Source organism: Indicator indicator, chromosome 31 (assembly GCF_027791375.1).
Source record: "Indicator indicator isolate 239-I01 chromosome 31, UM_Iind_1.1, whole genome shotgun sequence".
Classification (NCBI taxonomy): Eukaryota; Metazoa; Chordata; class Aves; order Piciformes; family Indicatoridae; genus Indicator; species Indicator indicator.
Genome location: NC_072040.1, coordinates 7,874,532 through 7,993,976, shown reverse-complemented (window position 1 = coordinate 7,993,976; position 119,445 = coordinate 7,874,532). Strand labels below are relative to the sequence as shown.

The following is a 119,445-nucleotide window of genomic DNA, read 5'->3' as shown; positions in this document are numbered from 1 at the left end:
AACCATTTCAAGGCTTCTTTGCCAAGGAAATGGCCTCAAGTTGCACCAGGGGAGGGTTAGATTGGATATCAGGAATGATTTGTTTACTGCAAGAGTGGTCAGGCATTGGAACAGGCTGCCCAGGGAGGTGGTGAAATCACCATCCCTGGAGGAGTTGGAAAAAAGTGTAGACGTGGCACTTCAGGGCACGGTTTAATGGCCATGGTGTTGGGTCAGCAGCTGGACCTGATGATGTTAGAGGTCTTTTCCAACCTAAACAATTCTATGGTTCTGTGAAAAACGCCCATGGGTTGGGGTGCAGGAGCTTAGGTACATGGGTGCTTGCAGCTGGGTGCACAGGGCCCATTGCACAACAGGAGGGTTTAGAGCTCCAAAGAAGGAAACTTTGAGATCTTAGGAAATGCAAGGCTGAGCAGCAGTCTCTTAATCAGCACTTCCAGCTGCTGTCAACTGCCTTCCTGGCAGCCCCCTGCTGATGGTGGAAGTGTCTTAGGGAAAGCAGAGCACTTTGCCATGTTTCAGCTGTAAGCCTTCTGCATCCTGGTTTTAGAGCACTGGAAGAAAATTAAAGATCCTAATAAAAAGAAGAGAAATCCTGACCCTTCTTTACTACCAGTTTATTCAGCATATGTGTGGGTGCTTAATTTGTGCTGAATAACTTGTGCAGTGTCTGGGAGTGCCTGGCTTCACAGAACCACAGAATCATAGAATGGTTTGGGTTGGAAGTGACCTCCAAAGGTCATCTAGTCCAACCCCCTCTGCAGTCAGCAGGGACATCCTCCCCGAGATCATGTTGCCCAGAGCCCTGTTGAGCCTGACCTTGAATATCTCCAGGGATGGGGCCTCAACTAACTCCCTGGGATGCTGAAAGTATTTGAAGTTTAAGTACCTGCTGATGGACTCAGAATAGTCTTTGCACATCCCTCCCAAGAATCACCATGTAAGATGTAGCCATGCACTCCTAAGGGTTAGTATCACCTCAGCTGGAGCCACACAGAAGCAGGATTACCCCTGTCAAAGGTCTTTTCTCAGCTGCAGCAGGGCTTATCTGTCATCAAATCTCAATCTTGAGTTCTGTTAACAACAGGACAACCCCATGCAAATGCAGGGGTGTGCAGTACCAAACCTTGATGGAAGGGTCCCAGCAGAGCCCAAACTTCTCTCCATGGATGTGTGAGAGAAATGAAGGGAGAAGAAGCAGCTAGGTCACCTCCTTCAGATCCAAGGACTGCATGAGACCTCTCTGAGCCTGGCATCAAGGATAGTCATTAAATATTTGCTGGTGATGTCAGGGGCTAATTGTTCCAGTAAACTGGAATCTCGATGCTTTCAGGGTCTGCCAAAAATCAATTTGAGTGAGATAAATGCTCTTGTAGTTACAAAGTGGGTTTATAATTAATTGCCCAAATACTGGGAAATAGGAAATCAGTTTCCTCAATTTATTGGAGAGACAGTTAAATTTGGACTGTTGGGAGGCTTAAGTAAGAGCACAGAGTAAATCACTGTCAAATCAGGTTGAGAAAAGGCAACCCATCAGTACCTGTTTGTTGACCTGATGCTTTGCTGTCCTGATGTTGTTGGTTACTCCAGCAGTCATAAGCAGAGACACACTCCACCAACTCCCTGCCCACAGGGCAGCCTGTTCCAGTCCCTGACCACACTTGCAGTACAGAAAGCACTCCTGGTGTCCAACCTGTATTTCCCCTGGTGCAACTTGAGGCCACTTCCTCTTGTCCAATCACTTGTTACTGGGGAGAAGAGAATGAACACCCACCTCTCTCCATCCTCCTTTCAGGAAGCTTAGAGAGCAAGTGTGTGAGTTGCCCTCTTGAGAAAAGAAAGGACATGCTCAAAAGAATTGAAAACAGGGAAGAATTGAAAACAGGGAACAATTGAAAACAAGAAAGAATTGAAAACAAGAACGAATTGAAAACAAGAAAGAATTGAAAACAGGAAAGAATTGAAAACAGGAAAGAATTGATAACATGAAAGAATTGAAAACAGGAAAGAATTGAAAACAGAAAATAATTTAAAAGAGAAAGAAATGAAAACAGAAAGAACTGAAAAAGATTTTTGGCTTAGGTGAATCTGCTTTTAAAGCAAGTTATAGAATATTTGATTGAAGCTGTGTAGAGAGAAGTAAAGGGCTTGATTTCTGCAAGCAAGCTGACACCTCTGCCAGGAGCTGTTGTGCAGCAGGTAAAGCATTCTCAGGCTAATGTAACTTAATTATGGGTACTGAAAACAAAATGCTTAAGCAATGAAGTCACAACTGAGCAGCCACCATGCCTACAAGTGACAGAAGTAGAAGAGTTCCATCAAGTTGAGCGATAAACTGCAGCCCATTCCTGAAATCAGTGGGTGTCTCGCCCCAGCGAGCAGTGCAGGATTAGACTCGATTGCACATCGTGCTGGCACGAGCTAGAAACATAGAACAGATGTCAAGTAAATAGGGAAGTGTGGGACAAAACAGAAATAATTGTAAAAATGTGCCCAAGGATAAAATAAATTGATCCTGAGACACTAACAAACACTCTTGTATAAGGCAAAATGAGTCTTTGTACTGGGTTGGCTTTTATTTTCTTGCTAATATTGCATAACAGAACTGCACTGGCAGGATGAGGAGGGGGTGGGGGGGGATAATAAAATAACTTATCAATGCACTATTAACTCTACATGCTCTTACCTAATAATAAGATATTGATGTCTCCTTTAATGCGTGTCCCATTGTTGAGAACTTCCCCATTACCCTGCAGTAGCATACACAAAATGGCTTTTTTAATATACTCATGGCCATGAGTGTTTGGTGCTAAAGACTTGTTTAAATGGTCAAAGATATCCTATTTAAGAAACAGCAAACACTTACACTGCACATTACCAACATCAGAATGGAATCTCATTATCCATTAGTCAGTATTAGTGCAATTTGTAACTTACTTTAGGTTGAGCTTTGCAGAATTTCTTGATCTTTGCCACATCATCAGCTGAGAACGTGGGTGCTATTTCTTTGCTCATCAGTTTGGTATTATCAGCCAGCTTTGTTGTCCTGGGTATTTTCCTCTAGCTTCAGCCAAATGTCATGAGATTAACTATGGAACAGAAGAACTATTAAATACATCCTGGACTATTGCTTTCACAACAGAAAAAGAATCAAACCCAAAGAAATTATTAGATTGAGCCATCTTATTATGGCTTAGCAAGTGAAATCACAGTAAAAGAAGAGTCAGTGAAGCTCCAACATCAGAATTCAGAAGAACTGGAAGTACATCAGCTTTAGAGTGCTGGGATTTATTTCCTTCTAGCCCTACAAAACAAAGGGGTGAGAGCAGTATCTGTGTGGTGTGGAGCAGTATGGTGTGGTGTTACGGAACCATGGAATTATTTTGGTTGGAAGAGATCTCTAAGGTCAAGTCCAGCCACTAACCCAGCACTGCCAGATCACCACCAAACCACAGCCCTACATGGCTTTGAAACCCCTCCTACCAAAGAAGATGCTCTGGCATTAGGGTTACCTTTGAGGGAAAGAAGGAGGACAACCTCTTTAGTGCTTTGTTATGAAAAGACTCATCAAACAATCAGGCTTCTAGAAGAACACCAATCAAACACCTTGCAAACCCCAGAGGTGAGGTAAAACAACCATCTCAGAAACCTAAACTTTAAAGCAGAAAGCAGAGAAACATCATCTTCACTTCTGCTTTATGGACCTGCCTATCTTTGGTAACTTCCCAGGCTTTGTAGGGCAGAGCTGGTGAGACAAGCAGATACTTCAGAAGGGCCACGACAAAATACCTTGTGGAAGAAAAAGTGTCATTGATGCAAACCACCTAGACAAAGAAATGTTTGCAGCCCAAAATCTGCATGCAAGCAAGGGAAGCACTCCAGGACATGGTAGTGTCTCCCAGGTAGAAGGACCTGAATTGAAACTAAATAAAAAGTGTATTCAGTTCCAGCTGAGACTGCCTCTGGAGGCTCCTAACAAGCCTCTGTGTTTTGCTGAGCCTGTTCTGGTGGTTGGAGTCAGGCAGAGCTCTCCCAGCTGCCTAACTTACCTCTGCCCAGGCAAGCTGTGGATCCACCACAGCCACCCACAAAGAGGAGCAGGGAGACAGATCAGGGGCATTCAGCTGTCACTGGGGTGGGTCCAGGGCCAGATAGCAGGAAGAAATGTGGCAAAGAGGAGATGAAGACAGGTGGAAGCATTTATCCTCAGCTCCACAAGCAGTGTAGCAGATGGGGAGCATAGGGAACAGCAGACAGGTGAAGCAGTTCTACAAAAATGGGATCTTCTGAGTGGATCCTCAGGGAAAAGGTACCATGGATTTTTTGTCTTCAGTACCAAAAAAAATTTACAATGTTCCACTGTGAATTCCATTGTAATTCATGGCACTTGAAGCCACATTGACAAGAGTTTTTAACTGTCATTAAATGCCAATCCCTCCTATTTGAAACTAAGTTCATCCAAAGCCAGTCCTTAGAGGAGACTCCTTTGCTGCCTTGCCCAACTGCAAGACCATTTGGTGGTGACTGGGAAGTGAGGGTCAGTCAAAGGTATCTTGATGGAGGGAGAGCTTTAGGACCTGCACACTATCCAAAAGAAGTTATTTTTTCCTGTAGATAACTTTCATGTGATATTTGTAACACTTTAAGTAGAACTGTTTGCTCCTGAGTTGTGGAACATCTGGACATTTCCTCACACAGCAGTACGGTGAGGAAGGCAGGATGCCATGGCACCTGAGTTGCCTCTATTGCTGCTTCAGTGCTTGTGCTACCCTCAGCTAACCAAAGACTGGAACAGGCTGCCCAGGGAAGTGGTTGAATCACCACCTCTGAATGTATTTAAAAGCTGTCTAGATATGGTACTCCAGGATATGGTGCAGCATGGCCCTCGTAGAGTTATGCAACGGTTGGACTTGACGATCTTGAAGGTCTTTTTCAACCACAGTGATTCTGTGATTCTATGATTCTGATTAGCTGCAGCTAATCACAGAATCAAGCAGGCTGGAAGAGACCTCTCCAAGATCATCAAGTCCAACCAATCACCCAACCCTATCTAATCAACTAGACCATGGCACTAAGTGCCTCATCCAGGCTTTTCTTAAACACCTCCAGGGATGCTGACCCTACCACCTCCCTCGGCAGCCCATTCCAAAGGTTAATCTCTCTTTCTGCGAAGAGCTCCTTTCTAAGATCAAGCCTAAACTTCCTCCCTGCACAGTTCGAGACTGTGTCCTCTTGTTCTGTTGCTGGCTGCCGGGGAGGAGACATCAACCTTTTAGGTAAGCAAGGACACAAGGCTCTGAAGAGTCATCCACCTGGAGGTGGCTGCTGTGCCCCGAGGGGCACCGACTCCCCCCCGCGGCCATGTGCCCAGGCGCAGCGCAGGCAGCGTGCCCCAAGGCAGGCGAGTGGCAGCAGCGGGGCAGGGGGAATGCGCTGTGTTAACAGGAAGCTGTTTAGAAAAGCCAACAAGCAGAGCGTATTGCCTCCATACAGCTGAGAGAGAAAACACAGCCCGAGCTACAACAAAGCTTAAATCCAAAATAATTACATTTTTTGGTCACAATTCCTTCCACACAGCCCAAGCTACCAAGGCAGTGAGCTGCCAGCACCCGGGGAGAGACATGATTTGCTCCAGAGCTCCCTTCAATCCCAGTGCAAGCATTTCCCAGTGTTTGAAACAGGGAGAGACTAAATCTTTTAATGCTCTCTGAAAAGCAATCAGCTCACCCAACGCATCACTCAGCAGCCTCCAATATAGAATAATTAAACCATGAACCACTGCTGCAGTAATCTTACTTTAAAATCCTAAATTCCTTTACATTTGGAGGATCTGATGGCACTGGCTCCAGTCAGACACACAGAGGCAGGGCAGAGAGCGCTGGAGCTTCTCCCAGCTCAGCTGAACACTCCTCTTCCACTCCCTGAGCAGAGGCAGCTTAACTTTCTGAAGATTTGTTGTTGCAGCAAAACTATCCAGGAGGTACAGCTAAATCCAAATCAATTTCATTTCCAGCCAAATTGTCTTTTGATGCAGGTCACTAGAAGCTAATCTTTCATCTCTCTTTTTCATACATGAAAATTAAAAAGAAAAAAAAAAAAGAAAAAAAAAGGAAAGAGATTCAGATCAAGAAGCATTTATCATACTAAATGGAATTAAATCAAATGGAAAATTGCATAAAGAAACCCAGTTAAAACAATCACATTAAAAAGCCTTTTACCTGTGTGAATGTATTCTTTGATTTTCTCAGAGGAGAAGAACACTTTATTATTCAGCAGACTTAAAAGGGAGCCTGCATCACCCTTTTCCCATTTCCCTGCACTGGAGCTGTCAGTCTGTCTCCAGGGACAGATTTTGCTTCCTGTCTGTCAGGCAAGTTCACTTGCTTGTTCTCACTTGCTGGGAAAAAAAAATCCTGTTTTCAGTGCTGCAGGAGCACTTCAGCTGCACAGCAAGCAGCAGAGGAGTAGCAGAGGAGTTTTTATTCATGCAGGTTTTGTTAGTTCCATGCATATGTACACACACCTGCAGCCAGCAGCACCACACACCTTGAGCAGCTGGGCTGCTTTTGGGAGGATCACAGAGTGTTAGGGTTTGGAAGGGACCTCCAGAGATCATTGGGTCCAATCCTGCCAAAGCAGAATCACCTAGGGCAGGCTACACAGGAATGCACCCAGGCGGGTTCTGAAAGTCTCCAGAGAAGGAGACTCCACAGCCTCTCTGGGCAGCTTGTTCCAGTGCTCTACAAAGAAGTTTTCCCTCATGTTGAGGGATAACCTCCTGTATTCCATCTTGTATCTGTTGTTTCTTGTCCTAGCACTGGGCACCACCAAAAAGAGCCTGGTACCTTCAGCTTGATACCCACCTCTCAGATATTTATAGATATTGAACAGATCCCCTCTCAGCCTTCTCTTCTCCAGACTAAACAGCCCCAGGTCTCTTAATTTTTCTTCACAGGAAAGATGTTCAAGTGTTTTAATCATCCTTGTAGCTCTCCATTGGACTCTCTCCAGCAGATCCCTGTGTCTCTTGAACTGGGGAGCCCAAAACTGGGCACAGTATTGCAGGTTTGGTCTCACCAGGGCAGAGCAGAGGGGGAGAAGAATCTCCCTAGACCTGCTGGACACACTTTTTGATGTCTTGGCCACAAGGGCACATTGCTGTCCCATGGATAATTCACTGTGCACTAGGACTCCAAGGTCTTTCTTGATGGAGCTGCTTTCCAGGAGGATGTCTCCTCGTCTGGTGTTGTTCCTCCCCAGATGCAGGACTCTGCACTTGTCCTTATCAAACTTCATGAGGATCCCCTTTGCTCAGCTCTCCAGCCTCTCCAGTTATTATTGGATGGCAGCACATTCTTCCAGCACAGCAACAACCTTCTGTTGATGCTCTGACTTCTAAAGAGCTGCCACCTGAAATAGCTTATGGGGAGTATTTAAACACGAAGAAATAACAAAGCCTTCTAGAAGGACGCATTTAAAATGATTTCACAAATACTTCAGCATAACTGAAGGAATTCTAATATTTTTTTTTCCTCCCCAGAATTCCAAGTCCTCCATTAAATGAATTAAAAATGCATTTATGAGCTTGGCTTAGGGCAGAACTGAGAGCAATAAGCTGTGGCTGTTATGGAGAAGAGCTCTCTGGGAAGAATTTTTCTGATATATAAGACAGGCCTAACGGGCTTAATAATGCCTTAGGTCAATTTTTTGCTGATGAACATTATCTTAGTCTCTTGGTTGGAATCCCCTCTGACTTCTAAAAATCCTGTTTCATTTTAGGGTGAATTTTGTCTGAGAAATAAGTGCAGAAACGCATGCAGTACAGCTGACTTCACACAGAAATGCTGAGGTTTGAGGTCAAGACATTAATTTTGTTCCTTGGTATTGGGCATGTTTTCTCTGGATCCCCATGAATGAGTAGGTGCAAACTATATCCCCTTGAGAACTGGGAGGGTTCTTTTTTTCACCCAGGCAGAAACAAGCATCCCCCTAATGCCAGGTGCTCTGCAGGTTATTACATGGATCTCGAGCTCTGAGGGTACCAACAGAAAGTTATAACACCTCAGAAAAGTGTGCAAGTACAAAAATATACCAGAGGCAGAGCCACCAGAGCATGCTGATAGTTTTAGTGGTGCTACTGGGATCTTTAAATGCATCTATTCCCTAAAAATCTTGATTTTTCTTACTGCTTCTGGATAAAATCCAGCCTAAGGTGCAGGTGAAAATGTGCATTTTAGCATGAAGCTTGAAAACTCCTTAGTGACTTTTAAATACAAAATATTTCTCTCTCTGAAAGCCCTTGAGATATAAATGATTGGAGATGGTGAATGCAGTCCCAAGAAACATCCCTGTGTGCCCTGACCCCGTTCCCTTGGCATGCTCTTCACTCCAGGCTGCTGCCAGGGGGTGATGCCCAGCTGCAGCCCGGGCAGGGCTGATGCTGACTTCTGCTGTCTGTTGTCCTTTGTGTTAGGAGATGAAAGGCATCGTGTGACAGAGAGGTCTCTCCTCCCTCCTTCAGAAACTGCCTTCTCAGCTCTGCTTTTCCACAGTTCAAAAGTAAGACTTTGAAAAAGATTTCAAAGCTGCATCTTGGATATGGAAATGGATGGCTCCGGGCAGGGTCATGACGAGCCCTGAGATTCCAAGCTTAAGACTAAGAACCTGCAGCCTAAATATAACTCCTTTTACTTTGGCTTTCTCTGTGTTTTCTGTTTGAAGCCATCAATAGGAACAAGGCTCTGCCAGTTTTCATGGATCATCTATAGAGTTTTAATTTAGGTAGGTATTTCAACTGTTTTGTGAAAACAGTTGAACCACTGGGTTAAGGAAATATGAACAGAAGACATTTGGGTAAGCTGCAAAAAGCTAGCAGCTGGAATTTGGTATCACATGTAAGTGATGTTACACATGCTCAGGAAATAGCTCTGTACAGCTAGTCAGCAGCTGAAGGTGTCTCAGTAACCCCCCAGAGTGGGGAAGTAACCAAACCATTTTCATGGCATTAGGAGCAGAAATATCATGGCATTCACTGGGCTTAGGGATGGGTTCATTCCACTCATGAAGAACCAGGGAAGAAGAATGAAGGATCTCTATCAACTGGAAGCTTTGTGGTCATCAAAACAGTTCTCACTGCTCAACAGCAGTAGGGTATTTGACAAAGGTTAGCTGTGTGTTTATACATGTAGATAACACCTACCTGATTCCTTCAGTGTCTGTAGGCAGGGTGGGAGCCAAAACCAAGTTCACGTGCAATGCAAGGTCAAGTTCTCAGAGCAAGAGGGGTGCAGACAGCAGGAGAAGGATGAGCTGTCTTGCCTGGACATACCAGTCTGGTACTACTCACCCCCTGCAGCCACCACAGCACTGCACAGCAAAAGGCATCTGGCTGGTCTCTGGGAGCCAAAAGAAAGCAGGTAAGGGTGACAAAAGGAAAGGATGCAATGGGTTGGGTTTGTAGGTCAAGCTGGAAAACCTGGATTTGCACTGCTGGCATTTAGGACAGTTTCTAGCTGTCACACACTTCTCCCAGTTGCAGAGCTGCTGTTATATAAATAAGATCAGCCAGGATATCTGCAGTTCTTCAGGGCTCTGCCAGACCTTCTGCCAGTTCTTGCAGTGTTGAACCACCAGTTTCCTCCTGCTGTTTGCACTAATCCACTGGAAAGCCAGTCCTGGAGACCTGCCTCGCAGACCCCTATATTCATTAAGCATAATTGTTGATGCTGTCTAATGGAATAGCAACAGCACAAATAAAACAGCTCCTTCTCATGGCAGAGCTTCTAGGGGATTGGCAGGGTCCTGATGAGATCCCTGAGCCCATCCATCACCCTCTGCAAGCCCTACAGCTGGCTTCATCGTTCCCGGCTGTGTACCAGTCTGACACTGTGTGGCATTTGCAAGTACTACAGCAGCCACCACCACACAGAGAAGCAGGACACCTCCCTCCACTTTGTTGCCAGCTCCTTAGACTTGGCACCTTAAGTATGTTGTCTCCTTCCTCCCTATTTTCTTTCCTTTTATTCTTCTTCCTTACTCCAGACTCCCAGTGAGGAATGGTTTTCATTTAAACCAAGCATGTCTGGCACCAGATTTCTTTTGTCCCGCCCAGGATTCAAGGGCATTTTGAGGTCTCATTGAGCAATACAGAAAGATTTGGGTTGTAGTTCTGCACTCACATCGTGGTGGCCTGAATCCCCATCTTGAACTTTCCACCTTTGGAATGTGATGGCAAGAATGAGCCACTCTTTGGGTCAGCCTTTCATTTTGCCAAGTGAAAATGAAAAGCCAATGCTTTATCCTGGGAAAGGAGAAACACTGGGTCCAGGCAACTGAATAAGAATAGGAATGCTGTCAAATTCCAACAAAAAATGATCTTCACTGAGCATGAGGCAAGAGAAGAAAAAAATAAATATACAGAATACAAGCCATCATTAGCCCTTATGGCTGCTGTTGCAACCCACAGAGGCAGAGGCAGGGGTTAGCAAGGAGTGCCAAGGGAACCCCTAAAAATCAGCCATGAGAGCAAGGCTGCTAGGGAGATGGTCCAGCAGCACCAAGGGCCTGAGCAAAATCCCCTAGGGCAACTGCCCAGATTTTCTGTTCATTCTGCAGTGGCAAAACCCATCATCTCCTAAAGGCAGGGGACAAAGAACAGGAGAGCTTCACCCAGGTGTGCAGCCCTTGGTCACCCTGTGCCCAGGAACAAGTGGTTGCATGTGACATGAATATCTGGTGCCACAAAGAGTGTTTGTACCTGGGCAACAGAGCGTGGTGTAGAGTGCCCCAAGCCAGTGATGACCTGAGCTAGCAGAGCCTGCTGCAGCCAAGGACTTCAGCGATTAGTCACCAACGGTGTGAGACAGGACACCAGGCACTCAGAGTCCCAAACCCCACAGCAGCTCCACACAAGGACAGGAGCCCCAGCCAAAGGGAGAACAGGCTCATGCACCCCCACCAGATCCACAGGGGCCCAATCAGTGAATGCATCCCACCAAGATGAGCAGAACATCTAAAAGAATCCAGCTTCTACTTCCCAAAGAGATCTGCATCTTCAGGTCTCTCCCCTGCCTTACTCTTACTTGTAGGTAGCCATGGTGACTAGAGTCAGACAGGACACCTGTCAGGCTTGGTGAATGCTGCAATACACCTGAACAGAAAATGCCTGCTTTAGAGCAGCACTACCCTGACAGGGAGAGGGCCACATTCTCACTTGGGATATAGTCCTCCCCGTTCCCTAATACTTACCCACAGACCCTTTCACTTAGCCTGGAACCAACTGACCAGAGCATTAAAACATTAAATATTTTCCCCATTTCAGCACAAATGAGCCCTGCTGATGGCAAAGGGGATTTTTCTCGACTGGTGAAAGCAAACCTGCTTCTGTTTCACACCCCACCCCTGATGCACATCCTGACCCCAGACATGCTTCTCCCCTCTCCCAGATGTGAGGGTTGGAGGTAAGCAAACCCCATCTGCCTCAAATCTAATGGCAACCACTGGGGCAGATTCTGCCCTGCTTTATGGCTCATGAGTCCCTCCATAAACCCCTCCGCAACAACTGTCATGCTGGAGTAAACATTCCTGGTTATCAGCAAGCAAAGCTTCAGCCCAAGGGGAAATTGTCACAACAGCAACTTACCTGCATGGTTGCTTGTAGCCATGGCTGGTTGCAGAGCTGACCCTTCCCCTCCTTGCCATTACTGGAGGGCACATGAAGAGGTAACCTAGAGCACAGTGTTGCTTTGTCTCCAATTTTCTCCCCACTCAGTAAACGCTTCAGAGACATTTTGCAAAGCAGAAACACTTGTGCTTGAGAGCATATCCAAATGATAATTGAAGACATTTTTCTAAAACAAAGATAATAGGGAAAAAGAGGGCTGGGGAAAAGAACATTTTAGGTGAACGTCTGCTGGAGACAGGAGAACTGTCTGGCAACTAATTCTTTGGGGAACACACAGCTCCGTACTCCTGCTGAAGGGGATCAAGTGAAATTACAAGGCAGGGAGAAGTAATGTGTCTTGAGAGGTTAAATGCAAAAGCCTGATTGCTCCTCTCAATTATCCCAATCTCACTTTGTGAATTCAGTGTTTGAGAAGTGCTTATTTCTGAATTATACCGAGATGAACGAGGAGAGAAATCTGAAATTACCAAGTGAAACTCAACCACTTTATACAATACCTGCAATTTGCCCTGGGAGGAGAGGCTGAGAGCCCTCCTCCTTTTAGTCTGGAGAAGAGAAGGCTGAGAGGGGACGTAATAAACGTTTACAAATATCTGAGGGCTGGATGTCAAGGAGGGGACAGGCTCTGCTCAGCTGCACCCTGGGATAGGCCAAGGGGCAATGGATAGAAACTCCAGCACAGGAGGTTCCGCCTCAACATGAGGAGGAACTTCTTCACTGTGAGGGTCCCAGAGCACTGGAACAGGCTGCCCAGAGAGGTTGTGGAGTCTCCTTCTCTTGAGACTTTCAAGACCCATCTGGATGTGTGACCTGTGCTGGATTCTATGGTCCTGCTCTGGCAGGAGGGTTGGACTGGATGATCTTCAGAGGTCCCTTCCAACCCCTCCCATCCTGTGCTCCTGTGAACCCAACGGATACAGTGCAACAAAAACCTGCACACGTTTGAAATTATCATGAAAATAGTGTCTTTAATATACAGTTTAGATACTTACAATACACTGTTTAAATTTGTTCATGTACATTACAGGGATATTTATTTGCACCTGGTTTAAATAATCATCTGCCTTCAGCCTTTTACACAAAAGCCCAAAACAGCACAGAGTTCCACAAAAACCATGCTTCCTTTTGTAACGGAAATGGACTAAGCCATGGGGCTTTCTCTTTTTTTTTTTCACCCCCTCCTCTTTTTTTTTTTTTCTTTTATTCCCCTCCCCTATTCCCTCCCTCCCCCCAATGTTTTTTGACCTACCCAAAGTGAAACTAAAGAGCTAAGAACTAACAGATATTTTCGATACAATTCAGAAGATTGTCCAAAGTCAAGAGAATCACTCTGCAGGTTTTCACACTGAAAATTTGGTTATTATGCACAGAAATGGCAAAGTCTGAAGAACTCCTGGACTATTTGGAGCTTAGGATGTAACAAACAAAGAGTCATTTATTGCTAGGTCTTCACAAGGGGTCTGCATTTCCCTACTGCCCTGCCACCCCTAATATCATGAATAAAAAGGATGACCTCTCACTTCTAGTATTCCATTTGTACCCTCTGATTGGACATGGGAAAGCTGCAATGTCAGAGCATCAAAAAGAGGAGCCAGGAGAGCCAGGCTAAGCCTAGAGCTGGTGGTCATCTTTTCAGCAGTCTGGTGTTGCCCTTACCTGGCCCACAGGCAGGACTTGCTGACCTGTGTTGCAGGCAAGGCACCTTGCTGGGCAGCATGCTTCATGTAGTGGGGAGACACTGAAGAAGTTGATCCAAGAAAGCTCAGGAGAAAACACTTCAAGTATTCACAGACAGGTTTGAAACACAGTGGGGTTTGAGTCAGCATTGCTCTTTCTCTTGAAGCTGTTGTGGAATGAAGTCCATTAAAGTGACAAGCATAATGGTTGTATTGGAAAAAAAAAATCTCTTCAAACTCTAGATTCTAGTTGCAAAGAAGACTTCAAAATGCCTTTTCCTTCTAATTTTGGAAGGACCAAATGTCTTTTGTTTCTAAATTTCCAGCTGTAGGGGATTTTTACAACACAGCAAGGAGGCAAACATGCACTTGGAGTTGGTTTCAATACAGTGTTGGCCAGCCAGGCAGGCAGCAATACAAAGAACCTTAATCCTAGGCACGAGTGCTTAAGGGAAACCAGAGCTTCCCCTCAAGTTTCCTCCCCTGGCCAATTCCATGGCCACCTCCAGAAAATCCCTCGTGCCAGAATCCAGCTCTCACTGCTGAAGGCAGTGACATGAAACTTGCCCAGGCAACAGAAAACTTCACTGTAAATAAATTCTTTGAATGAATCAATCTGGTTGAGAGCCCAGGCAAAATCAGCCTCCCATTCCTGCCCCTGCTCTGTATTACCTCTTGATGCTCCCAACATGTGCCCTACAAGGGAGAGATTGTTCACACTTCAAAAGCTAAGAGATGCAGGTGATGATGTTACCTTGACTAGGACTGCTCAGCAGCAGGGGATGCTGAAGCTGCTCTGGCTCTGGTGGCTCTGACCATGGGAGGATCCTGGGGTAGCACCCTTGCTGATGGACACCACAGACTCTCCTTGAAGACCTCCACAAATCCTTGCATTCAGTACCACAAAGGCAGAGGGGCCTGGGGTTATTTAGATATGCTTTGAAAGTCCTGCCAAGCAGGAAATCCATGATGGACTTTCAAAGGTTAACCCTTCTAGCTTTCTGAACAGTTACATCTGAAAGGTCTCCAAGGGCAGCCTAATGCCTCCTCCTCATCTCTTTGCTCTCTTTTGATTGCTCCTTCCCTGTCACATCTACTGCAGTGAGTTTTTGCAGCTGGGCAACTGAACTAGAACATCTGGTGATGCTGCAGTCCCTTCCACTGTCACACATGCCCTCCTGCCTCACTGCAAAACAGACAGGTGAGCTTAAACACCACAAGCATTTCCTGTGGCATGGCCCAAACCCTCACTTGGCCCCTCCTCACCATTGTGCCATGTGCTGCTTCCCTTCCCACCTCACTAATGCTTTATTTCAAAGGCATCCTACAGGAGCTCTACCACCTTCCCACACAGATCCGACAACAGGAACAGGAAAGCACACCCAGCACATTTTCAGACGACTGTAACAGCAGCAGAAGAGACCTGAGGGGTTGTCTTTTGCCAGAGCAAGGCTACAGCAAGGGCTGTGCTAGCAGGATCTGCTGAGAGAAGAGCCTGTGCACTGAACTGCCTTTCCCATGACAAAGCTGCACAACCAGAAGTCACGTTCCTTGCTCCAGCTACCCGACTACAAAAGCAACTTTTGAAATCTACAGGTCATAAACTTTTAATTGGCTAGGGCAGAGTGGCTCAGTAGGAAAATCCCCCTTTCTCCCTCCCCTCTGGGCAATGAGCTAAGCAAGACTCTCGTTTCAAAGACATTTAACTCTTTTTGCTCAAAGTAACGTGGAAAACATCCCCACATTACAGGTAGTCAGGAAGATACTGTTAATAAAAATATGCTGCAAGGAGAGTGTGTTAGTGGCACTTCACAGCAATTCTGAACACTCTCAGATGTAGTGTCAAAATGACATTTTTTGTGTATCTGAACATGCTTTTGTTAGTAGAAAGAAGAAAGTCACAGCATGTTGCCAACTACTACTCGAACAGAAATAATCCCGTAAGAAATACATTTTGTTTGTTGGTTGTTGGTTTGGTTTGTTTTTTTTTTTTTGCAGTTAACACAAAACTGTAAACTGGATTGGTGTGTGTCTTTCAGCATCAAATTGTTCAGTAATAAATATGACTAAGTCTTAACAAGGAGTAAAAGTTCCCTTAGTGTCCAGTTTTTAGCAGCTGTTGAACGTTCAGGGATGCACAAGGCACACCTCTGCGGATTCTCTACCTTTTATTATTGACATACAAAAAAAAAAAAAATAATAATAATATCCATTCACCACTCAAAAATGTTTATCTGCATAGTAAGAATTTTTCTACTGCTATTTACAGGAAGGGCTTTTAGTGCAAAAACCAGGAAGTGATGGATTAGCTGAAGTGCACCGAGCACATGTCATACAGTTCCACCAATGAGCAGCTGGCATCACATCTTGGGCCGCCAGCCATTAATGAACTGCAGGATTTTCTTAACCTGCAGTTTGCTTAGCTTAAAGTCTTCTGACAGGATTTCTTCTGTAAGCTGAACCAGTAAATTGCCATCAATCTTCTCTGTAACAAAAAACGATATGACATCTTCTGACAGACCGATAAACCTCAGTGACTTAGACACTTCCTCTATTGAGAGTCCAGAAAGGTCCGTGGGTGGCTGCCAGGGAGAGCCATCCCCACAAGACCTTGGTGCTAACTGGAGGTGGAGGGGAGATGAGAAAGGGTAAGACACAGAGAACGTATCCTGCATGCCCTTTTTCATGAGACACTGATCTTCCAGGAGGTCTGGAGAACCAGTTTTTGACTCCTCCTCAGCACCATCTATTTTCAGTGGCAAGGGACTCGTGTCTGTAACTGTCTTCTCTTCAGCTGACTTTGGCGCCCGAGGAGGTAAGGCAGGACACGAATGGCTCTGCTTTGTGCTGCTGACTCCAAGAGTTTTTTCATCAGTGCAGTCTAGAGAATAACTTGCTGACTTTGGACAGCTGGAGATGGTGTTTGTGAACTCTGCTGGGGTCAGCGGGGAGTACCCTGCCGGCAGCTCACACCCATTGAAGTCAAAAGTCAAAGGTGCCGGACAGTTTCTCTTTGGCGTACCTGGAGTCTTCTGTCTGGGGTAGCTGTAGCTCCTGCTTGGATCCAGCAGGAAGTCGCTCCTGTTCAGGCCTTCAGCAGTTCCTGACAAGTGGTTTGGCCAAGATAACCTGGAAGGCAGAGCTTCACTTGAGGGGCTTCCCAAAGGCATGGTGCTCTCAGGCTCTTTGGATTCGGGTTTCATCATGTTGCAAGGGTAGCAGGACACAGGTGTGCTGTCAGCTGGGTCGGGGCTGTCACTCTCCGTGACACTGCTTAAGGAACAAAGCAGAAAGGATGGTGTTAGTACAAAAAAAACTCCCCAAAACTGGCATTTGAATAAATTAATAAATCATCTGACAGAGTCAGAGGGTGGCTGTCACAAGGAAAGACTCTTTTTCCCCCTCTGGCAGTATTTTTCGCATTTGAATTAACAACACATTTGACTATTACATTGACATTTTACTCCTCCTACAAGCTTGACAAGATGCTGCTATACCCCAAAGCCTCATGTCTTGTTTTTTCAAGCCTATAAAAAGTAGATGTCTCAATTCAGTTCTGTGTCATCTCCTGAATACTCAGTCTTTCCTCTGTCAAATTCCTGAGGGATACTGCCATGGAATGGGAACAGCTTCACACATTCTAGATGATGTTCTGGTGCTGTATTTTATATTTATATACCACAGATGTGTCGTGGTGTGCAAAAGCTTCTAACAGGGGCAGGCAACCACTGCACCAGACAGGAGCTTGGCTGAGGCAAGCTTGGCTGATCACAGAATCACAGAATCAACCAGGTTGGAAGAGACCTCCAAGATCATCAAGTCCAACCGATCACCAACCATGGCACTAAGTGCCTCATCCAGGCTTTTCTCAAACACTTCCAGACACTGCACCAGTGAACACTGAAATAACACAGAATGAATGAATGCTTACTGCCAAAGGAAGAGTTCCACTGGGAAGGACAAGCAGACCTAGGTGTCTACACAATCACAGAATTGTTTCAGTTGGAAAAGACCTCTAAAGATGATCAAGTCCAACCATCAACCCAACACCACCATGCCCACTAAACCATGTCCCAAAGTGCCATGTCTACACGTTTTTTGAACTCCTCCAGAGATGGTGACTCCACTACCTCCCTGGGCAGCCTGTTCCAATGCCTGACCACTCTTGCAGCAAAGAAATTTTTCCTAATGTCCAACCTAAACTTCCTTTGGTGCAACCTAGTTGATACTAGGTTGAAATATTTTTAAGCTTAGCCCACCATAATTTATGTGTCCATATCCTTACAAAGCAATGAGGAGAAACACTTGCTTTTCAAAGGCACCTAGAGAAAGTTACCCTGACCTATTTCCAGGTGGCAAGCTAAGCTCAGCCTCTCCAAGGGAACTGATAGTTTATATCCAGGTGTTCCCCAAGAGACACAGATGCCAAAAACGTGCAATCTGTTATCAAAACCAAATGTTTGCCACTTTTATGCCACTTTCTAAAAGAAAGTGTGAAAGACTGGGTTGATCTGTAGAGTTCTGGCCAATTAAGACAGAACACCAGAAAAACAATTATCAGACTTATAAAGCCCTTAACACACCAGACAGAAACTAACAACTGAAAAATTTGTTTTAACTACTCACCTCTCTCTCCTGAAACTATCTACTCAAGAAAGAACCTCAGCAGTTATTCTGTGAACTGCTCAAGGAGGGCAGCAGCTTTCAACAAAACCAGCACAGCTGGGAATGGTTTGACACAATATTAGCTCCCTGTGTGCTTGCATGGACTCAGAGAGGAAGACAATCTGGACTTGCCCAGCTCAAACACAAAGCGCAGATACATAAAACAGCTCTAATTTATACCACTGAAAAATCAGTTGAATGATTTAAATGATTAACAGAATTATTGAAAACTTGATAAAGCAGCATTTTAAAAATGCTTCCTTATTCATTCTCCACTAAAATTAACTCATGGGGACTTGGTGCCAAAGCATGCAAGAGACACCTCAAATAAAGCTGAAGTCAGGCATCAAGCATTTATTTCTATAGGCAGAGAAGGACAAACCATAGTGAGTTCATTTGTGCTCAAAATACTGGCTGCCACCCCTCATGATCCAGAAAATAAGATAATTGATAAAAATGGCAAGGGTTGAAGAGCAAGTTCACCAGGAATCTGGTTGCCTCAAACATTACCAACTTTCTAGCTGCTTCCTCTGCAGCTCTAGGGTCAATTCTACAAAAATGGAGCTACCTGGAGATGAATTTCATGCAAATCTTGTGAAGTTCAAGGCAAATAAAACCACCTGCAGCCTGAGAAACTTCACTTCTCATTGATTTCCTGGTTCCTTGGGAGCCAGAATGCATTCTTAGCTACAAAGAGAATGCAGCATTTGGTGGGCCCCAAATGCTGGGAGGTCTCATGCTCAGCCTCCCGTGGAGAAGACCTTGACAGAGTTACCCAACAGGCTTCATAAAAAGCAAACCAGCAGCCTTGATCTAGAGTGATTATTGCCAGATACACAATACTAAGCTGCAAATATGCAGCATGGCTTGGAAAGGCCTTTCCACAGAAGTTATTATAGCAGTTGCAGGCAGGCTGAAGTGATTTAAGTGGAGCTTCAGATCAGATGGCAATACCCTGGCAGGTTGCGTACCCCGGCACTGAAGAGATACCAAAATTAATGGCAAGAAGACATTGAAGGTGAAAAGGAGGTGAGAGTTCAGAAGGTGTGTACACTTTCTACAGCCCAGGGAAGAGCACTGCACTGCTAGGAAAAGGTATGCAGTCACGTCATTCAAGCTTTACTGTCAGCTTTTGACTGGCCTGAACGGATTTTCCAGCTTGTGGTTTGCATTTGTGAAGTATCACAGAATCATTGAACTGCTGAAGCTGGAAGAGATCTTTGAGATCACCAAGTCCAACCCTTCACCTAGAGCTCATAATCCCACCACTACTGCTAAGCCACCACCACAAACCCATTTCCCTAACACCATGTCCACACATCTTTTAAATACCTCCAGGGATGGTGACTCCCTGGGCAGCCTGTTCCAATGCCTGATAACCCTTTCTGTGGATAAGTTTTTCCCAATATCCAACCTGAACCTCCCTTGGCTCAACTTGAAGCTGTTTCCTCTTGTCCTGAAGTAGGTTTGATCTGGAATCTGCTTGTCCCCCTTCTGCTATACCTCACTTTGCACTCAGTGGTGTCTACTGGCACCTCTGTTCTCCATCACCCTCCCACCCTCTAGGCTGCCATACAGTTGGCACAACACATTTCTGGATTACCATGTCCCTTTTGTGCCCACACTTGTAGGAGCTGGCTGCACTGCATGCTTGTAGCACTGAAATCTTGTCTGAAAACATGCTTTGAGATGGTATGAAGATTCCAACCTTTCAGGAATTATACACAACTGTATGGAATTTGCCATTTGAGATGCTCTGGTTTGAAGATTCCAGCCTTTCAGGAATTATACACAACTGTATGGGATTTGCCATTTGAGATGCTCTGGTTTGAAGATTCCAGCCTTTCAGGAATTATACACAACTGTATGGGATTTGCCATTTGAGATGCTCTGGTTTGAAGATTCCAGCCTTTCAGGAATTATACACAACTGTATGGGATTTGCCATTCAGCCAGGGAGTGCCACCTTCTAGTGAGACTACCTGCAGCAATACGTGCACGTATTTAACAGAAATTGCTCTGTCTACTACAACTCAATTTCTGCTGGAGCTTTGCTTCCTCTTGAACCTTTAAAAATAACCTGACAGGTTAAGCCCATTTCACAGAGTCAGCCAACTCTGCCACAGTACCAGGTCCTCAGACACAAGTGCCTTCAAAGAGGATAGTGCTAAATTTAACTTTCTCAGAAGGTGCTAGAAGGGGCTCTCCCAGCTCCAACACATACATGTTGTGCAGTCCTGAAGAGTAGTAGGACAGAGTAGGGCTAGGAGAGCGGGTCTGCTGGCGGGCGGGTTTGACTGTGCGAGGAGGGATGGAAGGACTGCTGGAGGACGGCTTGGAACTCCGTGGTGGGACAGGAGGAGCATTCAGGAGCCTGCATTCCTCTTTTACCTGTATAAAAGAAGGATAGAGAAGTAAGCAGTGAGAAAATCTGGGCAGCAGCACTCTCAGCCAGATGAAACACATCTGGTTCTGCCTTATTCTATGAAAGGAAATAATTAAACAGGGAGGAGAAGAGAAAATGATGCTAAGTATATACATTTGCAACAGTATGTGGCTGTCATAAAGAAGTCCAAAAGAATGCCTTGCTACCAGTACAGCTACCAGCAATTTTTTTTTAGGTTGCTTTTGAGCAGTTTAATATCCACTCCTTTAAAAAGCAGCAGCAATGCCATGATGTAAAAGAACCTTCGGGTAATACACAGAACATGACAGGCTGGTCCAGATACTTTACATTTTGTAAGGGGAAATTCATTAGGGCTCGAACTTCTTCAGTGCTGTTTGTTTAGATGCAATAAACCAAGCTTATGGAATGAAAAGATCTCAGCAGACTTTGATGTCTCCTGACTTACTTCACCAGTGATACTCAGCCATCCAGCTCTAGGATAATTCCCAGCCTTCCTCCCCCAGGAGCAGCACATGGATCTCATATTTACCAGATGTGGGGATTCAAACCTGGAGCTTCAGTCCTTCTGGAGCCACCAAAGCATCCAGGATAAGGTTAACCAGAAAAGATACAAGCTGAAAGGTGTGGGTAGGAAGAGCCTATTCAAACAGCACACCCGGCCAAGAGCTCTGGTGTTTGCAACCAGCCAGCTTTGCAGCTTAAAACACATGACTGTAGCACTGCTTATCTCAAATTTAATTTGGTCTGCCCAGGTAGGAGCAAAACACCAGGATCTATCCCCATAGAAACAATGATGGAATTAAGACCTTAATCTCATCAGTACATATTTGAGATAGCAGCCTTATTAAGTAGGGCTGGAGGTGAGCAAGGCCACTGAGAACCAGGCTGCCAGGCAGGGTTGTAAAGGACTCACCACCTCCCCCTGGGCAAGAGGAGACCTCTCTATATTCTCCTTGCCTGAAACAGTCTTAGATATAGCAGAAAAGGGAAATTCTCTTTGTGTTTGGAAGTTATTTTTAAATCTAACAACACTGCAGAACCAAAAGTTATCTTAGCAGTGCTGCAACACATAATTAGCAATTAAAGTGATTTAATTTATTTAAAACCAAAACAAATGTGGAACCTTTTGCAATTCAGTGCTTTCAAAATGCAAGAAACCATTTTAGTACTTTTGTGAAATGGAAAAATGGGGACTAGGACATTGCAGTACGTTTTTTTTTCCCCTTAATTCAAAACAAGTCAAAATTACAGGAAATGCCCAACAGCATCAAACACTGAAATAAATCTTGCTCTAAGGGTTCTTATTTGCTCTTTCAAGAAAAAAATATAATCAATTTTATTCATGTTTGTTATTGAACTCAGGCATAAAAATCTTCAACCATTTTAGTGTTGTGCCACAAGGATGCCTAAGGATTTAATTTTCCACCCCCTCCTCTCCCCCCCAAGCCAGACTAGGCAATGTGAATCCCACATGCAATTGAACAGATACCCATGGGGTGAGAAAGGCGACTCAGGGCAGCTCTTGGAGCACAGCAGATGGTCAAGGGGTTAAAGGGATTCCTCCCTGGGCATTCAGAGGTGCTGGTGTAGCAAACTCCACCAAGCTCCCTTGCTGACCTAGACCGCAGATCAGAACGAGGCCACAATACCAGTTTGCAGTCCCAGTTGGTCCCTGTCACAAGACTGAGACTACAGCTGCCATGCACAGCCCTTGGGAAAGCCAGCAGAGGAATAAAAAAAAAAAAAGAGATTTTCTAGATTAAATTGACAAGAGCAAGGGGGAACTTCAGCAGAGCCACTCTCACTAGGTCCAAGTAAACAGCAATAAAATAAACGTGGGAGAGGATGGGAACAGCCAGCATGCAACACGATGACCACCTTGGTGGCTGCTGCTGTCAGCAGGCAATAGTCCTGTGCCCAGCAGCACTCATGCCAGACACACACCAAGGGCATCTGCACTGCACACCCCAAGACTTTGATTCATCACTGTCTGAGCCCTCTCACCTCCAATGCTCCTTCCTGTGACCCAGGGATGGTGACCCCTTCCTGATGGCATGAGGTGGAGTTTAAGACCTCTGCTCCTTCCTCTTGGTACCAGCCCAAGCTCTGCCAGCACCCTCCAGGCCCTGAGGTGGCACTTCTAAAACCTGGGCATCACAGGTGCCCTTCACAGTGATCACTTCTGAGGTCACCTGAATAAAACCCACCCCATCAGCAGCATGACCATGAGCATAACTCAAAGTGGTCCAATGCTTCTTGCCAGCAGGAGCCTGAACTTCCAGCACACTCCATCAGGGACATGCTTTAAATCAATCAGGAAAGCAGCCTCTCAATTTATGCAAATTAGTGTTTGGGGACTGAAGCAATTTCTGATTTACAGACCTTAACTCAGGTCACTTCTTCCCTCCCTCCTGCCTCCATACTACTCTGACTTTGTGAAAGGTGTTTTAGAAAAAACATAATACATCAGAATGCTTCATCCTGCCAGAGAGAAGAAAACCAGAAGAGCTTCTGAAATACCCAAGTGTCCTTTTTTGCTCCTGGAAATAGCTCCTGTACACACATCTTAAATTCAGTGCATGCAGAAACACAATTGCCAGCCAACCTTCATAGAAAAATGCTATGGAATATCATTCTAGAGGGAGTGATGACTAAACCACATGTTCAGCAGCAGCTCCTGAGATGTATTTATTCTATAAATACCCTGCACAGAAACCATGCAAACAACTCCTTGGCCCCAGCCCACTGATGAATTCAGTAGGTCACTGATACTCATACCAAAGCTGTTCCAGGAAGCCACAAAACCGAGTCTAAATTATCATCATCTATGGAGATGCAGGGGTTTTGGTTTATTTTTCTGTGGGGTTACACTCCCTGCCCACCTCTAAATGCAAGCTAATATCTTTAGCAGAAATGATTTCTCCTGTGTGGTTGGAAAGCAACACTGAAACTGCTGACAGCACTCACGCATTACCTCAGTGATGGCACGACAAGGTTGCATGCTTTCCAAAACGACCTTAGAAGACAACACAAGTACCTACCCCACACACCACCCTGCTCCCCCAGAAAGGAGTCATTATGCTACATGGTTTCCCCAGGTGTGAGGCTCCACACCAATGCTGTGCAGGTGCTCCACAGCTCTCCCGGCATTGCATCACCCACACCTCAGGCACGACCTGGAGGACTGGGCAGCCCCCAGCCAGGAGGTCTGCCTTAGTCTGCTGCATGGGCAGCCTTCCTTCCCCACTGTCCCCTCCCCACTGCTGGCTCTGGTGCTCACTTGACCCTGTGCTGAAGCAGTTCAGATTGCAGAAATCAGCAGGAAACTAATCAGTTTCCAGATCCAGGACCTGGCTGCCTGCCCAGGCGCAGGAGTGCCAGAGCCTGCACAAAAGAGGAGCCAGGACCATGTGGCTGGGAAAGGAGGAAGAGGAGGGTGGGATCAGCCCCACGCCAGTTTACATCAGTGTAAGCTGCCAGAGAACCTCATCCTGACTTGGTGCTGCTGGGCACCTGTCCAAGAGTCTGGACAGAGCGTCAGCCCACACCTGACCTCGGAAGCAGGGAAGTGCTCTCGGGCTCCTGCACTGAGACAGGACATGTAAACACTCTGTGCTGCAAGACACAATGCTCTGACTTCCCTGGCCTTGCTGAGCTGCTCTTGCTGGGTTGTGGGAAGTGTTGGTGGCTCAGCCAAAGGGTTGCAGTTGTGCCTTTCATGTCTGTGCTGGAGCTCTCCTCCCCGCATCTCCCCAGCAGCTGCACAGCCTGGCCAGGGAATCTCTACAGCAATCCACTGCAGGCTACCCCAGCACAAAGAAACACAACTCAGCTTTCCAGTGTGTCGTGACCTGGCTCATGATCATGAAGGAAAGGCTGCAGCCCACACTGCTGGATTGTTTGATGGCAATAGGAAAGGGATGGGATCACCAGGGTTTGCTGCAGTTCGGTCTTAGATTAGTCTCAGTTTACTGTGCAGCTATGCTCTTAAAATTATCATTAGTCTGCAAATGGAACAGTATTTTCTTTATTAAACTGCAGCAAAACCCTGCAAAACTACTTCATTAAATTATAGTATCTGTCAAGTTTCCTGTGACCCAAGTACAGATCATTTACATTTTGCTGAAGATTCCTAGGCACTCTTTCCTGGGGAAAGTCTTTTTTCTCTTTGTGCTTTTTTTAAAAAGAAAACATTTAGAACTACGTTAAGAGATCACGTAATGGTTGGATTTTCCATGCGGACCACATAAGCTCCTGTTGATAAAACATATTTGCATTTTTGCTTCTGAAATCTCCTTGACATTTCAGGTTTGGAGAAGTGAGTTCTCCCCTGAGTTTTCATTAAAAACCCTAAGACAGCAAACGTGCTCTGTTTAAAACTGAGTCCTTCTAAAGGGCTCATTTGTCAGCTCTGCAGAGCTCCTATTAAGCATGTTTGCTTTCAACAAGCAGCACAGAGCAATTAGTCCAGGTCTAGTCTGATAAAGTTTCCTGGAGGTCAATGACACTTCATGTTCTCCCAAACCTGCCACAGACTCATAACAGAGAAGACAATCTCTCATTAACCAGCACTTCAAGCCCATAAAAGTTCTAACTGTCCTCATCACCAGGGCCTGTTAATTGATGACACACACTCTAAGGTGATCCGAGGCAGTTCAAGCAAGGTCATGCCCCACTTGGGCCACAGAAAGTATGAGAAAACATGGAGGTGAAGTGGAGAGGTGATGTGGAAAGCCAGGGATGGAAGTGACCTACCAATTCTTAGACCCTGTTTGTGGGAGCAAAACATCCCAATAAATATCACCTGAAGGTACCAGAATGAAGCTCCTAGATCAGTTATATAAAGTATATGCTGCTGATTTTTAGGACATGACTTACACTTGGTAGGCTGAAGCTGCACATCTCACAGGGTCTCACCTTTTCCTTGCCGTCCATGCGTCCCCGCTCCCAAGCCTTCCCTGACAAAGTCCCCAAGCGAACTCTTCCCCAGCTAAAATCAGAAACGAATCCACATAAATAAGCCTGACTTACTGCTTCTGATTTGGGAGGCACTGGAGGTGGAGGTAGGGAAACATCTGAAGACTTTGTGGTCGCTCCAACAGTCGCAGGCACAGGAAGAGACGCGGGACCACACTTTGATCGGAAAGAGCCTCTGTAGTTGTCACATTTGCTCTTCTCACTCAGCGAGCGAGTGAGAAGCTGCTCTCCAGCCTTTCCAGACCCTTGGTCCAACCACAGCTCTTCGTAAGGAAGTTCTGGCTTCGTAGGCAGGAACATGGACTCTTCGCTAACCTCAGGGAAGAGGTAATCGCTGCTGCTGTCACCAGACTCCTGGTACTGCAGGGTGTCGTGAGAGAAGAGGGCCCACTCATTGCACAAGTCCCTGCAGCCGTGGAGGTTCACCTCGCTGTTCCCGTGCAGGTTGTTGCCGTAGACGCAGACGGAGAGGCGGTGGAAGGACTGGGTGAGCTCGTCCCGTGCGTAGCTGAGGGAGCTGGGCACATGGCTGTGCCCCGGGCACCGGCTCTTCTTCGGGCTCTTGCACTCCTCGTTCCAGTCAGCCTTCACGTCTCGCACCGCACGGGAGTACTCATCTATGTCGAACTGCTCCTGGCAAACGTTAAACCAGTGCTGGATGAGGGCTTCGTGCCACAGCTCCCCCTTCACCAGGCTGTCGGGAAGAGTGAATTTCGGGAGCATCAAGTGCAAGGGGAAATGCATGGGAATAATTTTGTTGCCACGAAGCACGCAGCAAACCACCACGGTCTTGGTTTGAATGTTGACAAACTTGTACCTGTGCCCCTCGCGGATGAAATGCAGGTCGTAAGGGTTCCGGGGCGTGGGGCTCGGCACGGTCACGTTCACGGGCAGCCGGGTTTTCTCCACGATGTTGCGAATCGTGTGCTCCCCTTCCTGCATCTGCACCTCCAGCGGGCTGCGGGTGCTGAACTTGCCCTTACACTGGAATGGGAGGCTGATGCTCTCGTTGGTCCTGTGGTTCATGCAGATGAGGCAGGGCATTTTGCCTCTGCCTAGCTTGCTGATGGAATTAAGCTTCCCGATTTTCTTGAAGATGGTGTTGAGGCGCGACTTTTCCTTCGAAGATTTTGCATACAGGATTTCTGCTTGCCCCATTAACGTGAGCTCATCCCCAGTGCTAAGGGTAATGTTGTAAACCTCAGTGTCCTCGTTGCATTCACCTGAAGCCACCTGCAAAGTAATAATAAAACATTTTAAAAAAAAATTCTGTTTTTTCCCCACTGAAGATAATACTTCAAATGATAACAAATCTATTGAGACTGAACTGTTGTTCAGCCTGGAGAAGAGAAGGCTCTTGGGGAGACCTAATAATGACCTTCCAGGTTGCCCAGGGAGGTGGTTGGGGCCCCATCCCTGGAGATATTCAAGGTGAAGCTCCACAGGGCTCTGGGCAACCTGATCTCGGGGAGGATGTCCCTGCTGACTGCAGAGAGGGTTGGACTAGATGATCTTTGGAGATCCCTTCCAACTCAGACCACTCTATGTTTCTGTGATTGTAAGAACTTACAAGACTATATACTGGGAAAAATAAACTAACTTTATTGGAACTGCTGAGCAATCAACCTGAAGCTTGGCCAAGTAACCTTTTTTAATTGTTCTGCACATCCCTGCATCTTACTTGAGGGTAAACAGCCACCTGAAACTGCCAAAGAAGGCATGAGAAAAAACACAGTGAATTTTTGAAGAAAGGACAAATCCACATATCCCAGCAATTGAAATAGCCACTTGTGTCACACAGCTGGGACACAGCAGGTCTGCATTCCCTTGGGGATCTTTTTCCCATCCCCTTCTTTTCACTGTTTGCTAGAATTTACTGGCCAGGCTCTTGAGGGAAGCCAACTTCTTTCACCATCTTCAGCTCCCCAGGGTGATGTCATCATTATGGTGAAGCACATCCCTTTGATATAATCTCTTCCAGGCTAGGAACAATGACAGATGATATTTATTCCCTGAAGGAGAAGTCAAGAATATTAGTCTGTCCTATATGTCTAACTCTCCCTCTGTTTTGCTCTCCTAGCCATAGACTTCCTTCCTCATTTTTTGATCATAATTGCAATTTAAGAGATTAAACAACATATGCACAGCCATGTGCGTGCTTTTCTACTATGGAAATTGTACTGGAAAGGGAAAAAAAAGCAAAACAGATGTCCAAGGCTCATTTGTTCTTGAAGTTATTTCCTTAAGACTGGAATAGCTCTTTGTAGACAAGACTGCTCTGCTTCATATTTGAGTGGTTTAACGTAACAAGTCCTCTTCAGAGACCTAACAGAACCCAACCAGCTCTTCCTCAGTACCAGCAGATACCCATTCATAAAGGAAGGTACAGCAGATAAACAGTAATTGGCCTGTTACAGATAATTTTATTTGGAAATACTGAACATACTAAAAAAAACCAAAAACAGCAACAACAACAACAACTACAAAAGAAAGCATCTGCTAAAATTGTATATCCCTTCCACACCTCTGCAACCCTTACAGAACTTCATGGAGCTGTGTGAAGTTCAAATTCCAAGCTTCAGACTGGAGCACCATCACAGAACAGCCACTGCATGAAATCAAGGCTGTAATTCCAACCAGTTAATAACTGGGAAGGCTGTGAATAATGCTTCCTCTCCTCCTGTACAGGGTGTTCTGCAATTCACCCACGTTTGTCAAGCTGTGATTACCTTCTGCAAGCCTTGCAGAGGCAGAGGCAGAGGCAGCCCCGCCGAGGTGTGCCGCCTTAGCACTTCAGCCTGCAGGCTTCCGGAGAGGAAGTCGTTCAAGCCCTCAATTATCTAAACAAACACTAATTGGTCTAATCCAGGAAACTAGCAGGATTTATGGTAGGCAATACTCATTCACAGTTCACACTGCTGGCCAGAAAACGTTTTGAAACACCTCGACATGAAAGCAAAATGCTTGTGTTTGCTGCTGATAACAACGGCGGGATGCTCGTTGCTGGTTTCTCCTCAAAACCACTGCTGAGTGCTGCTTTTGAGCTGTGGCCATGGAGCCCTGTCTTTGAGGGAGCTGATAAGAGGTGAGGACACGCAGGGCTCTGTGCATGTACTGCTCAAGCCCTCCCTTCTCTTTCTGGAAAAAAATTGGTTTCTAGCACCACCAAGTCCCTAGTTCCCTCCACTGTTCCTCGTAAGACTTGTTTTCCAGACCCTTCCCCTTCAGGGAACTGGAGTTGTTTAGTCTGGAGAAGAGGAGGCTGAGGGCAGACCTCACTGCTCTCTACAACTCACTGAAAGGAGGCTGTAGTGAGGTGGAACTTGTCTCTCCTCCCTAGTATCAAGAGATAGAGAGGAAATGCCCTTAAGTTGCACCATGAGAGATTTAGGTTGGATATTAGGAAAAATTTCTTTGCTGCAAGAGTGGTCAGGCAGTGGAACAGACTGCCCAGGGAGCTGGTGGAGTCACCATCCCTGGAGGTGTTCAAAAAACACAAGGACATGGCACCTGGGGACATAGTTGAGCATAGTTTAGCACCTGGGTTGGCAGCAGAACTTGATGACCCGAGAGGTCTTTTCCACCAGCCTTAACGATTCTGTGATTCTAAGTCCCACCAAATGGCTTCTGCACTGCCAGATATTTTAGCTGGAGATGGTGTGGTCACAGCTTTTTGTCACTTCCTGCAGGACACCAGCTGGACCAAGGGAGATGTCACAGGCTACGGCTGTGGGAGCTCTTGCCTGGCCAACTCGCAGCTCCCTGGTGATTCACAACAAACAAGTCACTGTAGAAGGAAATGGTGGGTCAGATGTGAAACCACAGAGGTAACTCACTGGCTGAGCTTCACAAGCAAGGTCTCATGAAGCAGCTGATAATTAATGGCATCCATTTCAACCAGTCAAATAGCAAAGGGGCTTTTTGATTCAACGGGCATGGTTAAAGGCAAAATTATACTCAATTAAAACATCTGGAAAACATTCTTCCTTTTTTGAAAAAAAAATATAGTCACAGGATGAAATAAGCCTGAATGTTACTGTGCTGCAACAAAAAAGAAATCGTGCCACAGTTCCAGTTTGGCACATTCTGCACTCTTCCTTCTGAGCAAAAATCCAAAGTAGCAGCTGCTGTCAGAAATTGTAATTGAAAACTGAAAAAGGGAAATGGAAAGTCTAATCCTGCACATCTTTATCCTTACTCACTAGACTCTGTTATGGTGATGTTAAAGCTGCTGGTACACTTCAGCAGGCTAAGGTTAAAATTTAAGTTGTGCAAGTCAAGAAAACTAACTCCTCTCTTCTTGTGTTAGGTTAACTCATTCATGACCACATGGTAATTAGCATTTTAAAGCATACATGGCAGGCAAAACTATGCCAGGACATTAGCAACCAATCTATACCATAGATCTCATTTATATATCCCAATATGTAGCATACACATAGCAATGCACAGTTTGGGGTTCACAGATTACAGAAGTAAATGAGCTTTACTTTGTCCCTGTAGCAGTGAGCTGTGAAAAACAAACTTGCTGTCTTGTTCCCTTAAACATTTCACTTTATCAATAGCCACAAAACTTACAAAAATGTCAACAAAGCACAGGACATCGGGGGGGGACCTGCAGAATCCCCCAGGCTGGGCAAGACTCTCAAAGCCATTTAGTTCATCCTTGTTCCTCAAAGCAGGTATAGCTAATACTGGCTGCCCAGGGCTGTCTCCAGGTCAATTTTCAGTTTCTCCAAAGATGGAGAATCCACATTTTCTCTGGGCAATCTCTTTCTGTGTTCTATCCCCATCATGCTGATTTTTTTTTGTTTTCTTATACTGGAGCAAAGTTCTCATGTTCCAGCCTGTGCCTGTTGTTTCTTGCCCTCCCACTGGGCACCACAGATGAGTCTGTCTTCTTCACACCCTCCCGTTGGGTAGAGACAGGTTCTCATAGCAGAGAGATCTCCTCTCAGCCCTCTTAAGGCTGAACAAACCCAGTTCTCCCTTCCTCTCCTAAGACATAATTTGCTACAGCTCCCTGACCATCTTAGTGTACTGGGCTCACTCCCACATGTTAACATCTTCCCTGTCTTAGTGTGCTATTGGAAAAAAGCCATTTCCAAAACTGGAAGCAATGCTCCAGCTGTAGCATCACAAGTGCTGAATGATGGGGAATTAATCACCATCCTTGACTTTCTGGCTACACTCCTGCTAATTCAGACCAACATGCTGTTGGCTGCCTTTGCCACATCACCACCATCGTCTACAAACTACCTCCCCCCCTCCGACTTTCCACAGAGGCACTTTCTAGCCTGTCAGCCTGTTGCAGTGCTTATGACATCCCAGGTGCTGGGATTTGTGCTTGCCTTTGGAGAACCTCACAGGGCTTCCATCACCTCAGCAATCAGTCAAGCACAGCAGCTCCTCAGAACAGATTTGCTTCATGCCAAATAGCAGCACATTAACTACTCTGTGATGTTCAAAAAAAACCTTTAGATGTGGCACTTTAGGACATGGTTTAGTGGTCATGGTGGTGTTGGGTTAATGGTTGGACTTCATGGTCTTAGAGGTCTTTTCCAACCTTAATGATTCTATGATCTGGAAGAAATAAATCATAAATTACTCCTAAAAGGAGAGTGGGTAACCCCACACCAGACTTGGCTCCCTTTACCCTTTAAGCTTCCAGCAAGGACCCAACAGGTTTTGCACCTGTGAGCCCTGCTGTGCTTTGTCACACCCCTGCTGAGAGCATGCCCCATGCCCCCTCCACTTCCCACTGTGAACTCAGTGATGGGGTCAGCAGAGCCCTATGCTATTCCAGACACTTGGAGCTGCTGGTGGCACATCCCAGCCCACACACATGACCTGGCATTTCACTGGCAAATGAGGGAGAGAAGACAGCAGTGCACAGCCTCAGAGTGCCCGAGGTCAGGCAGTCCAGAGCACAGACTGAGGTAAGAAACAGTGACATAATGGCAAACTGTTAGAATCTCCTCATAAATCTGGAAAACAGGGGAAGCTGTGGAAGGCAGAAAGCACCTGAGAAGCCTTTATTCAGCTGCATAACAAACCCAGGAGAGCCAACTCTGGTTCCACTCTGCCTGACACCTTCAGCTCACTTCCCCTCCTGCTCTGCCCACACTCAAGCAATGCTCTTCCCTCCTCTGGGATTTCTGCTATTTCCAGTTTCCACCCTTCAGGTGTGAAAATCTTACAACTGGTAGGAAGCTGAGATCAGCTGAAGGAATAGGGGGAAGGAAGGTAGGACAATAAATTTTCCTCAAAACATCTCCCCAGTGGGACTGTGCCCTATGTTTTAATATTTTGCATGTGCCTCCCCTCATATCTAGATTTGGTGCTTAGGCTGATGGTTTGGTGGTGGCCTGGCAGTGCTGGGTTAACGATTGAACTTGAAGACCTTAAAGGTTTTTTCCAACCAAAACAATTCTGTGGCTTTATTCTATGATTCTGTTCAAAGTGGTGCAACAACATGCGGCAGTAACTTCAGCTGCTCTCACTACCTGATAAACACAAAGTCTCCCCCAGTTACTAAACTCCTAGCTTGGGGAGCATGCTGAAGCAATTCCTTTGCAAACCCTTTTATCTTCATTGCTGCTCTCTCAATTCCTTTGCAAACCCTTTTATCTTCATGGTTGCTCTCTCTGTTTTACACATTATTAGAACAAAGACTCTTGCAGTTTTACATCCCTCTCTCCCATCTTTTTGCCCTTCAAAGCCAGTTTTCACTTTGTGTATAGATGAGAATAACTGTTGCTCCCAGCTCTGTGGAAGAGGCAATGCTTGTCACACTGTGCTCTAAAATCATCTAGAAATCACCAGCACGTATTCAAACTGAACAACTCCTAATGCAAAGCACCCACAGAACCACAACCTGCTCCACGCTGTACTCACCCTCCACCTCCCTACTGTCAGAAGTTGATCCATGTTAACCATTCACTACTGATGCCAGGGTTGCTGGCTGACAGACATCTTATCAAGCACACAGCAAACCAGCAGTGGGTTCAGTCACCACAATGTTTTAAATGTTAAGACTCCTGCAATTCAATAACAATTCAGAAGCCAATTACAACTACTGCAGAAGACAGGCATCAGGAAAGTGATGAATGATTATTTAGGCAACATTTACTCTTGGGAAAGCTCAAGTATATTGTTTCTTTTGCTTAAGAAAAGGTTAACTCAGAAAAACAGATTTTGATAACACCTAAGTCAATATCCTGTCTTGGACTCCAACTGCTCTAATTTGTTATGGTTTGAAGTAAAAGTCTTTAATCACTTGGACACATATGAACTCCTTATAAAAAATGATTTGTGGCTCGATATCACTTGCTATACCTGCTAGGTCTTGTTAGAGTAATGCAACCATTGTGTTCAAAGTAAAAATACTCAGTCAGGATCACTTCTGGTAGAGCTTTTTTTAACTCTGAGGTCTCTGATTCATAGCTACCACACAGTTTTTACTGGTAAAGCCAAGGGATTGATCACAGCACTTTAAAAACAATTTTTTTTTTTAACACGTTCCCAAAGATGAATTACAATTATTTGGATATAAAACAATCTTCAGAAGAGCTGTCTGGTGGCACCTTGTAATGCTACAGGCTCTTTCTTCCAAAATTATCCACGAAAGACTGGAGTGTTTGGAACAAGAAAGAATTCCCAGACTTCAGAATTTCTCTTCATCTTAAAATGCTTCATCACATATTTTAGGTTGGTTGTTGGTTTTTGGTTTTGACGTGTTTTTGGTTTTAGTTCCTCTATCAGATTAGCTGCTTTCTGATATGCTCCTCTAAATTTAAATGGGAACACTGAGTTGGACAGAAATCAACTGTACTTAGTATTCCTCCCTTTGCTCTAATCAGTTTGACAGGATCTCCCCTATATTAAAATTTTAGCTTAAATAATTCCCTTGCATGTAAAGGGTTATTAAACACTTTAATAAATCCTGTTAGGTTCATCTGTTTTTTGGAAGATGATAACCTTGGAATAGACTTCTATGAAACTGGAAAAGCTGCCAAGAGAAATCCTGCCAAGATAACTGTGGAACTAGGTTAAACCTGGATTATTATGGCTGTTATTTACATTAAGAAGCATCACTATAATACCTTTTGAAAATGGATTTGCTATCCAGTAAGCTATGTTTATTTCTCAGTTTGCTAAATATGACAAAGAGTTCTAATAACAACTTCTATGAAACTCAAGATACAACTCTTTAAACAAGCCTGCAGACAAACACTTTTCTCCCTATAAAATCAAAGCTGCACATTTTATTGTGCCTCTCTCTTGAGTCTGGCCACTGAACAACTGAGAAATAATGGCACAGCACTGGGTAGGGCTGGCAGTGCCAAAGGCAGACTGATTTTCTTGGGTAGAACTGAAATTTTCTTGTTGCCTTGTTTTGCCCAACTACATCCTAAACCTAGGGAAGTGTTGCAACTTTTCCATGCAGACTTCATTCATGAAAGTCTCTCTATGGGTTCAGGTTAACAGAGAGCACAGATGGAAACAACCTACTGCCTTGAAAGGTAGGAGGCTGTGTCACTAAATGAATTAACTAATGAGGTCTTACAGCAGTTTTAGCTGTCTTGTTTCACACCTATAACCATTGAGGACTAGCTGGTGTCCCCCAGCTTTGGCAGTGCAAGAAATTAAAAGCCCTGAAGAGGCTGTTATACAAATCCCACCTTGCTATATATGGGAGCAGGAAACTCTATACTGGGGTTTTGCACAGCAGGATCAACCAGATTGCCCTGTAGGGTACAAGACATGGGTCAGCACCAGACTTGGTAAAGTTTATTAATGGTTGCACTCAATTACAGAACCACAGAATTGTTAGGGTTGGAAGGGACCTCAAGGATCATCCAGTTCCAACCCCCCTGCCATGGGCAGGGACACCCCCCACTAGATCAGGTTGCTCAGAGCCACATCCAGCCTGGCCTTAAAAAACCTCCAGGGATGAGACTTCCACCATCTCCGTGGGCAACTTAAAGGTCTTTTCCAACCAAAATGCTTCTGATTCTTGCATGGATCTGCAACATTGCATCCCAGCTCTGGGATGTTCTTCTACCAGCCTTAGGAGGTGTATCATCTGAAGCAAAACAGAAGATCAGTCTGCTCTGTTGACCTTGTACAGTGTCTGCATTTTTGGGGACCAGGAAGAACAAGCTCTGTCTCCTTTGGTTCATGCCACTGCACTGCAGTGTGCTTGGTGACAGAAAGTCCTCTTACCCTCAAGGGATTGCTGACCCTTGGATGAGCCCAAGGGCACACACATGCAAACAAACACACACACAGAACAAGTGTCTCTTTTGTTTTGTTTTGTTCACAATGCTGTTTAGCTGCAGTAATTTTGAGACAAGCAACCCCATCATGTCACCCTGTGTGCTCTCTGAGAATAAGGCTTTCTGGACAGGGATTGGAGCAGCTGCTGTTCAGCAGAGAATAAAATCCAGACTGCTGAAGCGGGGGGAGGAAGGGGGCAACAAACAACATTTGTTTAAAACCTGGCAGGACCATCCTAGTTAGATGAATTATTGGATGGGTCAATGAGGACTGCTCCCCAAAGTGCCATAGGAGTGGAAAGCCCTTAAAAGACACATTGATTGGAGACTGCAAAAGTGATCATGAAGAGCATCATCACTGAACACAGAGCACCAAAGGCTCATTTGTCTCAAAAGTCACACTTCCCACACGGCGCCTTTGCTCGCTTGCCATGTATATAAAGGTTGTAACAGTTAATCATTTAGGCAGGGATAAATATTTATTCAGGGACTACCTTAACGTTGAATGTTATTTCCTCCATGACGTAAACTCGTTCAGGAAATGCTTTAGCCACCTCCTCCACACTGTTAAAATACTGCACTGGCTCCTTAATATCTCGGTCTTGTTCCAGCAGCTTAAACTGCCCTGAAAACAGATGATAAACAGAAGAGTTGTAAGATATTTATATTGGACAACTGTCACTGTGGCAACTGCTGGCTCAACTTCTTCATCGTGTCGCTCGCTCAGCTTTTCCAATTATTAGCAGCCAGACGAGGCGGCGGAAGATGGCAGAGGGCCTCCTGAACCTGCCCTGAAAGACCCCCAGCTTCACCAGGTCAGGGTGAAAAGGATGTGTGGGAGCTGAAGTTCAATTAAAGAAGTTCAATTAAAGAAGATCCTTTTATCGCTCCAGAAATAGTAAACAGCTACAGAGGCATCTGGGCTTGTGTACTTCACTGGGTGTAAGAGGTATCTGTACAGATAGCATTTTTTGGCCCTTAATATGAAAAGGTTCACAGAAGGAAAACACACCCATTGCTATAAACCCCCAAAACAATAAACACAAGGGCTTTGGGTTTGTTTTTAGCGTCATCAAACAGCTATTAAAAAACGCTAGGCTAAAACCCTTCCTCCCCTAGGCTTCCCTAAGACAATAGCATCTGACTTGACTCAACCATAAACTAAGCCCTTTGGAGAACTTGAACACAAGAAATTAAACCATGCACATTTAAAACCCTTTTGAAGGTGATTGCCTTCATAACAGCATCAGAAAGAAGTGTTTCTGGCTGGCTTTACCTCCTCCCAGCATGAAAACCTTGGCTATTTCCTAAGCCTTGTAAAAGGCAAGAACTAAGAGGGAGGCAGCCACACTGAGCAGAGATGCCAGGGACAGGCAGGCAATTCAAGCACCTCTGTGCACCACCAGCATGCAGCTTAAAAGCTTTCTTTTACAGAGAGATAATGAAAGCTCAGACAGACATATTTGCTGCTTGTATGACTTCAAATCAGTGGAGTGACCTTCCCAAACTTAGAAATATTAAGCACTCCTAAGTTAAAGGCTGCTCTCAGCAAGAGAACAGCACAGCAAGACTCGATGGAATAAACAACTCCAAAAAGCTGAATAAAAATCAGTGGTCAGTGCATCTCCTCTAAATCATGTTTTAAAATTAACAGTCCAAGCAGCCACTGGATTATTGTTCTCAAGCAGTGTTCAGCTTAATTAAAATACATCCAATACATCAGAATGTCAGCCACCTACAGAAATATTTTCTCACTCCTTCAGCATTTTTGTGCACAACACCCTGCTGCCCCTGTACATCCCAGCAGGCTTGAGACTTTTGTGCCCTGTTCAGAGAATTCACCCACACTAACCTACTCCAGGCCACCTAGCAGCAGAGGAGGGAACAAAGGCAAGCTCAGCAAGTCTTGACGCCCCATGAGAAAGACCTGACCTGCCACCCTGCCATGTAGACACACAGGCACACCAAGAACAAGAGGCTGAGCTCCTCTACCCAACCCCAGCCCCTCACTGACAGAGGCACACTCTTTCAATCAGCATACTTGAGTACTGCGGTTGTAAACCTAAATATCAGCTTACAAACAAGAAGGCTTCTTTCTAGTCCCTTCCATACACTTTCTCCGCAGTATCATCAGCAGGGCAACTAAAGATGCTGCTGCTTCCCACTGCTAGACTGTACTTTGCAGCTGTTTAAAAACCTTCACCACATTTCAAAAATCAGTTGCCTTAGAGTTTACCCAAATTTGTGTCTGCTTCAGGACACACTATTATTTCAAGTTCAGCCAAGACAACCCTGAGGCAGAAGCAGCAGACTTTGGTCTGACCTGCGGAAGCCATTCGTTTAGTTTAACCTTGTGTATATAACTATAGGAATGGCTTCCCCAGGTCAGACCAAAGCTCTGCCTTGTGCAACATTCTGCTTTAGACAGGAGTAAATGACAGCTGTGTAAGAAGGACTTTAAGCACAATTAGCAATACTACCCAGAATCTCTTCCACACCTCTAGGAGGAACTCATGACTCAAAGATGCCCAGAGCAGGGAAGAGGTATCTCTGGGCTTAGTAGCTCCAGAGGTTTCTTCCTTGTACATCTGCTTCATTGCTTTCTGAAGATATCCAAAACTTTTCTTGCAGACATACCCTCTATCTTAAAAAATTCTGGCAACCTCTTGTTCCACAGGCTTTCCAGTACTTTCAGGATTAAAAGCAGAAATCCTCCTACGTGGAGTCAGGACGTGCCAGGACATCATGCAACAGCAGGAACTATGAGTTGCACCAGGGAGCATCTGAGAGCACAGAAAAACTACTGCTCTAGAGCATAGGGCCAACAACTGTAGTTCACAGAGAGTCACGAAAAGCAAGATGATCTTCTATAAAATGCAAGTATAACACAGTGTTTGTTCACCAGAGCAGACCTGAGGCTGTTGCTCTCTCCTCCTTACTTCTCAATTGCTTGTTCTCTTTGACTCCCAACACAGCCACCTGGATGCAACCCTAGCTGATTGCCCAATTTGGGATCCAGAGGTCTGATTTGCAGGATTCCCAGCTGTGGTTGCTATTGGAAGCAAGCTGTGATTGCAATGAAGGAAAAAAACAAACCTCAAACCACAGCAAGTTTGAGTCACTCCAGACAGATCTAAATGCAGTGGGGTTACTTCTGATTTAACTCTCCCCCTTTATGCACAGAAGAGAGATAAATAAGTTACTGCATGGAAGCTACAGAGTTCTTATATTTTTTTTTAACTGTGAGACATTGCAGTGAAAACTTTGCTGGTTCAGAAAGAAATTGAGGACTCTCACTTCAGAGCAAGAATGGAATTGGGCACAGTAACAAAGCATGAATTCACATGGACAGGGCAAGAAAACAACATGCTGAATAATAATATATTACATGAACAGTACTCGTGCAGCACTTTGAATGAGGCAGTGGTCTTTAATTCTAGGTTCTCTGGTTACTCTGTTTGGAAGCATAATACTACTGGTTTACTCAGACTGTTATGCATTTAACAGCAGATAGTCTGGTGGCAAGAAAAGGCCAATTACCCACTGCAATCCAAACCCCTAGCGAATCCCACGTTCCTCAGCACACAACAAGCGCTTCGGGCTGTGTGCGACAGGGAGCAGAGCCTGCTGCTGTGGAATTACACGTTCTTGTAAAATAAAGAAATAACTCCATCAGCTGGGGCTTTGCTTGGGTACAAAGAGATGCTCAGAGCAGTCTGTGTCGCTTGCTGTGCCATCCTCCCCGTCCTTCAGCTGAGCGGCGCAAACACAAAGCCGTCTGTGCCCTCGCTGCTGACAAGCAGCGGTTCACGAGGAGGTTGGCCACAGAGGAGTACACACAGATCCCAAAGCATGGAATAGAAGGGCAGCATTAATTTCCTCCTGTTACGAAACCAAGAGCTATGCTGTGCATGGCAGCTGTCAGGGCTGGATGTTCAAATGCCTCTCCTTCAGAAAAGATGGGTTTGTGACGCCAGATTTTCTACAGACAGTGAGAAAAAGGGAGAAGTTTTTATTGGAGGAAGAGGAAGAAGGGGCTGAAGAAGGGCTTGCAATACATGTTTGAGCCAGATGTCAAGTAACTAACGGGGAGGAAGGAGATAACTTCGTACTGTATTTCTAACCAAGCTGCAATGAAAGAGCCAGCATGGCTGCAACACAAGTGAGAGACAGAAGTCTGGCTTTGGCTGCAAGTTAAAGTGGAATTTTGCAAGGGGCATGATTTCATGGAGAGACTTCACAAAACTGGCAGCAACCTGAACAAATCACATGGCAACTGAACCACTAGAAATGTAACAAAAAAAAAAAAAATCAAGAAAATCCAATGGCAAACTGCACCATTAGAGAAGTTCACCCTCACTAGCAGAAGAATAATGAAATGCTTCTGTAGTAAATCAGTGCAGGTCCAGAAAGATCAGAGATTTGTGCTACCTGCACGGTCCACTGAGCAGGTGTGGTTACTCCCTTTGCAGCCCAATGCAAGGCAGTAATGAACAAGTCCTGTGAGCTTTATATTTCTATCTCTTAGTCTGGCCCGTGGCAGGCACAGTATTGGAGCATTTCATTCTGGGATATATTATCTCTGCAGATGATGAGTTCTTATTTCCCTGTGAAGGTACTTACAGCAAAGACAGTAAATCTCCTACTGCTGGAAACGAGTTCAGCAAGAAAGGAAGGCAGGGAATGACCTAAACCAGGGTTTATCCTCCTGTTTATGGAGGTATTCACTGAAATCCAATAGGAGCAGGATGGTCAGGCCATTGTACTTCTTGCCAGAAGTTGGCCCTGCAACAAGAGGATCTTATTAATGCCTATAGATATCTGAGGGGTGGGTATAAAGATGCCAGGCTCTTTTTGGAGGTGCCCAGTAACAGGACAAGGAAAAATGGGTATTAGTGGAACACAGGAGTTTCCACCTCAACATGAGGAGACACCACTTTTTGGGGAGGTGATAGAGCCCTTGGAGCAGGCTGTCCAGAGAGGTTGTAGAGTCTCCTTCTCTGGAGACTTTCAAAACCCACCTGGATGCATTCCTGTGTGACCTGCCCTAGGTGATTCTGCTTTGGTGGGGGCATTGGACTCGATCTCTAGAGGTCCCTTCCAACTCCTAACATTCTGTGATCTGCAAGGGCATTAACCAGCCCTTTCTGTCCCAGCCTTCAGGCTGCTTCTGCTGCGTCCAGTGCTTAGGTTCCTGCAGGCTTATATATGTTCCCAGCTCTCAACTTCATACAGCTTATTTCTGCAATACAAGATCCCCTTTTTTTTTTTTTTTTTTCAGCAATTTAACCCTCACCACCAAATAGCCCACCCATTTTCAGCAGTCCAGGATGCTCCCAAGACAAAACCATTCATTTTGTATAGTGTCTGTACTATGCTTAGATCAAGGGCACATAAGGGCACAAAGCTGTGGGAACGAGTCCAGAAGAGGGCCACAAAGATGATCCAAGGTTAGGAACAACTCTGCTGTGAGGACAGACCAAGGGAGCTGAGGTTGTTCAGCCTAGAGAAGGGAACACTCCAGGGCCACCTTAGAACTGCCTTCCAATACCTGAAAGGATCCTACAGGAATCCTGGAGAGGGACTTTTCTTGAGGGACAAGAAACAAGAGGGAAAGATTTTAAGCTGAGGGAGAGTAGGGTTAGACTGGATCTTAGGAAGGACTTCAGTACAAGGGTGGTGAGACTCTGGAATAGGTTGCCCAGGGAGTTTGTGGATGCCTCCTCCTTGGGGGTGTTCGAGGCCAGGTTGGATGAGGCCTTGGGCAGGGATATTGGAGTAGATGATCACTAAGGTTCCCCCCACAACCTAAGCCATTCTATGTTTCCATGATTTATCTACAGCAAGGGTTCACAGATTGAACAAAGAATCAAGTTTTCATTGATACAAAGGATGAGAGCATGTATATGCTCACATCCCAAAAAGAAAATGTGAAGGAAAAAAAATAATAAAATAAAAATAAAACAGAAAGTTATCTGCATGTCACAAGGAGGAAACAGGGAAGGTCACAGAAACATCTGCTCAGTTGTGTTAGCTGTTAAGTGTTTCTCCAAGGAGGCAGGAGCTGTATTGTCTTTCAGCAGCTTTGATTACTTAGTGAGCCTCACATCTCTCTCTGTGAGGCTGCATGCAAAGCCCAGCACTGCTGCAGAACGTGCAGACAGCACAGCAGGGTGGCAAAAGTACTGCAGAGGTTTATGTTTCAGATTATTTGTTGACTGCTGACTGCATTTCAGTAGTTCAAAGAGCAGCAGAGATGCTTGAGAAGGAAAGGCATTCTACCTGCCACCATTCTGGAACAAGGCAAATTCTGCCTACATTTTGCCAGCATTCTTGAGCATCAGGCCATTAGGAAATAACTTTTATCTTCCCCAAAAGATGATCCTTGATATAACTGGGTTGAGTTGAGGAACATAAGCCTAAAGAAGAGATAATAAGATAGGCACAGAGAGGTGGCTTGCTAGATATCAAGGAGAATGCAGTTGCATGAACTGGAAAGAGCACTTCAGCACACCCAGCTCTTACATGGACCTCTACAGTCTTCAGCTGACAGTGTGCAGTACTTCCCTCAGTGCCTGATGCAGAAATACATTTGTGTCAGTGGGGGACAATGGGAGGACATCTCAGTCTATGGTCACCCCATCACTAGAGCATATGGTAGAGCTATTTTGTCTTTATCTAATCCTCAGAGCCCACAAATGAACTACTGCAGACAGACTCACAGTCCTGCTGCCCGTGCAGGGGAAAGCAAACCACCTGCTTTGTCACCTCTACTGAAGGGGCTACTGATGTCACCTCAGGCTGGGACCAGGCAGCAAAGAAAGATGGATGCAATTCCATAGTAAATCCCTCAAAGAGCAAGCAAGACAACCCAGTGGTGCAGGTTCATCCTTCTCTGTCACACAGATAGCTTCTGAGAGCTAAGCAAAAAAAGATTTGGGGAGGAGCAGAGAGGGAAGCTTTTCTGAGTTATTCATAAGAATTCCTTTATTTTCATATTGTAGCCTGCTGAAAGCATGCAGGAAACTATCAAAAGGTGGAGAATACAGCACAAAAACACACAACAAGAGTCTTTGACACAGTGGAAAATACAACAGGAAAATACACAACAGGAGTTTTAGGTACACAGCTTGCAAAGGCTAATGACTGGGCTACAAACTAGAAAAGCTATGACTGATTCTTACACCATAGTCACCATGAAATAGCTATTAAACAGACTTTGAAATACTGCTGCTGCTTTTGAAGAGCTGCCTGTCAGTACTTATTCCTCAGGGGGAGGGAGAGGGGTGAAGAAAAGGACCTCCTGTGTCCCCATTTGTACCCAATCTTCTGGAAATTTTGGGAATGTATTAAAAAAACAAATGAAAGGAACTAGAGGCATATCAAAGTAAACATAATACAAGCAGAATTCATCAAGTGTACTGGAGCTAAACTTATGGCACTGCAAAGCAGAGGGCAAAGCACAAAGGCACATTCAGTCCCTGAGATTGTGCAACACGCAATGGGGAAGGAGCCCTTCAGAACGAATCCTTGTGCTTCTCGGAAGTATTAGGAAGATTTTTGAAGCCTTAAATGCCTTTCTTCCTTTCCATGTTATGTCTATGGTGCAAACAGCCATTTGAGCAGGGGAGAATGAGTCAGACATGAGAGCCTGGTAAGACATGTCAGAGCAGGGCAGGAGCACACTGACACATCACCTGTGTGTACGCGCGGGCACCGCTCGAGACATCAAGGAAAGGAACCCAACCAAGTTTCCCACACAGCAACCCAAGGGTTTGCTAATCAAAATCTCTAATCCTATGCTGGCAAAGCAAAGGGGATGGTACAGCCCACTGGTCTCTTTTCTCTTATCTTACTTTTATGACTCCTAACTAGCATAATAAAACAACAAAAAAAGATTCCGTTGGCAGCATAACAAAGAAAAATGAGTTCAAATGGTGACTGATGATAGCCTAGAGCGGGTTTAGCTCACAGATATTGCATGAGAGGGAATTTTAGGTTACAGATGATGCAAAAAGACAGACAGGGAAAACAAGCCTAACCTCTAACCTTTGTTTCATAAGTCATTATCATCACAAATACAAGATTACCACAATGAAATGTTCCATTTTACAGGGTCACATGTTTGAGTGTCTGGACTGTAAGTTAACTAGATTTCACTTACTCACTGGGTTATCATCAATCTAACTTGTAATTAACATCATTCTATTCCTTTCCCATGTGCTGCCAACAGACACCAAGAATATTCCACAAGCACTGTGTTAGTTCACACACTCAAGTGACCACGCAGAGGGCTCTGGTGGCTACTGCACTGTCTGGCTTGCCTCATTGCTATTAACAAAAGCTGTTGCTAGTTTCCTGTTAACAGTAAGAGTATAAAGACAAGCGCATGATGATGGCGTGCTCTCCTGGTGAATATCAGAGCTTATCCACACCACGAGTTACAGAAAGCCAACTAAACCACCCCAAAACAGAGCTGAGATGACTACAGAATCAGAGAATGGTAGGGGATGGAAAGGAACTCTGGAGACCATCTAGTCCAACCCCTTGCCAAAGCAGGTTCGCTTAGAGCAGGCTGCACAGAACGGCATCCAGATGGGCTTTGAATGACTCCAGAGACGGAGACTCCACCACCCCTCTGGGCAGCCTGTTCCAGTGCTCTACCTTCCTCAAAGTAAAGAAGTTCTTCCTCGTGTTCAGATGGAACTATGTTTAACAGCAGCTACCCAATGACAAAAGCTTTTCTCGTGTGATCACCAGCATTGTTCCCTTGGTACCAGAGTGGATATCCACTTAGACCTCAATTATGAAAATGGTGAAGTCACTAAAAGTTTATGTCTTGTGATACTACAGCAGCCTCCAGGATCTTCATGACCAAGTCTGCTGGAACTGCCTGCCACCAGGGAGGAAGATTTGCTAAGAAGGTAAAACCAACTCAGCCCTCCATTAACACAATCCTCTAGCTGGAGACAGCTGCAATTCAAGATGTGCAGAGGTGTCTCTCTGTAATCTGTAACTCGAATCACAGAGACTGTAACTGTGAGTGACATCTGGATTCACACCAGACAACTTTTTGGTTTTGGTAGCCACCTCTTCCAAAATAAATCTGACAGAGTGGATCTGGTTTTTCCAAACAATTCTTCTATTTCTTGGCAAGTCAGAACTTTTGCTAAACTAACAGCAGCCAACTGCTGGGCTTAATCTTTAACTTCACCTTATTGAGTAACAGCTTTGATTTATTTACTTTGCAGAAGCTTCAAACTCCACACTCACCAAAGTCAAACTTATACTGTTTCTGCAGCAGTGCAAAGACTTTCATCAGCTGTAAACCCACCACCCTTTATGCCCTCAGCCCTTTTGCTGACAGATCTTTTCCTCCTGCTACTCCCACATGAGTATCCCTGGTTGTATGGCCTGACCTCAGTGCCACTCATTGCCTTCTTGCTCACTGAGCAGCCTTTTTGTGCCTTTCAGGTTCTGACCCCATCCCATGCTCAACAGGCCCTGGCATGAGTGTAGGACGGTGTGTAGGGAAATATTCCACCCAAGGAGGACAGTCATGTTGGCAGCACTGCCCCTGGCAGGCACTTGCACTGCAAGACACAAAGCTAAAGAAAAAGTGCATTCACAGAAGAGAAATCTTGAAAATGCACATAGATCAATTCCACATAAAAAGTGCTTTTGTTTCCTGCTCAGGAACAAGTTTTTTAATTAACTGAATGGGAGGAGCTGTAAAAGCCAGGAACAAAGACTGAGTCAGCAGCTCAGTCAGCTTTTAGTAGCTTACAGGGTTTTACATGAGACAGAATAAACATATTTCATTCAGACTTAGACATTTTTATCAATGTGTAGAGAGACTTCAGAGCCTGGGCTTGGTACCCTGAAAGCCTGTCTGTGCATTATAGAGCAGCTTATTGTTTCAAAGCTCGTATCTCATTTGCTTGCTGAATATACATGTGCTTTACAATCTCCAGCAGACTCTGCTTTTTCCCCTTCCTCCTCTCACCCTCAGCTTGAATCTCCTGAAGTGCTGCATTCAAACTACTGGAGGATGCAGTGCTCAAACAGTTCCCAACATTTGTATATCAGCAATGGAAAGGAGGCCTTGATGTTCTCCTATGGGAATTTCCTTGGGAAAGGTACTGTCACTTTGTGTTGTAAGTACAGTCTGGTATGGACTGTAACCTAGCTTACATATTTACAAAGTGTTTAAATCAGGAAGGAATTCAGTTTATTAGAGCTCTGACCAGCAGCAATCATCTGCAAGTTCTGCAGAACAAGTTCACTTTCCTTCTGGAACAAATTAGATAATATATTTAAAATGGAAATGAAGCCAATTTCCAAAGAAGCTCCTTAATTACACAAAAGATCTGGTGTATTCAGCTAAAGTCTCCTGGCCAGGAGAACATTCAGTCTTAGGTACATTTATGCTACAGCTAAAGCTATACTAAAGATAATTTCAAACAAATGCAGTTCTAAAATAATACATGACCTGGAAATCACCTTAATGAAAGGATGATCAGAGGGCTGGAGCACCTCTCCTATGAGGACAGACTGAAAGAGTTGGGGCTGTTCAGTCTGGAGAAGAGAAGGCTCTGAGGAGACCTTCTTGTGGCCTTCCAGTATCTGAAAGGGGCTACAAGAAAGCTGGGGAGGGACTTTTTAGGATGTCAGGTAGTGATAAGACTAGGGGGAATGGAGCAAAACTAGAAGTGGGTAAATTCAGATTGGATGTTAGGAAGAAGTTTTACACCATGAGGGTGGTGAGATACTGGAACAGGTTTCCCAGGGAGGTGGTTGAGGCCCCATCCCTGGAGGTTTTTGGAGCCAGACTGGATGTGGCTCTGAGCAACCTGATGTAGTGTGAGGTGTCCCTGTCCATGGCAGGAGGGTTGGATCTAGATGATCCTTGAGATCCCTTCCAACCCTAACAATTCAATGATTCTAAATACATGCAGGAGCTGACGCTCCAAAGCTTCTCCTCCAAAACCCTGGAACATCTATCAGGCATGCAGAGTAAGATTTGGCAAGTAAACACATCTCATTTCTTTGGTTTAGCCACGTTGGTGTCATCACCTCAGCTGAGGTGCAGAAGGTGTTTTGATGCCCACATTCTGCATGAGGTAAGCCTCTGCTTTCCTCACTCTGTATATACGAGTGCAGCAAAGCTCCTGTCAGAATCACGTCTGGTTTCCAGCACAAAAGGACATTTATTTGGTGTTGTGCAATTTATCTAGGAAGCAGACAAAGCTCTTGATAACAGCTCAAGATGAATGAAGGCAGCTTTTAAGAATGAGCATCTTGGCATCTGTTCACAGCATGTGCTAGAGTCTCACCAAAAAAAAAAAAAAAGGGAAAAAACAGGAAAGCAGGAGTTGAGCTGAAAAGGTAGTGAAGGGAGATGGTGGGTATGAGTGCAGCACTTCAGCACTGCCACTTCATTTCATTTTCAATGCTACTGAAGAAGGCAACAAAGATAACACATCTGACATTCAGATCTAAGCAGCATATGCATCTGCCTCAGCTCTCTTGAACACATTCCATCACACAGACTTTGTTTCATTACCTTAAACAAGGTGGGCTCCATCTAAACCCTCTCTGGCAGTTCCAATCATCATAGCTGAATCCAAGGAGTACAAAGCAGCAGAATGCCCAGCCAAGTTTTTCCCTCTTGTAAGCTGCCTGCCAGCTTTCTGAGAACCAAACAAAACCAGTCAGTAGAGGCAGCCTAGCCTAAAACAGCTTGACAGAAAAGAAAAGCTGCAGCCTACACAGGGAGGGGGGGGGGGGGGGAAGGAGGATTTAACTTCAGAAGTGTTTTTAGAAGACCACTTAGGGGATTTTGTTTTCTCCACGTAAATGATAATTCATGAGTTAAAGACTTGCACTATGCCTTGCTAATGCTTTCTGAAATGCTGCTGAATATTTTATCCTATGTGTGTTTCCAGTGAAACCTTCTTGCTCATATTGGTTTGGGCCATCTCCAGTTGAAAGCCATTTCTGCACCAAGTGCATGTTGTAGGCTTTCACAGAAAGGGCTGCAAAGTGGTAATGATCAAAGTGGCTGGCCACCTGTTTGTCTTTGAAAGCACAAGGACTTCCCCAGCTGCTGCATTATCATGAGCTATGTTATTACCTACTGATTTCTAAGTACACAAGCTAACATTAGCAGCTGCAAATGCTCCAGAGAAATCCTGTGCTTTATATTTCTGCCAAACAACTTCAGTTTTAAAACAAGATGATCTTAGATCTACCTCTGGCATTAGGAGAAACACTTGAAATACTTTTGGCTTAAAAGGAAAGTTGTTCCTTGAATAATGGAAACTAAAGCAATACTGGGCAGTTTGTGTCAGCACACACATTTAAGGTTGTGAAGATGCCATGGATGGGGAAAAAAAGGATATCTGGGTTTCAGACACTCACAATTGGTTACTGTAGAGATTAAGAAAGAGAGCTAGATGATGCTTATAGACCAGAAACACTGGGGCATCCTAAGCTAAGAGCAACTCAAACCCAAAACCCATCAAAAGATCAGTTTCTGCTGGAGCTATCACAAAGCACTGAAAAAGTTTTCCAACAGTTTATGTTCCTTGCAGGAAAAATCCTGTTTCACTTGAGATCTCTGAACCTAGGGAGCAGTTAAGAAACCTACCTTTGAAATGACACAAACTGCACTCCTTGAAGCAGAGATTTCCTAAACAGGACCTTGCTTTTTCAACTGCCTTACTGCATACCCAACAAGTGCACAACCCAACAGCACACATGGGCTTCCCACACAGCCAGCCTCCACTGGCATTCCCATGCTGCAGAAGATCACTTGGAGAAGGGTTACCTGCTTCAAGGAAGCAACCCAACACTTGTCTCACCCTTTCAGTCTGCCACCTCCTCTAACACGCTGAGCTGCCTTGAGGAGCCTGAGTGTCCATCCCACCAAAACCCAGCCATGGAAGGTGCTGGTCTTTGCCACCAGGAACCTTGTGCAACAGGATGTGCTGGGTTGACAGAAAAGTAGCCAGAGGCAGGGTGTACTCCAAGTGGACATATGGCACCACAGCTAACAGGCTTAGCTACACACAGTTTCAATGCCTACTTTACTCAATTAGTATAAAACATGTTTAATTAAATCACTGGAAGGACTGAGACCAGCTAAACCAAGCCAGATACAATCTGGTTTACAATCTGTGTCATTTTATCAGCTGGGGCTGACTGAGGGAAGTCAAAGTGGGCAGTTCCAGGGTCCTCACCTTTCTTCTCTGCAACTGCTCTGCTTGCTTTGTGCACAACAGGCAGACCTCCTCAGCCACTTTTTAATCTCAGCTGCCTAAATATCTGGAGTCCAAATAACTATAGCAGCTACTCAATGTCTTACCCACAGGTTATACTTCACCATACCCAAGGGCTACCTGTTACAGGCTCCTCATGGCTGACCTAAGCCCTTAGCTTATGGTAGACAGCTGATCCTTGTAGCCTGAGCACACTTTTGTGCAGAGCTGCAAGCTTAACATGGCCCTGTGCATTCACTCACTTCTTCCCTGGCAAACATGATGTGTGCCAATTCCTTCCTGCTCCCCTTCTCCTTCCTCAGCATTATTTCCCTCTGAAGAAAAGGAAAAGGAAGCAAACAAGTATGTTAAACACTAGACTGTGGTTCTCCTCTGGGAGTGGCATAGCCAGGATTCAGTATGACCCAATTTCACACAAAATAATACGTATTAACTACAGGAGAGAAATCTATGCTACTCAAAATAACTTCTATTTTTAAATCTTCTGCCATGAAAAAAAATAAATTGAGAGTTAGTGCTTGAGAAAAATGGAAGTTATAAAGCACTCAGAGTATAATAAGAAAGAATGAGTTTACCTATGACCCTGTAGCACACCACTCTAATGATCACAGAATATTAGGAGTTGGAAAGGACATCTTGAGATCAAATCCAGCAGGATCACCTAGGGCAGGCCACACAAGAATGCATCCAGGTGGGTTTTGGAAGTCTCCAGAGAAGGAGACTCCACAACCTCCCTGGGCAGCCTGTCCCAGTACTCTGTCACCCTCCCCATAAAGCAGTGTCTCCTCATGTTGAGGTGCAACCTCCTGTGTTCCAGCTTGTGCCCACTGTTCCTTCTCTTATCACAGGGCACCACCAAAAAGAGCCTAGCACCTTCATCTTCATACCCACCCCTCAGACATTTATAGACATTGCTAAGTTCCCTTCTCAGCCTTCTGTTCCCAAGGCTAAACAGCCCCAGGTCTCAGTTAAAAGAGGAAGATTAATTAGTAAATAAATTGAGGCAGATACCAGACACCAACCTTTCACAACAGAACAGCTACATTAGCAGCAGCTTACATACACCAGAAATATCAAGACCTTCATGAAAGATTATAGCATGAAACATTATGGACTAATTCATGAATGCCAGGCAATTTAATTACATTTTCTACTGAAAAATTAAACCACATGTATAGCTCATCAGATCAAGCTTTCTAATATCTATCTGCTTTTGATATCCAACCTCTGTCTGAAAATGAGATAATTCATTTCCCTTACGAAATTGGATTCCACCTCCATGGTCAAACTGAAGCAGCACTGATATGGAAAGAAGTGATGGAAAAAGAACAAGTTTTGGGTCATCTAACCCAGTCTTATGTCAGAATGTGATGACTCTTCACAGGTGAAGGCAATAGGGCAATGCAAGAATATTCAGATTTTTTTCTCTGAAATTATATACTCTAAATTTTCTTAATTTTCAGATTTTTTTTCTCTGAAATTATATACTCTAAATTTTCTTAATTTTCAGATTTTTTTCTCTGAAATTATATACTCTAAATTTTCTTAATTTTCAGATTTTTTTCTCTGAAATTATATACTCTAAATTTTCTTAATTTTCAGATTTTTTTTCTCTGAAATTATATACTCTAAATTTTCTTAATTTTCAGATTTTTTTTCTCTGAAATTATATACTCTAAATTTTCTTAATTTTCAGATTTTTTTCTCTGAAATTATATACTCTAAATTTTCTTAATTTTCTTCTTTCTGGTTCATAATTAGCTAGGGTCTTAGCCCACATTCAATAATAGCTCTAACACACTTGTGCTAGCTCACTACTTTTGGCTCACTCCTTTGTGGATCTGAGAAACCATTCAGTATTAAAAAAAAAAAAAAAAAAAAAAAAAAAAAATCAACAAGCCCCAACCTTCAGACTGAACTCAATGTGGTCCTGCAATAGTTTCAACAGCTCAGTACTGCCAAGGAAAAATGGTGTAGCTGAAAATTAATTCTACCAACTCTTAATTTCCAACTCCTGTGAGGAGATCATTATGAATGCTCACTCACAACATTCACCCACACGTAGGCTAATAGCCTGTATTTCACTATATGGTTCCTGGTGATGGAAACACAAGCCTAAGCAACAGCAAAATGTCTTGCCCACACTGCTGTCAACTGAGCAGAAAAGAAAGAATTTAACCTGCATCCCTCTGGCTCAAGAAAAGTCTCATCAATACACATCAGACAGCAGGATCTGGAGCTATGTATATGTTCTTTTAATGATTTCCAAAGAGTGTTTGCTCGTTACATTAATTAAAATAACAGCTCCGTTCTTTCAGGGTCAACAGTTCTCCAAAAATTAAACTGCTTTATTTCAGCATCACCAGGGGTAGGAAATCATTCCTGCACCAGAAGGGGGTCATTCCTGCACCAGAAGGGGGTTCCTTCTCACCAGGCAATCCACGGGATGAACCCAGATGCCGCAGTGTTCAGAGAAGCCAGGCAGCACAAGGGGTGCATTGTTACAAGCCCCTTGCCTAGCAGGGGCACCCTGGCTCCCCTTAGGGCAAGGGTTCAAAGGCTTCATACAAAACAGTGGAAGGGGCAAGCAGCAATTCATCCTCTGCCCTGCTTTTCCTCTTTGCCTGGGGTGCCAGAACTGATGCCTTGGAGACAGGTCTCAAGGATCAGGTCTCCACCTAGACCTTCTGCACTCTTCTATTTGACAACACTCTCCTGAGGGCTAGTGGCAGAGGGAGGGTTGGGGCTGTGTTTCCTACCCTGTCAGGACTAGTCCTACAGGAGCAGAGCCACTGTTAAGCTATTACACAGAAGGGAGTTTTGTTTTCATTTGGCATCAAAACTGATACAGAGAATCAAAGGGAGGATCAGCACTGAAGATATATTTGTGTATCAAGGGGAAATCCAGAAGCCATTGAAATTGTTTACAGCAGGTTGAAAGAATAATACAAAGAGCAAATAATACAAAGAGACATCCAGATGGCATTTGCAGGCAGACCTCAACACCTTTAGCCCAGTGAAGTTTCATTAACATTTACCTATCATCTTAGGATTTTATTTCTAATATTTAAACCTCACCAAATTATGAGGGTTGCAGAGTCATCAAGCCTTTGCTTTGGGACTGAACTGAATTTACCTGGCAGAGCAAAGCAGCTCCAGCAGCTGGTGCAGGGGACAAAGAGAGGAAAGGATGCTGCTTGTGCATCCACAGGGCTCTCTGTGACAGTTGCACAGGGCTCATGCAAAGCTACTCACTGCCAAAACAGGACACTACTTCTACTCTGGAAAAGGCAAAACACAAACAGCAGGAGAATGCAAGTCCATCACCTTGTATCCAAATACTTAATTCTTCCTACACGTATTTGCTCTAGAAACGTCTGTTGTCATCTAAATCCCTGTGTCTAGGAGGACTGCAAACCACAGCAAAGGGATGTTTCCCTACCAGATCAAAGAGCAAGTCATGAGTCATCAAGGACTTGCACTATACCCATGGAGTCCACTCTCTCCTCAGTGGGAATTCAGGGCACAAGCACTCAGACTTATTTTAGGACAAAGAGCCACAAGAATGGAAAATATCCATCCACAATTTGTATGAATTAAAAGTTTACCAGGCAAACCCTTTCTTTCCATGGTCCCATTTTGTGATACCAAAACTTCCTTCTGTACCAAGTCACTACTGGCCACACCACTGACAGCATTTTCATGCACTGGATATGGATGGAGTATAAACATTCAATGTTTTTCAGTCTACCCAACCAAATCATTGCATATTACTGCTGGAGAAAGGAAAGGGTGAAAAAGCAGCACTGAATCCTTCGCTGCTGCAGAACAGCACTGGAGTTAAAAATAGATTTATAAAATATTTGTAATCCTTAATCTCCCTTCAAATTAAAGCAATATCCAGATTCACCAGTGATTAGAGACCTCAAGAGATTTATTTGTAAGTGGCTGGCTCAGACCCTGATAAATCCTCCTTCTTTTTATTTAGCCAGTTTGCTGACCTAGTAACTATTCAAAACATAAATTTTAATGAGAAAAATATCCAGCTACCTCCAGCACATTAAACCTCTGTAACAGATATTGTAGTGGGGGCAGAAAAATAAGGTGTTGGTTCACAGACACTGGGGAGGAGGAGGGGAGACCTTTTCAGCAGCAGATGAATTCAACGTTGAGGAGAAGCTTACATCTTCCATTTAGGCAGTGTGTTTTGTGGTTCCCTGCACAACTAATCTGTTGTTACTTATTCTTTTTCCCTTCAGTATAGATGGACCCTGTGTAGCAGGGAACAGGCCTTTGGAGAACAGCCCTCATTTTGTTCAGCACAATACAGCCTTCTCAACTCTTATGCTGCCACTTGAACCCTCAAATCGTACACAGGCGAGAGAAGGACAATTTGGAAATGAAGAAAGCAAATAACTGATTTTAATCTCCTTTGGGTGTAATGCCACATCCCAACTTAAGGGCTAATGAAAACTTTTGGGTAGTATTTTCCATGCCTGGCAGCTTCAACAAACACCTTCTGTGGGGATTTCTTGGCTTTCCAGGAAAAGAGACAGTTGTAATCTAGTGAGCAGCTTTCCAATCAGATATTCAGTGAAGGTCAAGGAGGAAGGCATTATGTGTCCTCTTGCACATGATTAATTAGCAGCCACTGCAAACTACTGGAGAGCTACATTTGTCTAAGGAAAAGGTTTTAAGCTTTATCAGTGACATTTTAGATCATAGCCAAGCAAGGCTTACTGGTGTACCATGACTCACCCAGATTAATATTTCCCATAACAAATTTAGTTATACAGAGAGAAGTCTACGAGCGTCCACAGTAACCCAGAAAAAAAGAAAAATCCTACCAAAAGCCATTTTTGGTGAATGCTGATATTTTTATAACAAAGAATATAATTCACATACTACATGTGTTCCACTTCAAGTTTGAACAGATCTTTATCCATCAAGGCTCAGAGTAGTGAAGCACAACTCCCAAGAGACGAGGGAATTCCCATTCTCATAGTTGGAAGCAAAAGGAGTGGGCTGGAGAGGGAAGTGACTGCAGTTAAAAACTATCAAGGAGTCTCAAGGAATTAATATGCATTGCCTGACCTGAATCTATTCCAGTTTCACATGGGATGAGAAGAGAACATTTGTTTACAGCTGAAGAACGAAAAAAATAAACAGGTTTCCATGGCTCTGCTGGGTAAAGCTCTACTTGAGCTTGTTTTGAGACAGTACTTTTTATAAAATGGTTTGGTTAATAGTGAATAGTCCAGAGCACTTCTGGCTGGGAAAGGACAAAACAGAGAGGTTGTTGGCTTGCTAAAATAACATTGATTTCAAATACTGTACAATAAACAGAAAAAAAAATCCTTGATTTCAAGCAAAGAAAACCATCATCAGCAGGAGATCTCTGTCAGTGCTTCATGAAACAGGGTGGAACTTACTGCTCAGTAAGGAAGTTCAGGATGCCACAATTCTACCATTTGCTGCAAAGCTGGACGTGGGTGTGAGGCACACATATGCCAAAGAGATGCTCGAGCATGCTGAAGCAAACACATCCCACAAAGTCCTCCAGAACACTAAGGTTTCATTTAAGGAGTTCATCATCTTGAAGTGGTACCTGTGTCAGGGTCAGGTTTCTGAACTCAAACATGCCCAAGCACAGCATCAGCACTTCAGACTCAGCCCCGAGGAGCAGAGATGTCTAACCCAGCTTTTAAAGATACCTATGCCAGGACTTCAGGATTCACTCTTGAGGGAAATCCTGGGGGATTTCATTTTATCTTTTGTAAGTCCTTTTGGCAAGTCTCACTACCAGCACTGCAACAAAGAAATCATGGAAGATGGGAAAATGAACAAAATCCACACAAAATGATAAAGTTTAGAATTGATGGTCCTTTAGATACAAAATGGAAGCTCTGCCCTAGTTAGCACAGTGGGAGTGTGCCTACTGTAGCCCAAGGGATGGGGGTGAAGAAAAAGAGAGGGGAAGATTTAGAGGAAGTTATTTGCTACCTGTTGCAGAGAACCACTAAGCCTTCCATCCCTGCCTGAAATCCCAATCCAGGGATTACAAAGAAGAGCTTCCAATGGAATTTATGCCTTGGCTTAAGGGGAATCTGGAATGGCATATATGGAAAAGGAAACCCTCAGGCTCAAGTATATCAAGGTCATTACATGTGACAGCAAGAAAGTCAGAGTGCCCAGATAGTTTGGGGGTGATGATATGAAAAATAGGCAAAAGACTGCTGATTTTTAAAGCCTAAAACACAGAGCGTGGTTTCTGCTCCTACCTGATCATCTCTTGAAGAGCTGCAAAGATGTTTGAGGAAACCTGGAGGGGTAGAGAAAATTTCTTGGAAGGAAGAACACAAGGAGGTTGAAGAAGGAAGAAAACTGCATCAGGACAACTGCCCAGATTAGCACAAGTATTCTCAATTTGGATGCACAAGGGCTTAATCCAGCAGGATCCAGTTTTCACAAGTTAACAGCCATGAGCTCTGAGATCTTCTCTCTCAAGAGAAGGGAAGAGAGGGGGAGGAGAACCAGAAAGTTAGCCAAGAAAGGCCATCTGTTAAATGAACCTCAGCTATGAACTTAAGACCTGCCCTTACTAGGCTCAAACATTTCTATTAATGTCCAGAAAACACCAATAGCCAAGCAGAAAAATTCCCCTAAGCCAACAAAACTGGAAAAAAAAAAAAAGTTTTATTTTGAATTAGTGCTGCCATATGCTATAGCCAATTAGTCACAAATCAGACACAAAATAAACCTTACAACAAACTGCAAAATGAGAATATTCTTAGTATTTTGAAAGGCATATTCTCATCAATTAGGAATAAGTGAACAGCTAAACTACATGCACATGCCAAATTTTCTCCTGGCAGTATTTGCAAAGTTTAGAAAGAACTATTTTGAAGGGATATAAGGAAGAACAGGGAGGGGGGTTAAAAAAAAAAAAAAACCAATAAACCTCCCACACACATCCTCAGCTCCTAGGATAATGGGAGAAAAAGTGAATCTAAACAGCAGCTCCAAATCTCATACCATAATTCAGAAAGTAGGGAACCAGAGAAACATGAGAAACTAGATGGCTGTAACAACTACACCTTGTAGCACCACAGAGAGCTTATTTTCCAAGGAAAAGAAGTTTCATCAGAGTACTTGGGCTCAACAAGGCTCTGAGCAACCTGATGTAGTAGAGGATGGCCCTGCTCACTGCATGGGGGTTGGGCTAGATGACCATTGTGGCTCCCTTCCAGCCCAAACCATTCTATGATTCTGTGAAGACAGATTCATTCCTTTCCTCATCCTGCTGCCCAGCCCTTAACAGCATCATCAGAATAAAACTGTCCATTTTAAACTAAGGTTTCAGTACTACAGATTCAGCTTTCACTTAAAAGCAGAAAACAAAGGCAAGGGTTTACTGTACAGACTTGTCCTGTCAGGGATGTCCTTAACGAATCACAGAATTAACCAGGTTGGAAAAGAGCTTCAAGATCATCAAGTCCAACCTATCACCCAACACTATCTCATCAACTAACCCATGGCACTAAGTGCCTCATCCAGTCTTATTTTCTTCCAGGGATGGTGACTCCACCATCTCCCTGGGCAGCCCATTCCAATGGCCAACCACTCTTTCTGTGAATCATACCATTTAATTTGGAAGGGATCTCTGGAGGTCACAAAGTCTAATGTCCTGCTCAAAGCTAGACTAACCTGAAAGGTGGAACCCAGCACCCCAGACCATCAATTTCTGAAGACATCCAAGGATAGAGACTCCATAGCACCTGTAGCTGATCCTCTCCTGGTTTTAACCACAATCAAGGCGACAAAGCCTTTCCAAGTGGAATTTCCCTTACTGAACATTGCATACACTGCCCTTTCATTGTGTACCTGAGAGGAGAAGCACTGTCTTCTCTACAAATCCCCTTTGGCCAGTGGAAGACTTCCCACTCACATTTCTCTTTCCCAGTGACATTTTGCTGTTGATCACTAATTTCTGATACACTAAAATTTCTGGAGAGTTCCTCATGGCTAAATAAACTCTCACCAGCATTTTGAAGTCAGAAATCCTCTTGCTCTGACATCACCTACTTCCTGTTATACCATATGTTGCTGCCACTTTCCTCAACCTGAGCTACACAGAGCTTTACAATTCTATCTATAAAGGGCTAATAAATACTGGAAATGGAAGCCAAGGCTCCTCTACCCCCCAAAATAGTTAATGGAATATTTAAATGGAAAAATATCCACACTGCCAACAGCTTGAGTCAGCTTCTTCCTCAGGTTTTGCAGCTTTCAGGAGACATTTGTCTAGTAGTTTCTAAGAATGAAAGAACCCTGCATCAGTAATTATATGTGATTCCAGAAACTGCAGTGCTAGACAAAAATCACAAATGAAACAATCACTGAAGTAAAAAAATAAATTTTTTTAAGAAATAGAGTTGACAAGAATTCCTCTGGGAGTAACTGAACAGAACTTGATGGAAATGAGGTGAACTCCCTCCTACAAGAAGGAAAAAAAAAAAATGAAAGATGTTTCTCTGGCATCAAAATTGATAGAAATATTAATGACCTAAAAAGAACAGGCACAAAGGCTGAAAAAGATGCTTTCAGAGAGATTACAAAATGCCAGTCATGGGAAAACCCTCCTTCCACTCCCAGGAGAGCTGCTAATCTCTCATTTACCCTCCATCGTTTTGCAAAATAAATTATGAAGCCAGAAGGAGCCAATGTAATCATCCAAGTCTTATCTCTCTGATAACACAAGCCAGAGGATTGTAATGAATTATTTCTTGTGGGTTAAGACTTATGGATCTTTGCTTTTTCCAAAGGAGAGGAAAAAACTCTTCCATCAATTTTGATTGAAAAGTTTCCAGGGAAAGAAGTTCTACCCTCAAATTCCTATTTTTAACTCGTGCCCCTTGCTACTATTCTGTTTACTTTCAGTTCCAGTTCTGCAGTGTCCTGGCCTGGCAGGCTCTTTCAGCTTCAGCATTACATAGCTTAATTTCATTGCTTTGATAAGGGAAAGCTCTTGCAGACTACAGCTGAATAAAACTATCTTCTCTTCCAAGCCCCCAGAGTTTGCAAGCAATATTATTTTCCAGTCTGTCATGTTTACATGACTCTTCTAGGAACGCTGCTTTCCACCCCCCTGCAACTCTCCCACTGTGAAAATCAGCCACAAATTGTGTTCTGGCTGCAGTCACACCAGTCCCAAAGAGAGGGGATCTGTATGTGCCTCTGGTTTATATATCATCAGGCCCATCCACCACAGAAATGAGACAAAAATAATTGGATAATCAAGCCCTGCTCAGAAATGGTGCTTCTTAAAATAGTGTTTCACTATCCTGGAAATGTAATTTTTATTCCTTTGTTCCTACATAAGTAATTTTTTCTCTCTATGCTGAAAAAAATACTGGCTTAATTATCACAGAATCCCAAAATTATTGAGGCTGGAATAGACCTCTGAGATCATCAAGCCCAGCCTATGACTTAACACCACCACACCAACCAGACCATGCCACTAAATGTCACATCCAATCTTTCCTTAAACACCTCCAGGGATGGCAACTCCACCACCTCCCTGGGTAGTCCATTCCAGTGTCTGATTGCCCTTTCCATGAGGAAGTGCTTCCTAACATCCAACCTAAACCCCCCCTGATGCAGCTTCAGGCCATGCCCTCTCAGCCTGCCACAAGTAGCCTGGGAGCAGAGCCTGACCCCCACCTTACTACCACTTCCCTTCAGGTAGTTGTAGAGTGTGGTAAGGTCCCCCCTGAGTCTCCTCTTCTCCAGGCTAAACATCCCCAGCTCCCTCAGCCTCTCCTCATCACACTTCCCCTCCAGTCCCTTCCCCAGTCTCATGCACTCCTCTGGACCCACTCCAGCACCTCAACATCTTTCTTGCAGCGAGTGGTGCCCAGAACTGCACACAGTGCTCAAGGTGAGGCCCCATCAGTGCTGAGCACAGGGGGTGGATTACATCCCTGCTCCTGCTGGCCACACTGTTCCTGACACCAGCCAAGATGCCATTGGTCTTCTGTGCCACCTGGGCATGCTGCTGGCTCATGTTCAGCTGGTTGTAAACCAGCACTGCCAGGTCCCTCTCTGCCAGGCCATCCATATGTCGCCTAACTTCATTTACTACTTATATCTTCTTCTTATGTCTGACCTTCCCAACCCTTTCATTCACTAGTAAACATATTAAACACAGGTATGAGAATGGATATGAACACAACTTTCTATCACCTCAGCTCCTAAATGCCAGAAAACAAGTAGATGTCCAAAGGCTCCCTCTTCTCTCCCTTCTCTTGCCTCCAATGCAGGATTTGTTGTCTCTAACCCAATTCTGGCAAATGTCTGAATCTGTTTTTAAAAGCTTCCAACAGAGGAGATTTCTCAAATAGCCAAGGCAACTCATGCCAAGATGTAGGATGCTCAAATTCAGAGGGTTTTGAGATACTTAGAATACCTCATTTAAATCTCTCCTGCTAGAACTGTTTCCCAGCTTTTGATTATTCCTCATTGCTCTGATGTGGATATTCAAGTCTCCCTTCTTCTTGAAGTTCATAAGTGTCAAAAGTGAAGACACTGCTCAGCTGATGCCTTCCCAACAGCCAGAGAGAGCAGAATCCTGTCACCCTACAAACCAAGTTTCATCTCACACACTTCACCCCTCCCCTTTCCTTGAGGCAACATCATGACACTGTTGACTCATCTTCAGATTTATAAACAGGAGTCAACCATTACTAAATTTGTTTTCCTATCTAAATATTCAGCTGAAAATAAGATCTTTGATGTCTGTTGCCAGCTATGTGCTTGACGCCTGCCTCATAACCTTTATTCATGTCCTTATTCTGAAACAGATTCCCTTTCAGCTGTCAACTATTTTCAAACTGCAACCATCAATAGCTTGGATGGTTGATTTTTAGACATATCAAAAGAGCATTTTCTTGATAAATAAAAGCATAGCAGAGTGGTAGATGAAGACCACAAACTCTACTTGCTTGAATCTCAATTCTCTGTATGGGTAGGAAAAAAAAGGGAAGGTTTTCATTTTGGTTATTCCCAACCACTCTCTAACATACTAACTCAGCATGGGTAATATCTTTGCTATTTCTTCAGGAAAAAGTAAATCTAAAATTAAAAAAAAAAACACCCTCCAACAATCCAAGAACAATGAAAATGATCTAAAGTTGGTAAATGCAGTATTTATTAAAAAAACAAACCCATGTATCCAGTGGAACAGGAAAAGAAACGTGTTCCATATTTGCCTGTTCTTTACAGTTTCAGTGAGGAAGAACATCACAGAAAACTGGACCACAATTAGGAAAGAGAGACACTTGCAGTGATCACTAAGATAAGCAAAGTGTTCAGCAGCACATGGAGATTTCTGTCTCTGTAGGAATACACAAATCGGAGTGCAATAGAATGGTTCAGTTTGGGAAGAGGCTTAAAGATCATCTAGTTCCAACCCCCTGCTATGGGGGCATGGACATCTTCAATTGGCCTCAGCCAACCTGGCCTTGAACACTTCCAGGTAGGAGGCATCCACAACTTCTCTGGGCAACCAACATACTATAAAAAAAAAAAAACAAACCCCAGTAAGGGAGCACTTAGGGTACAACCCTCTACAACATTCCTGAGTTTAGACATCTTCTCTTCCTCATTATATAAAGCCAACTGTTTTCATCACATGTATACTCGCTGTGTTTCAGAAATGTTTGTAAATAACATGCACTCCAAAACTGCACTGAATTGGAACATTTGACAGAATAGATGATGTTTGTATCAAGTATCACTGCAGTAGTTTTCAAATGGGCTGCAGTGAGGGCAGGGCAATATGGGCAGGGAGTTGAGGAAGTGTCAAAAAAGAAGCATTTTAAATATGTGAAGTAGGGGGCAGGAGTGATACTACACTATTTAAGTGTCTTAAGTCCCAGTAGTCCCTAATGAACAGAGAAGAACACACACTATGAGACAACTCTAGATATCTTAATTTTAATAAAAAATATTTTTTCCTAACTGCTGTTGGATACACAGACTGGTAACGAATGAAACAATCTGTTGCTTAAAGCAATTCAGTTTCTGTCTTTACTCGTCAGCTCCTAAAATATGCTTAAAAGTTCTGACATGGGCTTTGAATTCCTTAAAGCAAATTAGCTCAAGAAACCAAGAAAACAAAGAAGCTTCTGTTGAATATCCTCCTTCTGAAAGGTGTCAGGAAAACAGTTTTTTTCCTCTCCTAAGGAAAGAAGTCAGAAGAAGCGTTAAGAATACGTAAGAGTTTACAGAAATAAACAGTGAAGTAATACTATAAAAGGCAGAAATGAGCCATAAAATTAAGAACTACAGAATATGACATCTCAGTGATGCCTCCCAAGTGATGATTAATATTTTCCTTGCCTCGTATATCTGTACAAGTTCTGGAAGCTGCTACATGCCAGGCCAAAGCCTTCTTTCCGGAAAGAAGTGAAAATCCCTGGATTTCTCTTTTAAAAGCTGTAAACCAGAGCAGCACGAAGGAGTTTAAGGGAGCCAATTCCTGTACTTTGTACACTTTATGCAGAGGACATCCCTAAACCAGTTGAATCCTGAAAGCTGCTTTCAGGTATTAGCAGTTACATAGTGCCAGTCCCCTAGAGTCTAGAAAGGGACATCATTTAAGATAAAGGTCTGCCTGGCTCATTTCTGAACTGCTAATTCAGGAAGATTTTATTGAACATCTCTAAATACAACATTTTATAACAGCAATCAAATCTGATGGGGAAAGGAAGTACTTTTAAAGTGTAGCAAATGCCATTAAAACCATCCTCATTCATAATGAAAGATGCTACTGTCTTGCGCAAGACCAACGGCCAGGAATTGCTTTTTCTGTCAATGAACACAGTTTATCCTTCCCTTCAAATATATTTTGCCATGTTTTACTAAACACTGTTTTGTACTACAAACATAACTTTCCCAGTTTGCCTCTTGTGCTCCCATTCTCAGCTGAAAGTGACCTAGTTTTAGCCAAGACTTCAAAGTTTTTTATGGAAGCAATGTTATTTTATTAGGTAGACCAATGATATTTTACTAGCTACACCAAGATAAGCATTAATAAAATGTCAACATTAGTCTTATCTGGTAACACCACATGAAAGTGGTGAGAGTTCTATAAATATTTCTAGATGACCAGACTATGTTCTTTTAAATCAAATCATTAGCTCCCTCTGTCCCCTAATATCAAGAATAAGAAGCATCTTTAAGAACTACTTGGCTCAGCTGATTTTTCAGGATGCTGCCTCAGATTAAACGGTACTAAACCTGTTACTCCCAATAAAGACTAATGAAAGACATCTGGAAAGGTCAATCACTTGCTTTCTAACATAGATATAATGCTGTACTTTTCTCTAGTTAGACATAATAAGCAACTTTATATGCATGCAAGGCATCCTTAAACACTGCTCTTCTAACACAAGAAGGACATCAAACTGTTGGAGTGGGTCCAGAGGAGGCCATGAAGATGATCAGAGGGCTGGAGTACCTCCCCTATGGGGCCAGGCTGAGAGAGTTAAGGCTGTTCAGCTGGAGAAGAGAAGCCCCTGGAGAGACCTTAGAGCAGCCTTCCAGTACCTGAAGAGGGTTACAAGAAAGCCAGGAAGGGACTTTTTATAAGGGCTTGTAGTGATAGGACAAGGGGCAATGGTTTTATGCTGGAAGAGGGGAGATTTAGACTGGATGTCAGGAAAAAATTCTTTCCAGTGAGGGTGGTGAGACACTGGAAGAGGTGCCTTCTCCCTGGATGTGTTCAAGGCCAGACTGGATAAGGCCTTGAGCAACCTGGGCTAGTGGAAGGTGTCCCTGCCCATGGCAGGGGGTTTGGAACTAGATGATCTTTAGGGTCCCTACTGACCCAAAGCATTCACTGATTCTGCTGATATGCCTAGCATATCATTTGCCTTTATTGCCTCCCACTTGATGCCTCGAGTGACTACAGTATTTAGGACATGAATTACATCAGAAGTAAAGCAGTGCTAGGATATACTTCAGAGAATCAAAATTTTCTTGTAATAGCTTTGAGTTCAGACCTACAAGAAAACACCAACAGAGTCTTTTCACATGGTTAAAGTGCCTAAATTAAATCCCTGCATGCTCTTTAATCCAGATTAATCACAGATGGTGAACACATGCAGTACAAGATCATGTACCCAGCACACTCTCTGAACCCTTCTTTTATTGGTAGATAGCAAATGAATGTTTTGGTAGCTAGTAAATGAATATATTTTTTTAGAAGGATTTACAGATCTAAAGTCCCTTTTAACCCATTCCCAATCAGGGAAGTGTAAAATTACAGAGCAAACAACCATCATCAATCTTCTAACAGAGAACTGGTTGAGATTAGAGGTTAGGAAGGCACATGCAGTTAGATAGTGAGATATGACACTAGATACATGAGTGGGTTTAGGATTTGGTTGGTTGGTTGGTGGTGGGTTTTTTTTCCTTTGGGTTGTTTTGCTGTTTTTCAAATACTATTGGAACCCATTACAAAAAAAACCCCAACCAACCAAACAAACAAAAAAACAACTCTATGTTAACCATATAAACCAAAATATAATGATTGTTCCCAAGAAATCTTTGCTAGGTTTTTCTCAACCAGTAGATTTCAGATCCTACAACATCCTTGGTCATGGTTCACTTCTTAGATCTGGGGCTACAGGCAGCATCTGTCTTCCATGCCTCAAGACCCAGGCAGGCAGCAGGCTCACCTGCAGCACAAGAGGTGCAGCTGTCCAGTCTGCTAGACCAGGAACTGAAGAGGAGATGACTTGTGTTCAGGTGGGCAGTGCCAGCTACTTTGTAAGATCTCTAACATGGCTTTTTCTCCTCCTCATCTAACAAGAAAACCTCCTCTCCTCACTGGCTCCTTCCCACAGAAGACAAATCTCCCAGGTGTTGAAGTCCTGCAATCAGAAGAGGTCTTGGCTGAACAAACCACTCCAAAACCCACATGGTGCCCAGAAAGCACTAAACTGGGCACTTCCCACACTGCTATCTGTCAGGTAACAATGCTGCCCTGTCACACAGAAAACAAAGTGTGAAGTCTCACCCTGTCAGGCTGAGCTCAGAGGCTGAGATCATTTTCTGCTGTACGTCAAACTGTGCTTTGCCCTCCTCCTTCAACACTCTGTCTTTCCCTTCCCGCCAAGGACTCCATGTGCCTCATCCCTCCCGTGCAAAAAATAGCTGTGCCTCCCTAAGGACCATGTGCCCAAAAGTCTGCCTGCCTTTTCCACTCTATCTTGTGAAATTCCAGCTGGTCTAACAAAAATATTATGTCTCCCTATATAACTTGTTGTCTCAGAGAAATAACATACCTACAAACACTACAGCTACTGTCCCTTTCTCTGCCTGCATTTTTTTCTTCTTCCTCACATTTTCCACAGCAAAAGAAGAAGAAAAAAACCCAAACATTCCAGGGTATCTGGGTTTTAAATCTTTGGCTAAGAGTTGAAGTCAGGGCTCAGACTGCTACCCAAAAAGCGGTCATTTACTTCATTTACAGAGAAAGGATCAAAACTGCTCAGAGTGAAAGGCCGTCTGCTTTCCAGTACTTGGCATTCTGGCACCAGCTGGATTGTGGCACCCATAGAAACATGGCACTGGAAAGAGTCACCTGGGCCATTAGGCTCAGGTTTTTAATGAACCACAGACCATGGCTCAGATTTACACAAACGCAAGCTCCCACCTTCTCCCAAGCAATCCTTTCACTTCCCAGAAAGGAGAGCACCCTCCCTGCAGAGCCAAGCTGGCTATTCATCCCCCTGTACCACCCTCTGCGATAGGTGGTTGGCAGCTCTGGCTCTGAGCAATCTACCACTGCTACCAGGCAAAATTCACTCCAATAAGATTTTCATCCTCAACTCCCTCCCCCAACTACAATTAGGCCAAGTGCTAGTAATCCTTCACCATCTGGAAGCCTCAGCCCTGTGCCTAGGGCTGGAGTTTCTGCTGTGATCACAGAAGGTCAATAATACCTCACCTCTTCCAAGGAGGTGGTGACCACCCATCAAAAGCTACTTTTGCTCTTAATACACACATTGAGGAATGCATCACGCATAGGCCATGAGTTTCTAGTTCCAATTCGGAGGACAAACAGTGAGTTAAAGCTTCTTTTTTTTTTTTTTTTGGATACTTTAACAAGTCTACTTACATTTATCCACCCATTGCCAAATTTGTCATCCTGCAAAACTCTCAGGCATCACTGTAGGACAATCGTAATTATCTTTAAGCCTTAGCTCTTTACACAGATTTTAATTAAATATGTTTATAAACTGATTCGTAAGATCACAGACATCATCTGAATCTCCAGGAAAGCCCTTGGGAAGCATTAAGTAAAGTAAGAGAGTTCACAAACAAAAACACACCTGGAAAAACCTTGATAAAGGAATGTTTTGGCAGGCCCCTGACAATTCCTTTTACTGTTAAGCAATACAGCATCCACCACAGACTCTGATTTGTCATCTGCTACTTCTAAAATCATGAGGACAATCCATTAGCCCCAAATATCAACTTCAGTAAAAAACTCCATTCCAAGCAAATTTCCAGAAAAACTGAGCTAGGAAATGTGCCCTTCTCCATTCTGGTAAGGAGAAGGCAGCATCCACACTACAGAAAGCCTGTGCTTCAGAATAATGACATGGCAAAATCAAGTACTTGGTTGGTATTTGCAGCTATTCTTGATTAGTCTGGAAGTAATGTGCTAATTAACGCACTTCAAATTTGGTAGAGCATCATCTCAATCAGCTATGCAGAACTCAGCCAATATGCAATCAAGCATCCTCACAAACAGAAGTTTCAGATCTAAGTCAGACCAGCACAGTCCTTTGCTTGATGCAAGCACACTTCAGCCTGCAGAGTTTTTAGACGTAAAATCACCTACAGAAGAGTGAACCCCACATGTCCTCCTCACCCATTAGGGGAAAATCAGACCAGCAGAGTTCTGACAGAAATCAACATATTTAATAACCAAAACCCACTTCTCTCCTCCTACTCTGCCATGCTTCCTGTTCTTACCAGCACATGAAAGATATCAATATTTAGTATTGCCAGGCTTTCTCCATCTCCACCACTATTTCAATTTTACTTTCCTTCAAGTTCAATACAGCACCTAAGTGAAAATAGACCAAATGGACACCTCTGAGGAAGATTTTTCATGATCATCTACAACCAAGGAGCTCACACCTACAATAGCAGAACAGGGTGGGAAGAACTGCACCTATTTCTTTTAATTGGCTTGAGGATGGGTTGATGATCATGGTATTACTTAAAGAGAAAGCATTTGTTTCAAGTATGGTTAATCAACGAGGTGTGACTCTTAATTTTTACTTTGCACTTCATTTTCTAGCCATGGCCTTGTGCTTTCCTGTATGGGCTTAGAGATGTTCAGAGTATGCACAGTGCACAAGTGACTCTTGAGGGGAAAGGAAGATTTCCAAGTTTGTTCCCTCTGCACTAATGGCTTTTAATGGTCCATCAACTACATCTAATGCAACTGTGAAAAACAAGATTCTTTTCTTATTAGACTTACACTGGCCATAGAAGTATCAGGATCTCCACTGAAAAGAATATTACAATGAGTCAGACTTAATACTGGAAGAATCCTGTACAGCTTCGACAGCAGGTAAGTGGTCCAACCACTCCAATGAAGCCAGTGATCATCTCCAACTTCTCAGGTCTGTCCACCAACATAACAAGTTGGCTATATAGCAGCCTCTGTGGTAGTCCTGATTTTTAACTTCCAACTGATAGATAAAAGTTGGAAAAATGGAGCAGCACAGTGTCATCACCTTGCTAGTTCTCCAAAGACCAACTAGTAGGTGGTCCCACAGGCCATAGCCTAAAGCCTTCTGCTTTGGAACCAAACACCTCTAGGAACTAGTTAACTTCCCAAGATTTGAGAAGAGTAGCAATGAATGAACAAAGTCTAAGACACTCAGTTCCACATAAGCATAATTAATGTATCCAACTATCAAGCATAAGACTGACATTATCTTGGAAATACTCCAAGGGTCACAGGCATGATATGGGAGAGGAAGCTACAGAAGGAGCTACTGTATTTGCTTAATAAATCTCCTGCACAGACTGCTGTCACTGGATTTTGTTCCAAGAAACTATACAAACAAAACAGTCTTTACAGACAGAGAGTGGGAAGGGGTGGAAGGACTTGATCTCATGATCCCTAACAAAGGGAAACAGCTGAAATGTTCATGGACAATGGCTGTGGAACTCATTAGTTTTTTTTAATTATTGTGACAAACTTCAGTTTCACTGCTTGAAGGAGATGAAGACCATGTCTCTAAGATACCAAGAAAGTGCCACAATTTTGTTGTTTAAACATGAAGCTGTCGTTACACAGACAAATTATTTTTTGTGGATCCATTTGCATTCTTTGATCAATTTTCCATTTTTTTCCAAGGTGAGAGTCATTCACTCATTATCTGTAATAGCTTTTCTTTGGAAGAACTGCATTGAGTTTTACACAATTGCCTTTCCTGTAACATCCTGGAGAGCCTTAAACATACACTAAGGTTTGATTTTTCACATTACCTTCACAAATCACTGTAGTTCAAATAGTAGGCTGGAATTATGCTCTCTCCGTGGAAACTTAAATGTTAAGCATAAAAAAAGATGACTTAATAATAAATTCTCCTAAATGCAACACTAGATACACTGCAAAGGTAAGCATGCCTTAAGATGACACAGAAATAACCTTTTTTCATTCAGCTTCAGGAACAGAAAAATGCTTTCTTGTATCTTTCAATCTCCTGCTTTCAGTCAAATTTAATTAATATACACTAAAAAGTGTTATTCTCCTACGAGGCTGCCTGTAGAGTAATCAGTGAAGCAGAGCACTAAGTAAAAGAATTATATACAAATAGGGTAAGCACTACTGGCTATCTCAAAGCTGTCCTGAGGAAACATTTTAGGCAGGACTCTCAGGTAACTTAACAGATAACAAAATTGACTGTACTGCCACGTAGCAATTAAGGATTATTTGAGAGAATCAAGCTTGCATACCAGTGTCTCTTGAAACTCCAACTCCTTGCAACTATGCCTTGGCATGTGATCCTGGTGCTCATTACCTTCTAAACAGGGTCAGTTGCTCCATGGAGATATTTTTTTCCTTCATTTGTAACTGTGAAGGAAGCTTGGTGGCACTGCCCTGTTGTTTTTCTGTTGGCTGTAATAAGAAAGTGGCCTTTGGGAGCAGCATCATACAGCTCTGAGTTGCTAGCAGTCACTGCAAGAAGTGGCAGTATCTAGTAATCATAGGTTCACACATATAAGTGTTTATATGTATTTTTATGTATGCACATGGGTATACAGGAATACATATATAATGCATACATATATATAATCATAGAATAATTAAGGTTGGAAAAGACCTCCATGATCATCAAGTCCAACCATCAACATATACAGTTTGAGAACATGGACTTAGTTTCTTTGCAGGGGTTGAAAAGTAAGCAAACCCAAAACCCCCACTTTATAAACTCTTAAATAATCTTTCCCTTCAATTTCCCCCTCTCCACATCTACCACCATACACTTCATGCATCTGTAGATGTCAGAACAGCATACTCCTCCCTCCTTCAACACACAGCCCTGACCCACTTTGCTGCAGAAAGCTAGTAAAACAGGCTCCAAGCATTTCATTTGCAGCTGGTCTTTAAGCCCTAATAACCAAGGGAAGTTGAAGTCACCCTCTAATCTCCTAATGTGTAAGAATCAACAGAGCTCCCCTTTGAGCAGCCAGCCTACGCCAGAGCACAGAACAGATTGTGTCAAGTGACAGCTGCTTTCTGGCAGAACATGCCGGCTCCCGACCAAGAAAGGGAGGCAGGAAACATCACTCAGTTGCAGAAGAGGTTGCCAGCTTAAAAAAAAAAAAAAAAAAAAAATCATACAGTCATTTAAATAAGATCCATGCAGCTCTAAAAAGTTGTCTGGATATACCCTAAACGTCTATACTCTGTTGCCAGGAGGATGACTTTCCCACTGCTTGGAGTCCATGTGCACAGCAAGTTAACCATGGGACAGCAATGTGCCCTTGTGGCCAAGTGGGTCAATAGAATCCTGGAGTGCATCAACAAAAGTGTGTCCTGCAGATCTAGGGAGGCTCTCCTCCCCCTCTACTCTGCCCTGGTGAGACCAAACCTGCAATACTGTGCCCAGTTTTGGGCTCCCCAGTTCAAGAGACACAGGGATCTGCTGGAGATAGTCCAATGGAGAGCTACAAGGATGATTAAGGCACTTGAACATCTTTCCTGTGAAGAAAGACTGAGAGACCTGGGGCTGTTTAGTCTGGAGAACAGAAGGCTGAGAGGGGATCTTATTATCTATAAATATCTGAGGAGTGGGTATCAAGATGAAGGTGCCAGGCTCTTTTTGGTGGAGCCCAGTAATGGACAAGGAACAGCAGTTACATGCTGGAGCACAGAGGATGTTCCACCTCAACACAAGGAGACACTTCTTCATTGTGAGAGTGATGGAACACTGGAACAAGCTGCCGAGAGAATGTTGTGGAGTCTCCCCTTCTCTGGAGAGTTTCAAGACCCACCTGGATGCATTCCTGTGTAGGCTGCCTTAGGTGATCCTGGTTTGAGAGGGAGGGTTGGACTCGATCTCTAGAGGTCACTTCCCACCACTAACACTCTATGATTCTATTTGAATGGTGCTTAAGATATTTCTGCTCTATAAAGACAGACGATAAAGGACGGTTAAGTGCTCTAACTAGTTAAACCACGTTTGAAATCACAGAGGTCATACAAACAGTCACGTTTGTTTAGACATAAGGCAATGAGCTGCAGCGTGCTGTCTGATCAGAGATACCACTCTGTATGCACACACAAACACGTGGAACCACATGCTTTGCAATCATCTCACTCATGCATCAACTAAGCATGTAATAAAAAATGGTTTCACAGCTCCATGTTCTGCCCAGCTTGTGCAAGCATTATTTTAATTTGGAAGTAGCCACTAAATGCAGCTTAAGACCAGTCACAGCTTAATCCAACTAAGAGGTTTCTGAAGTTACATAAGCTTTTTTTTTTTTCTGGGTGTCTACATTTTTGTACTTTTGGGTGTACTAGATTCCAAGATGAGGGGAAAACCAAATCCAGCTCAATCACCTTCCTCACTTCTGTCAGTGCAACAGAAACAAAAAACTCCTCATGAACACCTTGGCAATAAAATCAGCAACTGATTTTTTTCCTTTAAAAGGACCATTTATGTCTTATGCCTACAAAAGCCAACAAATTTGCATTCAAAAACTTTAGCTGTATGGTTTAAGGCCTTATTAGCTAGAATTCAGTCCCGCCCAAAATCATCGTCAGAATGTTGGATATAAAGCAGGCTGCAACTAACTGCTTTGTCAAATCCACATTTACATGCAAGCAGCCAACATACAGACCAAATGAAAAGATTTTTACCAGTTAGTTTCGGCAGAGTGAAGAAAGGACTTGAAAAGGGCATGGAATTCAGCAGTTTTAGAGGAAATGGACTATCTGGGTTGGTTGTGGTGGTCACATAAATCAGACTCAGATCAGTTCTAATAACATATGGTGAACAGAGACTGTTAAACTGCAGACCAGAATCTCTCACAAACGGTAAAATGGGTGCAATGTAAACACACCAGACACTAACAGTTCAATTTGTGGATGAAAGAAAAGTCCCAACCCTTAAGAATAAACACACCTACAAACAGATCCGGTAATAGGAAGTGTTTTGCAATACAAGATAATACTAATAAACCAGGAAAGATAGTTACAAAATCCCCCCCCTTGTATGCCTCCTGCTTACATCATGAATTTAAGATTATAAATTATTGTCTTTACTACTTCCTCTAGTGCTTTACATTCTGTTTACCAAACAGAAATAGCACGCAAGGAGCTTGTAGCAGGTGTCCCACTTGGTTCTGCAGCAGCAGCATCTCGCTTGGCTGCCCCCAGCCACATGCCAGTGGTGGAGAACCTCTGTGGAGCTGATACTCCAAGCCATAGGAGAAATGCAGAGTTGAGGCACAGCTGGGGCACATGAAGAGAACTCAGAGTCATACTCCAACGCTGTGTAAACAAAAGCTGCTTGCCACTGCTTCGGAGGTGTCAGTGGTTGCACACACATTTTCCACTGCAACAACACGATGCTCTTCAGGTTTTGCATCTGTGTTCATGACTACACTACAGCTCAGCGCCAAATAACTGTTCTCACCAAGGTTCCTCTCTAACCAGATTCCAAGTACTTTTAAAGCTGGATTCCATTCAGGATCAGGTTACTTTAGTTACTGTCCTTAACTCTGTGTCAGGAGTTCTTCATCCTCCACCATCTCAGCCTGTGTCACCTGGTTTACAAAAATATAGAGTCTCTCCCCTTAGAGCAGCAGCTGATCTAGAGGTGGTTTATGACTCTCTCTTGCTACATGCCCTGCCTGGGGAACTTCAGTCACATTCTTCGTCCTGCTTCACTTGGATAGTTCTTCTTCTCATACTGGCTGGGCCTAATAATTGATATGCATCCAGAACAAGGTTTTCAACAGCACATTCATAGTGAGGAAAGCAATTTGTTTCACAAAGTGCAACTGGGATGCCCCATTGTTTTGTCTTTGCAATCAGTCTCTTATTGGAAAGCTTTACAGAACTGAACAACCCTTAGAAAAATCTATTGCTAATATTTAGGACCTGAGCAAGATTTATTCCAATATAAGAGCAGCCTTTAAAACCATACAGCAGTAACCTTTTAGAAAGGTAATTATGACTTTTGCCAAGTAACACATAGGTCTGCTAACAGCACAAGTGAAAGAGGGAAGTGTTTCCTTGTTGAAAATGGCCTATAATCTACTCTCATAGCTAAGAGCTAATATATATATATTAAAAAATCATTAAAAATGTCTGCTAGGCAATTACAGCATATTCTTTTAAACTACCAGATCAGAAAGCTTTTACTTCAAACCTCAACCCTCAGGTATTGAGCCTGCAGGATAGTGGTGGTTAATAGCTGACAGAAGAACGTGCATCCCTGAACGACTGCAAACCAAGAGGCAGAGGAGCAGTCTAAAAGTGACTTTGCTATATTTAGGAATGGCACAATCAATACAATACAGACATCAACTCCACAAATATAACTCGGGTCAGTCGCCAGTGCCTGAAGCCAACACATCTGCAGGGGTGGAAAAAAAAAAGTAAATAACTAACTAGATAAATCAGTCTGATAGCGTGAGGGGAAAACATTCCAACAAAAGGCTTTGCCAAGCAGAGAAGAAATGCTTGTTTTCTTTTGGAGGAATTAACAAAATCTCCATACAAGTTTAGCAATCTTTCAGCCACTCTTCATGTGTTTAGTCTAACTTCGTGCTAGTTAACATGAGATTGGTGAGCAGTCAAAAGCACTAAGGTGATACCACACACAGGCTTACAACGAGAGCAAAAAACCAAAAGAAATTAGTGGCAACCTAACAACCTCTAGTGACAAAATAACTCTGGCTTTGCAGCTCAGAGGGAAATGTTGCATTATAATCTGGATGCAATCAAATCTCTGGCGGGTTTGTAAATCACTGCTAAGAATAATCTGTCTGGTTGTTTACACTATGAAAAAGAATACTGATGTCGACACTCAAAGTTTGATTTCCATGCTGGTCTGAGCTCTTGCATCTCTAACTGTTTGCAGACAAGATTTTGTCATCTCTTGGTTGGACATTCTGGAATAGTTGAACGTGGTAGTGGTAAGTGCTGGTGGAAGAGAAGCTCAACATGAGCTGTCAATGTGCACTTGCAGCCCAGAAAGCCAACCAGATCCTGGGTTGCATCAGGAGAAGTGTGGCCAGCAGGTCAGGGGAGGTGATTCTCCCCCTCTGCTCCGCTCTGGTGAGACCCCACCTGGAGTACTGCATCCAGTTCTGGAGCCTCTATTACAAGAGGGATATGGACATGGTGGAAGATGGCTGGAAGGGCCATGAGGATGATCAGAGGGCTGGAGCACCTCTGCTATGAGGACAGACTGAAAGAGTTGGGACTGTTCAGTCTGGAGAAAAGGCGGCTCCAAGCTGACCTTCTTGTGGCCTTCCAGGATCTGAAGGGGGCTACAAGAAGCTGGGGAGGGACTTTTTAGGATATCAGGTAGTGATAGGACTGGGGGGAATGGAATAAAGCTGGAAGTGGGGACATTCAGACTGATGTGAGGAAGAAGTTCTTCACCATGAGAGTGATGAGACCCTTGAATGGGTTGCCCAGGGAGGTGGTTGAGGTCCCATCCCTGGAGGTGTTTAAGGCCAGGCTGGATGAGGCTCTGGCCAGCCTGATGTAGTGTGAGGTGTCCCTGCCCATGGCAGGGGGGTTGGAACTATATGATTCTTGTGGTCCCCTCCAACCCTGACTGATTCTATGATTCTAAGTCTCCACAAATCATAAGTGATAACTCCCATACAGAAAAGTTTATAAAAGAAACTGAAAAGATAAACCCAAAAACTCCACCAAAACAGCTACCACCAGACTGAAAGACATCCACGGAAACACTGCTGTGGGCTTTTACATCTCCTGTGCTACTGCCTTCTGCATTGTTAGTGACTTCTTCATTCCATCCTTGAGGAAAAACTCTTATAGGGCCACAGAAACAGGTACAAGAAGGCAACAGTTTGGGTGTGGTTTCTTTTTGTGTGTTTGTTGTTCTTGTTTGGGGGATTTTTTTTTTTCTCAACTAAAACATTATTATGCAGAATTAACCAGTTTTAATATGTGCAATCACATCCACTGGAAGGGAAGAGAGGAGAAACAACAGTTGAGTGCATCTGTTTCCAAATATTTGATTGGATATGGTTCAAACAGTCTGCAGCCCAGCTCTTACAAAAAGAGGTGCTCTTATTAAATAATACAAGTCCTTTGTATGTGGTCTTGCACCTGCTCTTTTCAGTGCAAACCACATTTATACTGTTCTTCACTCCTCCAACATTTCTGAGCCACAGCAGCTAAGAGTAAAGAACCTATTTTTAGTGCTCCAAAATTCAGCACCTGTAATCTACTGCTTTGGGTGGCTGGAAGCCACCAATTCAGTGCATTTAAAAGTAGTAACTGTATTTGCATTCTGTAAGAACACATTTTTGTTGTTGCTGCTATTATAACAAACCTATGTTTAATATGGAATCATATTTCTGTTGTTGTTGCTGCCATTACATCTGAACTACATTTAATATGGAATCAGCTAAACAAGCATCCTCATAACTGCATTAGCTCCATCCATCCCTGGGCACTAAACTGATTTTGCTGTAATTTATTTCCATAGAGATACAGATGAACATTCTTCTACATCACACTAAGTCTCAAAGTTTAAAGCAACGTGCTTTTGATCCTTAGGTGTTTCTGAATAAGATTTTAAAACCTTCCCATCAGTAGCACCTGGCTCCTCTCACAGAAGCGAGCCCCTAGATCAAGGGCACTGTGTTCAAAGAACTACAACTCACCCACACTGCTTCCTTACATTTCCCACTTTTGGAAACACGGCAGTATCAGCAGAAGAGCAGAGAACACAAGTATTCTGAAATGCTCAGAAGTGTGCTCTTCTCAAGAGCCCTTTTGACTAATCTAGCCCTGCTCCTGTTGAAATTAGTGGGTCTTTTATTACAGCCTTGAAAGAACAAAAAAAAAAAAATCCATGGCTCAGCCCAAGAAACATTATGCACTTCTGCAAAATTACTTATAGCAAGAGTATAGAGTTTTTCTGTTATGAAAAGCTTCAGCTAATCCCTCCCTGATGAAGGGATTTTTCCCCCATTTATTCCAAACATTATCCAAAAGTTCTGATATCACCCACATGCCGTAACCACTGTCCTCCCACAGCAGAGAAAGAAGCTTTTACCTCCAGTGAGGAATTACCAAGATGAATGACTGATGAGCTCTTCAAATGAAGACTGTACTTGAGGAAGAATTACCTAGTGAGGGCTGCTAAGCCCTGAAACTATGAAACTGATCATTCAAGGTACGTTTCTGAGCTACACATTTGCTAACTTTCAGCAGAATTGTCTTGTGAAACTCATCTGGCCCAAGAAGCTGTGATATGACATGTTCCAGCACAAAACAACATGGAACGTGGCTGCATGCCACAAACAGCCCCCAAACCTTAAGAAATCAACACATAAAGTTATTTATAAGTCTATTCCAGAGAAACTGTTTGAGGACATAGGTAGGAGGGTGTTTGTATTCGGTTTAATGGCTCCTCGCATAAAAGGGTACAATCTTTTTTACCAGTTGTATTTGTTTAGCACAGAGAATTCCTTGAGGGAAGACTAATATTTATAGCAATGCTAGTCAAAGTGTTCTGTCTCCACTCCCAAGATCATCTCTCCAACTGAGGAAAGCAAAAAACAAAAAGCCTCATCTGCCAAAACCAGCCCAAGTTGTTTCTATTGTTGATTTCTTTTGAAGTCAACGATACCAAAGCCTAGGGCAAATGCTAACCAACCAGGTCCTGCATTTTAGCTCTCCCAAGAGCTATCCACACAAGGTCTTGAGCTTTACAAACAACTCAGCCAGCCTTTAAAAATAGAGTTTTGTTTTGAACTTATCCAGCTCAACTATGAAGAGGATCCAGTGTTACTCAAGTGCTGCCTTTCAAAATTCAGCAGTTGAAACTTTCAGTTCGGATTTGGAAGAGGAACACTTCCTGCTGCTCAAGGTGAGGCCCCAGGCAATAATGCTGATTCTTCTCCTCCACTTTATTTTATGAATGCATCTAAAAGATCACTGTGACAGGCTCTTCTCAGTTGTACCCTGGGATAGGACAAGGAGCAATGGATATAAACTACAGCACAGGAGGTTCCACCTCAACATGAGAGTGATGGAACACTGGAACAGGCTGCCCAGAGAGGTTGTGGAGTCTCCTTCTCTGGAGACTTTCAAGACCTATCTGGACGCATTCCTGTGTGACCTGTGATAGATTCTATGGTCCTGCTCTGGCAGGAGGATTGGACTCGATCTTTGGAGGCCCCTTCCAACCCCTAACATCCTGTGATCCTGTGACTTGGGCAGAGCAGTCCTGTCAGAAGCATTCCTACACTGGGTTAATGTATAAAACTTAAGGAAATCTGATTTTCATAGCCCTTAAATGCTAAAATTTGGTAGACAAATTTGCTGCATTGCTTTTTGAGTTATTTGCCCATCAGAGCACAACTTCCTTAAAATGCCTTTTTTTTTTTTTCTTAATTTAGGGGAAAAATGTCAATAAATTCAACTTGCTCACACAGAACATTTTTACTGCTCAAGCACAAAGAAAAGGTATCTGGAAGCAGTCTGCTTTCTGGCACACAGATACCTTGGGAATCAAATCGAAGTGAGATCTGGTATTTGTGTGTATTTATAGCGGCTATAACTCACACCTTGCAATGATAATATGACTTGGCAAATACAGAGAGTCAAATGCCTTCCCCCTCCTCCCCCTCCATATTGCCCTGCTAGAATCTCTCACCAGCAGTTTGACACAGAAAAGGTTTGTGCCCATGGGCTCAGCTGGCAAGCAGCCAGACAAGGTCTGGGGAGGGAGAACTTCGTGAGAGTCGCTGCTAGACGCACACAGTTGGAGGAGCGTCTGTGAGGCTGCAGATGAACAGCCTATGAAATCCCACCCAGGCTGTGCTGGCCAGCTGAAAAGCTCATCCCCAGATTTCAAACCAGTCTGTCAGCTACTAGACCTGGTAGTGTCTGAGGCTAGCAGCACTGCTCTGTTTCCAGGCTGCTCAGATAACAACTGTGCGGCTAACAGGATGGACTGGCAGAAGTTATTTTAAGTTGCAATTACTAGCTCCTATCTTATCAGAAGAGCTGGATGTGCACAGTTGTTGCTGCTAATAGCTTCCCTTCCTCTTTTGAAAGAGCAACAAGAATTTTATTCATGGCAACTAAAGATAGAGTAAATAGTACTAGGCGAAGGGTGAAGTGCACTCCGCTACTGCAACCACCCCAGTGAACTCCAGTACTCCCCAGTCTCCTTGCAGGTAGTCCCACTGAACAGGTTTGAACCACATCTCCCTTTCTTACAGCAATACTTCACCAGCCTCCTTCTTACAGTGGTAAGGATCCAACTAAACCAGCACACAACAGCAGTGCTCAAAGCCAAAGCCTGCTCAAGCAGCCCTCTTTAGCTGAGGGCTGGGCAATCCTAACTGTGTGCAGAGGGTGGCTAAGTACTTTGCAGTTTCAAAGCAAACACTGAGTGGCTGGGAGAAGTGTTAGAAATCACAGTGAGAAGGAAAAGCAGCACTGCTGCACATCATATGAGGCACATCTTCAGAGGGGCCCATAGCTGGATGATGGAGAGCAAGATTTTCTCCATTCGCTATGCACAAACTAAAAACACCACCAGCAGATCCAATATTAGAAGTCACTGCCATAACACAAAGTATTCTTAACCAGGCTGGGTTAAGTCTTGAAGGACGGCTTGACCTTGCTACAAGTTCACTTAAAGTCATTAGGCTGAATGAGGAAGTTAGGCATAAATAAGTTCATTTTTACTTGCATGACTCCATCCAGAGCTACACCTTGGCAATGGACTTCTCTTAGATCAGTCATGCAGCTGTTCCTAACAGCACAAACTGGTCATGATAAATTTCATGCTCCCATACTGGTGGCACCTATAGTTTAGGAACAATGGACCCATCAATCCTCCAGCCCCACTGCTGGCTAGCAAACACCCTGTTTTCCATCAAGTATTTAATGAAATTAATTCTAACAGGATTTTATAAACCAGCTGCAACCACTTCCTGTGGCCTTTGAGACTTCTGTGACTTTCAGAAGTCAGGTATGATGCTATTATTTTATTTATCATTAGAAAATCCCACATGCTCTAAGAAGGTACATATAGTACTCAGCCACCATTGAGGGATAAAGAACTGGGTGCTTTCCAGCTTTCTGAACTGGGTTCTGGAATGTTTCCTTACAGCTTTGGTAACAAACTGTTAAGGAAGCTAATGTGAGGCTTTGTCTTTCTTTAATACATTACGATCTGTTCCTCCTTCCCTGAAAGAAAATCCACCAAAAGGTTGCAGGATTCTTTTATTTTTCTGGCAATAAGATGCTGCTCTAACACTCTGCCACACACAAACTGGATAAGCAGCCAACTGCTGAGTGGGAGGCTCATTAAAAAGGGCCATTTGCTTGCCATATGTCTCTTTCTTCTAGACAGACTAATTCTAGTCATTAGAGTTCTAACCAGAAGCGCAGAGCAGCAAAGCAACTTTTCGTTAAAATGGTACCAGCAATTTTCCTAAGCATCAGAGCACTGAGAACCAGTTGGTGCTCAAAGGCAGTACCAGTTAGAGACCTGAGCCTTATGCCAAAGCAGGACTGGCAGAGCACCTCATCCTTGCAAGGCTGGCATCTTCCAACCTCCCACAGGGGAGCCCCAGCCCCACCAGCTCTTCCTGCTCCTGCCCTCCACTGCCACCCATGCTGCTCCTGCTATTGTCTCCTGTTTCCCCCCTCCACTGCCACCTCTCCCTCACTCCTCTCTCTCCCTGCTACTGCTGTAACATTTCCTCTGCTCATTCCAACACCCAGGAGGATGACTTGAACAGGAGTATTGAGTATCAGCTTACAAGATCAGCCTAGTTTGTCTGCCATTGAGAAGTCTGTGCACCCTGCTCCCAACTTGGGAAGGCAGCACAACCATTTATCAGAGCAGCTCTTGCAGACCTTTGTGTCTGTCAAATCATAGAACACTTAGGGTTGGAAGGGACCTTTAAAGGTCATCTAGTCCAAACCCTCTGCAATAAACTGGGACGTCTTTGACTAGACCAGGTCGCTAAGACCCCCACCCAACCTGACCTGCACTGGTCCCAGTACAGACCCCTGAGAGAGATCACTTGTCACCAGTTTCCATCTGGACACTGAGCTGTTGACCACTACCCTGTGGATGTGACCATCCAAGCAATTCCTGATCCACCAAATATTCCATCCACTAAACTCTTCTCTCCCAAATTTACAGAGCAGCATGCTGTGAAGGACCATGTCAAAGGCCTTACAGGAGTACAGATAGATGACATCCATAGCACCCCTGTAGTCACTTCACCACAGAAGGCCGCTAGGTTGGTCAGGCAGGACTTGCCCTTGGTGAAGCCATGCTGGCTGCTGTCCTCCAGCATCTTTAGGTGTGTGGGGAATCTCACACCAGCAGACAGACACAGGTAATCCACAGGCATCCAAAAACTTCCTGCAATGGGGTGGTGGTCACCCCACAAGAATCAAATTGATAAAAAGGGAAACACCAAAAACTCCCAAGCCCCCTTTGGATCTCTCAGCCTCTCTTTTCAAATCAGATAGAGCAGTTTTTCAGATAAGAACATATGCATGCTAAATCTTAATGTAAATGTCAGTCTCTTTTCTATTTACATGCTGTTTTAAGACACTACCAGTCTGAAGTCAAAATCAGGTTCCCCATTAATTTGAGTTAGAAAGTTTGTCTAAATTCACATGTTATGTTTCTATAGCAACTGTCTTCCTGGAGGATCAAAAAACTCTTCACAGGAAAAAGCTGATACCATGAGCAGTTCAAGCAATGACCATTTCCTTCATGCAACAACCTCTAGAGGAGGCTAAAGTTGACATGTTAGGACACTGCAACTCTCATTCCTACTCAGGAGTATTTTGCATCCCACACTGCAGGATATGCTGTAACCCTTCCCCTAGGGAAGAACACATCCTTCCCAGCAACTGGTTCTAGGCTTCCAAGTCACACTGGTAAAAATCTTTCAACTCAGATCCACAAATCCTAAATACAACATTACTTTGCTGTTCTTTTTTTTAATCTGGTGATGCCATTTTTGTCACAAATATCTTAATTCCCCCCACACTTTGAACCCTAGTCATTAAATGAGCAACCATACAGCTGCTAAAGAATTAGATTATGAAAGTCACCTTTGTCCATCCATCTCAGCAAGGTTTCACTTTTCCCACTTGGTCTACATAGCCTTTATTTCTTGAGTTTGGAAGTCCAGAGGCTATGAAGCATTTCATCATAGGCAGCCTTCTTCTGTCAGTACACCCTCTGTCTCAACACCCTCCAGAGACACACATCCCACACTTGCCTATGTTCAAAAGGTTAAACATCCCACACCTGTTCATCAGGCAGAAAACAACCAATGCACTTCATTGCATGCACCTGTTCAGCTACCATGGCAAAACCAGGACCTTTCACTTGATGAGCTGCTCCACACACACTAAAAGAGGGATCACAGAATCACAGCATCTCAGGGGCTGGAAGGGACCTCAAGAGATCATCTAGTCCAACCCCCCCTGCCAAAGCAGGATTACCTATACCAGGCCACACAGGACATCATCCAGGCAGGTCCTGAATATCTCCAGAGAGGTAGACTCCACAATCCCCCTGGGCAGCCCATTCCAGGATCAGGTGAGGACCATGAAAGAAGGCAGCTGGAATAATTCCAGCCACCCAAATGCAGCCAGCCAGCCCTGGCTGGCTATTCCCAGTCTGCTGCAATACAGGATTCATGTGAGATGGACCAGAAAAGGTTGAAGCAGTGACAAATATTTAAAGAGCACACTGTGAAGGTGACTCCCCTGAAAAATATATAGCTTTAGCATTTAGATTTAAAAGGTCTTTCTCACTCTCCATAGGCTATCAAGCACCCAAGATAACAATAACATGTCAGTGTTGTAGACTTTGTGACAGGTGGCTCACCAGCCAGGCATTCCCAGTCTGAGGACACACATGGAAACCACTGTACAATATGCACACACACACAATGTATTTCCATCTTTGGACCTGCTCTCAAACTGCACACTCAGGTTTGAAAGAAGAGATGAATTTCACCTGCAGTAAAGGGAACAGCAGCAATACACAGAGCTTCATGTCTACAAAGAAAGCTGTGAGGGAAGTAAGCAAAGGCTTCAGTTTCCCCTCTAGTGCTTAGGTCCTACATCATGAGAAGTTAAATGCCCATGTTTCTCCTACCCAGTTAATAATGGTCACCTTTGCTATTAGTGCTAATAGCTTCTCACACACACACACTGAAACAAGTTAATCTCTGGCAGCTGAGAACAGAAAACAATCTCAGCAGCACAGCTCAGGACAGGAAAAAAATAAAAAAGCCAGTTTTTCCACTCCTCGAAGTTTCAAAGCTCACACAAGTGCCTTCCCCTGACACAGCAGAATTACTGCCTTGGATCACAGGCTAAATTAAACACACAAATTACATTCTCCATATAAACAGAGTTATACATGGCTTAAATAGCAGGGGTTTGTTTTCCTGTTGGCACCAAGGGGTACAGTAGTTCAGTCAAAGCTTCGGACACTCGTGATGTCAGTTGCTTTAACAGGCGGTGCTGACGTGACCGACTCCCGTTCCCAGGCATGAAGTGTGCTGGTTTCCATGGGGAGGATGCTGACCCAAGAATTCCTACCACACTTCCTATCAGTTGTTTTGAACAGCAAACACTGGGCTCCAGGGAAAAAAAAAAAAAACAAACAAAAAAACCCAGTCATTTTTTGGATGTTTGGACATCCAAAAATTCACAAGATGACATCATCCTGTGTGACAGATTCCTCTGCAGCTCCCTCCCCAAACACACATGGCCTATCAAAAACCCTGCTCTACATTCCTGCCAGCTGGGCTCTGTATTTACAGAAAGCAAAGACATTCCTAAGTTTTGCCTTGCTTGTTTGCCCTGTTAGCTCAGTTCCCCCTCCAGCCCCAGGAAGCAAAAAGGGCAGTCAGTTTAAAAGCGATTTCTTTGACTAATCATAGGAAGCTCAGGGCAATTCTTTGTTTCCTTCAAAAATTCCTATATAGATTTAAACCATGTAACAAGTCAGAGCATCAGTAAAGGAAAATGAGCGGATGAACTCAAGACAAAGTGAAACCAAAGGCAGGAAAGACAGCCAAATGAAGTTAAGAAGCCCAGAGGCATACAGTAAACCACACCCAGATCCCCTAAGCATTAAGGATTATACTTCTCTGCAGAAGTACTGCATGTACTACCACCCAGGTAAGAGTCAGAGTCATGGGGGAGTTACACTGCTGACTGCATCACTCTCTGTTAAGGTCTGGTAGCTTCCCCCTCCACTCCCTACTCTCTTCACATGAAAACACAACCCCCAACTTCACAGCCCAGAGTTAAGCAGGTGATGAACCAAAAGGCATCATTATCCATGTGTACTTATCAACTCAAAGCACTTTATGGTTAGATTCCATCTTAAAGGTCTCTCCCAACTTAAGCAATTCTGCTTCTGTTCCTCAAACAGATTTTATAAAAATTCTTCCTCCAGGTTTGCACAGAGGGTAAGCATGTATTTTATACTGATTAAATAGTGACCATGGCCTTTACATCCTCCTTCTCTTATTCTCTTCTCTCATCAAGGGTCACCCTTGAGGCCAGATGGGTGGCATTAAATCTGTGCAATTCCTACTTTAGGAGAACAGGTGTGAAGTTCCAGACTTGTGATTACAGACCACAGGCTAACAGATCTCCTTTGAGCTTCTAACTGCCCAGAGAGGTTTTTTTTCATCTGTATGGTTTTCTATGTGTCTAAACATCTCCTTTAAGACAGAAAAGGATGAAGCAGCTTCACACTTAATTCATGCCTTGTTCAGAGCCTAGAAACAGGCAGATCATCCCTGGCCCAACCTCACTGGCAGGACCTAACCATCCAGAGTGTTCATGCATCTCCTCCCTTTTAAATCCTTAAGCTATACCTCATGAAAGAGGAGAACAGCTTCCTCTTGGGAACTCAGGAACCACATTCCCAATTTCCTTGTAGCTGGTACTTAGCAGGATAGGACCAGAACCTTGAGTACAGCCTCAGGTTCCCAGTGGGGATAAACCTTTTCCTCTCAACCACTTAACTGTGGTTAAGTTAGGTAGCTTTTAAGACCCTTCTCCCAAGCACTTAAGTCTTTCTAGCATCATGCAGATGAGCCCAGCCCTCCACTGTACCAGCCAAGAGCTAAGGCAAAGTAATTCAAGCAGTGCCAAGCAAATCCTGTGTGATTTAGCTCATCTCCCAGTCTTCTGGGAACCGGTTTCCTGGCTGCTACTCTACCCTTCCCTCAACTGCAATTTTTCAAAGTCATCCTCCCCAGTGAATTTCTTTTGTACAATCCTCTAGAGCTTCTTCCTAATTGATGTGACTCCAATCAGCCTCTCTGCCTCCCTCAGATCTGAAACAAGCAAAGAGAACACACCTCACCTTATGGTGAATGCTTATAAGGTCACAGCTGAATTTCAGCAAGTTTCAAGTTTGCAGACTTAAGAGTAACAGCCAAGAACTGTGGAAGTCTGAGAGGAACATGTGATACTTCAAATCATCAGTTGTAGGAGCTGTGAGTCTTCCCTCTCTCCTCCTACTCCCTTTCTCACAAATAAAACACAAAGTTCAATGCTGTGGCAAATCTTAGGGTTTGTTGGGTTTTGTTTTGTTTTTTTTTTTTTTTAAACAAGGGTAAGATTTTACTGGTGCTGAAGTCACAGGAGAGTAAGGCAGCTGTATCTGAAAGTATACAACTCTTTCCACCTAGTAACTCACCAAGACAGTACTGAAAAAATATCACTATCAGCACAAGCTTTTGTTTCCTTTTAAGGCATCCAGCAAACCTCACAAAGCCAAACAAATTTTACAGAACAAACTGGTGTCTAGAAACCACAAACTTTTATTATGGGTTGGAAAGCAAGAGATTAAATGCAAATATTTTCTTTCCGTCAACTTCTGGGACACAATCAGACTCTTCCTTTGTTACTTGGAATGGTACCACTCTGTGAACAAACCCTGCTCTTCTCACTACATCAAAGAGCAGCAGCCTTTGAGAGCTGCAGACTCTACAGCAGTTTCAGACATCTCAGATGGGCCAGACAGAAAAACTGGAAGGTGGATGGGAGCTAAAACAAGAGTCAAATGGGACTTCACCAGAAGGCTGAAGACACACTGTGATACATCCAGCCACCCACCTGAACATCAAACAAGTTCTAGAAATTCTCCAGAAATCTCTCAGACATAAGGCTGTGTACATACAAAGAGAGGAGAGATCTCAGCCTGCTGATTTTCATTCATGAGGATGACAACTTTAAGGAAACTAGACACTGCAAAACAGTCTGGCTGACTGCAGAGGGATGAAGTGGAGTGTGAAAGATTCTCAGCAGTGCAACCTGATGAAGAACTGCACACCGCTGTTCACTAGAAACTAAATTTGAACCACCTCCCTACGCTGAAAAAGTATTTATGATCCATAGCTTGCATTCTGGGAAGCTGCCAGGGCACACTACTAGGAAGCAAGTACCATATAGATTCAGAACAAACTCCTCGAGCCAAGGACAAACTGCTCAGTCAAAAAAAACAAGCAAGCAAGCAAACAAAAAACATAATGGGAAGATATATGTGCACATGCTTTAGTAGTCATAAGCCCAAATGCAAAGTAGAAGAGATTCTCCAATACAGGCGGTCAGACAAAAGGGGAGTATTTCGTAAAACTTGGGTAAAAAGCTGCTTCTTCAGCAGACTGGCTAATGGGGTGGTGGTGAAGGAACAGGAAGAATGTGCTCTTACAGGTGTAAATAAGCAATTTTTGCCAGCAGCTTTGCTGCTTGCATTTTGATCCTGTGATTTGATATTGCACTAAACATCGACAGAGAGGCTTTGCCAGAATTTAAAGAGGCAAAGAAAAGCAGCATAACAAACAGACAGGACCATGGGGAAGTCTGACAGCAACTAAACTGGTCGAAAGTACCAGGAAACTTCACACAATCAAGTATTCAGAGCTACAAAAGTCATATTTCTCTTTTAAAATCATGAAGACTATATACTGGTGGCAATGCTTTTTTATTAGCAGTACCGGTGAAGAAAAAGCTTTCAAACCTACAGCTGCCTTTCAGATCAATCTTTTTGAAGGAAAAAAAAAAAAAACAAATCAAAATAAAACTTGGGTACTAGAGGGTTAAATGTGTGGGTTGGTTTTTTTCCCTTGGTTTTGTTTTGAGGACATACATTCATTAATGGTTTACCAGCCCACAGACTCATGGCAGCCTGCCTCTCTTGGAAGAATTGCATTCAGGTCCTGTGCTCCAGAAATTATATTCAGTTATACAGCACAAAACCCCCAGAAGAACCGTATGATAGTTGGGTGCCAGGTTAAGTTCAAAGCAAAATACAAATTAAAATGCAAAATGCATTTCATATCAGGGAGTGGTGTACCTGTTGGCTGGAAAGGACTCACCTAAGTTCCCTACTGCAGAGCAGTGTCCCTCCCTGTCTTAGATCTCACCCACCTCTTTGAACTTCAAGATTACCCCACCAGAGGTGTACTGCTCCACTTAGAACATGTATAGCTCTCCCTGACACCACCCACTGTTCCCAGGGAGGGAAAGCCCCAGACAAAGGGCTCTTTGTCCAGCACCACCTGCCTTGACCAGCAGACAGCATTAAATTGCACCTGAAGGAGTGAAGAGTCTAAACTGACCATGACAAGGAAGCAGCCCCTCTGTCCCCAAAGCAGCACAAGTTGGCAGCAGATACCATAAAGCTGTCAAGCAAATGGAAGTCTCACATTTGCTCTTCTCTCAGGGCCATGAAGGGAGCTGCACAATGTCCCAAACATACTAAGGGTTCTGGGTATTACTGAAGTAAAAATCCAAACTTATTCAGACCTTGGAGGCATCAGGTTCAGGGTGGGTATAGAGCAACAGCAGCTGCTGTAACCATCTCAAGACAGCCAGGAGATGCCTAACCCACACCATACCTCAGTGCTCTCCTCCCTCAGGATCCCAGGTGTGACTAGCTCCGTGCAGGCAGCTGTGGGCTTGCTGGGACTGCACAACTGTGTGTCAGAGGCAGGCACGTCTCTGGACATGAGAGAAACTCCTGCAGCTGCACACTGCAAAAATCTGAGGGCACTCTGCTGCTCCACCACTGCAAAAGGCAAGTTCCCTCTTGAGGAGACCTGCAGAGAGCTAGCAGGACACAAGGAGGAAAGGGGCCCATGAGGCACTGCTCCACGACGAACAAACCAAACCAGGAGAAACAGGTTTGGGTAGGACGTTCATCATACACCACTTCCAACACCACAGAAGGGACTTCTGACTCACTCCCACCTGGCACCCCACCTGGGGAAGGTTCACGTGACAGGGCTTTATGTTCCCTCATGTAAAAGACATTAAGAAAGCCACCACACACGTGGGTAAGCAACCAGCCAGGGCCCCAGCGATCACCCTGCGTTAGCAACTGCACACCTTGACTGGGAGGTGGGGAGGTGAGCTCACAGCAAGAATATTTCCAACACCCCGGATGTGTTAGGGTGGCACACCCTGGAACAGGCTGCTACTTTCTAATGTCTCCATGAAAGTGTTTTCTTTACTAGTTGCCTCCCATCAGCACATGGATGGCAGCAGTGACACACGAGGTATTCCCTCCAAACCCTGGGCAAAGCTGAGTAGAAGCTTAAAGAAAAAGAAAGGCAGCTCTGCTATGAGGATAAGCTGAGGGAGCTGGGGTTGTTCAGCATGGAGAAGGGAAGGTTCCAGGGAGACCTCAGAGCTGCCTGCCAGTACATGAAGGGACCCTAAAGGAAGGCTGAAGAGGGATTTTTCCTAAGGGTGTCTAGTGACAAGACAAGAGGGAATGGGTTTAGGCTGAGGGAGAGTAGCTTTAAGCTGGATCTCAGGACATTCTTCAGTACAAGGGTGGTAAGACTCTGGAACAGGTTACCCACAATGGCTGTGGATGCCCCTCCCTGGAGGTGTTTAAGACCAGATTGGATGAGGTCTTGGGCAAAGCGTGCCTGCCCATGGCAGAGGGGTTGGAGTAGAAGGTCTCTGAGGTCCCTCCCAACCCAAGCCATTCTACGATTCTGTTAAAAAGGTAGGGGTTTAGGTTATGTTTCTTTTTAAACATCATCTCAAAGGCCCTCTGAGCCGCTTTTCCCATACAGCAAGCATTAAGTGACCACACCCAGCTCCATCAGCTTTCAAATCAGTAAGATGCATAAGGAATTGTGGCCTCCTACCACAGGCATCTAAGCAGCCCGGGTTCACCTGTTGCAGAGTCAGAGCAGAAGACTTCTGTGGCTTGAGCTGATGAATCCTCAAAACTACTTATGACAGTTTTGAGCTATATAGCCCTGGAAGGTAGCACAAGAGGGGTCAGACAACACCTGAGGGCTACAGTGATCAGTCCCCTAGACAGTGCCTTCAATGGTCATCTGCATCCCTGTGACACAGATTCCCACACAGGTACCTCTACAGAGCAATGAGAGATGTTCCTGTTGACAAGCAGCAGCACAGTGAGTCTAATTCTGCAAGATACCAACTTGCTCTGGATCTTCCAAATTCAGCTCATAAAACATTGTTTTCCAAAGGCTACTAAGGGAGATATTTATCAAGGTAAAAATTGCAGTGCTGGTCAAATCAAAGCTAGCATTAATATTTTTGACATCAGCTGGAGGGTATGGATGACACACACTCCATTTTAGAGTAGAAATCCAGTATTAAGGGCATCATAGTACCAGGAACAACATAGAACTAGCTCAGACAGAAAGTTGGTAAGATCTTCCTGTGAGTACTGAGTGTGAATTGTGTAGCTGAGGAAAGCAAAGGACACCAAAAGAATGTTCACCTGTTCTGACAGCTTACCTTGGAGATCTGTGAAGTCCATTCTCTCACGCCAAGACAGGGCACTATCAGCACAGTGGTTTTGATATGCTCCCTCTTCTATGGGCACATGAAGACCTCTTTTGTTTTAGGAGCCAGAAATGCATTAGCCATTTGGTTTTAATTATATGAAAATTGAACCTGATGCTACATTAACTTTTACTCTAAAGAGAAGCAGACTGGAAAGAATATTCAAGAGGGAGTGGTTTGACTAACAGCTGTCATATACGACTGTTCTTTGACAGCAACAGCAAAACTAAACCATCTCAGCCATCCTCAACAGAAACAACCAGGGTAGCAGTTTCCCAGTAAGGAAATGACTGCAGAACTGAGGTTCTTTTAATGTAAAATAAAGCACTTTCCTTCTTTAATAAGGCTTTATTGTATTTAGGTTTCATAAGTGTATCAAAACCTGATTTAGCAAGTAGCAAAATAAGCTTTACTTCATACTCATGTATGTGAGTGATGACTTTGTGGTACTTAAACCCATAATCTCAAGAGAATAACCTAATTATCAACTTCCTTTCCTGCTCAACTGTTGCAACCAAAGTCATGCTGCAACTTGCTACCTTAAAATACTGCTAGGGGTTAAAAAAAAAAAAAAAAAAAAAAGTTATTTGATTAAAGCCCAAAATAACCTAGATTGTCATTTTAATGACTTCTTACTCTCCATCCCTAAGGGTCATCTTTGTAGGCACTACATCTCACCTGACACAAGTATGAAAGTAAATTATGCCTTAGCATACAGCAATACAGTTTACACACGTTTGCCTAAGAGGACATACCCTCCCCCCCCCTTTAAACCCCAAAACTAATGGCTGAGTCCCACATAAACATCCTGCTGACTGTTCTAGTGGTGCTTTCTGCAAAGATGGAAAGCTCCAGGGTGCACAGGGAAGGCTGTGCCAGCCAGCTCACCCTGCCAGCTGATGGCACTACCTTTCAGCAGCAGTACATCCTCCTCACAAAGGTTCTAGAGCAGTCCCACCTCCCAGCCTTCCCAGAGCTCACTGCAGAGCTCCAGAGCTAGCATCATAACTGTGTTCGGTCAGCAGCCAGCCCAGCAAGTCTGCTTAGGCAGCTACACTAAACTTTGCCTCTTCAGCACAGGGTGCTGGATCCCAAAAGCAGTATCGTGAGGCACTACACCATGCAGCACGGAAAGCACAGTCAGTGTTAGCTCATACATCTCTGCATGGTACTCCACAGCACCATACATTAATCTCTAAGTGCATTTAGATGCTAGCACCCGAGCACCAGATTGCAGTGCCAGCTACATCTCCATGTGTTTAGACTAATCTCTTCTTTCTTGTAGGCAAGCCCTGATGGGACATGTTGTGACCATTTTTGTGAAGTTCCTGGGCAGCACCTGAGCCCACCACATGTTCAGCAAGTGCCCTCACTACATGGCAGTGTCTGAACTTTCCTGAATTTTCATCTCATTAATGAAGAGTTTATGGCAGGGAACTTTCTGGAGATTGTCTGACAGCAAAACATTCTGTAAACACACACTTTTTTTCCTGCATTAGCACAAGCCAGGAATAAAAACACATTTTTTTTCAGTATCTTAGGGACAGATTTTGCTTTTGCTTGTATCTGTATAAATTTAAGCTATGAATGAATGGAGTATGAGGAGTCAGGAAAGCCTTAGTAGATCTTTGTTAACTTCTTTAAAGATTAAGAACCAAGCTTTAGTACAACCCTTAAGATCCACCCTTGTTTCATGCCAACAACCATTTTCTGTTCTCCTTCTTCCAGGAATTACAGTGAGGATTTTAAAATGCAACATTCAGTTTGAAGGAAGTGAAGTGTTTATCTGGCCACAGCACTGAAGCTTTTGCAGCCAGGAGGTGTGGGAAAAAAAAAATTTAAAAAAATCTCTGTTACTAAGGACAAGCACTAGAAACTGTTTATACTAAGAAAAATTCAGAGAGGTTTTAAAGCCATTATCAATACATGCTGGGGGATGAGGTGATAGAAAGCAGCCCTGCAGAAAAGGACTTGGGAGTTCTGGTGGATGAGAAGCTGGACTTGAGCCAACAGTGTGTACTAGAAGCCCAGAAAACCAATGGCAGCAGCATGGCCAGCAGATCCAGAGACATGATTCTGCCACTTCATTCTGCTCTGCTGAGACCTCACCTGGAGTACTGCATCCAGCTCTGGAGCCCCAAACACAGGAAGGATATGGACCTGCTGGAGTGGGTCCAAAGGAGGGCGATGAAAATGATCAGGGGCTGGAGCATCTCTGCTACTAGGACAGGCTGAGAGAGCTGGGGTTGCTCAGCTTGGAGAAGAGAAGGCTCCAGGGAGACCTAATAGCAGCCTGAAGGGGGCTATAAGAAAATGGTGAAGGGACTGTTTACAAAGACCTGGAGTGATAGGACAAGGGGCAATGGTTTGAAACTAGAGAAGAGGAGATTTAGATTGGATGTTGGGCACAACTCTTTACCGTGAGGCTGGTGGAACAGTGGCAAGGCAGGTTTTTGACCTCCACCTTTCCCTGGAGGTATTCAAGGTCAGGCTTGACAAGGCTCTGAGCAACGTGATCTAGTGGATGAACCCCAAGGAGAAACAGTAAGAAGGCAACTAGTGGAAGTTTCATCACTGAAGTAGGGTGCATCACCCAAAGTTGCAGCACTAATGAGACTGGAATAAAACATTTCAGTCAGCTCTTATACAACTCAGCACATCCTCACTCCCCAGCATTTTAAAGATGACCATAAGAAAACAGAGTAGATTACTCATTTGAGAATCTGCTATACAGATGACCAAGTAAAACATGAGCTGAGTAGATTACTCAATTGACAATTGGCTCTACAGAAAACCAAGTAAAACACCAAGCCCACGTTTCTGCTTCAGTTCACACTTGCCAGCTTTCTAAATTTGTCTACAGCAGTAAGGTAAGTGCTGACTACTCATATAGTACTGTTCTACTCAGCTTGTGAGTGGCATAAACAGTAGGGTATTAAAAACCATTCCCTAGGAAAGCAAAAATAATTTGAAATCTTCAAAATAAATGTGGATTGGTTGCATCATATCTATTTGGAACAACATTACTGACTCAGCTCAAAATCCTCAAAAAAGGGAGACTGACAAGAAAGCTGGTGAGGGACTTTTTAGGGTGTCAGGTAATGATAGGACTAGGGGAAATGAAACAAAAATAGAAATGGGTAAACTCAGATTGGATGTTAGGAAGAAATTCTTCCCCATGAGGGTGGTGAAACACAGGAAGAGGTTGCCCAGGTGGCAGAAGCCTCATCCCTGGAGGGTTTTGAGGCCAGGCTGGATGTGGCTCTGAGCAACCTGATCTAGTGTGAGGTGTTCCTGCCCATGGCAGGGGGGCTGGAACTGGATGATGCTTGAGGTCCCTTCCAAACCTAACAATTCTGTGATTCTATACCTGTAGTGTTATTACAAATTATGGCTTTTAACATGGGAATACTAAACAAAAATCCCCTCCAGCCTGAATATGCAATAAAGTGTAAAACCCATTCCATCTTTAACTGAACGTTTCGAGGTATTTTCAAACTTTTGCCTTTTTGTCGCCACATTCAGAGATGAGAAGCATAAATTATACTCAGATTGAAGCAATTCTATGTAGCTACGTGTTCTGAGCATGTGCTGCCCAGTGAAATACATCTAAGAGTAGCCCTGGGAGTAAGTCAGCATCTCTTGTGCTCTGTAACATGATTAAAGAGTTAAGTCACAGACACTGACATCAGAGGCTTAGCTTCACTCTGTCAAAGAAAGTGATCAGTGCAAGTGGAAGGCAGTTCATTCTCTTGGAATTGGCACTTCAGGTCAACAATAGCTTTACCTGCATAATGCACAGGGATTTCTATCTTTGGCCCTATGACATAGTGACCCTCCTCCAGACTGTGAGCTGTGATTGTTGTCCACTGCCGACAGGAGTGGATCAGAAGGTAGTCGCTCTCTCGAAGGCCTTCCACAGTCTCACCTGCAAAACAGATGGAGATGTTGGTTTGGTTTTGTTTGTTTGTTTGTATGGTTAAACACACTTACTGCATGAGCAATTAAGAATAAAACACTTCTCGGGAAGTTTTCCTATTGCTCTTTATTTCTAAATGTTAAAATATCTGAGAAAAAAAAAAATCCACTTAATTGAAATTCTACACAGTGCTCGTTTTTACAAGTAAGGACTTTACCTTACAGAAACCAAACACAGAATAACAGATTCATAGAATGGTTTGGGTTAGAAGGGACCTTAAAGATCATCTAATTCCAACCTCTTGCCATGGGCAGAGACACCTCCTAGCAGACAGGCTGCTCAAAGGCCCATCCAACCTGGCTTTGAACACTGCCAGGTTGGAGCCTCCACAATTCCTCTGGGCAACCTGTTCCAGTGCCTTACCACCCTCATGGGGATGAATTTCCTAACATCTCATCTAAATTCAGCTTCTCCCAGTTTGAAGTCATTGCCCCTCATCTTGTCATTCCTTGCCTTTGTAAAAAGTCCCTCTCCAGCTCTCCTGTAGCCCCTTTCAAATACTGGAAGGCTCCTTAAAAGTCTCCCAGGAGCCTTCTCTTCTCCAGGCTGAAACATAAAGCAAACCAATTCAGTGTATGAATACAATACCACAGAGGTAATCCAGATTAGTCAGGAGTGGCTCTGGGGCTTCTTTTTCAGTTTTCTGCATAAACAGACTTTTCATATCTCTATTTATTTCTGCCTATCTCACCGAGTTGATACTTGAGATACTTGAGAGGTCCCTTGCTTTTTAAATAAAGGGGGGGAAGCAACATTTTTCAGATGTTGAAAGCTCAGCAGCCCCCTGAAGCCAAACCTTGCTCATCTCTATGAAGTAAGTGGGTACCACACTTGCAGATACAGAGATCCCAGCTCTGTCATTCTGTCCCTTTGCAAGTCACTGTTTCATTAGCCATTCCTATGTCTGAAATTAACTCCTGCCACTTGAGGAGAAAAACCCCAACAAAACAAAAAAACCCACTGACACACCAAAGTCCCCTCTCAGAGATAAATTCAAGCAGAACCTCTGCCAGATAATGCCCAGCTCATCTTTTTAATGCCCTCTCTTATTCTCTTGTACTTTGGCATCCATCAAATCCATCCCAAACACAACCAGAGCTCCAGCTCTCCTTCATTCCTCTCTCCCTACCAAATCCTTTGCATTTCTGCCAAGCAGCCTCCCCTCCTCCACTGCCTGCAGTGCTCAGTCAGGACGAGAGTGCTTTGCTTGGCTTTCCAGCAATTGCAAGAGCCAGACTACTCCAAGTGCCAGCTATACATCTCAGGCATGATATATGAACAACATGTCAGCGAGCTGGGTGTACCATGGCAGCCTGCTCTCACATCCCTGCAGCCCTGCTCAGTGTGCTCCTGCATGAAACACACAGAAAACAGCCTCTCAAGGTGTCTTTAGAGCAGGCATGTGAACTTCCAGGAACACTTCATAGACACTAAACATGGGCCAAGAATAACGAAGCTTTAAATTTCATTTTCTTTCTCTCCCACCAGCCCTCTGCAGTCATAGCCAAAACTTAAGTAGTTTAGTCCTAGAATCAAGTTTGGACAAAACCCATCCCCTTTAGCTACTAAAACTGCACTTTCTCTTCACTGTCCTCTGATATTCTTAAAAGTCAGTGGAAGAACGAGACTTTCCTCAGCCTGGGGCAGCAGACATTTCCCCTGCTCAGTCTCTGCAGAGGAGAGAGACTTCCCATTGAGCTTTTTTTTGCCCACACCAGGCAATCTTTTCCACCGTAGGCACCAGCTACTACACACCCCATTCCTGCCTGATTTCATGCTCCCATTCTATCAGAACGCAGCCTCCTACACGATTCAGAAGGCAGCAACTGCTGTGTGTGAGAACTGTGAGGTTTGAAATCAGAAGAGACCATTACGACCATCTGCTCCAACACTCTCTGGCCACAGGATTCAGTTCGTTTCTTCCAGAAACTTGGATTTGGCTGAACAAGGGAGAGAGCCACCCCAATCCGTAGAGTTCAAGAGATGGCTGGTCCCCTTGGGTCTGTTGTCCCATGGTCTGTCAAACCTTAAAAAAAAAATGAGCCTGTTGTGCACATTTGGGCCTTTCACTTACACCTGTGGATGGAGTGCTGTTATGGGGAGCGTGGGGTATGGGGGTGGCAAGAAGGTACACTTTGCTTCTTGGCACCAGTCACTCTTGCTCCATTTCAAGGTACACTTTGCTTCTTAGCACCAGTCACTCTTGCTCCATTTCAAGGTACACTTTGCTTCTTAGCACCAGTCACTCTTGCTCCATTTCAAGGTACACTTTGCTTCTTAGCACCAGTCACTCTTGCTCCATTTCAAGGTACACTTTGCTTCTTAGCACCAGTCACTCTTGCTCCATTTCCCAGGTTCCTTCTTTTTCATGGCACAGAAAGTAGCTTCCAGGTAAGTAGGAGATTTCAAGAGCTGGTTTCCAAGAGCTCCTTGGGCCAGGTCCCTTGGCAGCCCATCCAGGTAGACAGGCTGCTTAACACCAGTCCCTGCTCCTTGGGAAGCACCACTGCTCTCACCCAGTGTGCTGGGAGAAGGGACCTCCTAAAATCTAGAGTAGAGTGGCAAAACTGCCATGCAGCACCGGAGACCTCTTTGGTCACGTTTAAAGGAAATTCAGATATATTTGCTAGAGGAGTCATGCACCTGCTAAATTTTACCAAATCATCTGACCTTGACCATCTCCTGTGTTCTGCTCACAGGGCAACACCTAAAAGGTGTAAAAATGATCTTCAGCTTGCTACAGAGGTTTGCAGTTTTGGAGGGAAACACGAAGAACGACAACCAATATCTGGTGTTCCTCGAAGCTCATGTTTCAGTTCAGAAAGTTATGCTCTCTATAACCCATGGCAATAAGCCAATAGATTATAGAGATAAATAAAGCCAATGATATCTGAGGGAAGAACTTGTATTTTACTGGTTTCACTGACAGTGATAAAACAATTTCGAAGAACCTGGTTTGCTTTTTTCTCTGCCTTACGCTCTGTAGCTTACCTAAAGGATTCTACCTCCAGGATTGCAGCAGGGACATAGCTACAGTATGGGTCACCCCCCAAGTGTTTGAGAAAGATATTCTCAAGAAAATAAAGACACCCATTATGAAAGGGTGCTTCCCGTCACGGCTCACATGCCATGATCTGCTGAAGTGGTTACTGCACTAAAAACTGGGTGGGACAGGTGAGTGTAAGCAGAGATTAACTAAGGCAGGCCCAAGAGTGGCTACGTAATTAAGTCTGCAGCTGCAAGGAGCTGTATTTCTCAAACAGAACCTTGGAAACCACAGTTCTTGCTACACCAATTATTTGCTCCAACTGATTACATCGGAAGCGAATTTCATGCTTTGCCACGGGAGACTGAGCCCAGGAGAGAAGGTGGAGCAGATGCAATGGGGAATTCATGGTCCCCCTGGCTTCCTCACAACAAGCAGGTCTGTCCTGCCCAAGCCCTGATCTTTCTCAACCCTGGGCCAGCTGGATTTCAAGGGTTGCTTTATGAGAGGCTCCTTGTCAAGACATTCATGGACTCACAAAACCTCCTGGCTAACGATGGCCTCCATGCTATGGGAGGAAACACAAGGAAGAGTCAAACGTGACTGAGACAACAGGACTCAGCAATACAGACTCTCTTCTTTCTTCCATTTTCTTCTAGTCTGTCTCTCCCTGTCAGACTTGTTCACTGCCATTAAAGCAGTTTCCTTCTGGAGAGGAGAACTTTTCAAAGCAGAGGACACCTGACCCTAGCTACACAACTCAGTGCCCACCCCAAGCACAACCCAGACTTAGCCTTTTGCACTTCTCTCAGCCACTGCACCTTGCAAAACAGCCACACAAATCCAATCTGATTTTTCCCCCTGCCTCAGGAACACAAGTTATGCAAGCCTTTCATTAATCACATTTTAAATATGTGGGAGAGAACTCAGCAGTCCTCACATCCACCAACTATGCAACTCTGTTCTCACCTATCCAACATACTCCTACACTGCTGCTTACACAAAACCCAGACGCTATGAGAAAACAGAGTACACCGGGCCACTCATCTTTAGTAACAGTTTTGTCTCTTAGGATCAAATATGGATTAGTTCTATCTTCTCAGCCTCTCCTCCCCGCCCCACATGCCTGCAGTATAATTAAACCACTACAAAGAACCAACAGGCAACTACTTGTGTTGGTTTTTCCCCCAAATGAAAGTCAGAGAAGCAATGAACTATCACATGCAATTCCCCACCCTTCTCCAAGTTGCCTACCTCCTTCCAAAACATGAGTCAAGTTTATTCATAATAACGCCCAAGACTCAGAACCCCTTGGTTTGCTAACAGCACCTAACCCTGAAATAAAGCGTCAACACCCATCCTGCCTGACAATAAAAGCCTCACACCTCTGAATGGAGAAGTCAGCTGGGGTGCTCCTACAGAAGCTGTCCTCCAGAAGCACTCTGACCATGATTAGTTATTTGGACTGCATCAGGCGGCACCGAAGCGGCACTGCAACAGCTCCTCACTGCCAGCAGGATGTATTACCAGGTTTTAATTACAAGAGCCATTTCCACACAATTCCTAAATGCTACTACTACTGCAAAGCCCACCTTTGGCAAAGGGCAACTGCAGAGCAAACACTGACCATGAAAGGAAAAGTCTTCACACACCGATCCAGTTATAAAACAGGAATTGCTTCACCAGCAGCCCCACGCTTATTAAATACCACCTACACCAAATGCCAATACTTCTTGAATAATTCTTTCCAGTTCCAAAACTGGATGATCCACATTTGGCAAACCTTGGCTCTGGCAACTGTAAACACTCCAGTCTGAAATTAATAGTTAACAACTAGAGCAAGACCGGGAGCAGGATATCTCCAAGTTTGGAGATGAATTTCTGGTTTCACTTGCAGTTTTTAAGAACCAGGTGAGACAACAGAGGCTGGCTTGGTGCAGGGACTGAGTTGATTTATGGCAGCACAGAAAGGAGCTCACTTCTTTTGAGGCAAGCACTGACCTCCCAAAAAGCTGGGGAGGGACTTTTTACAAGGGCTTGGAGTAATAGGATGTGGGAATGGATTGAAGCTAGAAGAGGAGAGATTTGCCTGGATATTAGGAAGAAATTCTTTACAGTGAAGGTGGTGAGACACTGGAACAGGCTGTCCAGAGAGTTTGTGGATGCCCCCTCCCTCAAAGTGTTCAAGCCAGGCTGGATGAGGCATTGAGCAATCTGATCTAGTGGGAGGTGACCCTGCCCATGGCAGGAGAGTTGGAACTAGATGATCTTTAAGGTCCTTTGCAACCCAAACCATTCCATGATTCTGTGATTGTGTGTCTTTAGAAAATAAGCAACAGCAACACTTTAGTTTAGCACTGTACAATTTCCAGATTTTCCAGAGCAAAGCCTCAGGAGTAGAGATGAAGACCACTCCAGTTTTGAAGGATTTGAGCACTCCCACCTTGGCCCATTACCATACATAAAAGAAAATTGACACAGGTTTCATAAATTCTGGTTTGCCAAAGAGAGCAATGACTTTTCAACATCAGCCACTAAAGAAAAATCATGAAACAAATTAAAAAAAAAAAGAACAACAAACAAAAAACCACCAACAAAACACAAACCACCTTTTAAGGTTCTCTTCCAAATGCTGAGAAGCTAACACTCAAGTCACTGCAAACTGTGCAGCCCAACATGACTCATTCACTCAGAAATGACACTGCTAAAAATAAGCAGTGATCTGCAGGAATATAAACCCTTTGTAATGCCACACACTTTGTCATCTTGGCTAAGGGTTTGCAGGGCTGCCTTAAAGCACAAGCTTTGCATCTGAAGACATTAAAATAACAGGTACCAAGCAATTCAGAAGAGAAGTCACAGGCAAGGTACCATTTACCAGATGAACCAGATAACATCTCCTCCTGCCAGGAAGGTGGTGACAGAGACAATCCTCTCTCATCTCATTCACCACCTAAGACTGGAAAGTGAGCTGAATGCTGTCCCTTACATATCAGTTCAAGCACGCAGAAAGTCCTCTTCCTGCAGCACAAAGCCTTACAAAAAAGGACTAGGAGCTCACAGGAAACCTCAGATGGCTTCTGTGAAACAGCTGGTGAAGATGATACCTGTGAAACCCCAGGGAAAACTCATCAAGACTTTGGGCCATGTGTTTTCATTGAGCCTGAACACCATCTGCATGCAAGGTAACAGATGCCACACAACCCAGTGCATCACCCAGCCTGCCTTGGCCAGTTAAGTAGGTGGCGAGTTTAATTATTCCATATAATGTTCCACAACTGCACAACATCATTACACAGGAGAATCTCAGCAACATCAAAAAAACGTTTCAGTGGGTGCTCGGCCAGGCACCTCCAAAAGCACACCAATTAACAATTTCAACTTAATGCCACTTGTGCTTGCACCAACATTTGCTAGGAATGAAGGGTTAACTTGTCAGACACCAAGAAGAAGTGGCTGTCTGGTCAGGTGAGCACATCTGCTGTGAAACAACTACAAGGAGCTGTCAGCACATGGCTACTGTCACAAGGGAAGACAGCAAGCAAGGTTGATTTTACAACAACTGGGAGCTAAGAGAATGCAGAATGATTAGAAGCTGGGGGGGCGAAAAAAAAGAAAGAAGTGAGGTTTTAATTTATTTATCATGCTATCACTGCACTGAGGAGCCTTACTTACACAGTATCTGCTTCACTGGGCATAAAGCTTCACTGGACTTTCCCTGGCTGAGGGCCAAACAAGCCATGCATTAAGATACACCTTAACATTATCCTACTGCATCATGAAAAACAAAGCACAGCCCCAGCCAGAAATGAAGTTATAATCTATTGTTAAATAAATAAATAAAAGAAGACAGATTATGGACTTCATGGCTCTATGCAGAAATATTTCAGGTCAGAGGGAGGTCACACTGCTAGCACAAATACAAATGCCAGTGCTGCTTTTCCACTCCAAAAGAAGGAATTTACAACATTGTGCACCAGTCAACTAATAGAAACTGTTTTATTTTTGGAAAGGCAAACTAGTGTTTCTGCAAACATCTGCTGGTCACAAGCTCTCACACCAGTAACACGTTAAGATGAATTCTTCTGATCTGCTGGAGGATTCACAGCAGGTAAAAGCTGAAACCAAGGCCTCCTCTCAGCACAAAAGCTGAGGGGTGAGCCATCTAAACATAGGGAGCCCAGACAGCACACCTGAAGAGACCACACACTGGTCAGAAAGGTGCAGCTGTGCACAGTGAGCACCTATTAACTGCAGGTAATGCACAAGGCTGTCTTCAGGCTCCTTGGCAATGACAGTCTGTGAGCATCACAAGTACCTGCAGCCTTTCCAAGGCAGGCTTTTTGGTATTGCCAAGTGTTCAAATCAGGCTGGGTACCACAGCACCCTTTTGCCTTTGCAAAAAAATAAAAATCAATCAATCCTAACTCAGCCATTTTCAACTGGGAATCTGTGACCCTGTTAGGTCATCCTTTACACAGTCTTCAAACAGGTCCCAACACCTTGGTTCTGGTTCAGCCAGTTGGTTGTTTAGCCTTCAGATCTCTTGAAATACAAGACAACAGAAGCCAAGGTGTAACCATATACACACAAAAAATATAAAAGCAGACAGCAACTCTTTGTTCCAAACAAAGCAAGTAAGCCAAAAAGAAAAAGATCAAGGTGTACATCAGGCTGCATCACAAAGTTTTGTCACTGTTAACTTCAACTTGATCTCAACTGACTCAGAGAAACATAGAAGCACCACTAGCACTCAAGAAACACTGCACTGTTTGTTGGTTTTATGTTAATAAAGAGTACAAGTTCTTTGAAAAAACACATCCCCACAACAGGCAACAGGCTTCTGGAAGAGAACTCCAAGTAGACCATTTTCCAGTACCTTTGAGGCTTGGAATCTATTTTTATTGGAACATGAATTCTTTCACTTGGGGGACAAAACTCTGCTCCTACATAACCTCTCCACATGCAGTGGAGGAGAAACAAAATTAGTATATGGTAACTCCGGAGAACTGCTCTATTTGTTTATCAAATACCTGCAGCTCTGCCATAGATAACCACCTAACAGCAGTTGTCATCAAGAAAAGGAAAGAAACAAGTGAGCAAATGAGCATGAACCTCATCTAAAGTCCTTGAGTGGTTTTGCTGTTTCAGGCAGACTGAAAGTGCAGCAGTGCACAGGAGACAGACTTCCCATTGACCACAACACTATCAGTGTGTGAGCTCTCACCTCCAGCACTCAGCTGTGTTACTGCAGCAACACTGCAGCAACTACTGCAGCAACACTGCAGCAACTACTGCAGCAACTACTGCAGCAACTACTGCAGCAACTACTGCAGCAACTACTGCAGCAACTACTGCAGCAACACTGCAGCAACTACTGCAGCAACTACTGCAGCAACACTGCAGCAACTACTGCAGCAACACTGCAGCAACACTGCAGCAACTACTGCAGCAACACTGCAGCAACTACTGCAGCAACTACTGCAGCAACACTGCAGCAACTACTGCAGCAACACTGCAGCAACTACTGCAGCAACTACTGCAGCAGAGGTGTCTCTTCTCCTACAGATCACAGAACAGTTTGGGTTGGAAAGGATCTTAAAGATAGCAAAGGTCCAGCACCCCTGGGGCTGCTCTAAGGTCCACCCGGATCCTTTCACTAATACTCAAAGCTTTCTTCTTTCATGGAGTTTGGAATTTACATTTTGGGGGAAGAAACACGAAGTTCTTGTTAAGTCTCAATAATCAAACAAGGACAAATAATTTCCTTTCATTATTTCACTACCTAGCAGGTCAGGCAACCTCTCCTTATGACAAATAACTTCTACCTCTGAGGAAAGCTGGAGGGAGGAAGTCAAACCTTTTGTTTCCTGCATGCTGCATCACACTCCAGATTATCTGTTGGGTATTTATCTATAGAGACATACCTCAAGGAATGTCAAAGACCAATAAATATTAAAGCAGGGTGGTTTGCTTGCTCAAGCTTCAGCACTTACTTGGTTACTGGGTCAAATCTCAAAGAGCTATTCAGCCTGCCAGTGCTAATTCTTCCACAAAAAAAGAAAACTATGATGTAGGTCAGAGGAAAGTTCATTAGGAGGACTACAACATCTAAAATTTCCAGCTTGAAGCAGCAAAGGGAATTTATAATGGAAAAAAATCACACCCTTGTAGTATTTCTTAACAAAAGAAGGAGAAAAAACACAGAAATGTTTTGTTACATGAAGAACTTCACTTGTAGCAACATCAGTGAACACTGGATCTACAGGGTTTGAAAATTTTATGAGGTTTTTTGTCACTATGATTGAACAGATACTTGGAAGAGTTGCTCTTGCATAAAATGCCTAATGGGAAAGAAGTGAAAAGAGCATGTCATTGTAGAAAACATGACTACTAGCAAAGAAAAACCTGCTTTCAAAGCCTCTCCGTGTTATCAGACTCACTTTGTCATTCCATACAGACACAGGCACACACAAAAAAAAGGTTAATACAAAAAAAAAGAAATTATGCAGCTGATCAGACAAAACTTCCTTCTCTTAAAAAAAGCAAAGCAACTTGCACGTGGGTGTATCACGCAAAGCCTAAATACAGACTGCCAGTGAGTTAAAAGGGTAAATATTGTCATTTCAAGGAGCAAATATTGTAGTTTCTAGGAGGAAGATGGGAAAAAACCCCACCAGCCCTCAACCAGAACAAGCTCAACACACGTTAAAATTTAAACATCTCAGAGCCACAAATTAAAAATTTAGTGCACTGCATTTTGAAGTGGGCAAACTCATTAGGAACAGCCTGACAGGGGTCTCCTTCAGACTGTGTCTGAACACAGTGGAACAAAAGCAGAGGACTCTGTCCCCAGCTACACAACCCTTTAAGCTTGCAACACAAAGGTCAGGAATAGAAATTGCACTTGTATCTAGGACTGCTGATAATCAAACTCACTTTCCAGTTTCCCTTCTTCCTTTCCTGAGTAGCTTTCAATACCTGCTTCTGTTCCATTGTTCCATTCCTGCAGTGCATTGGTCTGTGCTGGTTCCCATCATCTTGATCAACCAGGACTTCTGTCACAATGCAAACTGCAATCAAACCCCCCTCTCTCCAAAGAAATCCACAGTACTATTGACTTGACCCTCCATCAGCTGTATAGACCCCCACATCTCTCAGTGGATAAAAGCCTTCTCCCTGGCACCATAAGGATTCTTACTCATTTTGATTATAAGATGATCTATGTTCTTCCTTCCTTTGCCAAAACCATGAAAATGGAAAATACTCATGAGTAAAGCAGGGAAGATCAGGCAAAATCAGTTGAAAATCTTGTGTTCTGTCTCTCAAGTTAAGATTTGAACCACTTGGTCTTCAGAACTGCTTTTTACATTACAAAAATATTTTTAAAGACTCTGTCATTTAAAAAAAAAAAAAAAAAAAAGAATTTGAGACAGATGAGTCCAGGCATCAAAGCCAGCTCAGGTTGTGCCTCACAAACTCACCAAGAGTTTCAGACTGCCTCTTTGGTACTTGGCTGCAGCAACCATGAAGGAAACGCCCAGGAGAATCATCCAACCCTGCCCAACCCAGACTGAGACACTCAGTCTCCTGAAACTGATAGTCTGCAGCAAGGTCCATTACCACCAATTGCACTTCTCTCAGCCCTGGACAGAGGAGAGACAGTGAATCTTCTCACAGCTTCAGGAAGAGCTGGGCAAGATGCACCTACCCAGGAGATAGTTTGTCCAAGATTAAGTTTCTCTCTGGTGTACACCTTTTTCCTTGGATGAAACACAACCATTGCTGCAATGGTCTTCCACAGTGTCTGAACAACAAGGCACCCAGGTGGCTTCACCAACCCCACCTGCTCAGAGATGAAGGGGCAAGGACAGCTTCATCCCCAGATGGCCTAACATCTTGTGGCAGTTTGTGCACTGATGTAATCCTTCAGCCTCACGGTACTCCGATCAAACTTTGCTCGGGGTGACCATTAAATATTTCACAATCAAGAGAAGGGAGATAAGGCTTCAGTTCTGCAACTTCCAATCCCTCTGCAAAAGCCTGATACGATCAAATTGCTTCAGTCCAACTGATGCTGAACTCAAGCTATCACTCACTAATCCCTAACAAGGGAGCCAGAGACTCCCATCCCCCCATCCTTCTGATGCCTGCCAGCAAGAAGACAGATTTATTTCTTTAGGATTAGCATTTTGCTATTGGAATGACTGGATATACCAGTACTGTTGCAACAAATCAGCATAAACCATAATCTTGTTAGAAGGCTATGGGACAGATTAATCCACTGAAAAATCCAGTTTGTTCCAGGGCAAGCTTTTCTCTAGCTGCAAATACACAGAGACAGCATCTCAGAGAGCCTTCAAAAAACCTGTCTGCCCTACTGCAGGGAAGAGGAGCACAAATATTTTAAACAAACACCAAGTGGAATTCTGGTGCCACTGTCATTGATGGCAAATGCTCTGCTGACTTCAGTAATCTCACAGTTTGAACCCTGCTTTCTTTGTGTTCGTAAGAAAACCAGCAGGGGGGCAGGGATTAAAAAGAAGAGTAACAACACAGATTTCATCGAGATTTGTTTGTGTTTGTTTCAAGCCTTCAGAACAAACATCCCCAAATGAGAAACCTTACTTTTCATGAACTCAAGCCAAACGAGCCAAAACACATCTTTCAACACAGACTGCTCTCCACCCCCACACAGGGGAAAAAAGAAAAAAAACCAAAACATTCAGTACAACAACATCTTTAACATTTACCTTCCAAAACACAGTAACTTTCTGCTGCTGTCATAATTACTCTTCTTATTAATGTTGAGCATCATCAGATGTAACTGCAGATTTGCTGTCTCCTCACAACAGATTTAGTTGCAAGACTGAACCAACAGATCAGTTAATCACCATGGTTACTTACAAACCACCCTAAAAGTCTCAGCAGCTCTTTAAACTACTCCAAACCTCTGCACCATGTTGAATAGTGGCCACTGTTTATCATGAGAACTTATATTTGAAGGAAAAAAATAAGCTTAGCAACACTCAGTTGAAAACTGAGATTCTTATGGAGGAAAGTTTTCTGGTTTTGAAGTCACCCAAGATCACAAATCCGAAGTGTTATGAGTAAAAGCAAAGAAAGCCAACTTTAACCACACTTAAAGTGATCACAGGTTAGAAACACAGAGGAAGAGAAAGCTAAGTAAGTTTTCAGTGCATGCAAGAGAGGTTCCAGCCTAGTTTAGTGTTACCACAGAGAGGGAGAGAAAGGAATTTTTATGTCTGTCTCATGTTTAGTCTATTTTCCATTTTGAATTCTCAAGGCCAAAGTCTGGGGGGAGAAACAGATTTAAAATATTTATTTGCCCTTTGCACCAGGTTTGGAAATGAGGAATCCAGAGAGTAGCTTTCAGAAGCAGTCTGATAGGTATGGATAAAGAGAATGACAGCACTACCTGAACAAAAGAAAAACACAGCAGTAATGAGACTGCTGGGCAGCCTGCTGCCATCCAAATCAGCCTTTAAATGCTTCATTAAGAGAGCTGAGGTTTTGCTTCATTAGAGTCAAGCTTTCCTCATGCTAGAAAGCTCCTGCTCAGATCTATAAATATCTTGAGGACCAATGCAGAATACATGTGCAAGTGCCTGTTTAGCATCAGGTGCCTACTTGGAGAAGCTTAGTACTTCGAGGTGGGAGGTCAGCATTTAGCATTGTACTACATGCTTTCCTGGCTTCCTACTTACTACCCAGCACAGATACAGAGTGGTTGCTTTAATTAATAAAGCTGAAGGTGGCTGTGCACCTTAGCTGCTGCTGAAGTCATCTGTCTCCTCCTACATGCAGTGGTTGGGAGCCTGATCAGGGAAGCATGGGTAAAGCTCCCTAGATTCAGGATGCCAATGAAGAAAATTTTAACCCTACCAACCTCATCAATTTAAGATCTAGAATTTGATTCTAGATTTCCCTGGCAGAGAGAAAAGCAGCCTATTCATTCAGGCTTTTTCTGGGCACAGCATGAGATCCGGGGAGCTCTCATTGACAGTTAGTTATAATTAGATGATATTTTAAAATAGTATCCAAGTAGACATGCTCAGTCCTCTCATTATACACCCCAAGTCCTAACGAGACACTATGCTGCTTTGTGTTGCACTGCAGTGATCCCTGTTTGAACTTGGGGCATCTTGGACAAGCTCCCAATTAAAGTAGTCCAAGTGCAGGAGCTGCTCAGGCATAGTTTTCTTTGGCTCTGAAAGAACTCATCATTACAATTTAATTTGCCTCTAATTTTTTCTGCAGCCTGGGTTAAGGATGGAATAAAACCAGCTAGAAGAGAGCAGAAGTTCAGCTCTGTTCTGAAGTTGGGTTGCCACCTGGCTGCTTGCCCAGTGGCCTTGGTCCATTTCCCCATGCCCTCAGAGACCAGGCAGGCACTAAGTGATTGTGCACACATGGCACTTGCTTCTTGGGGCTGCCACTGCCTTTGCTATTTAGCTATCTCCTTCCTACCCCTTCTGCCCAACCTGGAAAAACTCCACTGTCACCAGTAAGAGGGCAACGCCTCTTTCAAACACAGGCTGATCACTCACAACCACAGAAATTTTGGATGATCAAGTGGAATTAGGCACCTGTTTGGTTTGGGTACATCCTGAGACAGTATCTGAGCAATATGGGCAGGCTAACAAGAGGGATGCAGGCAAAGCTACACCTCATTCTGATCAAGAACATTAGGAATCTTGAAGGCAATGTATTTCCACTGTTTCAGAGAAACCTACACTGAAACTGTAAGGTATAAAAAGAATGGCTTTGTTTTTAATAAAACATAAGAGGTAAGGTAATAGCAGCCCTTCAGTATTATTTCCATTATCTTAATATGGCACAAGAAGAGTAAAATAAACCCCTTCCTGTGAAGGGGAAAGCTGCTCTTGGTGAGCAGCACACAGAGCAGAGTGAAGACAAGCCCATCATGCCTCCCTTTCCCCTTGAGGGCACATTTATCCTTGCCCACAGGCCATGTGGTCCCAAGATATTCTGTTACATACATTGACAGGAACCCAAATGTCATTTGACAATGCAAGCCATAAAACATGCAAGAGAAGTAATCTCCTCCAGCTTGCCCTACATTCAGCTGCAGTGGTGCTGTAGCCTTGCTGTTTGTCTGCAGCCACATCCTGGGTTCAGTGACCACAGTAACACACACGTGTAGCTACTCACAGTTTGTATTTGCAAATGGAGCCCTGAGTCACATCTGCACCAAGGCTTTCTCTGTCTTTCTGCTCTCAGGATAATCCAGATACACATTTGGAGACTAAGACAGAAAAGAAGTGTGATTATAATGAAATTGCATAAATGCAGCTCAGATAAGAGCACAGATATACCCAATGTCTGAGGTTGTGCCCCCCTCAAAGAGGAAAAGAGGCATTTTCATCTCCAATGAATAGTAGTCTAAACAAAACTGCTAGAAGAGAAGCAGGAATAGCTTCATGTTTTGGAAACAAGTCTTCCAAAAAGATTCTCCTTCCAGATAATCAAATCACGTAACAAATGGACATGGATGATGACTTTCTTACAAATACACCATCTTCACTCAGTTTCTCAAAGTCAAGCAGTCAGTGCTGGCCAACAAAAGGACACACTGCATGCAAAGCCTACCAACAGACAACAAACTCCCTTTATTGAAGCCAAAGCAAACAGCACATCAACAGCCAAATGCAGGACTCCACAGAGGGAGACCCCATGTTACCTGCATTGATACATAACTACCTCTCTTCAGCAAAGCCCAGAACACCAACAGCAACAAGCTGCAGTTCCAGTTTCTGGTCTCTGTGAACAGAAGCTTTCAAGTCTCTAGAACGTCTGAAATAGCTTTCCCTGCTTGATTTCTCATCTCTGGTAACACAAGAGCAGCTACCACTCCTGCTACATGCACAACCAAACATCACGTTGCTGTCTAGACCAAGAAACATCTTGATTTCTTCCCAGCTGAGGGAAAATAAGAGGACATGGAGGTAAAAAGAGCATGGAGCAATGGAGAAGAAGAGTTTGCACAGGAGCCATAACAATCTGGAGGACAGGACAAGCAGGCAATGTCCCAGTAATGCTGGAAGAGGTGAAAGGAAGGGCTGTCCTACCTGAAGGCAAGAAGGGGTAACAGAAATGAAAGCAACTCATTGCACTGCTCCATTCTGCTACTGCTAGGCAGTATTGAGTATTTTACCTTACTGATCTTGGAAACAACTGCAGGTAACTTGCAACATCTGCTAGAAGCCCCCAAGTGCAGGACAGTATCTTGGGGCATGGACTGAATGACACAAACTGGGCCCAAGGGTTCCCTGAATCCAACCATGACCCAAAGTGACCCAGTGAAAGATGCAACATGAAAGCTGGACAAGGAGAGAAGATCTGGGCTTGTGTGCCTTTTTTCCTTTCCCCACCCCTTAAGTAAAAAGTTTCCTTCATCTTCCCACCCCAATATTCCCTCTTTCATCTCCCAAATGGTGAGGTGCCAGGAAGCAGCAACAGGCAGTGCTTGCTTTGAGAGGGGCAAATCAGTAAAACTGCCAGTTGGAACAACAACAACAACAAAAAGCTGCAAACAGAAAAACAAACACAGGGGAAGGTGTATCTGAGCATCTGTGGGTTACTTTGAAATAGTTCCTGGAAGTAATTTAGCTGCTGAGTTTTTAGCCTGTTGACTCTTACAAGCCCAGCTGTAAGGTGAGGGTGCTCTGTGGCAGTCCAGCCTGTGTCAGTGCAATGAGGAGGGGACATGCTTGGCTAAGCCCAGGGGACACAATTCTGGAATGACTGCTTAGGGTACACAGGGACCTTTCTTCTCTCCTATCCCTGGGTCAGGCTTTGGCACAGTCCCTCCCTTCAGGACACAGTGAATAAGCAGTTCAGGGTGGTCTGTCCCTAGACTTTCTCTAACAAGCCCACATCCTTCCTGCCATGGGAACCACGTCCCCATGCAGCCTCACACCTTACCTTCAGAGGACACACACCCGTGTGCTGCAAAGCCCAGGCCATGGCTGGTGATCCCCAACCTGCAGCTACAGCCCCTCAACCTTCCCTGGAAGCCTGCTGCCCTCTGAGCCAGGTCCTCACCTACACCAGTTACATGTTTTGTCACAAAGGCACAAACACCACAAGCAGAGCAGCAGGTGGTGTGTTGAAGGGAGCTTTTACTCCATACTCAGCTTTTCTGCCCACTCCCCCAGCAATGACTGCAAGCAGAAACTCCCCAACTTCCTCACTGCCACCACTCTGCTGAAAGGTTTCTCCTGCTTGTTTCACAAATCTGATTGCAGCATGTTTTGTTTTACATTTGAGTCACTAAGGTTCAGCCCTGGCATGAGGCAAGTCCAGCAGTAACTTCATCAGCTTCAGCATTCAGACATCTCCCAGCCCCTGAGACTGTATAAATATATATGTACACACACATATTTATATACATACTCACACATACATAATCTTTATTCTTGGTTCTTTACAGGAGCCCAGAGACATTAACACCCAGTAGTGTTAATGCCCTGTATGAGCCAAACATAGTTACCTCCTTCCCTATCCACCCTCCTCAACAGATACTCCACTGACCTCTTTCTGAAGGCCAAGTTTCTGACCACTCCTTTGCACAAACTGAAAGCCAAAGCAAACTGCAGGACAAGCAGGCTGAACTCCAAGCCCTCCCCACCCCCAAGAAGGTATTTCCACCCTCACCCCAGCACACAGCCAGAAGCCTAATGGGGCAATACCCCGTGCTGCAGCAGCACAGGAGATACCAAGAGAGAGCAGCTGTTCCTGCTGGAGCAGTGCCCCAGCCAAGCGTGCAGGTGCCCTGGCAGAGCAGGGATGGCTGCAGTTTTACACTGATGTGCAGAGGTGGCCCCAATCCTCTGCAGGCACACTCTTCACCCTGCTTATACACCTCAGCTTCACATCTCTGTGCCAGGCCTCCCGCTCACAGCTGTGGCCACAGGTGGAGGTGCAGAGGAGGCAGCTCCACAAGCTTTTCATCCTGTAAATGGTATGAAAATCACCGACCACAAACGCTATGTGAAACTCGTTCCAAGGGGAAGCACCATCAAAAGCAACATTTTCAGCCTTGAAATATTGGCTCACTGGGTTTTATGAAGGTTGGTTTTGAGTCATATGCAATCCACATTAGGATGATGAATATTTTCCTATAGGGCAGAGACTTAAGCTTCCCTAAATCAACCAACTTGTTACTCCTAATGCCAAAAGGAAATACAGCAACACCCATGCCCTTCACTGCTGACAAACCACCACTGGAACGACTGGAACACGCTGTAGTTCTTCCCACAACTTCCATTGAATCCTGGGGCACCAGATCACACCATCCAACATCCTCCAGCACTTCATCCTGGCATACTCCCTGGAGTTGCCTTCGCAGGGCTGTTACAGGGAGTGCCAGTTCACGCAACCACCGAAGCCAGGAACACCTAGTTCCAGAACAGCACTTACAAAGTGTAGAACAACAAAACCTTTCTTCTCCTACCAGACTTGTACCATTCCCCACTACTACATCTTGCAACAGCAGCGTATGATTCATCACACTACATTTGTTTAAAGATTAAGGGTTTTACTAACTGTTCAAGACACCTTAATTCCTTTGATTTGATGTGTATCTTGTGCTTTGTCTGAGAGCAACAGGTAATTTAAATGGGGGGGGGGGGGGGAAATTTAAAAGGAATAAAAGCCAAGGCATTAAGCTTCCTCTAAGACTTGATCCACCGATTTAAAGTTGGAGCACCTGAATTCCAGTTAGGAAAAGACTAATGGTGTTTCCCCTTCCAATACCTGGAACTATCTGAATTACCCCAGAAAAGTTTGGCCAGGTATTTACACAAAGGCTTCACCTAAGAGCCAAAACTTTAGAAATTGAAACAAAGAGCTGTGCTTGCATATGGCAGAAAAGAATTATTTATTAAGTGTGTAAGATTTAAGAGCAGGGCAAATATTCTGCATCCTAGCAGCCCGACCACACTATCAAGGGCCCAGTGTAATTCCAATGGCATACTGGTTAAAGAACACGTTATTCTGTGTTACATCATTGCCAAGCCTGAAGGCAGCTCAAAGAAATAATGGATTTTTAGATATAAAGCAGGTACACTGCTGAACTCTTTATCTGCCTCACTGGAAGCCTGTGGTACACCTGGGAATAGGTGTTGCCAAGTTACTGGCCTCCATCTCCAGCAGGGCACAATAATCTTCACAGACACCATTCAGGAGCTGCAGATTTTAAATGAATTAAAAGTATTTTCACTAAAATGTTTCTGGAACACGCTTCTGTCAGAAGGGGAAAAAAAACCCACAACAAAACAATCTAAACAAAAACCCAGGAGCAGTTGTTAGCTGCAACCTGTCAATTATTTTTTCATTCAGTTTCCTTGATAGAAACAGCAGACCACAAGATAAAGGAGGAGAGACGAGGAAGCAAGGAGGAGATCCTTCTGAGATGACACTTCAATGGCAAACCAAAGTCTACAAACAGTTGGAGTTTCAAAGGTGCTCAGCATGTAAGGAAGAAATCAAGCCATAGGGGCACAGCATATCTTGAGGATTTTTGCCTTTACATCAGGGACACTCCTCTGCCTGCCCAGCAGATGAGAACCATCACCTACCACACCACAGTACAAAACAGAGAGCCATAAGCAGAGTGGGAAATCAATCACAGCCATTGCCCAGGTCTGAGCATATATGAAACCCTATTCTTGGTCCACTCAAAAAGCTCTGTCCTACCCCCACATGATCCCTTTTAAAGATTTATTCAATAGCAGACTACTGAGACACCCTGCACTAGCTTCTCAAAAGAAGGAGGTCATTGGAGACAATTAAAGCAGGACTAGCAGCATTCAGGCCTTAAAAGAATAAAGCTCTTTGTAGTCTCACAGCATTGTTCAGCTGCACAGATAAGTCACATTCGTAAGGTGATGCAATCCAAAACGTTCATTATCTCCACAGCCATGCTGTTCTATTGACTGCCCTGGGGTTTGATAAGCTGCAAGGGTGCTCAGTTTCCAGGTATTTGGAACCAGAATAAACCTTACAGTAAGGTGTGCTGCAAGGAACAATCCTCCCCTGAACGTGACTATCATAGATGGACATCACTGTCAATAGTTTTGAAATGGGAGAGAAAAAGAGACCCTGAAATAAAGTAAGTAAAATCTCTTCATCCTCAGGAGCAAGAGCAGCACAAGCACCACTGGTCACCCACTGCTGACATTCACAAGAGTTCACTCGGGGTAAGGAAGATGAAATCACCCTGTAAATTTGCTACCTATTTAACAGATTTTTCCTTTCTTCATAGCCACTGTCATTTCATCTTACAGTAACCACACCTTCCGTGTTCAAAGCCAGGTTGGATGGGGCCTTGAGCAAACTGGTGTACTACAGGAGATGCCCCTGCCCATGGCAAGGGGTTGGAACTAGATGATCTTCAAGGTCTCTTCCAACCTAAACCACCCAGTGATTCTAAATGCACAAAGAATTTCCTTTGGAGTCTCAGGGGCTCATCTCAGTGGCTTCCAGAAACATGCAGCACGATTTCTGCACCATGCACAGTAGGGAATCACTTTATTATGAGCTGAGGACAAGTGCCACTATGTTTGATCCCAGGAGCATAACATAACATCTTTGATAACACCTTCCTTTTTTTAAGAGCATGTATAATTATGTTTATCCCTTGAGATAAAAAAAAACAGATAAAATCAGAGGACCACCTGCCCTCTTAATCACAGACACTTCAGTCTTTGTGCACAAACTAACAATTTCTGTGAACTCTTCCAGTTCATACCCAGTCTGTGGGTGAAAACTACCTGCTAGCAAAGGCTGCTCTTGTGGAAACACAGCAACAGCAGCTAGAGAAAAGGGACTTCCGCTAAGAAAAATAACAAGACTCTTGGAGTCCAAAGGGAGCAGTAAGCTTATGAAAGAAAGCCCAGCCTGAAGTTCAGCTCTATGTAAAGCAGAATTTTTCAGATCTTAACCTTAAATCATACTCAGAAAAATAATTATGCCACTTAAAGCCCAGAGATAATCATACAGGACACCGTTTCAGCATTGGCAACGAGACACAGGCACAACTTCCCTCTGAGCCTTTTCCAGCAATGATCTGAAGACAACCAATCCAGCCCAGGCTCACTCGCGCGTTCTCAGACCAGTGCCACTCACCTTCTGCCCTCTTACAACAACCACACTCTGATAAGATCTCTCCACTGTGGGTTCCCAGAGAGAAATCTTTCCCCCACTGCACCCACCCACAAGCCTCTTGGTGTCACTGGGCTGGGAATCAGCTGTGACAAAGCAGATCAGGATGGCAGGGGGGGCGAGGACAGGAAAAACACAGCACAAAGCTCACTCCTCTCTCCTCGCTCTTTGAGTCTTGCTTCTTTTCATCTGAAGCAGCCCACTCAGTGAATTCCACAGCGTGAGATGAAGCCCATTCATTTTCTTTGGTATGGTGATAAGCACTCTTTCAGCAGCTTTGTATTTGAATTATCCTTTAGAAATATTTAAACTGTTATGTATGTTGGGGAAAAAAACCAACACCAAACAACAGAAAAAACTATTTGCTTCCTCTCAAGAGTGACAGATATTTTTTTTAGTTTAGTCTATTTGTTCAATTTATGTAACAATATTCACCAGCAAAATACTAAAGCACATAAACAGATCAAAACAAACAAAATTTGACTTATGCCTTGACAGCATCCAAAAGCATAACCTGGAACACAACTAAACAGTCTCAAAATTTCATCTGAAAACAAAACCAAGAAAAACCAGAAGTTGCCCTATTTATCATTTCTAGATGGCTAAAGTAGGCACTGATGCCCAAGTACTTCCAAATGTATCTTGATGTAATGACAGATTACTTCCTCCCATTCCTCCTTCATCCCACACCATCAGGAAAAGCCCTCCCTTCTTAGCAGAGGACCAAATTTAGTACACATAAATATTTCATAGCTTCATTCTGTCAAGAAATCAAACTGAACTACTTAAGGGCATGTTTCCAGGAGCTGCACATCCAAACTCAAAGAATAAAACTGCATTCACCATCCACACTTACTTCTTTCAAACTGAAAGGCCTGAAGGTGAAGCAAGAGTGGAAAACTGGGTGTGGGTATCATCCAAGAACATAATCCACCAAGTGCTAACTCCATTGAGAAATGTAGAAACAACACAATGAGGCTGGCATCTTCTGAAGACAACACATCTCCAGCTTTTCAGTCCTCTCTGACACCCTGGCCCCTCCAGAAGAAATGAATTCTGACTTTCAAAAAACCTCATGATGACTGAAACAACCAGCCCAGAAACAACTCATTGCTACAGACAGAAGACAACCATGAAATCAAAAGGTGACTGAAGACAGACATCTACAGGTGGTTTGATTTCCAACAGCACAAAAGACGTCCAGCTTCCACTTATCTAGAGAGGGATTCAGCACCTAAAGCAGAGATGAGGCCATTTCTGTGCACCTGAACCCTGGCCCATCAATGAGTAGCTGAGAAAAAAAAAAAAAAGCTGCATCCTGATGAAACTGTCACAAGATGCTACTTAGTTAAGAGAGGTAGCCCTAAACTGCCTGAGCACCGTATGACACTTTCGGACTGGAGTCAGCGCAATCATCACGAAATTTCTCTGACAAAGCTTCACTTGTTAGCTTTGCAGGACAAGGACAGGGATGCAGAGCAACCACCCAGGGACAGAAGGTGTTGCAGTCACCTCTACAGACATTGCATATTCTCAGCTTTCCTCCTGTAGAAGGCTACACACTGATGCACGGTTTCCTTTGGAAACAGAGAAAGCGTTCTCTGCATACCAGCAAGACCATGACATCTGCGTTCTTTAGAAAACATTGATCTGTCTGCCATCTGTGGTCCCAGAACTTAAATGGTACATCACATGAGGAGGTAAAAGCAGACCCAAAGGCCTCTGCCTGCACGCTGAACCGGCCAGACCTCAATCAGCTCCAAATGAAAGCCTGTACCACAGTGCTAACGCCTGAGTCTGCCTCCTAGCAGAGCTTAGTGTGTGGTTGAACCATGACTTGCAGGACACCTACACCAACAGCTGCCTCATGTCTGGCCATCTCAGGACACAAGCAAAAGAGCTCAGCTCTGTTTACCTCTACTTGCTTGTGCATGTGGTTTAAGTGTGGGACATGGGACAAATAAGCCTTTGCATAAAATCCTCATCATCTTCATAGTTATGGGATATTCCCATTGCCATGTATGACACAAGACCCCCAAAAAATAAATTACCTGCTTCCAACCTCAGAAACACTCTCTACCCACAAAGCTCCTTCAGGTCCCCTCCAACAAAGCAACACAAGAGGAGCAGGAAGACTGGGAAGGATAACATACAGAGAGGGAAATTAGTAACTCATCAATACATACATCCTGTTAAAGCCTGAACTGCTGCCAGGAAGCTCAAGTAAATTGACAGCCTTAAGTGCAGTGACTGGAGGCCATCTTAACTGTTCCGAGTGACAGAAGGTATTACCATGAGGAACTCCTGAGCACACGAGCTTGGCCATTCTCACAGGACAACATACACTCGGCAGTATGAAAACCAGCCAACTGCAGTTAAAAAGGCCACAAAGCAATTTGTGAACGTTCTTGAAGGAAGCACTATAAGGGACAGGCATAGCACTGCATAATCAAGGGATGAGGTAAAAAAAAAAATAAATCTTACATTATGGGGACTGCAGTTAGGTAACAAACTACTCTCGCTCTGGATCTGCGTGCCTGGGACTAACGTTGTGAACTTGTCAAATCAATACAAAACTTTATATGAGACTTCTTCTATTACGTCACCGAAGTACAAGATGACTTCAAAAGCTAACACGTTAAAAAACCTGGGCATTTTTCTTGGCGTGTGAGGCATCTGCTGCATTCCCACATGGACAGAAGTGTTGGGCAGTTTTCAGGGAGCTGCCACACAGCGCGCACACACACACACAGTGTTAGAAAGCAGCTGCCTGAGCCTTTACAAAAGCCCCAGATCTCCCCAGTTCCCCATGCTGACACAATACCTAAAGACACGTATGCAGTTAAGGTGCAAGGTTGCTGGCAGAGCCCTTCTGTCAGACCCGCTTATTTCCTGCTGTAAACAAAACGCTGTTGACTTGGAAACGGCAGGTGAGTACCCATGGGAAGCACAATAAAAACTTATCTGGGAACCATAAAGGCTTCTTACGTTACTCCTTTTTTGGTTTTGTTTTTTTTTTTTTCTTTTTTTTGCTGGCTTTTTTTTTCCAGTGAAGTGTAACATTTGGGATTTAGCCCACTTGGATATTCAATATCCCTTCTGATCTGGCCTTGGTGGAGCATCACTTCATCACAGCACTCCAGCACCGAAAATGCCCTTCAACGCCTCAGCCTGAGACTGCGAGGACATTTCCCAGGGGCAGGCAGCTGAGAGCAAACAGGCTGCGCCGAGCTCCCCCGGACACGCACAGTTACGAGCGGAGGGGGTCATCACCCAGGTATTTTAATGCAAAGCAACGCACGGACTCCGACGGAGCCGAAGCCTCGCACCGACACCCGGTAACGGCAGATTTCGGTGCGCACGGAAAGTGCTGCGGGGACCCGCGAGGCTCTCCCCTTTCCTTCCATCCCCAGGAGGGAAAAGTGTTTTTCTCCCGGGGGGGTTTCGGGCAGCCCGCCCCTAGTAGCGGCCCCCGCCGCCCTCCGCCCGGCCCGCCGCCCGGTACTGGCCGTCCTCCCCGCCCCACGCACCGCTGTCCAGCCGGGCGATCTGGGGCAGCCGGTAGGTGCTGACGAGCAGGTTCAGGGGCACGGCCACTGCGCTCCACTTCACGTCCTTCAGGCTGCAGCCCAGCGGAGGGCCGGGGTCCATCTTCCCAGCCCGGGGAGGGCAAGAAGAGAGGGAGGAATGGGAGGGGAGCCAGACGGGCAGCGCCGGCGGGTGTACTCTCACCCGGCGGGGCTGCAGCCGGCGGGGCTGCAGCCAGCGGGGAGGGACGGAGGGAAGGACGGGGAGACCCCGCCTCGCTCAGCGCCGGCCGCCCCAAGACATGCCGGGCTAAGCAGAAGGGGAGACCCGCAGGGTGGCTGCTGCTGTGGTTGCTGCTGCTCCCGCCGCCCCCCGGGACCGGCTGGGGCCGCCCGCCACCGTCGCCGCCGCCTCGCCTGGCCCAGGAAGCGCCATCCCAGCACTGACTAATCAACAGGGTGCGAGCAACGCCTGCGCAGCTGCCGCTCCTCCCCGCGCCGAAAAGGAAAGTGCCGGGCGGGCTGCCCGCCCGCCGGGGAGTGCCGCGCCGAGCTTGTCCCTCTCACTCCACCCTCCGACCGCTCGCCCGACCTGCAGCCGGGGAGTCCGCGGCGGAGAGCCGGGCAGCCGCCGCCCCGCAGGGCCCCGCAGGTGTCCGCATTCACCCCTACCAGGAGCCACCAGGAATGGAGGGTGCGGGGGGTGCCTGCCAGGGTGCGCGGCTTGGTAGCAACTTGGAGAGTCTGCTGTCCCCTGGAGCACTGCGACTGGCGTGCTGCTGCTTCCCTGCCAGAGGGGACGGAGATCCGCTGCCACCAGGTGCAGCTGGTGGGTAAAATGCCTTGCCTCGCTTGGCCAAGCGGATTTGAGCAGGGGGCTTGCATTGCAACTTCTTCTGCTTTAATTCAGCGTAGAAACTTTGCCTGTGAAAATTCACCCTACATAAAAAAAGAAACCCAAATATATGCGACTTTATGTGTAGAGTTAGATAACACTTGGACTTACAGAATGGCTCGGATTGGAAGGGGCCTTTAAAGGTCATCTAGTCCAACCCCCCCTCCCCGATGCAATGATCTTAAAGGTCTTTTCCAAGCAGAATGATTCTATGGTTCTATTTAGTCTTCACCCGTGAGCCATGGATGGGTGTTTAAAGTATGAGGCACGCGTAAGAGAAAAACCTTCACCCTACTTATAGCATTATTTCTGCCCATGCAAATGTTACCTGTGGTGTACTTGAGGGTCTTCAGGCCACAGGAAAATCTGAAATCTATTACCAGTTCTCTTTTCAAAGCAGCTTATGTGATGAAGTTTTGGATGATCTTCCTAAGATCTTTTCTTTAATGTCAATGCATTTTTATCTCCAGACTGCTAAATGCAGAAACTCTGGGAAATTCGAACAGTAAAACTAACTCCCGGGTGGTTCCCTTGTAACGTGCTTGAGTTTATTTTGTTCACTTTTGTGTCAAAACTGTTTCTTTTCTTTCAGTAAACTTGGCTACGTTTAAAGTTGTGCTGTTGACTGGAAACATGCAAGCGCCTCTCAGCGATTTGTAAGAGGACCAGCCAACATCCCTGTCCTTGAGACTGCTGGGGATGGCAGAGCCGGGGTCAGGGCTGTGGCACCAAGAACTGTCCTGCAGCTCGCCCTGCCTGGGCCAGGCTGCTGCGTGCTTCTGAAACTGCTGGTGCCAGCAGTGGTGCCAGCAGCAGCGCCAGCCCAAGGAGCGGCCGGACAGACACGCTCTTGTTCTGTGCTGCTGCAGACAGAGACTGGGACTTTATCCATGCTCTGCAAGATGGAACAAAGACCCTGGAAGCCAGTCAGCACAGAGGGCTACAGAAAACCCAAGTCATCTTGCTTTAAAGGGATTGGGGTTGCCTTGAACCTCATCTTGATTTGGGTCTGTGCTTTAGCTACACAGTTTGGCACTGGGGCGTCCTAATGCTGTGAAAAACCTTCCTTCTCCACACTCAGCAATGCTGCTGTTAGATCCTACCTACCAGAATAGTTAGCTTTAAAAACACGACGGGGGATTTGTTTTCAAAGTAGCTTCTCTTTTACAAGTTCACCCAATGCTTTGAACAGCTTCAATGAGCTAAGCTATTGAAGTGCAAAGTAATATAATAGCTAAGAGAGTCATTGTTGAAATACAAGAAGCAAAACTACCGTTTTAACTCCTTCAGGTTTGGCAAGGTTATTGGGTGCAGTGTAAGAGGCAAAGCAGATCAGGTTCTGGATTCACCTGAATTCGAAGCACTGGTCTGTCTAGAATTTTCTAACCACTGTCATGGGTACCATGAATTCTGGGACAGATACTGTCTCACAGCAGCTGATTTTCTTAGACATCATGCACTTCCACTGACTGTGACAAAATGCATCTTTCACACACTGCACTTAGTCCCTTAGAGGCATCTTTTACTCTCCTCCTGGTGCAGAATGTTGCCAAAACCCTCAGACATCCAGAGCAATCCCTGTGAGCAGATCCACCTCAGGACTGGGGCTTCAGCTACACTACATCTTAGTTTTTGTGTATGTGCCCTTCAGGCACCATTCAGAGACTGCCTTTATGTATCAACAGCAAATTGTCACCATAAAAACACAAGCAGTGGCAAGGGGACTCAGAATAATTCCTGAAATTATTCTTAAATGCATTTTTAATTGACTGACTTTCGTGTTGATTTCACAACACGTTTATGCAGTAGGCTGTAAAATCTCCAGCATATATTTGTTCCATTGCCAGTAAAATGATTTTTAAAGCATTGCAGATCATCATCTGTTCAAATCTATGCTAACATTTTAAACTAAGCCATTCACAACAAACTGATTTTTGTATGATTCTGGTAATGTGCTTTCCTCTGCAGTGTGCACACACCAAATAAAACTCTGAGCCTTCTACATTAAGTTTCATGTCAAGCCACCATAGTCTGTATTTCTTAAAAAAAAAAAAAAAAAAAACAAACATGAATTTGCATTTCTTCTTCCTACATGTGCTTTGCCTTTATATCAAAGGCCTGATTTTCATAATAAATATTTACAAGTCCAACAGGAAACAAGTGATGAGAAATAACAGCATGGGTTTGTTCTAGCAAACAGTTCCAGATCAATCTAGTCTGTTTCTGTCAGATGGTAGGCTTTATGGATAGAATAGAAAGAGTGACAATCACAGGGTATCACATAATGTGCTCTTAACCCAAAAAAATACAGTCTAGACAAGTATATAAAAATTATTTGGAAATAATTAGTACCCTCAAGCTGAAAGGATACCTTGAATGGGATTTCACCAAGATCTGCCTGGATCCAGAGCTATTGAGTACGTCCATCAGCATCTTTGATGACTGAACATTCCTTACACAAAGGTTGGTGAGACTCTGGAGTAGGCTGCCCAGGGCTGTTGTGGATGCCTCCTCCCTGGAGGTGTTCAAGGCCAGGTTGGATGAAGCCTTGAGGAATCTGGTCTAGTAGGAGGTGTTCCTTCAATACCAGGGGGGTTTGAAGTGGATGATCTTCAGGGTCCTTTCCAACATAAACCAGTCTATGAATCTCTGAACATAGTTCACTTGCGTTTCCAGACTGTATCTACAAGAGGCTCCACCTAAGCTGAAGCACAGCATTAAGATTCAGAAGGATCTTGGCAGATCAGAGAAAATTGAAATGCCACCAAGTAAGGAGAACCAGAAGGTTCTGCACATACAAAGGAAGGGTAGATTGCATAAGTACATATGAGGATATAAAAGCATTTCTCCAGTGATTATGGATCATGAGCAGTGCTAGGCTACCTTGCATTATGCTGATGCTGGAATGCATAACCCTCCCCTTGCACCCCTTCTGCATGCATACTGGATGGCCTGGTGGCAGGGGTACCTGGCAGCATGCTGAGGGACGTGAGGTCCCATGTGCTTCAGGAAGCATTTTCCAGAGGAGCTCACTGTCTCAATAACAAATTTAATCATAAGCTGATTCCATGACAATCTGCAAACAGCCCTCAAAAAAAAAGAAGTCAGTCTGTTTCAGGAGGGTAGAGACATTCCAGAACAATAAGCCCAGTGGAGTCAGTGAGCCAGGATGTGCTCAGATACCTCACAACAGTAGTAGCATTCATTCAAACACGGTGCTAAAACAATTAAATTTAATAATCAGCAAGAACCACATCTGTGAGGGGGAAAAAAAAAAATCACCACAGTTCTGCAGATTTCCCAAACTGTGTTTGCTCTGTGTGTGTCCTGCAGGTCTGATTTGATTAAAGAAACTGGCACCCTGATTCTGCCCTCATTTAAATTTAAATAAAATGTGATGTTCTCCACTGAAATTCAAGATATTAGATACCAGTATAAAACACATCTAAATGAGCAGAACCAGATACCTGCTGTATTTATACTTTAAGAAAATAGCATAAATAGATCACAATATCAAACAGGCACAGCACACCCTTTTAATGTTGTGATGACTCACTACAAAAGGAACATTTCAGAATGCAGGTATGCTGCTGACACCCCTCTGAATTATTTTATAGAATGATAAAAGTTTCTGATAGCAAGATAATTACTGCTGTTGTTCCACAGTTTCTGCCTTCTAAGGGAGGTTCAGCAACATCTTGATGTTGTGTATCATAGAATGGCTCAGGTTGGAAAGGATCTGAGAGATCATCAACTCCCAGTGCCTCTCCACTAGACTTGGTTGCCCAAGGCCTCATCCAATTTGACCTTAAATGCCTCCAGGGAGAGGGCATCCACAACCACTCTGGGCACTCTTTTCTCACAGCCTTCACCTTTGCAGCCAGTAACACATAAGTTTCTGAAATTGATATAAAAGAAACAGCCAGAAATCCCCACAAAATTATCTTAGAGGACTGCAGTAAATATTAGGTACTTAGTGAGAAGGTATCTGGAAGGTAGTCTAAGTGATTTCAGATATCAGAAGGTTGCCTGTGTCATGATGTCTATGTTCATTACACTACAAATCTGCCATAAATAACACAGGAAAAAAAAAAAAGTCAAGACAAAGGTTTTTTTTTAATAAGAGAAAATGAGTACACCTGGGTTTCATTTCTGCAAACATTTGTATGCAAATGCAGTCA

General features: G+C 44.2%; 1 protein-coding gene across 2 annotated transcripts; it reads right to left on the bottom strand.

Moving 5' to 3' along the window:
* Positions 1 to 15,719: 15,719 nt before the first annotated feature.
* On the bottom strand, positions 15,720 to 114,493 carry GAREM1 (GRB2 associated regulator of MAPK1 subtype 1). 2 transcript variants are annotated; one of them, XM_054394737.1, is made up of 6 exons: positions 114,373 to 114,493; positions 90,454 to 90,594; positions 35,183 to 35,313; positions 25,462 to 26,640; positions 20,248 to 20,414; positions 15,720 to 16,632 (listed from the first exon to the last, which is right to left on the bottom strand). In XM_054394737.1, exons 1-6 carry the CDS (start codon positions 114,491 to 114,493, stop codon positions 15,720 to 15,722), a joined length of 2,652 nt encoding a protein of 883 aa, XP_054250712.1. The 2 variants fall into 2 exon arrangements, with proteins under 2 accessions (XP_054250712.1, XP_054250713.1); XM_054394738.1 differs by having other exon boundaries at positions 15,720 to 16,629.
* Between the last annotated feature and the right edge of the window lie 4,952 nt (positions 114,494 to 119,445).

Coding starts and splice junctions, on each gene's coding strand:
- GAREM1 (XM_054394737.1), bottom strand. CDS start 114,493: ATGGACCCCGGCCCTCCGCTGGGCTGCAGCCTGAAGGACGTGAAGTGG. Junction 26,641..35,182: donor AAATAACATTCAACGTTAAG/GTAGTCCCTGAA, acceptor ATTACTTTGCAG/GTGGCTTCAGGTGAATGCAA. Junction 16,633..20,247: donor TCTTCAGGACTGCACAACAT/GTATGTGTTGGA, acceptor TTGTTCCTTAAG/CAGTGTCACGGAGAGTGACA.